The sequence below is a fragment of the Spea bombifrons genome, chromosome 5, assembly GCF_027358695.1.
Source record: "Spea bombifrons isolate aSpeBom1 chromosome 5, aSpeBom1.2.pri, whole genome shotgun sequence".
Lineage (NCBI taxonomy): Eukaryota > Metazoa > Chordata > Amphibia > Anura > Pelobatidae > Spea > Spea bombifrons.
Genome location: NC_071091.1, coordinates 98751420 through 98873315, shown reverse-complemented (window position 1 = coordinate 98873315; position 121896 = coordinate 98751420). Strand labels below are relative to the sequence as shown.

General features: G+C 38.1%; 3 protein-coding genes across 3 annotated transcripts in view; 1 reads left to right on the top strand and 2 right to left on the bottom strand.

The window, feature by feature from the left end:
• Window positions 1-2169: 2169 nt before the first annotated feature.
• On the bottom strand, window positions 2170-5757 carry ENY2 (ENY2 transcription and export complex 2 subunit). The gene is made up of 5 exons (XM_053466380.1): window positions 5651-5757; window positions 5445-5521; window positions 3074-3144; window positions 2594-2668; window positions 2170-2514 (listed from the first exon to the last, which is right to left on the bottom strand). Exons 2-5 carry the CDS (start codon window positions 5510-5512, stop codon window positions 2438-2440), a joined length of 291 nt encoding a protein of 96 aa, XP_053322355.1. The 5' UTR covers window positions 5513-5521; window positions 5651-5757; the 3' UTR covers window positions 2170-2437.
• Window positions 5758-6486: 729 nt separating this feature from the next.
• NUDCD1 (NudC domain containing 1) lies at window positions 6487-65947 on the top strand. Its single transcript, XM_053467038.1, has 10 exons — window positions 6487-6678; window positions 19157-19311; window positions 25665-25850; window positions 26461-26644; window positions 36628-36816; window positions 42154-42358; window positions 46275-46419; window positions 50705-50830; window positions 61222-61381; window positions 65516-65947. The coding sequence occupies exons 1-10, from the start codon at window positions 6564-6566 to the stop codon at window positions 65803-65805; spliced, it is 1755 nt and encodes a 584-aa protein (XP_053323013.1). The 5' UTR covers window positions 6487-6563; the 3' UTR covers window positions 65806-65947.
• Window positions 65948-111703: 45756 nt separating this feature from the next.
• TRHR (thyrotropin releasing hormone receptor) overlaps window positions 111704-121896 on the bottom strand; it is an 11727-nt gene continuing 1534 nt past the window's right edge. The window contains exon 2 of the mRNA XM_053467076.1: window positions 111704-112205. Coding sequence (XP_053323051.1) covers window positions 111780-112205 — 426 coding nt within the window. The 3' untranslated portion in view covers window positions 111704-111779. The remainder of the gene's footprint in view (window positions 112206-121896) is intronic.

Genomic DNA, 121896 nt, shown 5'->3' with positions numbered 1-121896 from the left:
AAATTATTCTTGCCTACGTAGTCGCTTTCCTTCTCCTTATTGATTGTAGGAATGCAAGAGCAATGTCCTTTTCTCCTTCTGCACCACTATATTTTATGTGTGCTATTCTTAATTTTATTTTGTTACTTTTAATTTAGCATTTTTTCTCTCATTGTAATAATGCTATGGATTACATAAAATGTAAAATTGTTACCATCTCACTTTCTCCCAGTGCCGTGCACCTTGAGGACAACCTCTACTCTCTCAACTGAATGAACGGGACAGAGGTTGTCCCTGCGGTGTAGGCTGAGGCTCCGACCTGATGCGGAAGCGCTCCAGGAGGACAGGGTAAAGCAGCGGAGCCAACGAAAGAAGACTAATGAAGAAGTGGAGAACAGGAGTGAAAAGAAGATAAATCGGTGAACAAAGAGCTGTGGAGGCATTGAGCGAGGATGAGCGACAACGTATTTCCTCCTGAATTAAAAAAAAAATCCTCCTCTAAACCCAAAGGACTGGAAACGAAGTTTGTTCTCTGAAAATGAATGGACCAAAAGGTTTTCTGGTGGTGACCCAGAGAAGCGGCACTTCTCTCAGGGTTTAACGGCAAAATTCTGAGAAATCATAGGTATGGTCACACGAGATGCTACACGAACACCTACATTTTCATTAAAAGTGATATAATGCGCTAAATACGGATAATTTAGCTCATCCTGGGATTACATGGACTAGCTTATTCACAGCAGTGTGCAGTGTGAAACGGCTTGGCTCTCAGACTTTATTGCAGCTCATCAGGAGACGCTAACTCTACTCATATTACTTCTGAGACAGAAGCTTTACAATGGACAAGAACTCTACTAAGCTTACTGGGAATGGTGAGGAAGGTAATCTACTTCCGCTAAGGCATAGTAACTGAAATTGTACCTTAAATATAACCATCGGCATTTGTTTAATTTTTAATGTGGAACTTAATTCTCCCCCCAGACCAAATTGTTCTAGAGTGGTGGCATTACGTTGGGCAGGTCAGCCTATTGAACAATTAGGCATCAACGGGCCAGCTGAACAGACCAACGATCTCCCTTATAGCAGACCCCTTTGTACTATAGAGGTCTGTGCCTAGCTGACACAGTCCCCATAGCACCATTCATGCACAACGCCTGTCCTTCAGAGGTAGAGCTCCATTAACAATCAAGAACATGGTGTCCCAATCGTGACAAGGTTTGTTGATGTAGTGGTGTGATGCGTAACACAATGACAGCTTAATTAATCAATTGGCTTTGACAGATATGGGTCTTGAGCAGGTTTTACACAATACTACTGTGAAAAACAGATCGCAGTAGTCAATGACAATACATTAGCATAAACACTGCATGCGCGTCGCCTAGGGGCCATCTATCCCTCTGCCTGTCTGCATTCCACACCGTTAAAGCTTTCGGCAGGTGAGGAAAGAACCAAAATTGTGCCCCCCCGACAAACGTTAGAACCAGCAGGGAATTTTTAAATTGTGTTTTTAACCGAAATGCCACTACTTAAAGACGTATTCGATGGGAAGTTTAATTTAGCGATGTAACACATCTTACACTTTGCCTCTACTTGCATTCGCAAACACTTCAGGGTGCTATGAGAGTGAATATACAAGTTAGATAATCATATTTAACAAAAATTTGCCTTTATCTTCTATTTATACATTATCAGAAGACTGTGTCAAACAAAAACCAATATACATGGCATGGTAGTATAAATACAGGCACGTGTTTCCAATACACCCCAGAGTAGAGGACTAAACCAGACACATACAAAGTACAAGTAGAGGAGGAAAAAAAAAAACAACAATGTGACAAACCAGAGAAAAAAAAATTCCAGGTTTAATACAAAGCTTGAAACAATGAAAAGTATTCTTCTTAAAGTGTATCTATAGCTATCGATATACAGGTATTATGACCCACGGGGCAGCTGTATTACTTTCTGTTCTCAGGATGCAAGATAATTTCTCTGCTTGTTTCAAATGATTGCTACACTTTGGTCGGTAAGAAGACAAGAGGGTGTCCAGATCAGAAGTTTAGTAGATACGCTTTCGGCTACCTTTTTATATCTGAATTTCAACAATACAAACGTGCTCCGCAATTCGGTCATTTTAACTCTATTTACAATAGTATTATGATTCAGTGTAATAAAAGGGAGTTCCGCCCAACATTTTTAGTAGATCTTTATTAAAATGTTAATCCTAGGGATCACTGGATTTATCTGGGAATATACATTGTAATGGGCATCAGTAAAAAGCTGCCTACACTACATTACCTTAGATCAGTCATCATCGCAAATGAAAATGCTAACGTCAGAAATATGGCACTTTTATTAACATATGCAGTAAAATAATGCAAAACAAATTATATATATTTAAACGCAAAAACAAAAATGAAAGCCTTGTTTACATGAAATGTACATACAAACACAATCTTTATTAGAGACTTGTATGCTGGGCAAGGAATGTCCGGATTTTTTGCAATAGTTCCTTCTTTACACTGTCAGGCACGAGAGCTGCAATAAAAAGAAATTAAATTAATTTTTAAGTTATTCTAGCTGTATCATTCGTGCTCCATTGTACTCATCAACTTACCTCTGCCTTTGGGGGTAATTTCTGCAACCAAATCATCAACGGTTACATGTTCCAGGCCTTTATCATGGATAACATCTAAAACAGTAAATTGATAAACAAAATTTGACTATGTAATAGCAGAAGTTCAGAAGAAAAGGAAAAATGTGTAATCTGTCAGGCGGTGGATATTTTCATATCCGCCACTGCTAAAACGGCTTTTTGAAAGCTCTATATAATGCCTGCCGTTTACTCATAGGACATTTCTGAAATAGATAAAAACCTGATTTCCCATAGTTTTGATCATTTTCAACAAGAAAAAAAAAAAAAAAAAAAAAAAAAACACTCCCAAACTTTACAAGTGTCAATTTTCTTTAAGATTACCACTGACAAAGAGTTAAATCTTGTGCTGAAAGAGTTAAACTGTAAAAACAATTTCTGGAAAAAACACAAGGATATGGAAAAGTCTTGCAAAGTAGCTTTCTAATATGTCAAAACTCTTACCTTTGCAGTGTGCCTTTAACTGATCTCGCCACCCGCATTCCATTAGTTTTGCCCTCAAGAGCTCTTTAAGGCTAGAAAGAAAGAAAAATACATATTTATTCACAGAGATTAATGCCTTTATAGCCAACACTTTTAAACAGTTCATGCAAACAATATTACAGTTTTTGCTGTTAAATGAGGAATTTAATACACTGACGACACTAACGTACATTCAATAGAGCAGATAAGATGACGCTAAGGAATAAAAACATAACATAGGAGTCTATATTTTTGTATTTCTTTTCTCATGAATAACTATAAATAAAATCATAAAGAACTAAAAAAAAACCCGACATCCCCACAGAAAGTTGTAACTACTGCACCGGGAACCCAACAGCGGTATTACTGTATGAGCAGGACACTTAAAGGCACGATATTAACGTATCTCTAAAATCACGACAGCACGGAACGGATGGAAAGGGATGCCAACGTCTGGTAGTATTTGTCCCATGTTTGGAACGGGATCTATCATTTACATACAACAGGCCTGGGTTAAAAAAAAGCTTATTTCATGAACATGATTAGCACAACTGACACACATATGCGTGTGTGTGTGTAATTATAATATATATATATATATATACATATACATACATACATATACACACACACAGGTCATGTGAGCTAATTTGTGAGTTAATTTTCTACCGACATTGTGTTGCACTCTTGTATCTGCCCAATGAAATCTAAATTGATTAAGCCTTCTGGCAGTCCATCATCTCAAAAGGCCTTTTAACATATGGCAGGGTCATAGTAACTCCAGGTTTTAATTATATATTTTCACAATGTAACCATTTATTACTGTTCAGAAACAGTTACTCCAAGACGCAGACATCGGAGACATGCAAGCTATCATTTACAGAACGGGTTTGCGGCATTATGTAAGCAGAGAATGTAAATAAGCTCCTTGTACAGAATAGATGAGGTCTTGATCTTCAGAAAGTACAACAGCCGTTTAGTATGAAGGATTCCAATATTTGTATTAAGACTTAATTTACATGAAATAGATCAATTGTTGTTCCTTTCTATGAGATCTCTCACCCGATTGATATATATATATATATATATATATATATATATATCAGTTTGTTATGTTTTGGGTGGTTCTGTGGGAATCTTGACACTATGTTGTTCTAAGGAAGCTCTGCACCGGCAGACAGAAGCCGGCTATCGCTGCACACATCTGGGTGAAAGAGGACAGACATCACATTTTCCACAGCTAGAAATAGTTTGGCCACAAAACCACACGGTGCCCCGTAAAGAAAGGTTACCGTCTCCTACACGGTCATTCAGCATAAAGGTTTTCAGACGTCTTTGCGAGTGAAGGATGCAAAAACAAAAGGGATGCCTACAGACAGACAGCCCCGATAGCCCAGCTGCCGATCTAACAACGTAACAGACACAAAACCCACTCGTTCTCCCAAAATCCATGACAGATATGACGACAGCTAGAAAGAGACTAACCGGTGGTATAACCGATTCATGTTTCACTGGATAATATATTCATTTATTTCACTAATAAAGAATGTGCCGAGTACACAAAAGACCAATCTCAGGGTCCAAAATATAACAGGTGAGACCCCATCTAGTTAACGCTGATCACAAAGAGAAAAGAAAATAGTTATTAAAAATGAACCTTTACTATACTCAAATAGAAAAAAAAGGCATCCCAATATATATATAGCATATCCACTGGGTAAGGGAACACTGAAAGCGATAGCACAAGCCCCAAACATAAATCTGTGCCCCCTGCACGTCAGCGCCTGGTTGTGAACGGATCGCTACCCTAAAGTCTAACAATCTAACGTAGCAGGGGCCACGCCGGAGAGCCTCCGTGGGGTCATCCAACACACCTTTCCCCAAAACAGCTTTGTCAGGGGCTAACACTGCTCAGTACCTACTGCCTAGGAACACAAATGGCCAATCAGAGAGCTGTATTATCCAGCATTGTCCCCGGTAGATTAGATTGTTTTAATAAGAACTAAATGATTCATTTATTTCAGAATGATTGGCAAAATATAGGAAATCACAGCTAACATGGATGGTTTAACAATAGATATTTCTGATGGGCCACCGCAACATCATGGCTTAAATACGTCTGTTTTGGGCAAGCGATTCAGGCATTCGGAATGCTATGGCGCTTTATAAGCACACTTTGTGTTGTTTTAAACACATTATCGGGGCTTTTGCCCCCAATACGCTAACCCAGGAAATATTCTGAGTTCATAGGGACAAGGGGGGGGCGTCATGGAGTGGAAAGGGAGGGCGAGGGGCCTGGGTTACAGAAGGACTGTGCCCGCGTGGGTCCACGTGGGTAGGAGCTTTTACCTACCGCTCTCTCTCCCCTGTTTCAATAAGCTTCTGGTTGATTACAGCTCGGATCTGAGCGTCCTTATTCATAGCGGAGACCTAAAACACAAAGAACAACTTCAGTACAACACTGCCGCAGGGAATAAATTAGAGTGCAAGCTCCTCGGGAAACGGGAAGCTCCTTATCCCACAGCAATTCGTTAATACTGCTGAATTAAACACACTAACCGAATTTTACGGAGAAAGGCCTCAGGGAAGTTACTACGCCCAGACCTCCCAGTCTTGTTACCCGGCAACCACCAATATGGCGGCCTAGACGCGTCTGGCTAAACTTACAGGGGTTTCAAGATAACGTAATCAAGCTGCACCCAGCAGAAACATAAAGGTTTTTTGTTATGTAATCAAATAGCGCCAATAACATAGAGCTGTTTCAAGATGTCGTCATCAAAAGGCGCCGAATGACACAGAATTTAGCGCGCACTGCTTTGAATACTAAAGACGGGATAGGAGGGAAAAAACAAAAGAGATGGGCGACTAAAGAACCAACGTAAAAAAAAGGAAGTAGTCAACTAATTAGTAAAATTATGAAAATAGCTAAATGAGATATTGTATAGTAAGGGAATATTTCTCCCCAAAATAGAATCAGATTCTCATAGAATCGCACGAAACATTAGAGTTGTAGTAATATACCAGTAGTACAGGGCTGCGGAATAGGGTGGCGCTCTATAAATAATACTTTAGAATTGCGAACGATAGTTGTAGTCCTTCGCGAGTTCTAAACACAAGAGGCAGATCAACTTATGAAAAATGTCACCTACGCTCAGTAACGATCTAGCTGTAGGTTGTCACTTTTCATGGAACATTTTTAAAACAAAATATTGTGATTTAAATTAATTTATATAGGCAACACGCGCAACACTACCTAAATGTGTAACGATACTTAGATTTGCCACTGGTCCTCTCGTTTTGCTAAAACTTCATTTCCCAGCATGCTCCACATCTTGCTCCACGTGTAATTTGGTCCCCACCGGATATGGCAGCGGTGATATAGTTCCCTTGTGCTGTGTTTACTTTTGGGCCGGTGACAAGTAACTACCATTAGCTAAGTTTCCAGGTGAGGGAAGAGCTAACCACGGAGACCATGGAAGCCGCTAATTGTTCACTGAGGGTTAACAGACTGTTACTAGATCCAAAGTTCGAGAGCTACAAGCTGTCCCTGGACCCACTGCCCTGTTACACCGTGGAGCTGGATGCTGGTGAGTGTCATGTGTCACTTAATGATGTCATAGCTTGTCTATTGTATGCAGTCAGCATGGGTTACAACGTAATACAATTTAATGCTATGGATAATGTGTCAACATACAGGTGTTCATTTATTCTATCTATCTATCTATCTATCTATCTATCTATCTACATTTTTTGTATATTGTGCATGCACTTTGGTGGAAGTTGCAGTTCTCATGATTTTTAACAGGTTATCAGTATATTGCAGATCTCTGCATACAATACCGGGTGGAAAATGACCATTTGCCAGGACTCGGTAGCCTTAAACATATACATTATGACAAATCCCATTATATAGAAACTAGAGCTGAAACAACGAATCGATAAAATCGATAATAATCGATAACGGAAATCATCGATAACGATTTCCGTTATCGATTAATCGAGTGATCAATTCGTTGTTGGAGCACTCGGCTCCTTTTACTTACCTCCGCGAGCGTTCCCCGCTTCTGCTACACGCTCTGCAGTCTCCGCCTTCTTCTAGCTACGTGACGGATGTGACGTGTTCCGGTTCGCTCTGTGCGAGTGGCTCCACTCGCACAGAGCGGTTCGCTCTGTGCGAGTGGCTCCATTCGCACAGAGCGGTTCGCTCTGTGCGAGTTGCTCCATTCGCACAGAGCGGTTCGCTCTGTGCGAGTGGCTCCATTCGCACAGAGCGATTCGCGGGGGTGGGGGTCCACGGCGGGGTGGGAGTGGGGTTTCAGGGGATGCAGGGCAGGGTGTGAGTGTGGGTGCAGGGCAGAGTGGGGGTGGGGGTGCAGGGCAGAGTGGGGGTGGGGGGTGCAGGGCAGGAGACTGGGTGCAGGGCAGAGTGGGGGTGGGGATGCAGGGTGTGAGTGTGGGTGCAGAGCAGAGTGGGAGACTGGGTGCAGGGCAGAGTGGGGGTGGGGATGCAGGGCAGGGTGTGAGTGTGGGTGCAGGGCAGAGTGGGTGCAGGGCAGAGTGGGTGCAGGGCAGAGTGTGAGTGTGGGGGCAGGGCAGAATGTGGGTGCAGGGCAGAGTTGGAGACTGGGTGCAGGGGCACAGTGCAAAGTGCTGGGTGCAAAGTGCCAGTGCTGGGTGCAAAGTGCCAGGGCTGGGTGCAAAGTGCTGGGTGCAAAGTGCCAGGGCTGGGGCAAAGTGCTGGGCGCAAAGTGCTGAGTGCTGGGTACAAAGTGCTGGGTGCAAAGTGCTGGGTGCAAAGTGCTGGGTGCAAAGTGCTGGATGCAAAGTGCCAGGGCTGGGGCAAAGTGCTGGGTGCTGAGTGCTGGGTACAAAGTGCTGGGTGCAAAGTGCCAGGGCTGGGTGCAAAGTGCTGGTGCAAAGTGCTGAATGCTGGGTGCAAAGTGCTGGATGCAAAGTGCCAGGGCTGGGGCAAAGTGCTGGGGGCAAAGTGCTGGGTGCAAAGTGCCAGGGCTGGGTGCAAAGTGCTGGGTGCAAAGTGCAAAGTGCTGGGGCAAAGTTTCTTGAACAGTAATAGTCCACCTCTTTTCAGAATGTTTGGGGTTATTTTGTTTCATAAATATTGTGTTTGGGTTCTTGTACTTTGAAAATATTGTTTTTTATTACATCATAACAAAATAAGAATGTTAATGTAAATTTTAAGTTGTTTTTTAACATCCAGTTCATTAAATTCTTTTAAATAAACGAAAAATTTGCATATTGTTTTTTTTTATCCGATTAATCGATTAATCGAAAAAATAATCGGCCGATTAATCGATTATTAAAATAATCGTTAGTTGCAGCCCTAATAGAAACAGACTTTGACGGCAGATAAGAACCATTTGGACCACACAGTCTGCCGGTTTTTCTTAATGCAGGGACTCAAACCCTAATCAGTCCCTAAAGTTCCCTCAATGTATGAGCCTCTACCGCTTCTGATGGGTGGCTGTTCCGTTTGCCTACCACCCTCTCGGTAAAGTAAAGCTTCCTTGCATTACATGTAAACCTCTGACCCTCCAGTGTTAGACTGGGGCCTCTTGTTCTAACATTTCTCCTTCATCTGAATTATGAATGTAAGCGCATTGAACACGGAGAGCGATTCCAAGAAGCGTCGAGTGCGTCAGCATACTGTGTCAGCATACAGGAGCACGATCAATTTTAAAAAAGGATTTAAGGACTTTTTTTGTTTCATGTAGTAAAAAAAAAAAATTCAATTGATCTATACATAGCAAACGTTTTTGTTAGATTTTTTTTATATTTATTTTTTTTAAAAAAAGTTTTTAAAACCTTGCATCTAATGACATTTCAATTTGACAAGGCACTGTTTCCTGGCAATGCTTGTGAGATCTGTGATTGTGGCGTGTCGGCAGATAAATGTACCTTGAGACCGGGTTTGGGGATGAATGTAGCCATGCCTAGCGTGTAAGCGGCATAATTGATGGCTAGAAAATAAAGAAAAGTCGCTTAGTGGCCTTCAAAAGTGTATTTCTTAAAAAACACTTTATAGGACATATACATATTTTTCCTGACATATAGTGGCAGTACAGAGGGGTGTCACTCTTCCTTAGGGACAAGGATCTGAAATACAAAAGCATACCTCCCAACATTTCAAAATGTGAAAGAGGGACCCCCCTTTTTTTTTTTTTTTTTTAGCGCTCTCGCGCAACTCGCCAATACAAGCAATTGCACGTTACAATGTCGCCCTTGCATCGCTACTTAAAACACACTTCATTTTTGTCAGCAAAGTCATGCATATTAAAAATATCACATCACACAGAAATATCACACAGCAACATACATTATCAAATATCAGAGCCCCAACCAAGTAATATCGCACAGTAACATGCATTATCATATATCAGAGCGCAACCAAGTAATATTGCACAGTAACATGCATTATCATATATCAGAGCCCCAATCTGGTAATATCACACAGCAACATGCATTATCATATATCAGAGCTCCAGCCAAGTGATGTCGCACAGTAACATGTATTATAATATATCAGAGCCCCAGCCAGGTAATATCACACACTAAAATACATTATCATATATCAGAGCCCCAGACAGGTAATATAGCACAGTAACATGCATTATCATATATCAGAGCCCCAGACAGGTAATATCACACAGTAACATGCATTATCATATATCAGAGCCCCAGACAGGTAATATCACACAGTAACATGCATTATCATATATCAGAGCCCCAGCCAAGTGATGTCGCACAGTAACATGCATTATCGTATATCAGAGCCCCAATCTGGTAATATCACACAGCAACATGCATTATCTATATCAGAGCCCCAGACAGGTAATATCACACACTAAATTACATTATCGTATATAAGAGCCCTTCACTCGATTTCTCCTGCCCTCCTTACATTATTGCCCCCACATCCCTTACACCCATAGTACCTGACTGCAACAACAAAACGTTCCAAAGCACCACTTTGCACCCACAGGTCTTGTCAGAGCACCAAGGTCTTGTCAGAGCACACAAGACTTGCCAATCATCCAGGTTGCCCATCCATGCGATGCCCCAGCCAGCACCCAGATAGCACATCCATGCTGGCTGAGCATCATGGGAAATTCAGTTGATGAAGCTGCATATGTTAGCTGTGAACAACAATTCCCATGATGCTCAGCCAGCCAGGTGTCCGCCATGATTCTGGAAAAGCATCATTGGAAGAGTAGTTTCCACAGCAGAAGAGATTTTTTCATTCTAATGTTAGCCTCCCTTCCATTCCTCTTAAAATTATATTAAATTGTTCCTTTATGATAACAGAATACCACATTGTTATTAAAATCCCAGGGACCAAAAGGCCCAAATAAGTACTTGGGAATTTACAGAATTTTTACTCCTCGGCATCCATGAGTACCGGATGCCTGAAGCTAGCGCCACTAATCCTTTTTAATAAAATATGCAGATTGAAATAGAGCAAATAACACAAAACCTTTACTTTTCCTCTGATTTCTGGGTCTAGGAAGTTTCGTCCTCTGAAGTGATGACAAATTCAGGAGGGCGTTTTATCTCTGGATAAGTAAAAATTAAATAGTTCAATTTATTCCTACATCAAGTAAAGTGCCAGGAAACAGACAACCAAATAAGAGGACAGGGTCGCGCCGCTTCTTCAAGAGGGCGGGACGAAGAGCCGTTGCCCTACCGATGTCCGTTGCACAACCGATGAGAAGCAGAAGCGGCACGGCACACGCAAGCTGGCTGCTTAACCCCTTGATGACAATTGACGTGTCAGGACCGTCTTTAAACGGGTGCAGAAAGCGAACTATTTTCGCTTTCTGCACCGAAACGGCATTGCTGTAATGCCTCGACCTCGAGGCATTCAGCAACGCCATGATCGGCACAAAGGGGCCATCTCTGGCCCCTCCCCGGGGCGTAAAGATCCGCCATACTTTGTATTGGCGGCGGACGCCCGTTTTAAAAGCGTTTAGGAGGCGATCAACAAAATTAGCATATTAGCTTAAAACAATTCTCGCATGGAAAGAGTTAAAATACTGGCATATTAAATGCCCATGGGGTGTCTACTTTTAAAAAATGTATAATTTGATGGGGTAAATTGAATTGGCCGGGTTCAACAAGGTCCCAATTAACACGGGGGGAAGGATGGCCACACATCTAATTTCCAATTTAAAAAAAATGCACACGTACCAAATGTGGCCTTTTAGTTCCCCCAAAAAATGACAAACCCATGCATGTGGGGTATCACTGTACTCAGGAGATGTTGCTGAACACATATTGGGGTGTCGTGTGACAGTGGCATATACCAGGAGCTGTAAATTCATACATAAAGTAGGTGTGTGGGGGAAAAATACACACACAAAAATACTACTGCAAACTTTGAAACAATGCTGGTGGTAAAATGTGTGCATGCAAAGAGTTAAAATACCATCATTTAAAATACACTGTGGTGTCTAGTTTTCAAAAATATATGGTTTTGTTGGGCACACTGAAATGGCCCGGCTCAAAGATGTACCAAATAGGGCATGGGCAGTGGATCCCCAAATGCCAAAGTTCAACATTGAAAAATGCGCATGTCCCAAATGTGGCCCTTTTGCCCCCAAACAGCCAGGCAAAATCATTCATGTGGGGTATCACTGCGCTCAGGAGATGTTGCTGAACACATATTGGGGTGTTTTTATGATAGTGACATATACCAGAACCTGTTTATTCATACCTGAAGTAAAATGTGTGTGAAAAAACAAATGCAAAAAAATTACTACCATAAAGTTTGACAAAGGCTGATGGTAGAATAAGTGCTTGGAAAGGGTTAAAATACTAGCATTTGGAATAACCTGGGCTGTCTAGTTTTCAAAAATATATGACTTGATGGGGTAAATTGCATTGGCCGGCTTCAAAGATACCCGAAATGGCACATGGGGGGAAGAATTACCAGATTCGGAAAAAATGGCTTTGAAATAGCAAAACGCTACCTGTACTTATTGCCCCATAATGGGTAGAAAAAAGCAAAAAAACATAAAAACACAACAAAAAAACATAAAAACATTTCTAAACTCAGGACAAATAGTAGAATCTATTTAGCAGGTTTTTTTATTACCTTTTATAGATGAGTAAAAGATTTTTCAACTAAAAGTTAGAAACAGTCATTTTTTTTCTAAATGTTTCACCATATTTTATACTTTTTTTAATAGTAAATAATACGATACAATCAAAACAATGTCATCTAAAGAAAGCCCTTCTTGTTCTGAAAAAAACAATATATAATGTGTGTGGGTTCAGTAAACGGGAAAGAAGAAAATTACAGCTAAACACGAGCAGCGCAGAAATGTTAAAACGGCCATTGTCACGAAGGGGTTAAAGATGGGACGGCAAAGAGGGACATTGGTAGGGCAATGCGGGACAGAATCCCAAAATCGTGACTGTCCCGCCTAAATCGGGACAGTTGGGAGGCCTGCAAAGGGTTAAACCCAACCCCCCTTCCCTAACTCCTCCTCCTTACCTATAAGAGCACACCGGACCACACACAGGCAGTTCTTCCTTGTCCCTTGTCAGGGAGGGCCGTTTAGTCTGGTGGGGCACACGGGTTGTATCCAGGGGGATCCCTCCTCCGATTGCTCCCCAGGTGGTGAGCAGAACGAGGTAGTAACATCCTCATCGGCGGATGTTACGGAACAGAATGAGAGTGGCCTTTCTTTAATGGTTGTTCATTATACATATCATTGATATGTAGGCTTTTTGTTTTAAGCTGAAATAAAGTATAAATCCTACCTATAGAACTTAACATTTACTGCTATACCCTGAAATAAGATCTAAAGATAGTGTAGATAGAGAATGCTTGAGCGCTCCCAACTAAAGGAGATGTAGGTCTGATGGGACTAGCGACATTACAATACCCAATGATTCCTCAAATCAGTATCCTGGGTATCGGCAGAGGTGGGAATGAGCCGGGTATCACAATCCTGTCTAAACAAATAAATAACTTTTCTCTTTTTGGCTCCAAGCTGTTTTGTTCCTATATGTAATGGTTTTAAACACCCATCAGATATTAAGTGTATTTAAATACCTCCCATGATGCACTTTTTACTACATTAATGTTGTAGTGCGGCTTGTTGCCATAAGATGGCGCCAGAAACAAGGCATTCAACAAAGCAAATACCTGCAGTCTCTGCTACAGTCTTTCTGTAAAAGCCCAAAACTATAGTTCATGTTGCTGTTCGAGGGGTTGAATTTTATTATTTTTTTATAAATTTGTTGGTTAAATTTGGAATATAAGCAGTTGTAAGATTATTTTTTGTTTTTCTGGCGATAAAAACCCAAGACTTTAGTAAGTATAATATTCTAGAAATTATAATACGGGCATCTGTAACTGGGCTTGTTCTTGTTCGCTGTGTGGGTGTTTTAATATTTTCGGTATTTTCTAGACTATTGTTTGTTGTGAATATATGAACCCTTAGAATCTAATTATGTTTTTAGGAGTTAACTTACGATCTACCAACAAGAAATATATTATTCACAAAATCCATCAAAATTATAGGTTGTTAAATGGCTCACGGAGGGTCACCTGTACGGAATATTGGTTGGTACTGTCGTGAGTTGAGTTCTCATGTGGTTTTCAACCCCCCCCCCTTCAGGAGTTGTCTATTTACTGGGCAAAACATATACATATTATATCTAAAAATTATCAACACAGATTAAAGGGTCTCAAAATGTATTGCTTGGAGAAGAGAACTAGAGAGAATGTCAGAAATATGTAAATACACTTTAAAAAAAAAAATGTGTTAAAGAAAGCAGTGAAAAACCATATTCCAAATTGCCATATTAGCCGATTAACCAATATTCGGGCGCTCATAAGGCACGAAACGCGTAAATGTTTTTTTTGTTTGCCACCCATTCATTCGTTCCTGTACAGTCTTTGGAATCAATTGATATGCCCACTGTCTTAAGTTCTTTTTTTGTTAAGATTTCCAGCAAGACCTGCGGGGTGAGCCTGAATAAATGTACTTTTGTGCCTTCCAGCAGTGGTAGCCCGGTGTATTTTTCATTGTACCTGGGGGGGGGGGAATATTACTTGCTTCTTAATGAGTCTTTGTAAATGGCACAAATTTTTTACATTTATGAATTTCATACTTTTTTTATTTTTTCCCTTTTAAAATAAAAGGAAATTATATTATGACATAGACGACGATCAGCTATGGCATCTAGCATATTGCCCAATGCCAAAAAAGTGGAAGGTTCTTCTATTACCAGACACCGTGGGTAGGCAGCAACACATTTTCCATATGATTATCAAGATGAGAGCATCGTGAGTTCCAAAAAACAGACTATTTTATCTTATCTTGCCCGGTTTTGTTCCCATCTTAATTTCCGCGCCGACAGCGTGACTGTTTTTGCAGAACCCAGGCAAGTAATTGGTCAGAATATCTCTACATCCCTCGGCAGGATGTCCGTGACCCACCGCTGATTGAAAACGTTAGTCGCAGATATGTACTTTTTCTTTTACCCCTTCGTTTTAATCATTATCTTGGTGTGTATCCATAGCAACTAGCTATACTATCTTTTTCCTGCAAAAAGGTGTAATGCTTAGTTCTTGTAGGAAATGTTGTTTATAGGGGGGGGCAGAAGTTTTCTGTTAACATCAAAAGCATATTTTTTATTTATTTTACGGGAAAAAAACACATATTTCATTATTTTGAATTTTTGATGTGGAATTTTCTTGAGGGAAAAAAAGTACTTCAGGATCACTAAGCAGAGTTACTGTTATTATTATATGTTATATTATTGCCATATTATGTTCAATTGTTTTATTATTATTATTATTATATGCCCCCCCCCCAAGTAGTTCAGTGGGGACGGATAATTTCGTAAGCCGGCAGTAGATTGTTTGGAACAATGAAAAAGTGCTGACTGGGACTGGACCACGGACTGATTGGGGTTTGATTCCTTACATCATTAGATACGGGCAGATTAGATTGTCCGAATGGCCGTCAAATTCTATGACTGTCTAGCCTTTCGGAACTATCTGAAAAGAGATGGTGGCAAGGCTTCTTATAACTGTTTGCCTTTGGTAATAATGGCGTCTAGTATATCCCTCAAAGCTATCTGCCCGTGGTGTTGGATGATTGCCCTGGTGTCCCATTTGGCAGGGCTAGGCTGAAACCAGCATTGTTGGTAGTCTCTTCACGCTGCTTATGGGAATGGTTACATTGTAATTATTTTTACAACTAAGATAGTTTGGCCAAGTTTGCCTGTATGTTTCCCTGGCAAAGGCACACTGCGTGGGTGACACAGATCGAGTCTGATAACTCCTCCGGTATCTGATATAACAACGATCTGACAATCCAGCCGCTGAATAAAGGCTCTGTGCTGTTGAAACGTAGCCATTTCCTTGGTGGTGCAATGAGTGGTTGTCGCATTACCGCCTTGCTAGGTCATCATGACTCAAACAGCAGGCTCTAGCCTTGGGGTATCATGGTCTAACAGATCTAATTTATTTGTAAAACCTTACATTTACCATTTTTATTTGAAACAGTTTAATTTGAACTTGATTGCAACACCTAAAACATTGCATTTGCTGGATTATAAGATGCCCCCCCCCAAACTCTCTTAATGAAAAAAAAAAAAAGGCCAGAACATGTAGGGCTACAACAACTAATCGTTAATGGAAATGGTTGTTAATGGAAACAATTATTGATTAGTTGAATTAGTCTGCAGGGGACCTGAATCCTCTTCTCTGGCAGCCGGTGAACACATGCGCGATGCATGTAGGCAACCTCCGCTGCTGCTCGGCGCTTCCGCCAGGGCTTCTATGATGGAGTGCCGACATGACATGACCTTCAGGTGCATCCCCATGTGCATAACTGGGGGCAGGTTGGCAAATAAAAGGAAATATAAACAAGAAATGCATTTTTCATAATCAGTTTTTTTTAAAATATGAAAAAATAGTTTACATGTGAATTGCATTTTTTACTAGTAAAACCTATTGAGAAATATTGTCAGTAAAATAAGAAGGCGATTAGAGAAATGCCATTGTGATAGAGATAAAAGAGTTGTATGCACAGAGTAAAATGACACGTTGATGTAAATTTGAAGTTTTTTATTTTGCAGTTTGTTTTTAATACCCTGTTTGTTTATTAAATTACTTTAAATAAACAAAAAATGTGCATATTGTTTTCCGAATTATTGATCGAAAAAATAATCGGCCAACTAATTATGAAAATATTAGTTAGTTGCATCCCTATGAACATGACAACCCCATTGGGGGAAAAGAAATCAAAGCCGCTGTCGTTTCTCTCGAACTCTCATTCATGCTCTCTCTACTTTCTCCGCCAACCGCTTCCATGAGAAAGAGAAGCATTTCTGTACCTCTCTTTCTGGGCTCTCGGAGTACTTCCGCAAATGGACGGCGCACGCAACTGGGAGAGCCTCTACCTCATTCCTCCAAAAGGGGAGAGTGTGTGTGTACGGAGGCTCCGTGCTTTTGCAGAAGTGCGTGGATAATGGCCCTGATACAGGGAAGAAGTGGACAAAGAAAGAAGACAGAAGAACAAGGAGAGGTAAGAAAAGTGGAAAAGGAGACGGGGACATGGAAGCGGTCGTTGGAGAAGCAAGGGAGACAGAGAGAGAATGTGAGTGACAAGCCCATAGGCTACAGCATTTTAAAATTAGAAACCATAAAAGAAATGAATACACTGATTTGGGACTCGTATGTACTCCTTGTTTGCAATTCCCTACTATTATCACACATCCTAATATAGCGGTAATATTGTTTGCTTCGCTGTGATCACACCCCTTTACAAACATCTCGGAGTACTGGAGATTGTGTTGGGTTTGTTATTAGGGGAAGGGAAATAGTGCCTTAAAGGAGAAGGATGGGAAGAGGAAAAACAAGTAGGCAACCATGATAAAAGATGGTATAACTGAGATGGTATAAGTAAAGAAGAGTTCCTAGAGATGTCAGGGGAGGGTGTCTCGGTTACCCTCCGCTATAACTTCATCTGTCCGCTTGTGAAGAGTTTACTTTGAAAGCTTCACAATTAACATGGCTACCCCACAAGTGACTTAATCAGCCCATTGCATGCGGGAAGCGGATGTTTCACACCTTGTCTTTAACAATCAAGCTAGGCCTGGAAGCCTCCAAAAGGTAACTCTTTGAAATGAACAGACAGAGACGGACAGGACTGGCGACAAATCGAGCAAAAACCAAAGGGGTTAAGCCAAGAAAAAAAAACGTTCAGAGTCACAGTTGCAACGTGGACATACCTGGAAGAAAGGCTGACATTGCGGGGTTAATGCAGACTGCCATGTGATATGTGCTATGTGTCACAATGACAGAAAGCATGATATGTGGGATCGATAATCCAGGATAACTCTACTTACTGAAGAGCGAGTTTAGGAAGAGATAACAATATTGCTGATCATAAAGTGTATACGCATCATACAAACACATCAGATCTATACACACAACAAGTTTGAGAAGCAGAATGGATGCTACACACTGGGCTGTTAGAATAGCACTCGTTTAATGCTTTTAAAGTGCAGGTAGGCAGTGAAAGCCTGGAGTTATACAATTGGTTATTTAAACACAAAGGTAAACAGATGCGGTAAGCAAAAGCCTCATTCAAAAGCAAAAATGAAAGATAATCATAAAAGTGTTTTTGTAAAATGCTGCCTTCCCATCGTACCGCATTAACACCATTCAGAGGGAAAACCGCGATAATCAAGTAGGAACTAAATGTCCTACAAGTACGTTTGCTCTGTAATTAGCTGCCACTAATGGTTTCTCAAACCCGTAATCATTAATGGATAACACGCAGAAAACTTGCAAAATAACACAAGTTAATATGGATATTTTAAACAGTCACGGCGTATGGGTGTGTAAGTGGAATATCAATAACCATTCATGTAATTTCACAGGAAAGTGTTGCAGTTATGTGGAGGTATTAGTAATTCTCCCATCGCTGGCTGTGCACTGGAAAGTAAGACACAGGGTAAAAAAAAATGAAGTTTAGGCAAATTTGGTTTGGAATGAGAAATATGTCCCATTCATATGCTCAATACATTAAATATTCAAATAAAATTCAATAGATCATTAATATAAGTTGATAAATTCCATACACCACGCAAACTAACCTTACACACACTTACACACTCTAACACCATACAGTATTAAACGCACACACATTCTAACATCACAGGCTCGCTAACACTATACAATAACGCATGCTTGTTGACACCATACGTCCATGCACGCGCATGCTAACACCATACACAAATACCCACACTAATGCCATACACTATCCAACATCATACACTCACACACACTGACCCTAACATTATCCATACATAGTATATACACAACCGCATGCTAACACAGTGTGTATATTTCATTGTTATATAACCCTATACATATACACACACTCACACATGCGTACACTACTCCCTCTTACCTCGTACAGATTTCTCACTGCTTCTCTACCGCTTTTTGTTTCTAATTTCAGATTTTATGCAGAAAGCTATGTACAAAAATATTGTATGAGTTATGAGTATACTGTGAGAGCCGCTATCTGGTATTATTTCCCCACGTTATGTTAGCACTCTTTGTCCGTCTTTATTGGCAACGAATATGTAGTGGCAGGCTTTGTAAGAGTGAAGTGGGAGATAACAGGGCAGGAAATTGACTTTCTACTTCTGCCACGGTCGACTTTCATGACAAAGAAGAAAAAAACTTTTTAAGTCAAATAACTCATAAACCAATGTAATGATTTACAAGCAAGACGAGCTCTAATGCCTCTACAACAACTGCGCTACATAAGGGCTAATAGTCCCCAAACGAACACAGCGGCAGCCTGCTGTCTCTGAATACTTATCGCTTTTTCCCCAACCCCAAGAGCTGGCATCAGGCGGCTGCATGTCCTGCATCGTTGCCCAAATGGCCTTCATGGCATGGAAGAAAACGCTTTGGCCAACTTATTTTTACTATTGTTAAATAAACTAAAAATGTCACATTTCATATGATACATCATTTTGTTTTCTTTTTAATCTCTTTTGTAGCTGTAGCAGAAGTAAAGCTTCGAGATGACCAGTATACCCTGGATCACATGCGTGCGTTTGGCATGTACAACTATCTCCACTGTAATCCGTGGTCCCCAGATAGCGTGTTCTACATAGATCAGCTCGGAAGGGTTATGAACTTCTCCGTTACCCTGGTAAGAAAGCCAGTCGTGCGATTTAACTCTTTTCCTCTTTTTAGGAGTAAGGCAAGCCACAAACAAAAAGAATGGGGGTAAGCAACGCAAATCTTTTGACGTCATCCCAAGTAATCAAACAGCGTCTCTGAACAACCCACAACCTGGATTGTAAAGCAACATTTGGCTTTATGCAAAAAAAAAGGCTTTATTAACAAACACCTTCCATTATTTCATTTCCCATACTGGCTGTGGTAATATTCTTTGACTATTATATTCACTAAGCGATTATCACCCTCATTTAACCAGCACAGGCACAGTGATTTTTCTTAATGGACCTTCAGCTTTCCTGTTCAGTCCTTTGTCTCGAACAAAAGTGTTCCTTTTACTGTTGTGTATTGTAAATTGGTTCTCTGTTCTATTTAAATATGTACATGTTCACTAAATTAATTGCTAGTGTGACGCAGATGTGTCTGAAAGGTAGAAGCACTTTGTCGGATTGTCTTGTTTGGGTCATTATCTGTGAAGGTGGCTCTTTAAGTAACTGTTATTTTAATAGAATAGACATGTTCAAACCACCCTCAGCTTTGCAGGTTTCTAACAAACAGAAATCTGCTGTTCCTAGCAGTGACGAATTCCGGACTGGACCTAGGGTGACAAATTTGAAGTGTGGTGGTGGGAGGCAGGGGGTTGTGGCTGTCAAGCCCCCGTGTGTCCTGCCGCATACTGGGCTGGTTACAAGGGAGATCTGGGATCCCACCAAACGGTGGTTCTGTGATCCTTTAATATATGGTGCACCGGGGTATAATGTCATATGCCTGCGCTCTGTTTCTTGAAGGTGCGCAGAGCCTTTTGTTTTACCGGAGACGCTGACCACAAAGATGGAGGGGGACCTAGGGCAGTCTCAAATGTTAATACACCAGTGGTTCTTAGCGGTTAGTTTATAGACGCCAAACACTGTGTTTCTGCTCCATGCCATCACAGATGAAATGTACCATATGAGGTTGTGTTCACGAAAAGGAGAGTTGGCAGTAATATTACTATTCATTAATAAGGACTACTACTGGCGAGTTTCTCCAACAAGAAGGGTTGCGCTGGTCATGCAAGAAGTATAGCTGAGTGCGTGAGGAGCCCTTGAAGAAATCTCACTGATTTAACTATCCGTTATATAGGGCCAGCCAAGCTCTTTCTCTAGTAGAAGCTCACTGGGGTTGGACCTTCATAATGTATAGCAAAGTGAAACCAAGGACCAATGTTCTTCTTAGAAAACTTTGTTCTGTCCCACCTTTTGATATATATATATATATATATATATATATATATATATATATATATATATATACGGTATATATATATATATATATATATATATATATATATATATATATATTACACATGTCTTCTAGGCATGTGCCATCTTTCATACACCATGCATCATACAGAGAGCAACCTTGCCATGATCACGTGGATCATGTACTATGGCCCAGAGTATACACAATATAAAGACTGCTAACAGCAATGGCAATGACCAAAAGGGGAATAAAATGTGGCATTATACGCAGTTTATACTTACAACTTATCGTATCTACTTCAACTTCATTGACGCTTGTTTTTTTACCTCTGACGTGTTTAGCTTGTCCTGGTTTTCCTTGCCAGTTTTGTCTGTTTGCTTCTTCGGGTTTGTTTTAACGCCCCAAATGGATTGCATTTTTAACGTCTGTTTTCTTGTGACGTGCTGGGAGATGGAAGCAAAGTTCTGAGGTTGTCATAGTAATACAAGTTAGGAGGTGAAGAAGAACTTTGAGATGTGTTAAATACCCCACCCTGATTTGTATACAATCTCCAAAACAAGTCTCATAAAACCATCAATAGCCTTGCCGTCCACTTCTCAGCTGTTCGGAGGATGATGTAAAGCGAAACCTTCCTCCTGATTAACTCCATATAAGCTGTTTTATACAGAACCTTATATACAATGCCTTACCAGAATGTAGTAGACATTTCCTAAAACTTTGTTTATTACTGAATATTTAAATGTGAGTTTGGAAAAGCACGTGCAGGATCAGACCATGTTGTGTGTGTGTGTGTGTGTGTGTATAAATGGTTTGTAGCAGGTTGTTTTATATTATAACTGTTTTATTATTATCATTTATTATTTTTTAGTCACTATACAGTATTTAATTTGTTTTTGTACATGTCACCAACTGGAAAAAATGATAGTCCTGGATCTTGGTATTTTGTGTGTATGTATATAAATGTTTTTTTTTAATGTTAGTCCTATGAATTTTATGAAAATACCTTAATTCTATTGTATTTTGCCACCCTGTTATCAAAAAAAACTTTGGTGTTTTTTCCCTTTTCTTTAAACAGTTTGTTCCCTCTTAAAAAGGCTTGTGCTTGTGTCCCATTAGTTTTATTTTACTTATGTCCCGATAGTGATCCTGTCTTAGTATAAAGCAATGTAGGAATTCATCTCTTATAAACCGTATGTTCGGATTCCGTGTATTCACCTTTCTACTATTTTATTTGATATTATTGCAATGATGATTTAGCCACCGGGGTTTTCTTACCATTAACTCCGTCATTGCATCATGGAAGCTCATCTCATATAAGCAGTATTTTGATTTATTTGTGATCTGTTTTCCTGATGCTGTTGCAACTTCAAGGTCTGATAGATATAATTCAAAGGAACAGTACTGTAAAAAAAACTTACCTGAATTTTTTAGTTTTAAGCCTTGAAAATGTTTGCAACAGTTTCATCCGCGGATGGCAGGGGCTCTACCGAAATTTCTATGAACTTTCCAAAACCTAAGTAGCTCTTAGTTGATCTTCTAAGTGCTGATATTACCCTAATAAAATATATGAAAAAAAAAACTCTACAGGTCTGGACCTCACATGCCTCCAGAAAGAGAGATACCGTATTATACAACCTCCGTGTCCCTTACTACAGCACAATTCTGTATGAATTATTTATTATATATATATTGTTTTTAATGGGACACCTCCGCTATCATATATACTCAGAGGTCCCTTTGTATTTCCGTGGTGTCCCTCGTGCAAATGCGTTTGCTGTGCAGGATAATTGTTTATCAGAATAAGGCTCTTGACTTGATATACTTACTGCTAGTCAGCTCCAGCTTTGTGGACAATGTGGGGTATCTAACAAGACCCCTCGTGCACATGTGCGGGAAGCTGTCGCATTGATTTCAAAGGGAGTACTTTCCTGCCACTGACGTTAAACTGCCCCTGTAAGCCTTTATGTTGTCATCAAGCTCAGTGTGTATATGTGATATATATATATATATATATATATATATATATATATATATATATATATATATATATAAATATATATATATATATAGCGCCAGTATCACAACCTCGTGCTGAGTCCCATAAAGAACGTAACAGCTGTCCGTGAGCGGTGATCTGGCTATTGCACCTCTTCCCGAGTTTTGTCTAAAGGCTGTCTTGTACGGCGGGCAATTACTTTCAAGGGTTCCATGTATAAAGTGGATATAGAGGCAAAAGGTGATTGTTGTTGACCTTATTTGCATGCACCTACCCAGAATCCCTTGTGATTGTGGCAGCACCATGGGATTTCTGAGGGAAAAACAAGCCTTTTGGCTTGTCTGGTGTCTGTAAAAGAGTTTTTAATAATGCTTCTTCTACCCCCTTAATTTTAAGTGGAAGGGTTTTCTGCTTCCTTTACCCACCGTACATTTTCCGTCTTGAGCAGGTTGTGTGCTGTGTTTAGATGCAAATTGGCTGATAGCGCTGTGTGAATTACGAAGCAACTTGATTAGTACATTTTATTTCCTTCTGCATCTTTCAGCCATTGTGTGATTATTTATCTAGCTGTTGAGCTGGATGTTGAATATAGAAAGGTTACCTGGGTATCATCTCATAAGACATAAAATCTGTTTTATACTAGTAGCACTTTGGAAAAGAAAATAGGTTTCATAAATGTTTTTAAAAGCAGATAATATTAACATAGAATGGTGTATGTTCGTATTTTTTGATGAGAATTCTCATTATTAAGTTTTATATTAACTGATATTAGTTACTATTTTTTTGTAGCATGACCTTCAAAATGTATGCTTAATGAACTGAAAGATCTGTATAGAAGAACGGATGAACTGATATGTTGAACTGTTGTTGGAATCATCCTAAAGGATAGAAATGGACGCTCAAGGTAAACCTTGAGATTATCCAATGTCCACGGAGTTCTTCACTAACTAGAAAGGGTTAAGCTCTAGCCATAGCCACCAGGTAGGCAGCATATGTTGTCCAAAGTGAAATGTGGCACATCTTCTGGATGCAATCTTAAAAAGATATAATCTTTAGTAGCACAGATATGTACTATATATGGACAAAAGTATTGGGACACCTGACCATTACATCATCAGGGACTTCAGGGGACCAACTACATATTAACGTATATGTATTAAGAATGCAATGTCCCAATAAAAGTCTTTCCACAAGATTCATGAGTGTTTCTGTGGGAATTTTTACCCATTCATCCAGAAGAGTATTTGTGAGGTCAGGCACTGATGTTGGATGAGAAGCCTGGCTCGCAATCTTCGTTCCAGTTCATCTGAAAGGTGTTCGATAGGGTTGAGGTCAGGGCTCTGTGCGGCCGGTCAAGTTCTTCCACACCAAACTCATCCAACCATGTCTTTGTGGACCTTGCTTTTGTGCTCTGGGGGTCAGTCATGCTGGAATAGAAAAAACATGTTGCAGAACCTATTACCCTCTGTCTATTTAGTCAATAATGATAGTGGGTAGAGAAAGGAACACACACCTGGTTAAAAAGCTGTCCCTCTATGGGATTTTCTGTCAGCAGGTTTAAAGCATTGTATTACAGCTATAACTGCACAATTACTCCTCCTAAATGTGTATTGTAACAGCTGGACTAGTGCTGCTAAGTAATAATATGAAATTAAGCTAGGGGTTGTTGCACCTTCTAATTAACCACAATTTACCTTTGCTGGATTTCAGTATAATCGACTTTCTGTTTTTTATGAGGTTGCTTTAGCAGCACAAAAAGCCTTTGCTGGATTGCAGGTTAAGGGGATAAATGCCAGTTTATTCTTTATTGCTTTTTTTTTAATGTCCTTATGTATGTTCGCATCTGATTCCCTCAACTGTGCACATTATGGACAGTAACAAAAATGTGACAGCAGTCCTATCAGCTGTTCCCATGAATTCGATAATACGTGATGCATACATTTTACAACTTTCATCTTTACCAAATTTGCTAACCGGCATCGGGATTTCAGAATTATTTTGAAAAGGGATGGATGCAGTCTTTAGCCCAAGGTGTTACCTTTTTTTGATTGGGCCTGAGGAAGAGAACTGTGGGGGCCTGAAAGCTTTACTTTTGTTGGTCCAATCAAATGTGGCAACATAGACTAAAGACTCCCAACTCCACGTTGGGTCATTGCTGTTATATCCATTTTATTCCTTATTAAAAGTGTGTTAGATATTCATTTGTCTTAAATATCTAAACTTTTTCAGTCACCTAAGAGCAAGCAAGACTTCTAAGTTTTCTTAAATAGGTTTATTTGGTAGAGCAAACTAGTATACATCCAATACTGACTGAAGGCAGATGGTGGTCGTTGGTACTGCAGGCTCTGTATTCTGGACAACATGAAGGAGAAAGACAGACAGAAAGATACCTTGCCCTTCTAAACTTGAGTTGATATACTCCTTTACATTCATAGTTGGGGTGTAAGTTCTTACTATATATGGGCAATATGTGAATTTTAGGAATCTCATTTGGACCAGTCATGGGATACACTGGCATTGTACAGAAGACCCTCTAATAGCCACATCATGTGTTTGAGATAATTTTGTTCCTGGCACTCAGATTGCTTTCAGGCCTAATGCGTGTATATATATATATATAGGAAAAAAGAAAGGCATGGAAATGATTTCTTATAAAGTGACAGTAATACTTAAAAGGGTTAAAGATTTCATAGTAGTAAAATCCTTTGCATAGCTCTGCTTTGAAATCTCCAAAATATATTAAGTTGTGTTTGAAGACTGACGATAGAGGTTACGTTGAGCATGCAGTTACACGTAGCTAATGTAGTCCTGTGGGAAAGATGTGAGTTTGTTTTTTTGTTTTGTTTTTTCTTCTGGTGTATGAATCATTTTTTTGTTATTTTACAAACAGCATAAAGGTTGTTTCACAAATTAACCTTTTTTTTGTTAACAAAAAATGTATCTGTGATTATATTAACACAAAGTCTGTAGGAGAGACGTCTACGTGTATTCTTACTGTTCAATCTGACTTAAATATGGATACTTTATTTGTTGTCATTAAGGAATACCTAAAATGAAATACAGTTAATGTGTTTTATTACATTAAGGACACTGCCTTGGGAAAACCTACAGAGGTCTTCAGGTTTCCTAGTGATTTGAGTGCCTTTGATGATCGATTGTGTTCTTCTCTGCATTTTGCCTCTGAGACGTGGGTGACGCTTTCTGATGGAACGGGGACATTGTATATCATACAGATTGGAAAACATGGGGACTCTGCAACTGGAAGATGGGAAGTGAGTATTTTTTTTAAAATCTGGTCTGTTTGTATAAATCCAGGACTGATGGTGGCCTTAAGGACTTATTTGATGAACCTACAGCATTCTTGGAGTATGTTGCCTCACCTCAACGTTCTCCTATTTATCTCATCGTCCCTTTAACCACTTGATGACCCTCTAGAAAAATATGTATGTGGGGGTATGTCTAATCAGGAGATGTTGCTAAACATAAATTTGGTCATTGGAAATAAATCTAAAGAAAAAGTGCAGGAGAAATTTATGAATAAATTCGAAGAAGAATGCAAATTTTTTTTAATTTTTTTTTTTTACATACTATCACTCGCAAGGATTTTTTTGCATGTTTCTATAAAAAAATAAAGCTGTATTTGTTCTGAAAAAAGGGATGTGTAATTTGTGTGGGTACATCAAACAAGGAAAAGAGGAATCTTAATTAAACCCACAAATGGTAAAAATGTGAAAAAAGCCATTCCACGACATCATAGTGCTATGCATTATGAAGAGCATGCCCTGCAAAAAAAGCTTGAGTGGTACTGTATAAAATATACTTAAATATTTAAATTGAATTCATTTAAATGCTTTCCCTCTCTTATCATGGTTCAATTTCTAGATCATGTTTAATCAGGATCTTGGAGGTCGCTTTGTGGTGGTCCACAGCATCTCCTACATTCAGGATGACGTGAACGTTATTGACGTCCTTCTGCTTTCTGTTGAGAAAGATGACGCTGACAGCGAAGGAAGTGGTTTCTATGTTTCCCTGGACTGGATTTCTGTTTCACAGGGAAAAAGTGGAGGTAACAACTTTTTTCAGGAACAAATGTATTGTGTGGTTAATAACGACAGCTAAATCTAATTATTATAACCTGGATATTGTAAATGTATCTCAGCAGAATTATATTGTGGCCCAATGGTGCCAATGTATGAAGAATCAAAGCCATGAAATCCTATGAAGTTGTAGGTTCATGTGCATATTAATAAACCATTTTTACATTTTCAGAATAAGTTTCTCAGCTAGTTGCAAGTACTTTAATATGCTGATTAACACGGATCCAAAGTAACTAATAACTTGAAAGAAGTGAAAAAAAGTGTTTTCTCTGTGCCCCCCCAAAAAAAAAAAAAATAACCCACAGAACCAAAAGGCCCAACAATTTCTTTCCTAACAGACCCCCGTGTAAGTAACAACGTGATAGAAAACCCGTTGTGCTAGAAAATATCATATTTTAAGATGTGTAAGAATACAAAACAAAGTTGAAACCACTTCTCAGATAACAAACATTTGTGAGATTTTGTTAAGCCAAATGTTGGGGATCTCTGGTTATGGATACGTTCAGTGTTCATGCAGTGGTCTTCTTGGTCATTTCTTGCACCAGCAGACAGCGCTCGTGAGCAAGTATAAAGAAGCAATCATCCTGCTTGCCAGGCGAATAACTAACATTATTGTAATAGTGGTGCTTCAATTTGAAAATATTCTGAAAAGCTTTATTAATAATAACCCTGCTTGGAGGAAAAAATAAAATGCATTTGCGATAAAGGAAATTCCAGAAGTAAGTCACTTAATGAAACCTTTTTAAATTCTGCACCTGTAAATTCTTTGCAATACGAAGCATACTGAAGCTTTATAAAGTAAAATGTATGCCTGTATTTAAGGAGAATTAAAAGCTTAAGTGTTGTTTTTTTTCCCATCTCTTATGAAACGTTTACACGACTTTAATGCCTTCTATAATTATAATCAGATTAAAAGATATTGGCGAGCCAAGTCTTTAGAGCTGAGCTGGACATTGGCTTTGCAGCTGTGAATGGATGAGGATCTTATGAATTATGAATAAAAGTTCTTGCTTTATGATTTAGAATTAAAGCTCCATATCATCATTTTCTCTGTGATACCAAGTGAGGATATTTATCTTATGTCATATTCCAATTAGCACTTTAATTTGTCTAAACATGGTTTAGGGGAAAGTGTTTAATATATATATATATATATATATATATATATATATATATATATATATATATATATATATATATATATATATATATATATATATTATATATATATATATATATATATACTAAGCCAGTATCACAACCTCATGCTGACGAGTGTCATAAAGGACGAAAAAGCTGTCCATGAGTGATGATCTGGTTACTGCACCTCTTACCCGAGTTTTGTCTAAAGGCTGTATTGTGCAGCGGGCAATTACTTTCAAGGGATCCATGTATAAAGTGGATATAGAGGCAAAAGGTGATTCTTGTTGACCTTATTTGCATGCGCCTACCCAGAATCCCTTGCAGAACCGGCCTTAGGTGTTCTGGCACCCTGTGCGGATTACTCCTCTGGCGCCCCCCCGTCCCAAAAAAAAGGGGAGTTTTGTGACAAGATTTTTTCCTTTCTCACTATCTATCCCCTCTCCCCCTTTATCACTAGCTACCACCTCTGCCCCTTCTCACTGCCTTCCCCCCTCTGCCCCTTCTCACTATCTACCACCTCTGCCCCATCTCACTGCCTTCCCCTCCCCGCCTCTCCCCCTCTCCCTACTTCTCATTATCCTTTCTTACCTTGTTGAGTCCTGCAGTGGGAGCGGGAGGCGTCTGTCTTCCCCCTCTGCCGCGGTGCACGCTTCACAGCTGACATCATATATGACATCATATTTCGTTGCTCAGCATGAAATGCCTTTATTGTTAAATAAAGTAAAAATACAAAAAACCCCGATGTTTTAATTTAAGTCCCGGGCAGGCACCCCTGTTGCCATGGCCGGCCCTGATCCCTTGTGGTTGTGGCAGCACCATGAAATTTCTGAGGGGAAAACAAGCCTTCTGGCTTGTCGGGTATCTGTAGATGAGTTTTTAATAATGCTTCTACTAGCAAATGCTCTGAAAAATAACCATTGTCTTATATTCGAGGTCTGACTACAAGACTAAGATCCAGATCCCCCACAGCGCTTCAGGGGACCTGGATCCTCCTCTCTGGCAGTCGGTGGAGGTCTGTGCGCATCGCTGCCAGCACTTCTGCTGGGGCTTCTACGACGGAGCGCCGTCGTCACATGGCCTTCCGGTGCTCATTCATAGAAGCCCCGGTGGAAGTGCTCAGCAGCAGCGGAGGTTGTCTGTGCGCATTGTACAGACCTTCACCGGCCACCACTACACACCAAGGAATCTGAAGCTCAGGGAGAAGACTAGAGAAGCACTGGTAAGTCGGGGGAGGGTATGAGTGGCTTTACTGGAGGCCGAGTGGCAAATAGGGGGTATAAGGTATTTATGGGGGCAGAGTAGCATATAAGGGGGTATAAGGCATACCTGGGGGGCAGATGTGCGTAACTGGGGGCAGGTTGGCAAATAAAAGGGAATTTAAACAAAAAATGCATTTTCTCAATCATAGTTTTTATTATATATGAAAAAATAGTTTACATGTGAATTACTATTTACTAGTAAAACTTTTTTCCTATAGGGTAGTCTTATATTCAGACTTTTTTCTTTTTTCCTAAATTAATATTCAAAATTTGGGGGGTTGTCTAATAATCAAGCAAATATGGTATATTGTGAAAGGGAGATGTTTAGATTACTCAGGATTCCTTTTAGTATTTACCCTTTCAGTTGTATCTTATTAGTAGACCTTAAAGCCCAACCTGGAGTAGTGCAAGTTCAGATTGTGATAGGACTTGTTGAGAGCAAAGCTGCATACTAGAGCTAGAAGTGAAAGAGGTTGGTAACTTTTGAAACAGCAACTTTATTTTTTTTTAGTTTACTTCTCTGCAAGTAACTTAAGTTTTTATTAGTATTTAGTTAGCTCTCCGATTGAGCTAGACTTTAATTCATTTGATACCCTAGAGGACCATTATGTTGGCATCATGCAGGTGTGTGTCTGTATGTCTCTATATTCAGGAACGAATGTGTTGCCCGGTGCCCACTTTCCCTCACACTTGCATTCTTGTTCACGTTCTTTCTCACACTGTCTAAATGTTTAACTACCTTCTCTGTTGACCTCTTTTGCATCTTCTTCATCTTGTATCTTCTCCCTTCTCTTCTCTCTTCAATCTTCTTTCTTCGTCTGCATCTCTGTGGAAGCTTCTACCAAAATGGCGGTGTTTGCAGTGACGGCCTCTCGCCAATTCTCAAATTTGGGGAGAGGACGTCATTTTGCACTTGCATGAAATAAGGGCAATATGACTGCTCTTGCCGTGACTTTGTCTCCCTGATCTTCAAATTCAGGGAGAGGACGTCACTGCAAGTGCTGCCACTTTGGCAGAGGTTCCGGCCAGGTTATGTCCGTGGAGGTGTTACAAAGAAAGAAGCCAGCAGATTGAAGATGGAATGGAGAGAAGAGATAGAAGAAGATGCAGAAGTGGTTGGCTGAGGAAATATGGAGAGAGGGAGTGTGATCGAGAATGCAAGTGTAAGAGAGTGAGAGTGAGTCAATGTGGACTAAAAATTCTGAGCTTTTTTGCTCATTTTCATCCAGAATGAGGTACATTTGCAATTCATGCAAAAGTCTAAAATATCTAACTATATATTTCTGCTATATATATATATATTGCACCCATTAGCAGCAGATTGGTTGATTAACCCCTTCGCGACCTTTGCCGGTTCAGGACCGTCATGACAAGAAGGTCACTAAATGACCTTTGACGGTCCTGAACCGGCAAAAAGTTAAATAAGCTTAGAAAGTGATCAATGATCACTTTCTTCGCTTAAACGGCCTTGCTGCAATGCCTCGATGTCGAGGCATTCAGCAAGGCCGAGATCGGCATCGGGGGCCATGTCTGGCCCCTCCCCGGGGCGTCAACAGCCGCCATACATTGTATACCGTTTTAAAAGCGTTTAGGAGGCGATCAACGATCGCCTCCTAAACTTAAATGGTGTCGCTGGAATGCCTCGATCAGGAGGCATCCAGCGACACCAAACACTTACCTTTTAGGTGGGCTGTGACCGCTCCGGAGAGCGGTCACAGCCGCCGCTGCCGGTGATCTTCGCCATCAAGTAAGATGGCGGCGGCCCGGGAAATAAAACAATAGAGACGAAAAAGTTCGCTAGAGGGTCTCCAGACCCTCTAGAGAACTGGCTCCACTTGCTGGTTGAATACAGGTACTGCATTCAACCATGCAAGTCAATGGAGCCCAGCTTTCTAATCACTATGTGATTAGTAAAATATTCAAAAAAAAATAAAAATAAAAAAATGGAAAAAAAAAAAAATGTGCTAACATTTAAAAATAATTATGCAGTGATGCCACTAGATGAACCATCCAGTACCAGCAAAATGTGTAAAAAAAAATATAAAAAAAGTATTAAAAAAATAAAAAAAATAAAAAAATAAAGTTTATTATTTTGAGCAAGTGCTAAAATTTCTCAAAAATCTCAAAGAGTTAAAATAAAAGCACTTCAAATACCCAAGGGGTGTCGAATATATAAAAATTAGCCCGGTCCTTAAGGGGTTAAAAGCTCTGCCCTAGTTCACTAGTTTATTTCTTTCATTTCTAGTCACAATTATACACACACACAGATAGAGCAGTCGATCAGGAAATAAGAAGAAAAAAAAGAGAGTTAATACAAAGATACTAACAAAAAATGCAGCAGTAGTAGATAAAACACAATCACAATTGCTCAGAGTGAATCACTAGATACCTCCATAAAGAAGCAGGATGCACGGGGTCAATGTATGAAGCGTAGCTTTTAATTCATCCGTAAAATCCGCAGTATGCCAACATACAGTGGATTTTACAGATGAGCTAATAGCTATGTTTTATACATTGACCCCGTGCATCCTGCTTCTTTATGAGGTATCTAATGATTCACTCTGAACAATTGTGTTTTGTTATATACCGCTGAAGCAGTCAGGTTGGGGGACCCATGTTCAGAGCAGAGAATGGCGGTGGAGTTTGATTAAGGGTACTATTTTCCAGAGATCAAATGAGAAATGGAGAGCCTGCAAAACTCTTAGCTCATTGAAAAGGCAGACGTTTTAAATCAATTTAAATTAAATAGCTAAATAAAGTTGAAATAGATAATGTCCCAGGGCAACATGGTTAACATCTCTGGGTGCTCAAGAAATAGGTAGACCACTGCTTTTGATCAAGGAATTTTTTTCTTCCATGGTGCCAAAAGAAGCAGTATTCAAAAAGGATTAAAATCTCAACCAGGTAACTACATGTCAGGGACTGGACCCATACAGACAGCTGTAATGACCCAGAGTGCCCATAGATGGAGTACAGGAGGTATTGCGCAGTAGCGGAGATTTGCAGGGCGACTGCACTCTCCAGGGTGTTGTGCAGCCACATACCAGCTCCCTGACATTGTAGCAGATGTTGTCCAGAACAAAACAAAGTGATATCCTGCAGGCACCCTGGAGCAGGCATGATACATAGCTCTCCAGACGAATGTGCAGGATGCTGCAGGCTGGGAGTATGGAAGCTAACCAGAGTAACAGCTGAAATATGACAACCAAGGGGGGCAGAACAAGGAACAGGGAGACCGAGCAAGAAACATAGCTAGACAAGACATACATTGTATAGGACACAACAGAGGACATGGAAACAAGGCACACAAGGGATGGAGTGAGGAGCCGAAATCCTCTGATGCTTCTCCTTTAAGCAAGGATTGGATATCTTAACTGGAACACGGGGAGAGGAGAGAGGAACCGAGATCCTCAGATGATTCAGGGAAAAGAGGGCAAAGGCACATAAGACTGACACACACAAATACAGCACTAGCCTAGGACTATATGATATCAATTGGAGATTTAGTCACATCTTATGGCCGTTTTATGCTTAGCTCACCACTACTCCAAAGTACTCCAATATACAGTGGGTCCTAGCACTAAACCCTGCCTACTGAATCACTAATAAACTGAAACTAAACATTACATCTATATACATCTGAGAAAAAACATAACAAACGGATGGGACACGCCTTATAAAGGAAACAAAAGCTGAGGCCAAGAGCAGGACTGAAACAAAGTATCAGAAGTAAACGGCAGAGCATAATGAAATCCAGGAATGGATTACAACAAAGGGGAACTGTAGCGGGACAGGGGAACCTAGAGACAAGCAGCTCTGCATCCCGAATGGGGCGTCACACTACAGACCTATGAGCCTGACATTTTGTGGTGGGTAAATTATTTGAAAGCTTCTTCAGAGAAAATATTCAAGAATATATCTTCAATACTGTTTAATGGAGGACAGATCATGCCAGACTAACTTAATTACATTCAATAAAGAGAGAATAAATATAGATCAGGGTCTTTCAGAGTTATTTATATGGATTTTGCAAATGCATTTGATACAGACACTCATTAAAGCTTACTGTACAAAGAAAGGCTTAGGCAATATTGTTTTCTTTTGTATTGGAGACTGTCTATTTCTTAGTTGATGCGGCCCTATTACCCTTGTATACTGTTTTTTTATGCATCAGTTATAAGCACATCTATAAACCTTCCCATGACTGACCTCCCTTTTCCCTCTCTTGCTCTATACTGACTACACTTACATTAAGGAATTACTTTTACTTTTGGCAACCAAGAGACCCAAAAGAGGTGAGAATTAGGCTGGAAGTTGTTGGAATTTAAGTAAAGAGTGGCCATGGTCAAATACCGACTCACACACACACACCTGGTGTAGCCATCAGCTTCCAGGCAAAATATGGAAAGGTCCCAGGTATGGTTGTAAACAGGACAGTGTGATAACCTACAGTAACAACTTCTAAGGTCACTGGTAGGATTTCCATCTTCAACAGCCTTCTTATGCCTTCCGTTAAGTGTTGGGGGGGCAGTGTAGTCCAAGCAGAGGAGATTCTAGGGTTGGTACCCTTTTGGTTTTTTATTTAGTTAGCTGGTCAACCAGGTGTAAAAAGGGTCAGGCTTTATGTCTTACTTCCATAACAAGCCCCACTGGTGTCTGCCCCAGTGATAGTGGAACCATCTGCTTTTATAGAGTTACCACTGCCACCTCCAATTTTGTTTAATACAAATCTTTACAGATGTTCTGATATTTGGCTCTTACAGTAAATAAGCATATATATTCTCCAGCTTTACTTTACAAGGACTGGTAAATGTTACAAAAACAACTAAATTAGAGAATTAAATATGTAACCTTTTTTAAGGTGCTTTATAAAAATAGCTCAAAATATTTAGCGGTATCTGTTAACAGTAACACATTCTGTATGATAGCCTCCCACAATTGTTAGCATAACAGAAGGCGTTCACGTGTAACATAGAACTCTCCGGTTCTAAGCCAAATCATAACGACTTAAAATAAAAATATTCAGACACTTTCCATCACTATAGCAACCATTTAAGAAAAAAAATGGCGATTATTCAGTCGAATGTAGTCGCTTCACATTCCTGGCTGAATATGAATTAACCTGTCGGGTGTAAAAGAAAGAGAAAAGTATTAACTGAAATATAGCGTATGTGCACTTTGGATCAAAGATAACAGCATCTGATCTGTATTTGATAGTGTTGTGTGCAAAAAATAAAATTAAAGAAGAAGAAAAAAACGAAATAAAGGGCCCCGTAGTAATACTCTGTATATCATTAGTCTTTTTGAGTGGCATCAGCATGGTAACGCTCTGTAGGCGTCTCTTCGGTATTTACCAATATTTTTAGGTAGCAATGGGACAAATGGAAGCGTACTGGAAACTTGCCAAATTGCACCTGGATTTGCAGAGCTCCAGATATGGTGTCATATCACCATTTCTCAAGGATGCATGGAGCTGTCGGTTGTCCGAGTAGAGTTGGTGGAGCTTAATACAGTGAAGGAGTTTAAGCAATCATGGGATAGGCTTAAGGCTAAGCTTAATGTAAGATAAGACCAGGGATTAAGAATAGTATTCAGAGGTTGGGCAGACTAGATTGTCCGAAAAGGTTCTTATCTGCCATAACTTTCGATGTTTCCATGAGTTTTGCAGCAGAGAGGATGCCGTCACTCCACACCTGCCACAGTAGGCCTAGTCAGCCTTGGCGAGTTAGGAACAGAAACACCAAATGTTTTTGAGCACCCATCTGCAGCACCTGGTAGATTCAAAGAACTGTTTGGGGGAAACAGTATGACTTGTCTTCCTACTAGATGTCGCTCCCTTGGCTTTGTGTTATAAAAGCCAACACCAATGAGCTCATTTTGCAATAAGTGCCGAGCTGTCCCTGCTTAATACATAAATGGTGATGGAAAGTCATCTATCTGATTTTAGCTACACATTATGTGGTGCAAGCTTAACCCTTCTTGTAGAATAAGCTCTCCGAGGCTAGCCCTTTGTATAGTGCAGTATAGAGACTTAAAGTTCCTGGTTTAGTGAATACTTTTCACCTTCTAAAGTGAGGATTTCTCTGTTTTGTAATACTTACTCAGTATGATTTTGTGATTTGTGCTGCCAGTGGATGTCCGTTTTGGAATTCAATACAGCATTTTGTCGACAAATCCACCTCCATAATTCTTCTCCCTTCCCTAAATATGGTCAGCCTTGTATGATGCGTACATATTCATGATATAATGCTTGGCTAAAAATACATTTAGATGAAGGGTGCTTGAGATCTTGACTGAGGAAATTTCAAACCGAGCAAACGCTGATTATAAAGCAGGTGACTAACTAGGGAAGAACACTGCGATACAATTAGTGTTGTGGCAGTGCAGGCTTCTAGAGAATCATAATTACTGAAAGAGCACTGTTCCTTGAATAATAAAAGTAGGGACCGGATTAGAAATGGTTAGATTTGATCACCCCCTGAAGGCTTGGACCTTGTAACAAGTGTGATTACTGTTAAAAACTATGAGGGGTCCGTGGATCAGAATTTTGCAACATAAACGTTACATGGATTCCATAGTTGCTTGAAAGATATGGACCTTTTTGAATTGATGACAGTCTAATCTAGGGCAGTATTGTCCATCTGTTTTTATGGTCAAGGCCATAGGTTGAAGGGTGTCTATTTACTAGGGGGCTAACCTTGCCAGGTTTCTCCAGTGTGAAGGGTCAAGATGACCAGAATAATGTATAACTCAACTTCTGAGGATATTGCACTGATTTAACTATACATTATGAATGGCAGACTTTATCATTTTAAGAGAAGTCAAGTATGTGAAACCTCAACTCTCAACCTCAAACTCATTTTTTTTTATGCAGTACTATAGATACAATAGATCTATCCACCCCTAGCAAAGCCACTTCTACCGAAGAGTGAGAGGTCTAGATAGTCTGCCCTGGGAAGTGGCCATGTGTGGGCATTTGACTTCATTTAACCTTAACCACTACATTGTCCCTTTATTAAACATGCTTCCCCAACATGCCCAATGTATATGAAAACGCATCAGGATATCTTAATTAGGGTAGTAATGAGAACAAAATTACGAATCAGTGGTATGGTCCATCCGATTTGGTCCAACCACTTTACTCTTCTTCTCCTCAAGCTTCCTTAATGCTCCATATAAATAGAATGTTCTATTTTTCTCATCTTTCAGGTGTATAATGTTTCTTTGTCCCTCTCACACAGAGCTTGTTGATTAAACACCATTTAATGCATTGGTTGCAAAATCTTACTTCAGCACTAATTACTTGTCGATACAACAGACATGCTAACAATTCATTTTGTTCTCGGTCCCTTTTTCCATATAATATGTTTGCACCTGCCGCACAGTAGGATTCTGTGGAAACTATTTAAAGCCATGATTAGTTTTTCTTCAAAGCTCCCAAGGTGTTGTAATTGAGCAATTTACTAAAAGCTCTACCAGAATAATTGGTTATTAGATTAGTTTAGATTTTAATGATATTGCATAAAATGTTACATTTTTATCTTTCACAGGGGACAATAAATATGAAATATTAAGGCGTAGAAAGCTTCGTGGAAAGTCTGTTCCTCATTATGCAGCTATTGAACCAGGTGGAACTGGTCTGATGATTATCTCTTACAAGCCCTTCAAATTCATTGTGGACCAGGAAAATCAACTCGAAGGGTCTGAAGAAGAGAAAATGGAAGAAGATGACAAAAAAGGTATTTCTTCCCACACGCTATTCTACAAATTTAGGATGTGTATTGGATTACATATGAATCAAGAAATCAAAAAAACATGCAAATCAATGGCCATCAAAATATCTCAATCAATACAAAACCATAAAAAAAATGTAGTTGAATGGGGTTTTTTGTGTGCAAATTAAATCATTGTTGGTATGGACTATCCCCTTGTGTGATTATGGAGATTTATGGATTATAAAGAAGCAGGTTCCTTTCACATGTTTAAGACCTATTATCTATAAAAATAAGAATTACTACTATATATAAAAGAGGGGGGGTTAAAGCTGATGTCCCGTTTTTAAAATTGTGTTTCTTCTTGGGCATAAATTCCAGTGATATCTATAGAAATGCAGGTTAGTGCTGACAAAAACCTGGCTTTATCTCGTTTTATTCCATTAAACTTCCTGGTGGCTGACTTTTGGGTGACTTTCCCTGTTCAAACACCGCACAAAGAAAATTCTTTATGGCAGTCCTAAGGAAGTCTGTTTCTTCATAGAGTTTTAAATGTCAGGGTATCCGACTGGGTGAATAAAACCGAGTCGGTCTATTGGTTACCACAAGCTGTGTAATAAAGAGTCAGGGTGTTTTGTTGATTAGGTTGTGGCTTCAAATCTCGCTCTTTACTATTTATCATGGTAAATTTCTCCCAACAAGAAGGGCTGGCCCTTCATAATGTATAGTTTAATGGGTGATGGGACCTCCATTGCTTTTATTCAATGCATTATACATACTCTTCCTGCAGCAGAAGTTTATTGGGAATGAGCCTTCATAATGTATAGTGAAGTTAAGGAGTTAAAACTCTCCCCAACAACTTTCCCTTTAGTGAATAAGTCTGCTTGTCTCATTAGCAGATAGTAACAGTTACTTGGCCAACTTACAAGGATCTCTATTGCTAGTATACTTTAATACCTTTTAGAATTAGCTAATTATATATTGGATATTTTTTAAAAATGCATACCCAATAACACACAACAGGGGAGTAAAAGGATGATGATATTATAGTTTCTCATTGGGAATATGAAATTTCTTTAAAAAGCTTTTTTTTTTTTTTTTATTACACCAGGATCTTTCAGAAACACTGCCTGTCTTTATTAACGCTCTTGCACATAAAACCTGTAATACTAGGTAATTGCTAATCTTTCTAGAGTAGTGATGTCACCGTGACTGTATAATTGTGGAGCTCTTTTCACAGCGCAATTATACGGACAATGGCGGTCATCGCTGGAACCGATTATGCCAATTTAGATAAATGTAGCTATGCGGTTGGTAACACAAAGAACACTTTTTGTTGTATCCCTCATATCTTCTGTGCATGTATAAAAAAAATACATACATTCTTTGCTAGTGCTACTCTTTTGTTCTTTAAAACCTCAAAAGTAATTTTTTTTTTATGTTGACTAATGGAGAATTTGATTCATCTCTCATGGGTAGTAGAATTGAGTTTTCAAGAATACCTTTCCTTTTTATATGTTAAAAGGAAATTCTGTGTTTACCTAGAATCATCTGGAAACGGATAGGCATGATATCCTCATGATAAGGGCCATCAATCATCAAAGGGGACGCTCCAATACATAATAAAAGGCATGGGGATTGCCTGTAAATGTGGAAAATGCAAGGATTAAATAAAGTGTTATATACTAGTAAAGTGTTGAAGACAAGGTAGAGATTTTGCCTTTAGCTAAAGAAATGTCGCCGGTCTGATATTTTTGTGCCACACGCTGTTCCAAAAAGTTTTAATTAGAAACATAAACAGTGACGGCAGATAAGAACCATTCGGCCCATCCAGTCTGCCTGACTTCTGAATGCTTTCCTTAGTCCCTGGTCTTATCTTTTATCTAGCTATGCCTATCCCATGGTTGCTTGGTCTGCTGGAAGGCTATTCCAGGCACTACCCTTTGTAGTAAAGTAATAATTCCTGATATTACTTCTGAACCTTTGCCCCTCTAGCCTAAAACTATGTCCTCTTGTTGCGGTGGTATTTCTTCTTTTAAGTAAACTCTCTTCCTTTATCATGTTGAATTCCCTTTAAGTATAATTGTCCATTTGACATCACAGGTTACCAAAACCTTCTTGATGGGACATTCGATGAGATTAGTCTCATTGAACACTGAGCAGAGTTTCACCAAGAACTGTTAGTTACCCAACTGACGGCCGCGTCCCGATTTGGCAACTGAACGTTTTAATGCGCTGTAACGTTTGGTTGGTAAAGGGGGATCCGTTGTGGAGTATAGCCCTTGTACAACTCAACTTCTTGGGCAGATGGTTCATGGGGTTCGGCTGCCTGCACCAGGGGATTTTAGTTGAATGATGACTTTCCGTTCCTAGAATTAGTTGGTGGGCATACGTGGTCATGGTTTTTTTGTGCTTTCTTTTACTATTGTTCACAACGTGCATTTAAGCAGACAGCAGCTCATGTATTACCAAAGGCTAGTTTTTGGAACATTTACAGTCTCCGTGGGCTTATACCTCGTGTAGAAATATCTCCTTGTTATAGATGGACAATTTAAATGGAGAGAATTTACACGTGTGAGATCCATGATGGCCAGGTGGCCCTGTTCCTCCATCGACAGAGTAGAGGACACCGGTCAGTCGGTAACCTGGCCACAACAGAGACCTTGGCATGGCACTGGTGCCATATGTTCACCATCCCTACATTAGGAAGCTCCAACCTTGGCAATCTCCTGCTGGAAGTAAGCCTGAACTGACTCTACACAATCAGTGAAGAGAGTTTTATAGAAATGTCTGTGGATTATTTATGCATTATCCAGGGCCAACAAAGAACTTCTTGCAGGAAAAGTTCACTCGGGTGAATCTTAATGTATAGCGAGTTTGGAGAGATAATCATAGAACTTTTGTGAATAAACCTCAATCTGTAGAGGTCCTTGCTGTTCCTATGTGCTACAACAGAACATGGAAAATGCCCAAATGTAATGTGTACAGAGAACAAACTTTATAATTTAACATGAAATTACTTTTTTTATTCTTTATAAATAAGTCTACCTATTTATATTTTGTTGTTGTTAGTCCCCCATCGTGTAAGTAGCTTTTTTCCTTCAGTTCTAATGCAGTTTTGGTGTGGATTTAGTTTATTAAAATTTAAGTTTTCCTATTTTTTTTCCTCCTAATTAAAACAACTTTGCAGTTAATTCACACAGCATTCTTCTGTGTTTTAGAGGGATTAAACTATACATTCAAGATTGGTTTTGCTAGTAGGGCTCCTCATTAAGGAGTCAGTGTGTCTCATTACGTCCCCATCCAAAAGATTATGTTGGAACGAGGCAGCAGAGGTGCGAGAAAATGTGCGAATGCGTGTGGGGTTGCTAAAGTAGAAGAATATTGATTTTTCTAAGACTATTTTCACACATTAATGGAAAAAAAGAAAAGAAAACCTTTCCGACATGCTATAAGATGACTTCCCTCTTTGATATATAGTTTATTTCTTTAGTCGTAGTTATGCATTAATTTTTACAGTCGGGAGAAAGGTTAGAAGAATTTAAATGGGATGATTGCGAAGCTACTGAATGAATACATCTCTATGGCATCACAATAATCTCTTTTCTGTCCTGATACTTCCGGCTGCTAATAAGCACTGGACTTTATTCACAACGGTGAATTGGAGGCAGATTAATCATTTCAGTTTGATTGTGAATCTTAAAGTTCCAAACCTGACCGTTTTTTTCCTACGTGAAAGTCTGAGCTTGCCCTGCATAGTATATATTAATGTAAATTACGTGATATTTGTAATTGTAAAGGTGAGTCCAGAAGAGGACCTCACTACTCAGTTGTGCCTAGAGGGATACCAACGGCATCCTGCTGATGAGGCTCATGATGTGCGTCTGGGTTTTGTTGGTTCCCAACTGATCTAAAACTTTAGACACTCCAGAGCAGGAACACACCATAGGGCAGGCTATTATGTAGCTCCCTGGTGTCGGTTGAGTTGTCATACATGCAGAGTGTTGGAACCTTAACGTATTTATAGTTTCAATCCTTTTCTTTATAAAAGCAATAAATACACCTTCCTCTCTTTTTAAAGTTTAGAACCCTCTCTGGCACGTTAGGTTATTATGAGGGTCTCTTGACACATATCATTTACACGTTGACGCAAAGTGGTTGTTAGGACGTGCAGGTTTTGTGTCCTGAGAAATCTCTTTGAAAATAGAATGTGTATCTGCCATAGCAAGCCTAGTGTATTTCTTTATAGACTGTTTCCTCCTCCCACTTTCAACACGTATAATGGGAGAATATTACTTGTTTTGAAAGTTTTTTTTTGTTCTTTAACTTTATGCAGATGATATACCTCCATTACCTTCTTATCACTCAAAATGAAGAACATATTATTGCATTTGATTATTTATTTTTTTATGAAAAAAACTGAAATCAACTGATCCACTTTTGGTAGCCAGATGCTTTGTATGGTTCAACCAAGGAAATGTGTTCTAACCGTGTGACTAAACACCTTTGTTGAATTCAAAATGGTCTTTAGAAATAATGTACCTTCTAAAGATGAAAAAGGTATAAGTCATGAATAAGATCTATATGTGCATCATAAATAGAGACCAAAAGACATGTTTTCCCTCAGGGACCTACTTTCCTGGCCACCATCAACCTCTGATATTGCCTCTCGCACTTAGGCTGCTTTGGCGTTTCGCAGGTCGGTTGTCTGCACCCATCCATAGCCAGGTCAGGCAACTGTTGTGATACCTGCATATGCAGCTCTTTGTGTGGATTGTGTTGCATCAACGTTTTCGCACCTTTCTGACTATTTAGTCCTTGCTGTTTTCCTGGTCTGCTGAGCCCGATTTTTGGTGATCTTTGGGTGCTCTTGATCTGAATTGATTTCTCAGTGAAGAAGGCAAAAAAAAACACACATTGAAGAAGTTTCCACTTGAATCTCAAAAGGAAGATTCCTTGCAGATTTATCTCTCTATCAACAAATTATAATTAACTGTGAACCCGTTCCAATTCTTTAGGTGAAAGCTCATTTCCTCACGTCTCAATGGATGAACTCACCAGAGTGTGACTCATATTGGTCCTATAGGTATTTGTATGATAGACCACTGACAAATATGTACGCAACCATGAGGTAGGGAACATGAATGAGTCTAAAGTACCTTAAGCATTTGAAAACACAATATAATACAAATGTACGATAAGAGATTGCTTGGCATTTTGGGGCAGACCTGCGTTTAAGTGCTATAAACCTTGTATAGAACCACTAAGGCTAAAATGAACCATTTAATAATGTTACACATTCTCATATATTGCTTCTGATCAAAAATAAATAAATCATAACTCGTGTTTAATTTAACCGTATAGAACCACTTTATCACTGGCAGCAGACCGGCGATGATGTGACCCTCACCTTCCAGCTCCCTGAAGGTTTGAACAAAGAAGATATCAAGGTTGCTTTTTCTTCGGATCATATTACTATCTGTTTAAAAGAGGACACGTTTCTGAAAGGACAACTCTACTCCATTATTGACCATGACGGCAGTGTTTGGATTATAAAGGATAACCGGAGGTAAGGTTTCTGAAGCAAGGAACGTGGTGCGATTTAATTTTGGAAAATACCTCAGTTTCTGTAGTCCTAGCAAATGGAGAAGCAGATGTTTGATGCGTTAGTAACATTTTACCACTGACTGTTATGCCAAAAAAGATTGCATTGCATAGGATATCACGCTCTAAGGTGATATCGCCATGACTGAACTGGGGTGTCTCCAGCAGGCAGCTAGAGAGGTGTCTGGCGAGTACCCAATAGTTCAAGTGACTGGCACGATTCATGCTAGAGGATGGATCAATTCTACCACAACGAACAAAATGTTTAATTGAGTTTATTATCCCTAAAATGGCGCTTTTCCAAGTAAGTCTTGAAACTGTTAATTAATCATCATTAGAAGCACAGGGGGTGCTGCTGCAACTCTTTACAGCACAAGAGCCAAAATCTGAAACCCTCCGAGCACCCAGACTCTCTTCCCCTACCCCCCTTTCTCTCTCTCCTACCCCCCTTTCTCTCTCTCATCCCCCCGTTCTCTCTCTCTCTCCCCCCTTTCTCTCTCTCCCCCCCTTTCTCTCTCTCTCTCTCTCTCTCTTTTCCTCTCACACACTCTCTCTCACTCTCTCTCCGTCACATTCTCTTTCTCACAGTTGCATTCTCTCACGCTCCCTCTCTCTTACACACAGACACATACACTGCAAACCTCATGAAGCATGGAATTGTTTTTTCTTTCTAAACAGTTGTACTAGAGCACTTGTGTAAATACATCAAAGGGTGATGACCCCTTTTGCCGATAGAAGTTTTAGATTTGTTTACCTTTCTATGAAGAAATTGGATTTTATTTACTCACCTTCTGTTCTTAAGAAGAGGTGAGGAATAGCACATCAAAAATGGCTTAAAAGCGCTTTTGAAAATATCGCAGAGTAGAGAATTCTTTAGCTTTTTCTTGCAAAACGTTTTTTCTTTGAAGATAAAATCTATGATAAACCCTCGTGTGGCTGGTATTCACGAAACACTGAGCTCTAGGGGAATGGATTAATGAAAGTCCATCCACCACGGCTTTCTTCTTGAAGCAGACCCTTCGTTATGTATAGGTTAATCATAGTCACATTTTAAAAGAAAGCCACCCATACAGTAGAAACATTTTTTATCAGGGTATTTTGTATGTATATATATATATATATATATATATATATATATATATATATATATATATATATTTTTTTTTTTTATATAATATGTGTGTAAATATATATATATATATATATATATATATATATATATATATATAATATTATTTTAATACTCAGTTCGCCCTGATCCGCCTGCCTGCTGATCACACAGCGGCCGGGAAGCAAGGGTTCTGTATCCCAGTTGTCTGATCCACTACAGAAAAATGTATAATGTGGAAGGATCTCCAATTGCCTTCACAGCGCGGAGTCCTTAGAAAGCATTTGTTGGGCCGTGTAGCGCTCTGATCTCCCTGACAAATGCTCTTTTATATATTATACATTATATCTCCTCTCAATTCATCTAGAAAAAAAATATATTCTGCTTGACAGTTTATCCAACCTATTCTTCTTCCATTGTGCCGTTATCTGTTTCTTTTAAGGCTTTAAAGCCCCTCCGCTATCAACAACCCCTAGGTGCACCTCAAACAAAGATGTCCTGCTTTCGGGCACCTAGAACTTTGGGAGTATATCTGATTTTTCAGCAGAATGCTATTATTTACAGCTATGTGGTTCAAAATACTTTAAGGTGGTGATTATAAAGAGACCAAGTGGAGATATAGGTAAAAAAACTGTTTTTATCAAAACTGGTTTACAGTTCAGAGGAGGGATACTAACATGGCGGATGGTTTACAGGATACGAATGACTACAAAAGACTAAAGGGTCTCAATATGTTCGGCGTGGAGGATAGAAGAGATGCGGTAGATCCCTTTATGCATTTAAATGTTTCTAACGATGTACAGGAGGGAAGCTTGTTTCAAAGAAGGAGAAAAGTTTTGCTTTGCAGAGAGGTTCGTAGATAAATGAGCCAGCCTCCCGTCAGAAGTGGTAGAGGCTAATACGGTGAGGGAATCTGAACATGCATGGGATAAACATAAAGCAATCCTCAATCCAAGACGAGATCAACAACTGATGCACATCTGAGTCTCTGCATTGGGAAAAGGGGATTTGCTGATCTTATCTTATCTGCTGTCCAATTCTGTGTCTCCTCGTTTTAAAGGCATACAAAATATGCTGTCCCTTTAACTAATATTAAATTGGACATTCTGTTATTGTCCTCTGCTATACGACAAAGCCTCAAATGGATCTGAGAAACCATTGTAGCCTTGATCCACCGCCCAGCCCTTTTGATTGAGCACTGTATTATATGTCACTTTTTTTATTCTCTTTTATCATCTTAAAAACAGCCATGGAATTGGCTTTACTTTTTCACCCCAGTGCTTCTTTCTAGTTATATGGTGTATAATTCAAAGTGCTTCTTTGTCCATTCCTCCTATTATATCTATGGCAATTTCTACAATTAACTCCTTGCGAACCACAAAAGCCAAGAAGATTGACTGCATTTGACTCTGTAAAATTACAGATCAGTATTCGGTTACACACAGGGGCTTTGTCCTTGTGATACATTAACCCGCACACATTACTCAAGCGCTTTCTTTTCATTAAACCTTTTTTGTTTGTTTCTTGGGATCTATATATATATAGGAAGAACGCATCTTGTTTCCTTTCATTCCCTGTCTAATAACACCCGAGAGCTTGTCGTATTTTTTTTCTTTGATCAAATCCAATTTCCTCATATTAATATGCCAAAACTAGATATTTTGTTTTTCTATTGATCCTGTGTTTTGATGTTCTGTGCCTCGCGAGTTTAAAGCCTGCAGCTGCAAAGCCTTTACTGAAGAATAAGCTGCTGTGGACATTTTGTATTGAGCTAAGAATCTGTATAGCGGCTTGATATTCAGAATAATTGCAACATAAATGCCTATTCTGCTTTCAGACAAGGGACCTTTTTACCTACACAGAACTCATCTACTCCTAAACAGGACAGTGGAGGGTGCAAGATGCTAGAATGTGTTTAATGACGTGCTCCAAAATCTCACCTCCCTCTCTTTCTTTACCCCATGTTTTTCTCTTTCATTTTTTTCTCATGCTCTTCTCTCTATCTCTTCTCCTTTTGCGGTTTCCATTCCATCCCATGTTCCCTTCTCCCTTAACATCACCATCTCACTCCTCTTCCTTACCCGCCTCTCTCAAGATTAACATACACACTCAATTCTTCATCCTTCCCCCACTTTATCCCCTAATGTCGACCACATAAACATAATAGGTTACAGGTACACATCCAGTGAGCAACTGCACTAGCACCTCCCATCATGTTGATCTCGATTGTTGGACATTCCCCTAAACCACAGTGACAAGGATATAAGTATATCACATAGGTGCCTCATTAAGGGTCTCCATGGAGGGCTTTTAAATTGCAGTATACCAACCCAACTTATGTATTTCATGGTGGAAAGTATCTCGGCATGATCATTCATCTGCATTATGTTATCCTTATGTTGCCAATTTGCTGATTGATGTGGATTCAGAGGGGCTTTGTATGGATCGGTTGGGGAGAAGAGAAATTTTGGGTTAGGAAATCGAGGAGATAATGCTGGCTCTGTCATTTACACAACAGATCCTAGCTTCCTTTAGTTTAATGTTTAAACATCTCCAAAACAAGTACATAGGCAGTGTTAATTTATCACTACCCATTTCACCCTTATCACACCAGAGCCATAAGGCTTAGAAGCCTTACTGAGTATATCTTGTGGACATCCACTGGGAGCATGTCAATCTTTAGATGAGCTCATAGTTTGTTTTTCTGATTTAGGAGATTAAAAAAATACACTTTAAATGTAAAACTAAACAAATCTGTACTTTTCGGTTACAGCGTAGAGGTGACACTGCTGAAGCGGGATGCGGGATGTATGTGGCCAGAAGTAATTGTAGGCGATAAACAAGGAGAATATGTTGCCGATCCTGCACAATGTGCCGCCATAGCTGAGCAGCTAATGCATCTAACATCGGATGAAATGGTGAGATTTACTTGTACTATACGGTGGTCTTATCTATTTAGCATTTTCTGCCCACATCTGCCTGTATTTTCAGTTTCTTTATGTGATAATTCAACCCTTGCAATAAACAAGCATGCAGCGATTTTTAAATTAATCCTTCATCTGAGGTTTTGTGTCATTATTCTTCCTATCCACTTATTTCACACCCTTTGTTACATTGTAGTTGTTCTGTCGATCTTTCTTTCTAAGTCTATCTTAAAGAGAAAAGAGAAGTGTTGTGGTTGGAACTTATCTCCCAAGAACATAGATCCACCACTTATTATTAAACCAAATACCCACTAAAGGATTGCGCTTGAACTGTGTGGGGGGCATTTGAGTTATCTGACTTAGGCTAAAATGCATCTTAACCTGCTTAAGTAAGATAAGTGACCAGATATAAAATCTAACGAGAAAAAGGAAGAAGCATTTGTGTTTTCAGCACAGATCTAGCTTCCTCTGGGAGTTGCTGCGGAACCTGTTGTTGGTTTGGTCATCTTGCAAGGATCCATACAGAGGAAAGGAGCTTGTGTGTTTAAGCTGCTACATCTATAGAGAGCTATTACTAGTTGGCAAAGCTTCTTTTAAAATGCCTTCCAAGGCTACACCTGGCAAAGCAGCATGTCTGCAGCTCTTCTGCTGACTAATTCTGGTCTCGGCACTAAATAGCATTATACGTGTGCACTACTGCTCCTACTTGTTACTTAGTGTATGTGTGACGAACTCCCTAGTGACTTCACATCTTTGATATATATATTGCCAATTGAGATCACAGGTCCACGCGTTATCTAAGCGTGATGCCCGTTTAAACCCTTTCATTTGAGAAGCTCGGTTGGATTGGACCTTCCGTTATGTATCGCTAATGCAGAGAGATTGATTATTTCAACTCACTGCAACCAACCTACGACTAACAATATAATATGTACTTTAATTTTTCTATCTAAAGACACACACCAAGGGGTTTATTCACTAAAGCTAGGTACTAGTTAAAAAAACCTTCCTACCCCACCACCTCTGAGCTCCCCAGGTAAGGGCAACAAGATCCATTGAGGAACCATTTGGATGTCATTCCGTTCTCCTCTTGGCACTCAAAAGGGTGCAAACTGTTGCAGAGCTTGGGGCAACCTTGCCTTTTTAAGCGTCTGTCTAACTTTTTTGCCAATTTGCATGTACTCGCATTTTACTTTGCAAAAGCAGTGATGTCATAAAAAGCCTTTTTAGACAGAGCTCATGTCTTTCCAACTGAAAGCCAAGCTTAGTTCATTAACCAAAATTACACACACCTACCAAACTTTAACGTTCCCAACAAAATTCCAAGTGTTACTTGTCATATTTTTATTTTCCCTTCTCTTTTGATTAAAACATTGACCCCTTTTCCATTTCCATGTGGTTTTAAATCGGCTTTTTAAACTTTTTTCACCTAAAGTGGGCAATACAACAAATTATATTTGAACTTTAGAATATGCTGGTACATTCTAAAAGTACTTTCTTCCCACTGTTGTGCTCAGGAGAACACTTGAATATATATAGGGCTTGATTTCTGGTTAATGTGACTGTGCTACTTGGCAACGGGTAATGAGCTGCTCATGGTTTGGCGGATGTAATGAAATGTTAAGGACAGAACTGTCAATACGCTAGTGTAGTTAAGTTGCAGGTAATGTGATAATTTTTTCAAGATTGACACTTATAAAAGTAGGTATGGTAAGTTAGAGACATCAATCTTTAGGTAAATTGGTTGGAATTAGTATGGAAGCTTGAATGACGGAACAGATTGTATCTAAAGTTCACACAAGGACCATGCATTCCAAGAGAAATACATAGCCGAACATTTTAAATATATAATGTAGGGGGTGACATAAATTGTCACTTTATACTGTACCCTGGAAGGCAGGAGATCTTAGTACTTTCGAAATCCTCAGGGATTTAAATAATCCAAAGCGTTTAAATAATTATAACAAGATGGTGTTATTTGTCAATAAGAAATATCACAGCACTTGTCATGAAAAAAAAAAAAATATATAAAACTGGGACCCCCCAGCAATTAGGAGAGACTCTGCCACGGATAATTTTAAATGATGCGTGAAGCCCGTCTTGCACCGTGAAGCGGTGTAAAGCTCTGAGGGTCTCCCAGTGCGGGGAGTGACCTGAGTGTAATCTGTTCCGCTCCTATTTTATTGTCAATATTTATGTATTTTGGCTTATATACTATCTGCATGACATCATACATTGAGCGAAGGTGTCATCGCTGTATGTTAACCGTGGTTTGTCCACACAGGTATGTGCAGTCGTGGGTTAAAACAAAACTACAGAAAAAGTTCTTTTTAATCTAATTTAGCTTTATTTTAGATACATCAGGGAGACAGCATTTATCGGGTGTTGCTTTGCAGGATTTTGTTGATGTATTTGATGTATCCCTCAGGGAACGTCATCTTTCTCTTGCGCATTGGAGCCGCCTTCTTCTTTTCGTAAGCCGCGGTAACGCCCTGCAGGTCGCTTGATTGTCTCTTCTGCTTGTAAAATGAAGCGCGCCTCTTCCACTTACGCTTCATCTTCATAGCGAGAGCACCTGGAAGCAAACTCCAGCTTTTAGATGGATTGTGATGTCATGAGCTAAGGCTATTTTTATCCCTTTTTTACACTTATGGATTTGAGGGATTTTTGCACTTTTCCTATCTTATTTTCAATCAATATCTCCCCCCTGCCTCATTTAGTTTAAGCACACAAATCATATTTTGTATGACAAACCATACAAAATGCATAGATATAGATAAACAATTATTAGTATGATTTTTTTTCACAATAAATGGAATAAAAATAAGAAAGACAAGCTGATACTATATTGCTGTATAGTGTAGATATTTGACTATATACCATGATATGTTGTGATTTTTGTTATCATTATGTGGTTAAAATTTGACCATGTACACTTTTTTCTTACCTAAAATCTGCACGAGGAAACTTCTTCCTAAAACTCCCACCCCAATCCAACGATGAAAAGAAAAGGGGGAAAATGAACCCTTTAGGGTAAATAAATTTGTGCAAATGCACAAAGACTGCAGATCATCCAATAATAGTGATCAAACAGCAAAATAAATCTAATGTATTTTAAGAAATGGCTTAGAGTTCGCTACAGTATGTCTGTCTGCCTCTCTGCCTTACAACCAGAGTGATGCACAGAACACCGACGGGCATTGTGATGCACACAACGCTGACATCGGGCATTGTTTACTGATGTCGCCCTTGACAACGTGCATGTGATTGGCTCCTCCAGGAGCCACATGCACCTACTGGCTGTTCCCATTTGCCACTGGGCATCTAGAATTGTGTTTTTTTTTGTTGGCCTTTTTATGGAAATAAATAGACTGAATCTTAACTCCTCGACACCCATGTGTACTGGATAAAGAGGACAGGCTCTGCCACACAGACACCCAAACACACGCACCAGCACAGGCTCGGCCACACTGACAGCCAGATACACCGAGACATATCCTGATGGGCTACAACAATAAAAGAGTATTTTCCACGCTGTGTCTTTGTCCCCTTGTGTATCACCCCCAGCCAGCCCCACATTTTGTAGTTATGCCACCCCACCCCTTTGGTATTAATCTTCCAGCTCGCAACTGGATATTTGATTGTAAGGACATCTAAAAATCACTTAATAATATGTGGCCATATGTAATTGTTGTTTTGACTCATTTGTTTCCTTGCCTGTAAATTATTAAGTTAGTTGACATCTCTAGCTGTTGATAGTTTCAAGAACAGCTTGTGGACATAATTTAAAGTTACCTGTTTGTGTACGCATTTGGAGATGGAAAACGTTTTATAAATACTAACTTGGAGTTAATTACCTTGACTTATACTCTTGATTTACTTAGTTTCTTCTATGGTTAGCTATCTTAGTTTCAAGGGAATCCGATGTTCTGTTCTTAACTGATGCTCCCCGTATCTCAAGCATTACCTCCACTTGTACCAATGGTGCAGCCAGGACCATGCGATTCTTTTCTTTCCCATGTCTTGTAGTTGTTGAGTGGTATTTAAAACATAATCCCTTTTTGGTTACATTTCACTGATACAAAGTACTGAAACAAATCAATGAACGTTGGCACATCGTTGGCTCAAATCTGTGTCATTGTAGAAAGTGTACAATAGACAAGCAAAATTGTGTTTTACCTTTATGCAAAAATACAGCAATGTTGCTTAAAATACACACTGCTGATTTTTAATGAAAACAAACAAAAAAAAGGATTAATGTCTGTGTTCACATTTTCAGAATCCAAATCCAGATGTGGATAAACCTCCCTGTAATGCCCAGGAATTGGAGGAATGTGACATGCTCTTTGATGACAGCACTAGTCTGTATAGACTGGATGGCGACAGCTTCAAGGCTACTCATGTGGTAAGTTTTTTTTTGTAAGATATAAAAGTACATGAGCTTTTCGGTCCTCGGGATACCTTGTTCTGGTAAGGTAGGAGTGGAAACCTTTGGGGTGATGAAAGCGTACGTGTCTAAACTTTTATTCCAGGGCTGGACAGGAGATGAAAAGCTGCCCTTAAATTATGTACGTCTTCTGTTTTGTAACCTTAATAATTAGATTCCAGCTTGTAAATTAATACTGTATATTTTAGAAGGAACATCTCTTGTTGAAGGCATCAAAGCCCGATTTCCTTGTTTACGTGCCATCGGTGTGTTGGGTTCCTTCAGGGTTTAAGACCTGAAGCCAGCCACTAGGAGCATTTTGAAAACGAAAGGACCGAATTAACAAAAAAATGTAGTCAGTAGCTACGTGCCAGTAAGTCTGACATCAGCAATGGTTCAATTAATAGCAAGTATTGTTAACTCATTATCCGGTGAGTTTAGCGTTTACATTTGAAATAAAGTGATTTTACTTTTTTTTTAAATGTATTTATTTTATTGTAACAGAGCTTCTTTCAGTGTGAAAGACGGGTGCTGATCAAGCTATACCATTTTGGTGAATGCTTGAGGACCAACAATGAGAACACGATTTGTAAAGCACATTGTGTTCCACTTAATATTATATTTCAGTTGCAGTATATTTTAAATAATGCACCTGGATCTCCTCAAGATCTAGGAAGAACAGCTCTCTTTGTGAACCATAAACCCACTATTGTGGGTATTTCTCTAGAGAGGACAAATTGTAAAACAACATTATTCTATTCTATAGTAGTGGCTAGGTGCTTTTCTTTCCAATGTATAAAATACAGCAGCCTTGTAACATTATCTTCTTTTATAACTCTTATCTATTACATAAAATCTTTCTTTTGTGCTGAAAGATTCAGGAACAACCCCAGAATTGATCCAGCAATTAACACAATAAATCTACGCTCAGAAAGATATACTTGTTAACATTTATTTGCTGTTTTATAAACCCTAAAATTAATTTATTAAAGGGTAATTGGAACATCTTGACATTTAATTTGAGTAGAACACAGGCTTATATCATGTTCTTTAATAATGTGACCATTGTTTTATTCCAAGTGATCCCACATTGCGCAAATATGAACAGGACAGGATTTTGTTTCTTCATAAAATCTTATTGCTTTGCAAGTCAGTTGCATTTGGTTATTTATCAAAAACTACCATCCAAACAAATCCTATGCCACCGAGAATACGATTCCACGGAGAAAGCACTAATCAATGCATGAATTTCGTGAAAGTAGACGCTTGACTCAAATTTTCTTCTTATATTTGTGCTAAAGTTTACCCAGAAAAACAAAATAATAATTTTTATTGAGATGTGGAACGGAATATGATTTATTACTGTACATGGTGTAATCTTGTTTTAAATACAATATCTTCCTCCATCCGAATATGCATTTTCATAACAAGAATATTTATTGGATTGTAAGGAATCATGCTTCTAGAAGTGTCATAACTGCAAGCTAAAGGGCAGTCTATTGTCCAAACTTCCTTATCATATATGAATGCATTTTAAAGAATTTAGATCTCCTGCAAGGTGAATAAGTGGGGGCAGTGGGGGGGGCAGAATATCACCCGAAACATATACAGGATTCTAATGAATGTTGCTATACCTGCAGGTTGTACAGAACTCTGCCTATGGATAACTTTGGTCCATTCGCTTTGTTTTAGTAAGATATGTCTTGTTGTAGTGTTTTTGAGAGCTCCCACAGGCACAATTGTTACTATGACTCGGAATTTAAATAGCCAGCTTTCTACGTGCACACCCTTAGGTTCCACCTATTCTGTTCAATTTAGTACATTTGTTACAAAATGCAGCATTTGAAACATAATTTCCAATGCTGTTAAATAGTCAAAACTTTCTCTAAAGTCATTGATCATACATAATTTTGTCTCATTTCCACCAACACTTGTCATTTGACACCTTTAAGGTAAGATTATAAAGCACAGATAAGCTAATGTATAAATATGTATGATAATCAATATACTGCAATTACATTTCATGCAACTTGTGAACTGTTATACCATCTGAAAAATAAAAATGAATATATCACACACCCTACATAAAATAACCAAAAGATGCTTTGTCTTGGAAGCATGTACATGTGAATTACTGTACATCAAGTCGGTGTAAAATGAGGTATACCTCTACATCTTATATATTAAACAATCTCAACATGTATTGCTTGAAGGAAAGACAAGAAAGGATATTATAGAAGCATTTACATTTATAAAGGTATTACACAAAAGGCGGTTTAAGTTCACTTTGAGGTTAGTAGATACAGCCGTACAGCTGAAGTAGTAGATTTATGAAAAAGTGAGTGACCCTTTGGAATTACCCGCATTTATGACTGTCTTAACTATAATATGATCTTCATCTAAGTTTAAATAATGAACAAACAGTCTGTGTTAACTAATAACATACAAGTTATTGTATTGTTCTTATCCTTATTGAATACATCAGCATGGGTTGGGAAACGTATGTGAGCCCCTAGGCTAATGACTTTAACAAAAGCTGATTGGAGTCACGAGTTGGCAAACCTGGAGTCCAATCCATGCAACAAGATTTGAGGTGTGTTTTAGAGCTGCTTTGACTTTATTATTCTTGAGAAATATTTGCTGATGTGAACCACGCCTCACAAAAAAGGAAATCTCAGAAGACCTACGATCAAAAATGGTTGATTTGGTTAAAGCTTACAGAGTAATCTCAAAGAGTTTACATGTTCATCAGTCCACCGTTAGACAAATTGTTTATAAATGGAGGTGATTGAGTACCGTGGATACTGCGCACACGGTGTTCGGCAATGCATTTACGAAAGTTGCTACAGCTGGGGGGGTGTTTTGCTACCCAATGGTCCAACCTCATCTGCTGGGATTCTTTTTATTCTGGAGAAGAAGTGACTCTGGCAGTCCTGCTCTGTAGGATGTGACATCCTACAACTAGTGGGAGGATCTGTCGACCTGTAGCCCTGTATAAACCTTACTGTCCTTTCGGTATATGCTTGAGCATTGCCAAACTCTGGTGTCTGTCTCTATAGAGTTACTATTGTCCTTGCTACAGCTTGTTACCCTTACTTGGACCTGCTTCACCTCCCGAATTGTGACCTTAGGCTTGCTACCTGGATTATCCTGTCTGTCTCTGTTCTAGGACCTCAGCTTGTCAACCCATTGTTATCCTATGCTGCCTGCCTTGACCATCTGTACCAATCATTAAATGTTTAGTATTTTGGACTGCCTGCTTTTGGGTGTCTATACCTCCTGCCTTAAATCTCTCAACCCAGCCCATATAGCTGTCCACAAACATCCTAAGAGTATAGCTGAGCTTAAGCAGTTCTGAAAACAAAAATCGACTAAAATGTTGTGCTTGTCTGATATGCAGCTAACAGAAGTGCTTATGTGAGATTATTGCTGCCGTTCGACCGGTTATTAAATCCTAGGGACATTGTGAATGTTTAATCGGTGTGCTCGATGAAAGATCACCATTGTTTGTGTGTTATTGGCTTAAGCACATTGTGTTTCTCTATACTTGTGATACGTGTGTAGATCACATGTTATGGACAATTAATGCAGAAATCCAGGTAATTCTAAAAGGGTTAATTTCCTTTTTCTTGTTTGAGGGAATTCAAACAGGATCATAAGACAAGACCAAGCCCTGAATCAAGTTTGAAGTTGAGCAGACTAGATGAGTTAAGTGATTTGCCATTTATACATAGCGGAATATAACATTGTCATATATCGAATGTGACCGACAGTTGAGGAGGACATCACAAAGATAAAATGTTATTTTGTCCTCTGTATTTTTGGAACAACAGCATACCTGCTGTAGAAGCCGTGCAAAGCTTTTAGCACTAATGCCCTTTTAGTAAGCACATTTAAAAAGCTAGCTTTTATAAGGAATGCATTTCACAACCGCAAATGAAAAATGTTTTAAGGATGAATATAAAACATTTTTTTAGTGTTCCAGGAAGCTTTTATTGCATGGCAACTTGCATTCTGTGAGACAACGTAGGTGACTTCTGAGGAATAGAAGATTAAAATCCGATTGAAATCTTTTTATTCTGGTAAAGACAGGTACTGTCACATCATCACCAAGAAAGCTATAGCAAACAGACTGCTTTTATGAATGGAAGGATTATGATAAATGCCACGCGGAGGAAGATAAGCAGTAGAATACAGCTCTTAATATCCTGAACTAACGTAGATATGAAGATTTAAAAGGGCCACATGTTGTGCTGAGCATCATTATAACATTTAGAAAGGTTGCTTTGAAACAATATCCTTCAATTTTTTTCTACATATCTTTTTTTTTTTTTTTTTTTTTCATACAAGGTAATCAAGGAGAAATTAACTCAAAAAAAGTGCCCAGACAAATGCCTGGTGGACCGTTGGCCAAGAGCCTCCCATACTCGCCCGATCTACCACCCCAGCAGTCACCAGCTGGATATACGCCGCTGCACGCATTTACTTAATTTGGTCACCACTGATCATAAGTGCGAGGGCCACCTAGTCATGAGTCCAGCAATGATTTTGTCTCATTCTGTGTAACATGACCCGACGTCCTAAGCAGCAAAAATAAGGGAATACATCCATGTATGTAGAGCTCTCAACTACAATTTCCTACATCTGGAAAATAAAACACATTTTAAAACTAGGGGGAAAAAAATAGTGCAAGAAGACGAGGTGACTTTGATAATGATAGGATAGCCAGCGGTAATATATGTGGAATTGTGTTTATAAAATTGAGGAAAGTTGGCTTTTTGTTTGGGTATCAATGCACACTATTTAAATGGTTTAACGGAAGAAGCAACTAAAGTTTAACTAGCAGTATAGACCAGTAAATGTTTACTAATGTAAGAAGTATCCCGGAGGAGAAGCAACACACTTTATTGGGTTATACAGTGCTTTGAAAAAGTATTTGTTTCTTTTCCCAATGTCTTCTATTTTTGCTTATTTGTAACAATTAAGTGTTTCAGTTCATAATATAAGACAAAGACAATGTGAATAAACACAAAATACCTATTTTACATAATTTATTGAAAGTAAAGAGTTAATCAAAACCTATATGACCTTTGTGACAAAATAATTAAACCTACTGACTGTGCCACTCTTGGCGGCAACAACTGCAATGAAAGGTTTGCTATAACCGCCAATAACACTTTAACATAACTGTGGAGGAATTTTGTTTCGCTCTTCTTGAAGGAATTGTTTTAATTCAGTCTCATTTGAGGGTTTTCAAGCATGGACTCCCTTTTAAACAACATGCCACATTGTCTCAATCTGATTTAAGCCAGGGCTTTGAGCCAGCCACTACAAATCCTTTATTTTGAGTCATACAGACCTGGACTTGCTTCTGGGATTTAGATGGGTTAGATGCCCTGCTGCATCACCCAACTGAGCTTTAGGTCTGGACATTTTCCTTCATGATTTTTTGGTAGAAAACAGAATTCATGGCTCCGCAAATAATGGCAAATTGCCCAGGTCCTGAAACGGCAAAGCAGCCCCAGAACATCACATTACCAACACCGTATTTGACTGTTGGTATGATGTTCTAAATTTTGACAAATGTGAGCTTTTGTGTTCTTTTTGGTCAGCAGTGGTTTTCGGCTTTCTACTCTCCCATTTAAACCTTTTCTGTACAATATCTCTTATTGTTAACAATGACCTTAACTGAGGCAAGTGAGTCCTGCGGTGCTCTACAAGTTAGTCTGGCTTCTTTTGTAACCTCTTGGGTAAATCATCAGTTTGTTCTTAGAGGACTTTTGTAAGGCCGGCCACTGTTCCAATTTTTCTCAATTTGCAGATAATGGCTCTCACTGTGGTTTGCTGGAGTCCCAGAGCCTTAGGGATGACTTTGTAACCCTTTCCAGAGTCCCACTGGAAGATATCGCAACATGGCAGAAGGACTAGTGGCAGGGAGGGTCAGTTGAACTAATAGTGGGGTTAGGCAGTAACACCAACACACATGAGGCAACTTGAAGGGATGGGCACAGGCTACCAAAGTTAATCTTTATTATAAGCAGCTGCCACATGCTGATCCCCGCTCTACGGTCTTTCACATGGATCACTTTTGCTATGACAATTGCATAGTTGGGTGTAGCAGTCGCTGATGTAGGGGTCTGTTTGGTAACAATCACATTAAATTGCCCAAACACTGGAGTGCCAGCCGTGCGCCATTCTGGTGTCCCCTCTTCGATTGTGGAGAAAACTTTTCTGTAGTGCAGCTCCTCGGCTCCAATCTCTACCTCCATGACAATATCAAGAAATTAAATCGGAAGTGCGATTCAGCCCATGCAGCAGACAGCCCAATCAAGTCTGATTGCTACCATGGTAACAGACACCGGGTGGGGGGGATTTAAAGTGCTGGCATGCTGCCGGCTGATCTTTTGTGTGTTTAATACAATTACAGAATGTAAACCCTTACATATGTGTGCCTAGAGTAGTGCTGTATTGTGTAATATGACCTTCATGAGCTGCGTGTGCAATCTACATGTATGTAGGACCACATCTGTTGGATACATTACGGGGAGGGGGTAGACCTTTATGAAAATTATCAAGTTTCCATAGTTAAATTGTGAGGGATGTAACAGTTTGTCATCTAACTGTAATTGTAGCAAAGCTCTGAGAACTGTCCCGACTCCAGGCACTTCACTTTCACTAAATGCTACTTAGCGGTTAACTTGGCATCACTCAACTCCAATTCAACAAATGCAATTTGACACAACTCAATACCTCGATGCACTCAGCTCCATCTACTTCAACCTGACAGCAGGTCTGTTTGGGATGATGTGAATTAGTTGGGTTAACATGGGCTTGACATTGTCTGTATTTAGTGATTGATCCCAACTGAGCATGTTATTTATTTATTTATTTATTTATTAAAGTAGACCTAGAATAGCGCACATGGCCGAATCCATAGTGAAGTTCTATATTTTTAGTATTATATTTTACGTTACATTTATTCTGTAGTGCTGTGACAATATTTAACAGATAATTTAACCCCTTAGTGACAAAGACCGTACATGTACGGGCTCAAAATGCATTGTTTTCAATGGCTTTAGGAACCGCCCATTGTCCTTAAGGGGTTAAAAGCATTCTGGGACAGAGGGCACTACTCTTGTGAGTTTACTATTAGGCCATTGAGGGGGAACTGAGACATTAGGAAAATCTAGGAAATTGGGAACAAATGAGGCTGTTAGGCTAGTTTTGGATACGAGAGCAGAGATATAGGGAATGGAGAGTTTTTGAGGGCTTTGTAGGTCAGGGTTAAGAGTTTGAATTTAATTGTGAACAGTATAGGAAGCCAATGGAGTTACTGAGATAGTGGGGAAGCAGATGGACGATAGAATAGAAAATGTATTCATACAGCAGTGTTCAGGAGGGATTGGAATAAAAAAGCAGGAGAAGAAGAGACCAGCTAGTAGGAAGTTGCAATAATCCAGGCTATCCAGGATATCACAAGGTAACGGATAGGTATTTTGCTTGTTTCTTGTCTGAGGAAAGCACAGATTTGAGGGATGTTTCTAAGGTGAAGGTGGCACGATTTGGTCAGTGACTGGACATAATTGCTACAATTCCTATGAGCCTTGTTCAGCTATAGGCTACCCGTACCTTTTTAAGCAGACCTACTTTAAATAACATCCCAGCTGTTGTTGAGCTAAAATCTCATAGTGCTCGGTCAGTATTATGGGAATAAATGTATAGATTTATTGTCTGACCAGCATTTCCTTGAAGGAAACAGAGATTGAACAGTATGATAAATATCACTTGTATAATATAATGTCCTTAATCATCATTCAAACATCACTTTGGATCATGAAGTTGTACTAATATAGCTACTGATAAGCTACTCCTGTTCATTACAGATAAAAAAGGTAACATTATAGATAACTCGGAGCCAGGCTCCAAACCAGAGGAACATACCATGCGATGTAAGACGTCAAGGCATGTTATAGGTTAATGTGCACAGAAAAAGCATCTGTACACAAAATTTTGCCTTACTGCATCTCTTGATTATAAATTGCCCATTTTATCTTTTTTTCTCGGCTCTTTTTTTGCGTGTCAGCAGCAGGTGTATAATTGGGTGTATCAAAGTCTGCGCTTGTCTGGGAATGTTACAAAGTTTTCAGTTTCTGAAGTTGTCTTCAACCACTGCAAAAAGTCCTCCATATTTGCAAGAACTGTAACGCAATTGATTCAAAGTTCTGCTGAAGCCTCCAGGGAACGATGGAGAAGATCAGACTAGCGTTCACTTTACATCGATCGCTCTGGTTTAGACTTTTTTTTATTTATTTTATTGTTTTATATAGAGTTGCCTGCTAGTCGTTTTAGGAGAGAAACGGAGTGTTTTTTTTTCTCAGCATGGCGTATACACAGTGAAGAGAAATCCACAATACACTCAGTACATCAGAGACTCCAGGCAAGGTATTGCCAATACACCATTCCCTACGTAGAGAGGAGATCGTGCGTTGCCAATTGTTAATGTAAAATTAAAACAATATAATAATACTTATTAATATAACAATTGTAAATTCTCAGGGCCATCTTCTTTTTCTATACTAGAATTTCTTAATCTGTGTTAATATTTGATATACTGTCAGTTTAAATTTAATTGTTGATTTTCACTCCTCACTATTGATATAGTGCTATGAAATCTGCTGTTGCTATATAAATAATTGTAATACAAAGTAAATTTTCTGCTCATCTTCTTGTTATGTTTCTTTTTCTTTTTTACGTAAGCAACTTTAAAAAAAAATATATATTTTTTTTATAGAACTTTTTCCTTTACTATCAAACTTGTCAAAGATATATATAAAAAAAAAAATATATATATAATATAATATTAGCAAAGATGTTTTTGTTATTGTGAATTTCAGCCAACCGCCATGGAATTCACCAAGTTATGGATATTTTGGGCATGCATCCAAATATCCACCTCCCGTGTAAATTCTTTACTAGTTTGGTTAGAAACATGGCTCCAACAAGCAGTTTTGAAATCACTAGAGCTTTGCTGTTTTAGTATTGAATCACAAAATATTGACAAAATGTATTTTTATATATTTTTTAGAATAAATGTTTTGTTCATTTACGCCCGAACACAGTTTTGTGTTTATTAACTACAGGTTTTACACTTGTGTGGCGTTTGATTCTTGTTAAGAAGTTGTGTCTTTGAGCTGTCTTGCGGTTTCTGAGATCACTTTGAAATAGAAGAGCACAGAAGTCTTGCAGCACGCCTCGCATCCAGATAGGTTCGATCTCACTTGATGTCAGGCACCACATCATCGGTAAATCTAGAATTAGTGGTTCCGTCTATTCATCAGTGCTGCTTTTTGACAATTAATATTTAATCTGAAAAACGACACGCTGAATGGCACTTAAAAAGAACACAGACACTGCAATTTATTCTGCAATTCTCAAGTGGACTTTTCCGCTGAAAATGCAGGAAACGACACTTTTAAAGACATTTCTTCTCATATATGTCAAGTTCAGAAGTTGTAATTTCCCGTCCAATCTAAAACACATTTTTACAGAAACCGCAGGCTTCTTTCCATGCGCATTAAACGAGGGGCTTATAAAGGTGTCGAAACTTCTGTATTATATATTTCTTTGTCGTTTGAAACGTTGGAAATGTTGTTAATGCTTCTGGAATGCTTTGGGTTACTATTGGAGTTGTGTAGCATATTAATGGCTATTTTAAAGATTTTTATTGGGTATAGGATGACGGGAGTTGTAGTCCAGTCCTTCGGGCTCCGAGTTGTCTTCTCACCAAACAGTTGTTAATATCAAAACATTTGAATAAATAGAATGAATCTATGGATCCATTTACAAGAGATGCACCGATAGACACACTCTTTGGCTTATTAATTAACACAATCCCCGTTCTTTATCTAATATTAGGGTTCACGCAAACAAAAAAACTCTCTAAGCTATTTTGCTTAGCCTGCCAGTTGAATGGATGTTTGCAGGTTCTGACCAAAAACCTTAGGGTTGAGCAGCCCCTCCTGCCACACAGGAGTCTCATTAATGGAGAAGGCCTTAAGCTGCTTGAGTCTCATTGGTTTAAAATGTGGCGCAGTTCCACTGATTCAGCTCCTTGGTAAGCAATATAGCCATAAAAATTAGATAGGACTCGCCAAATTTGGGGTACTTTGACGTAGTAGCGGGCTAAGCAATATCTGGCCATACAGAGTGCCGGAATCCCCAATATTTATGCCTCAGATATGTGTTTTTTGAATGGTATTCGCTGGGTATGGGCTGAATGCTGTTAAATGTGTTGAAGAATGATGATGTACCTTTTTGGTGCTTTAAAGCACAGTAAGTAAAAATGTCTTTTTTTTTTCTCTTCTTCTTAGGTGAATCTTGGAAGCAATCAATACCTGTTCTCAGTGGTAGCCACACCTGAACTTATGCCCTGCTTCTCCTTGAGACACGATGTAGATGCCCTGTTGTGGCAGCCGGTTTCTGCGCAGGACAGTAATCTGTGGGAACACGCAGCAACTTTCAACGCCCTTGGTAAGTGGAAAGTTTATAAGCTATTCAGTAATTGTTTTCCTTAAGTTTATATGACTAAAGAGTTTTATATTTTCCCAAAATTCTAATTTAAGAAAATGAATGAAAACATGGATGCCAGCTTCTCATACACTAGGCTGGGGACACAGCCAGGACTCCTATGTTTGGTAGCCATGCAGCTGCCTTCCCTACATCTCCTTTAGATTAACAGAACAGAATATCTAGCAACTGATTTCATTAACATGCCTTAATTAATTTGATTGCTTATTTTTCTCTTTAACTTGTGTGCCAACAAGAAAGAACGGTTTGATTAACCAAAAGAAGGAACACCGACATACTACACTGACTGGCACACCAGGTGCCATGTCCTAAATGACAGTAGCACACAATGTAATCATAACAATAGAAGGGGATAATTCAGAGGGAGAATGTTAAGAACTAGATATTTCTATTTAATAATACATTTACTTACGTGTTTTATGATGACATACCAGTCCATAAAGACGTAAAGTTTTCTCACTAAGCCACACGTTTAGTTAATTACAGATATGCAAAATGCAGACTAGGTTTTCGTACTTCCCAATTGCTTTTTTGTGGGTGTTGGGATAATCCCTCTTTTGTACCAACATCTATGTCCTCCTTTCCTGTGCTTTTTTTGGTATGAGAGTTATACAGTTTTCTAGTGTCCCACGGTCCTAATGGTCAAAATAATGTGTATAGAAACAAAATTATATACAAATTAAATTGTGTAAATATAATGCATGTTCTTCTTACTTCCTTAGTTTCTTGAAATGATTCTGTGTTGAAACCACTTAACAAGCCTCAGTTACAAAGTACATAATCACCTGATTCTTTAATTTATGAATTTATACTTTATGGGGTTCTTTGGATGATACTTGAAACCACATAACCTGAACAAATGGGAAAGCAGCGGCCTCTCACACTATTCTACTGAACGCTGGTTTAAAATGATGCAGTGTTTGTGGATTGTCTGTCATATATATCAGATTCTTGCCACTTTTTGAGTTTTCACAAATATGTCTTTACTTATTCTGTTATGTCAGTCATATGAAACCTTGGCGCTTGAAAATGAAGCAAGTGTTTAGGTTGGTGTGAAAAAGAAATTGGTTTTGTGACCCACCTTTCTGCTCAACTGGTGAGCAACTGCTGAGCAGTAACCTAGCACTTTGGTTTTTAAGAGGCTATACACCCATATGTGTGTGTGTATATATGTATGAATATATATATTTATATGTATGTATGTATAATATATGTGTGTGTATATATTCATACAAATATATACACACACACATATGGGTGTATAGCCTCTTAAAAACCAAAGTGCTAGTTTACTGTTCAGCAGTGGTTCACCAGTTGTGTGTGTGTGTGTATATATATATATATATATATATATATATATATATATATATATATATATATATATATATATATATATATATATATATATATATATATATATATATATATATTAGTACACCTTCTTTGAATTCTATATTTTTACATATCAGGATATAATAACAATCTGTTCAAATGAACAAAAACACATGACATATTACACTGTGTCCTATAGAAGCAATAAGGGTGTACTTAGTTTTTTCACATATAGCTTCTCCATTTTGGCTTTATTTTTGTTCAGTAAATGATGACACTGTGTAATGTAATGTGTTGCCGTTCATCTGAGGTTGTATTTGCCTAATGTTTAGACCTGTTAAGGAACAGATGGTTTTTATTATGCTCTGTAAAACCATAGAATTGTAAGGGGGATGTACGGTATATATATTAATGGACATGGTGGCATAGCACCATTGAATGACAAGACTGCAGCAAAGAATCCAGTATTGCAGACCTGTAGATTAGGTTAGTTTATCAGAAAATAAAAAGTTATATATCTGAAAAAAAAATAAATAAATAAAAAAAAAAAAAGGCAAAACACTGGCTGAGAGAAACATTTGATAGCGGTTTCTTGTTTTGAATGTTAGACTCATAATACAACAAACAGAATATTTTGTTAAGAACTTAAGGGCACTGGTTAAGTGGATTGGTGCCTTTTTAGATCTGATGTAGGCCATAGGCAGTTCACCAGCTCTTACAGATATCCTATATAACTCGGCCAGCTACAGCCAATTTGGAGAGTCACAGGTAAACAGAGAAAAACAAATAAATCCATAACATAGTGTAGAGAATAAATCTCAACCAAAACTCCCAAAGGAGGTTTATTAAAGGGCTTACTTACATATGAATCTCCAAAAATGGACAAATAATCTCAACAAGGGTGATCACATGTTCATATTCCATTACATATTATGCTTTACAGTTCGTTTAAAATGAGTCTTCTGCTTTTCATTCTCTGTATAAAGGTAACTTCTGCATCCACTGAGTTTTATAGCTCCTTTTCGAAACGAAACAGGTCCCTGTCCCATTTGCCTGTATTTGTTTGCATTGTATTCCTGGTGGTCCAGTTTGAGGGAGGTCCACGTCTGCAGAGACATTTGGTAGTGCAGTGCAATCCCGAGTCTAAACAGACAAAAGCTAAAACTTAGTTGATATACACAATGTTTGGCTGCCCATAACCCTTCTGCCCACCAGAGGTCTCCGGCTATGGTAAGCTACTGGAGAACTTTTGGTGTCTTGGAAGTTTAACTACTTTCATAATTATAGCATAATTGTTTGTGCAGAATCCTAAATATATTGTTTCTAATATTTTGCAATGCCACGTGCAACACCTATTAATATAATAATTAAGATTTGTTTTTTAAAGTATGTATATATATATATATATATATATATATATATATATATAATTTTTATATTGATATTTTATACGAGATGCATTCTTTAAAACAAGTAGTAGCACGCAAGTAGTAGCACGGAATGTGCTCTCCTAGAACTCAAATGGTTAATTGTACGTTACATTTTTGAATATAATTTATTTTATGACAAATTAAATTAGTACCACATTTCTCTTTATAATTTCTTATATATGCTTTCTCCTGTAAATCCTTTCAGAATATAACAGTAAATAACTCTGTAAGAGTAAACATCATCGATTTAATTGGTGGTACGTGTATCACTCGCCAATAATGAACCATACACATTAAAGGGCAATTATAACTGAATTACTGTGCGCTTTCAGTGACGGTAGTAATTAGATTATGAATGTTCTAGCTAGCGATCCACACCTTTTTGTTCTTCAATATTACTATAGAGCCTTTGGGGAACAGAAAATCAGGCTTATCATACATTTGCAGAGACAGAAGTTTTAATTACTGTGACTCATTGAATGTAAATGGACTCAATTTGTACATATAGATGATGTTTACATTGTACCCCCAGATTATTCACAGTGACACGTACGTGTAAGAATCAGATTCCTTATGGGAGTTTGTAACGTATTCCCCTGCTGCTCTAATGGAATTAGCAGATCTTTTTTATAGTGTTAGAATCTTTTATATATATATATATATATTAGCACACTGATAAAAGTTTCAGTAGATGTGTATAAGTTATTTTTGGACTTTATGCACCTTTTGATTACTTCAAAGAAGGCCTTTGCTTTTGGTGAAGAAGGTAAGAAAAGGAATAGAAAAAATTATGACAGAACTGTAAAAATCTGTTCACTGCTGTTTTCAGAAATTATTATTTTTCCAATCCTGGTTACATCAAGTTAATGAGGTTGCCTGATATTGTTAACTGGGATAGACGGTGCCAACATATCAGCAGAATACGATCCATATGTGTCCCCCATAAGGGGATGGACATGTGACGTATATTTATTATAATTCGCATCAATGTAGGATGTTTTCTACTTGGTGCATAATTAATCTCATTTCTTAGAAATGGGTCCCTTAATTCTTTTATTAGGGACCCTAAAACCCAGTCCTTCTTTGGAATACCCAATAACTACAACATATACATACATACATACATTCAACTTTGATACTTCACTGGACATAATTTTAAGCTTTTATTGACTCTTTGGGAGACTAAACATTTGCATTATTAATATGTTGTCCTGTTTCGATGACTTTTGTTACAGAGAGGCTTTCATTTATGTTTAGTACAGAGTTATGAATATTCATGCATTGCTAATTTTAATATATTGTTTGTACGTTGCAGGATATGTTCAAGCTTCAAAGCGAGATAAGAAGTTTTTCACATGCGCGGCGGATCACTCTTATGCAGCTCTCTGTGAATGCGTACGCAGAATATTCATCTATCGTCAGCCGACTCCAGTAGCCACCGTACTGTATAACAGGAAGGAGGGAAGACATGTAGGCCAGGTTGCTAAGCAACAAGTTGCAAGTCTGGAAACCACTGACCCCATCTTGGGCTTTCAGGCTTCCAACGAAAGGTTATTTGCTCTAACCACCAAGAAACTGTTTGTTCTACGAGTAAATACCGTTTAATTAGCTTAAACCTGAAAGGAAGTGGTTAGTGCCAATATTCACTGCTTATTAGCCTTTGATGTCCGGCGTGATTACAGATGTATGTTCAATTTTTTTTAAAAAAAAGATATTCTACTTGTATGCTAATAAAATATAGACCAAATGACTAAAATGTTCTTTTTTTCTGGATGCAGTACAAAGTTTGTTACCTCACTGAGTTTTTATCAGGAATGCAGAAGTGTAGGATGCCATTGGAGGTAAATTGTATCCATTCTATTCTTTACTTGGTTAAAAATAAGTATTTTCTTGTGTGCATAAAGTTAGGTTATTGGCGGGTTTTCTCCATAAAAGTGTTTTTTTGCCTATATATTTTTTTTAGATTTTTTTTTACACTTCTGTTGATTTTGCGTCCCCCCCCCCCATTCATAGTCATTTCATTTGGAGCTCGCTCAAAAAACAAAACAAAAATATTTCTACTAATAGAGAAAAAATGCACGCCATGTTATCTTATTTTACACAGTCAAGCTTAAGAAACGTTTTGCCAGAGTAAGGAATTAGGGTTGTTGAATGAAAAACATTGTAGGTTTCTGCAGCAAATATATGTAACGCAGGACATCAATACCCTGGCGCATTCCTCCACTGAGTTTATTCAAAGACAGAACATACATTTCATATACACGGCATGATATGACACATCACAGAACACAAACACAGACAAGTATATACAGGCATAGCATGTGCACAGTCAATACTATAAACAGTGCGCCGTAGACGTCAAAATACTTACATTGGTAATTTCTGTACTGTGTCACAGCACAGCACCGACAGTCATTTATACGTTGATGTATAACATAGCAACGGTCTTTATGAAAACAGTAAAAAAAAAAAAAAAAACCATAAACGTACCCAAGAATTCTGCTATTGTGGCAAGGATTACGCCTGAGGATAGGGGGTGGGGAGGGGTAAGCAAAGTGGTATCATGGAAGTCGGAAAGATTGGGGGGGGTCAGGACTATCAATGATAGAGTAGCCTTTTAGCAAGCGGAGGATCAGCCTGCTATGGTCTCAGACAGCGACTTGGGGTCAAGCAGTTCTTAGTAAGTGTCCCTAACATAAGACGTTAGGTGCCAAGCTTTACAGCGGCACTATCTGTGTGAGTTCCTGGAAAAAGTGCCAGAAGCGGAACTTCCTCTCTACAGCGTACTTAAGTTTGTTTTCATTTTAATTTGACAGCAGATAAAAACCGTTCGCCCCATCTGGTCTGCCTATTTTTCCTGCTGTAAAGATCCAAACCTTAATCAGTCCTTCGTCTTGTCTTAGACTCAGGATCGTTTTATGTCTATCCCATGCATGTTTAAATTCCATACCGTATTGGCTTCAACCACTTCTGATGGGAGGCTGTTCCATTTTTATCTATCCTTTAGTTTTTGATTACGTTTTAAAATAAACTTCCATCATGTACTTCCTTTAACATGTCCCTTTTCTCTTGTTTTTTTGTTGTTTCCCCCCCCCCAACACTACATATTGAGATCCCATGGTATTTCTTGATATTTTTTAACCAGTTACCTTTTTAGTGGCTCTCCTCTGAACTCTCTCCAGTAAGTCAATATCCTTCTGGAGATGGGGTCTCCAGAACTGTGCACAGTATTCTAGGTGAGGTCTGTAAAGTGGCAGAACCCTCTCTCCTTCTGCTACTACTGGCTCTAGCTATACAACCAAGCACCCTGCTGGTTTTTTTTTTTCTGTCACCTTATTTCATAACCGGCTTGCTTTAACGTCCACAGGAATAATTACTCGGTCTCTCTTTTTCCGTTGACACTGACAAAATAGTGTCTCTGGTGCTATATTCTGCCTCGGGATGACATGATGATGTTCTCTGCTGTTAATAAATAGTAATGCTAGGTATGCCAAAGCGGGGGGTTGTGTACGTACCCAAGTGGTCCTTCAGTTAAACTCTTGTTTTTAGCAGTGCCAGCTTTGACACTGTGCGCTCTGCATCCACCAAAGGAGCCAGTTTTGTAGGCTAGGAGGAGACCACTTTGGGTGCAACCAGTGTCCTCGGTAAATCCTGTAAATGCAATCCGAGCAAATCCTGTGTCTGTGTGTAATCTGGATGCCGGGGCAAATGCCGTGTATGGAATCTGGGGCAAGTCCTGTGGGTGATCTATACCTGTAATTTAGGGTTTCCATGCTTTTTTTTATTTGATTTATACCTTCAATGCCGAGTTTGCCTGTGAATGTTCTGTTCATCTATTCCTGTAAGGCTGGGGTTATGTGTTATTTAGTTGCTTTATACCTGCAATGCCATGTTTATTGTTTTTTTTTATTATTTATATCTGCAAATTCATTATGCGCATACTTTTCTGCACAGACCAACTACTAACACTTAGAGGGAACATTCCTGCTGATTCCTTTTGATTTATACGCTTTTAAATGCCATTCTTTTTTCTTATTTCCCGATTGACTGCTCTATTAATCCATATTTTGGTTTTCATTCTCTTCTTTTGTATTTATTACCCAAGGGGAAATGCTTCTAAGTGTTAGTTTGAATGTATTCCACTTATGTTCTCCAAACAATTCAGCCTAGTCAATTAGCTCCAGGGGAGGACCTGGCTGTTGAAGCCGACCTTCCTAAAATTCTGTGTTTTGATGGAGCCTCTGCTCTGTAACCTCTGAATAAATCTCCACTATTAATGTACTGCACCTCTAATTAATAATACCTCTAATTAATAAGTTACTTGTTTTGTTAAGAATAAATGAGTATGACTATTACATTTAGCATCGTTTATATTATGTATAAAAATTATATTGAAAAAAAAAAAAATAGCTTGGCTATTCCCATCTAAATTTAATGCAAAAATCTACTTTTAAAAATTAACGCTATGAAGTTATCAAAATGCATTCCTTTACAGTCAACCTACAGCAAGCGCAGTAGTCTCATTATATCACAAGTGGATATTTTGGCAACAAAGTTTGCAACTGAACCTATCTCTAAGAACTGTTTGCATCTTTATTTGCAACTTCATTTCAGCTACCTAAGGAAACGTCAATTTTATTTTTACTTAATGGAACTTAAGTTATTAAAAGGTGACATTTTCCATCAGGATATCATTCAGGATATCATTAATAAGTCACAACCACAGTCGTAATCTGGCAATTCGTTCATCGGAGATTCGTGGTGGGTTTTACTAGAATTATATGTATTTTATAATTATATGATACGCATGAAGCCTTGACTTGATGAAGTAGTACTCTGCAATTATAGTGTCTTTTTTACAGCAATTACAATACACTTGATTTGACGCGGTAACCCCTATTGAAAATAATTGTTAATGAGTACAGAGATATGTTTCAAAGGTCCACAGACAATACTGGTACTTCTTGATGCCTGATTTTCAGTTAACAAAAAAGAACAAGACATGTTATTTTCAGTTAATACCCAGTTATGGTTACATTTTCACACAAATAACAGACACAGTCGATACCTTTAGTAAAGGGCCAAACTGGCAAAAAAAAAAAAAAGTAGGACAAAATTATAGTAATTTAAATATTAATCAATGGGACATGTCAAATATTAATCTACATATGTAGCAATGTGCCTTTTAGATTAGTCATATCTAGAATGGGATATTATTATGTATTGTTTTATATAGCGGCATCAAATTCCGTAGCGCTGTACAATGGGGTATGTGATAGCTTAACTTCTGTATATTGTTCTAAACTTAATATATATATACTTCAGAGACACACAATTTAGTAACAAAAAAAGGTTTTCAAAGCAGTAATAGCACATTGTCAAGAAACCATTAGGAATGTAACAGTAAATTTTAATTTACATTTTAAATTAGACACCAGGATTTTTTTTTTTTGGAAAATGTTATTTTCAATTTTTTATTTCTTTTGGTTTGGATGAAATTCAGTGGATTTTTTTTATGTGGAAACGAAATTTGTTGCCCTAAAATGAGTCTTTGTCCCCTGCCCTATATCTACCTCCCCTCCCCGCAGTGCCTTCAATAGAAAGTTAAGGTTGCCTCACTCAGATGCCCTAAATTATAATATAATCCTTACTTTACAGTAAAGATTTATCGGTTTGTTTCCATTTGTTCCTCTGCCCATAAAGTGTATGTTGAGCTCCTGTACCCAGCACAGTAACTACTTGGTGGCATTTTTTTCCCTTTTTTTCTTTCTTTTTTGTAGCGAAACATAAAAATACAATTGACAACAGATAAGGCCCATTCAGTTAGCTGTTAGATTTTTTTTTGAGTCATAAAAGCCTGTCAGGCAGAACCACCTGAAACCTTGCCAAGATTTTCTGGGCACTCTGCCAATAATCCGTTTAAGTAATAAAATGTAAGGAATGGCAACTCCAATATGCGAAAGTGAGAGGGAACATTCAGCTACAGCAAAAAAAAACATACGAAACAAAATTCAGAGCTTTTTTTTGTTTTTCATTTTGAGTCCCTCCTTATTTTTCAAAATTTGTTGAAACTAAAAATTCACATGAATACACGTCTTTTTTAATTCATGTCTGTTAAGGTCGAGCAGATATGCATTTACAAATACAGATACAAATGAAGGCCATACCTGTGAGTTTGCCATCCAGCTTTATAGCACTTACATACAAAGTTCCTGGCAGGAATGGTGGGCTTATAAGAGCCCCACTCCTGCGCTTACAATATACTATAGGGGGAATGAACCTTAAATGGGAACATCCACCATTTCACCAGTATCAGATTATCAGTTTTCAGGCATATGAACTGTTTGTATGTGTTCTTCCTAGCCCAGTCTATTAGACAGACACCATGACTTCTTACCATACTGTTTTGTGGTAAATAGTAGAATGGCTTACCCAGCTAGACTAGTGAAAGTCTGCAGAAGAATATATATCAACATATCACATGCCTGACAAAAATGACAGCTTCTAGGTCTTTAGATAAACAAATTTATTGGAACAAAAGGAGATAAAATTAAATCATAGTAAATGCTACCCTATATTACTATTACATTAGTTAGATTACGATGCTGTTTTTTTTATGCACAAAGAACAAAAAAATCAAATGCTACTTCCCCTTTAACGTCCATTGCTAGAATTTTCATGATTATTTCACCCCAATAACATATTAATTCCTTATTGTAAAAGTGGCAGTTGTTGATGAGGTTAGCTTTAAAAGTAGATTTCTCCAATGCAAGTAATTGGCAAACAAAAAGGACAAGCTGTGCACAGTGTCAATACATTAAGTTAGTTCTAAATTAAACAACGGGGAACGGCAAGTTCAACTCGAGCAAACAATGGGGTAACTGAAAAGTTGACGTTTTAATTCCCTCATTATGCATTATGAATGTCCAAATTCACTGAGAGTCTGCTGCAGGAAGAGCTGGACTATTCTGTATAATGTATAGTTAAATGCATAAGGCACAACTTTTGCAAATGTTTAGTATTTGTGCAAATGTTTAATGTGGGGACCCAAGTGTAGGACCTCCAAAAACATAGCCACTTTGCCTTTTAATGTTAGCGAGCTACATAGCTACATGCAGTTGAAACGTATACCTCTAGCTCTGGCTATGATCTTCTCATGGACACGGTCACTCAAGTATCTAAGAAAGGATTGTAAAGATGGAAACGCATAGAAGCAAAGATTTTGACTGTAGGTAAGAACCATTTGGCCCATTGAGTCATCAGCCCATCTTCCCTGATGTAAAGACTCAGATCTTAATCAGTCCTAGGTCCTGTCTTAGATTCCATGTAGCTTCTGTTATGTCACATGCTCCATACATTTCATGTAAAGAAGATCCCAATGTTATTCCAGAGGCTATGCCGAAGAAAAAAACTAAAGCCTAGATGTAAATTTCAAAGACAAAATAAAATATTAAAAGCATACAATGGTCTTGACATTGTAGCTGAGGGATCCAAAATAATAAATTAATAGAGCACTATCAAATACCGACACAAATGAAATTTTAAGGGAGGTGGCTGGAACCCAGCTGTTTACTGTTCTTGATGCCTCAAGTTGACTTTGGCAGGTGCCTCTGGCAAAAGAAAGCAGGTGCATATGTACTTTCAGCAGGCACTGTTTCAGGCATGTTTTGTTTGGGCTATTTTCAGCTTCCAAAGTATTTTCCAACAGCAATTGTTTGATGGAGTAGAAGAGGCTAAAGTGTGCATGCATTATATTTTGATTTGGGCAGCCAATGAAGCTGATCATAATATAGAACCTGAGAACGTTCTGCAGATTGCACTTGGAAAATGGATTAAAGCTAAACCAAACCAAATGTAAATTTCTTCAATCAGAAATTATCTCAATGTGATTATCTCAGCTTCTGAGGTTAAGCCTGCTCTTTTCAAGAAAAAAACAAGAAATATTTACATAAATTCTTGGGAATGGTAACCTGCATGGACAAATTCATTGCCAATTTATCAAACAAAACTAAACATGGTTATTGGTAAAATGTCTTGAGTGGTACTGGAGAAAGGAGCACAAGGCTGAATTTGCTTCATTCAAAATATGGCCAATGACTGCTTCAAATATTTGAACAGTTGCATCAAAAGAATGAATTGCAGGTACAGTCCTGCTACAATTTAACCTAGATTTAACTAAGGCATATGACACTCTGCCTCATGGAAGACTTATAAATAAATTGCATTCTATGGGAATGGATGCCAGAATAGTTAAATAAATAAGCCAATGGTTGAATGACAGGAGGCAGAAGGTTATACTTAATGGTATATATTCAGAGGAAGGACTCGTTACTAGTGGGGTACCTCAGGGATCTGTATTGGGATCTGTATGTTTTAATATTTTATTAGTAATATTACAGAAGGTCATATTAATGATATGGTATGTCTTTTTTCAGATGATACGATGGTCTGCAACAGGGTAGACCTTCTGTTGGAACAACTCAAATGGCAAAATGCTTATGGAACTTCATTTGCAATTGAAAGTTATCATAAACCCCTAATAATCATTTCATACAAAGAATTACACTAATACAATTCTAACACTAATGCCCAAGCTGCAAAACATGATTTCACATTTGAGTTCACTTCTAGTTGCAGATACCTTGTCAAGAATTTGGCCTGATTCTCACAGGTTTCCTGATGGTTGACACGGATTGACACAGATGTGGATGTGCACGTCAACACCATCCTAATGTCCTAATTTCATCAATCCTGTGGCGGAGATTACAACAATCATTTGCAGAAATGAAACACATTTGTGATAGAAGTCATACATTTGACAAATAAGAAGGTAAACGTGCCAGAAAAATAACTAGCCCACAAGGCTGAGCTTTCAATGCTCTACAATATATTCTTTAAAGGCAGGAGACTGGTGTTTCTTGCTTTCCTCATGTGGGAAATGCGATAAAAATATACAAAGATCCACTAGGAATGGAAAAAAAATGCAGGAGAATGGGTTAGCCAATTGTGGTGTCGAGATCACAGGGAGATAACTTAAAAAGGTGAATATCTACAAGTAGCTTTACTTCATTATTGAGCAATATCTTTGAAAGTGGCAAGTCTGTAGTGGAATTGTTGTCTGGATGTCTGCTAAAGACAAAGAGTTCAGTTTAGCTCAATATCATTCAAAGAGCAAATTACACGCATCCTACATAGAAAAGAAAGAAAAAAAGATCAGGGAACCCCAGAAAAGGAACTATGACAAAAGTACAATGGACTTACGAATGCTTGATATTAGAGATTTGTAAAAATGTAGAGATTTACACATACTTTTGTGGATCATTTGGTACACCAAACAAGGGGACGATATTATGTTGTTCCTGCATAATGAATAGAATGAGACCATAACTTTCCCCTTAGTGAATAAACTGAAATATCAAGGTTGGTGAACTAGAATTTAACTAGATCAGTCAATAAGCTTTCCACTTCGAAGTGTATCCCTGGTCAAGTCACCCAATAATATAACATAAAATTAGGGCTGCAACTAACGATTATTTTAATAATCGATTAGTTGGCCGATTATTTTGTCGATTAATCGGATAAAAAAATACATTTTAAATTGAAGAAAAATTGCAATAAAAAACGTACAATTTACACTTTCATCTCTTTATTGCAATGGCCTCTCTCTATTCACCTTCTTATTTTACTGACATAATAATAAAAGCTACAAGAGCCCAAACACAGTGTTTCTCAAACTAGGTTTTAATACAAAGTTATTAGTAAATATTAATTCATATGTTAACTATTTTTCATATTTAATAAAAACTGAGAAAAAAGCCTTGTTTAAATTTTTTTATTTACCAAACTGCCCCCAGTTATGCACATCTGACCCCCAGCTTGCCACTCTGCCCCCATTTATGCCTTATACCTCTTATATGCCAGATTCCACTATGCCCCCTGATATGCCACTGTGCCCCCTGATATGCCACTGTGCCCCTGATATGCCTTATACTCCTTATATGCCAGTGATATGCAACTGAGCCCCCTGATATACCTTTTACCCCCAGATTTGTTTTATGCCCCCCTGATATGCCTAATATCGATGTCTTATACCCCCTATATGCCACTGAGCCCCCTGATATACCTTTTACCCCCAGATATGTTTATGCCCCCCTGATATGCCTAATATCCATATGCCTTATACCCCCTATATGCCCTAAAAATTCATAATACCCCCCATACACCACTATAACTCACCCATACACCACTCTGGCTCCTCCCCCTCCCATACATCACTCTGGCTCCTCCCCTCCTATACACCACTCTGGCTCCTCCCCCTCCCAAACACCACTCTGGCTCCTCCCCCCTCTCATACTCCACTCTGCCTCCTCCCCCCTCCCATACACCACTCTGCCTCCTCCCCCGCCCATACATCACTTTGGCTCCTCCCCTCCCATACATCACTTTGCCTCCTCCCCCTCCCATATACCACTCTGCCTCCTCCCCTCCCATACATCACTTTGGCTCCTCCCCCTACCATACTCCACTCTGCCTCCTCCCATACACCACTCTGGCTCCTCCTCCTCCCATACTCCACTCTGGCTCCTCCCATACTCCACTCTGCCTCCTCCCATACATCACGTTGGCTCCTCCCCCTCCCATACATCACTTTGCCTCCTCCCCCCTCCCATACTCCACTCTGCCTCCTGTGAACCTCCGTTTCTGACAAGACACCAGGGAGCCGGGTAGAGAGGCAGAGTGGCGTATGAGAGGGGGAGGAGCCAGAGTGGTGTATTGGAGGGTGGCTCCCATACACCCCTCTGACTCCTCCCCCCTCCCATACACCGCTCTGCCTCTCTACCCGGCTCCGTTACTGAAGGCACTTTCATTGCAGCTTCATAGAAGCCACAGTGTAAGTGAAGGGCAGTAACGGAGTCTGTCTGTGCGATGCAGACCCTCACCGGCTATCAGAGAGGATGATTATCTGTCAGCCGGTGGGGGTCTGCATCGCACAGACAGCCTCCGTTACTGCACTTCACTTACACTGTGGCTTCTATGAAGCTGCAGGGAAAGTGGCTGTCAGTAACGGTGCCGGGTAGAGAGGCAGAGTGATGTATGGGAGGGGGGAGGAGGCAGATGGGAGGGGGGAGAGGGACGGAAGTGAGAGACCGGGCGACAGTGAGGGGAATCCAGGTCCCCTGCAGCGTTGCGGGGGATCTGGATTCCGGTGTTATAATCTGATCTCTGTTTGAGGTCGGATTATATAAGGAGAGGAGTTTTTCAGAGCATTTGCTCTGAAAAAAACCTCTTTTTATAATCGATAAAAATCGATCCGATTAATCGATGATGAAATTCGTTGACAACGATTTTCATTATCGATTATTATCGATTTTATCGATTAGTTGTTTCAGCCCTACATAAAATTATACATGTAGTATATCTTGGCATTAACTACACAGGGGCCAGCCAAAAGTGGTTCCCAAAGAAGATCATCATGGATGTAGAAGAGATGTTCTCTTATATAAATATGTGTATAAAAAAAACTGTGTTGCACATTTATATAGGAAGAACCCAAGTGCCAATTGCCTAATGCACCCCTCTTTAACCAACCCACAGTAGGGTGCCTTCTTGAACTTGAGCAGAGTTCACTGTAGGTTGCTCAGTTCTATTTAACCACTCATCGGAACTTAATATTTTCTCTAATTAATTGTTTCAAAATGTTGTATGACCCATGAATCAAATAATTGATGTTTCTTTAAGGCTTGCCTATTTTTTAAATATTTTTTAACAGTAATATTCTGCACAAAATAGCAAAATTATATGTTTTTTCTTCTATTAATTCTTTCTCAAATTCAAAGAATACAACAGATGAAAAGCCACACCGTGGTAAGAGGAGAGTTTTTTCTTTAACTATACAAAGTATGAGTCAGTTCCAATTACTGCGACATAGTAAACAGCACCTTTCTTCTCTTTTGACATCAAAACAACATGTCTTAAAGCACTGAATTACCACCACTAAGTAGCCCAAATTTAAGCTTCTTCATTTTCACTTAGGGTAAGGAGATGGTGTCAAAACAACCAATTACTGTAAAGTTAATGATTTGGTGAATCAATCTAATAATGGTTATTATCAGCTGATCTTTTCAAAGTTCAAGAAAGCCTAAATGTTATGCTATGTGTAAGCTAGCCTAAATTATTAAACATTTCACATTGGGGTGTGTTCTCTAAAATGTGAGCTGGTGGTTAGTTGAGGTTCAGTAAAACATTTGCTGGAGTTACCGTGGAAGAAGCTTAGTTGTAACTCATGCAGATGCGATTTTTTACACTGATCAGCCATAACATTATGACCACTGACAGGTGGGGTGAATAACACTGATAATCTTGTTATCATGGCACCTGTCAGTGGGGGGATATATTCGTCCCCAAGTGAACATTTCGTCCTCCAAGTTGATGTGTCAGAAGCAGTAAAAATGGGCAGCGTAAAGATCTGAGCGACTTTGATAAGGGCCAAATTGTGATGACTAGACGACTGGGTCAGACCATCTCCAAAACTGCAGCTCTTGTGGGGTGTTCCTGGTCTGTTGTCAAAGGTTAAGTTATATATAAACCTTAAAGTTATTATCAAAGTTTTTTCCTTTAGATTTTGAGGTATTGCCTTGTACAACAATATATATATATATACTATATATTGATTTTGTGCATTCAGATTTGTACGTCAATTTGTACAAATCTCTGAAAACGTGGACCCCCAACAGAACAAACTAAAACAAAGCAAAGAGTTTGGAATTTTCTCTCTCGCACTCTTTCACACTTGAATGTCTCCTCGCCTTCTCCACCAACTGCTTCCGTGTTCTTTTTTTCCTTGCCCTGCAACTCCAGTTCTTCTCTTGCATCTTCTTGCTCTTCTGTCTTCTTCCTTCTTTCTTTTTTTCTGCCGCTCTTTCTGCTGAGCTTCCACAAAAGGGTGGAGCCTCTGGGCACACCCTTTCCCCTGATTGACAGAACGGGGGAGAGGCTGTCCCCGTGGTAGTGCACAGAAAGAGAGGTGCAGAAAAGCTTTTCTCTCAGTGAATCTGTCTTCCTCCCGAAGAACTGCAATATAGCAGAGCCTCTTGGCACGCCCTTTACACCGATTGGAGGAATAGGGGAGAGGACGTGCCTGTGTGTGGACACTGCCACAGCAGAAGTAGGTAAGGAAACATGTCCTGTGTTCCGTGTTGCGGTGTCCATGTGCTAATTGTGTACTCATCTAGCTATATTTTGGCAATTATAAATAAAACGCCTATTAAAATTATTATACAATACATTTTTATTTTCAGGATTTTTTTAAATTTTATTTTCTATTACCATCAGCTTTCAGGGTTCAAGAAAACATGGCTTTGCATTCTTTTATCAATACGTGAAATGTTATGACTTTGACCAGGCGTATAATTTTTATTTTTTGTAATTGTTCATATTGTTACAGAAACGCCTTATTTTTGTTCTAGACTAAATGTATGCTTGATGAATACATGACATGTCTTTTCTACAATACATTCATCTAAGTTTTGTGATTTAATAGTCACTTTTCTTAAATCCAGGTGACTTGTTCCTTCAGGCTACTTTGCCCTAATGTCAGAAGTGATTATGTTGTATTCCCCTGTGTGCCTATATGCATATGCAAACACATCTGATATATGGAATAGGAAGTGAGCATTTACACCTCACCTAAAAATATTGAACAATGATATAGTATCTTTGTTACTTGGGATGAACCTAGAAGAGCAAATATATATATATATACTCACAGATCAGCCATAAAATTATGACCACCTGCCTAATATTCTCTAGGTTCCCCTTTTGGCACCAAAACAGCCATGACCCTTCGAGGTGTGGACTCCACTAGACCTCTGAAGGTGAGCTGTGGTATCTGGCACCAAGAAGTCAGCAGTAGACTCTTTAAGTCCCGTAAGTTGTGAGGTGGGGCCTCCATGGATGTATCCTGGTGCCATGTGTTCTCCAGGTAAGCGACGCACCCGGCAATCCACGTGATATAAAAGAAAACGTGATTCATCAGACCAGGCCACCTTCTTCCATTGCTCCTTGGTCCAGTTCTTATGCTCACATGCCCATTGTAGGCGCTTTCGGCAGTGGACAGGGGCCAGCATGGGCACACAGACTGGTCTGTGGCTACGCAGCCCCATACACAACAAACTGCGATGCACTGTATGTTCTGACACCTTTCTCTCAGAACCAGCATTAACTTTTTCAGCAATTTCAGCTACAGTAGCGCGTCTGTTGGATTTGAACACACAGGCCAGCCTTCGCCCCCCACGTGCATCAATGAGCTGCGGCCGCCCGTGACCCTGTCGCTTAACTTAACCCTTGACAACATTATTACTATATTTCATTTTTAGAGCACCAGCAGATTCCTTTGTGTTACATTAAAACTGGTGCTATTTAATCACACAAGAAATGCAATCCATGAAAGTGTTCACTTAGGCATTGTTTGGCTTTTGTTCAAAGTGTCTGAAATTGCATTTTTTTATTTATTATATTTATGAATTCTATTGGAAGAAAGTGTAACTTTTCACCCAACAGATGCTTAGTTTCAGTACAGGTACTAGAACAACTAAACACCTCGGTACATTTTCAGCAGATTAAATAGCCTGACCACTAAAAACTAAAATATTGAGTTCTTGGATGAGTGCGGAAATGGTCAGTTATCCCATTTAGGAATGTGCCGAGGGAGCTGCATCTCGCTTCTGCTCGATCTTTGGGTGGAGGATGTAATGTTATCAACATGCCATTTCTTATATTTGTTTATTTACAATACTTGGACATTAACATTTGAGGAGTCTAAAAGGTTCAAGTCTTGCTATGACTTATTTGTGGAATATGTTATGCCCAAAGCTAATCCAATCTTTGCAGGGTACAAGTTTCATTAAAAAAAGGAGGGGGAACATGAGACATTTGATCATTTTTAGCAGAGCTTAAATTGCTTGCAAAAAAACTGTGGGTATGTTAACAGTGACGAGATGGTACAAGATCCCATTGTTTGCCACTAATTCTGATCTGACGCTTGAAAAGGCCATTGATAGAGCATGGTCACATGAAATTGCACAAGACCAGCTAAAGACAATAAACTCCTGTGCAATGGCAACCGAGAGCCAGTAAGCTCATGCAGTTTTTTAGTAAAAGAAAAACACCAACCCAGCAAAAGCTCTGGACAACTGTGAAAGGGAGCAACAAGAGCATCGCTAAATACAGGCTATGCAGTCAACACAGCGAGAAAGACAAGTGCCCTGCAAAAGACATGTAAGTCAAGACCACCAGATACACGTAAAACCGGATATACAGTTGAAAACACAAATATTGATGAGCTAGATGAACTGTTCATTGATGCAGTTAACAAAGAGCGCAAAGAATGAACAGGGGCAGTTAGGGGCACAAGCAGATAAAATCAGTTTGAAATTAGATGCTGGTGCCCATGTAAATATAACTCCTACCAACAGATTTAAATCTCTCCTCAGTACTGTAGCACTGAAGCCCACAGCACATCATCTTACAGGCTATGGAGGTGAGCTGCTTGATGTTAAAAGGACCTCTCAGTTTAAAAGCAAATACAAAGACACAGAAATTGTGTTTGAATTCCGCATTGTGAACACACATGCACCCCCAGTACTTGGTTTGAGAGAATGTTTAGACATGGGCCTAATTAAGCTTGTCTTTTCAGTGTGTGCGCCGATACGGATAATCCCTGTGCTATAATACAGGAGTTTTCTGATGTTTTTCAAGGTATTGGACAGTTTCCAGATAAATTCACTATCCCTTACGAAAAAATTACTGCAGTTTTTTGGACATGAAAAAACTGCAATACTGCACTTTTACTGCAGTATTACTGCACATTTACTGCACTTTTACTGCATTTGTACTTCACTGTACTGCATTATTACTGCACATTTACTGCACTTTTTTTTTATATTGCAAACCTACAGTTGTACTTCAATGTCCTGCAGCTTTATTGCATTTGTACTTCCGTACAAAAATAACTGCAGTAAAACTGCGGTACAGTGAGGTACAAATTCAGTAAAACTGCAGTAAATGTGCAGTAATACTGCAGTAAAACTGCAGTATTGCAGTTTTTTCATGTCCAAAAAACTGCAGTATTACTTCAGAAAAACTGTAGTCATTTTTTCGTAAGGGACATCTACAGCTGTCCCTGTTGTATACCCCCCAGGAGAATTCCATTTATGCTTCGTAGTCGCCTCAAGGAGGAGCTAGACAGAATGAAAAAATCTGGAATTATTGCCAAAGTTGTGGACAAAACCTTGTACTGGAAACCTCAGGGTTTTTTTTTAGATCTTAGAGACTTAAATCAAGAGGTCACATTACCCTCTTCCAACTTTGAACGACATCACGCCAAAACTTGCTGGAGCACAATTCTTCAGTGTACAGGATGCAAAATTTGGATACTGAGCGATCAAACTCTCAGAAGAGTCATCCAAGCCAACCACATTAAATACAGTGGCGGGGAGATACAGATTTCTCAGTTTACCCTTCAAACTGATTTCAGCTCAAGAAAGATTGATGAGACTTATGAAGGGCTTGATGGGGTGACAGCCATTGTTGACGATATACTAATTTTTGGGAAAACAAAAGAGGAACATGATGCAAACTTGCGTTCCGTACTGAACAGAACTCGTGAAAAAGGATTACGTCTTAACCCAGAGAAAAGTGCGATATGTGTCTCAGAGGTCACAAGCTAACACGTGAAGGCATCAAACCTGATCCAGAGAAGATCAATCTCATAAAAGATATGCATCCTCCCAAGAAAAAGTCAGAGCTGGAAGCCATCCTAGGTATGGTCCATGATTAATGCACCATTGATACAGCTTCTGAAAAACACAAATGAGATTGTATGGGACGAGACTCACCAAAATGCATTTGAGGTATAACATTGAAATTATACATTGTCCAGGAAAAGACATTCCAATAGCCAACACCCTGTCCAGGAAATCAATCCCATGCAGACTTGAATCACTGAATAAAGGAATAGATGCAGAGATTCACGCAGTCATAGCTGATCTCCCCTGACAGGAAACTGACTGACATTCGAACAGCTACAGAACAGGATGCGCAATTCATTATGCTGAAAAATCTGGCTGGCTTGACGTAAGGAAACGATGCCTTTCCAGCCTTGTTGAATACTGGAATCCCAGAGATGAAATTTCAGAGATTGAAGGAATCCTATTGAAAGGAGAGAAAATGATTGTCCCTAGTGTGCTGAGGCAACATGCTAGAGCGTATACACACTGGGCATACGGGTATTGAGAGGAGTAAGTATAGGGCCAGAGACATCTTATTGCCAGGAATGAACAAACACATGGCGCATATGGTAGAAGAACGCCCCATCTGCCTTAAACGTCGAAAGTCTAACCCTAAAATGCCCATAATCTCTCATCAGATTCCAGAGCGCCCGTGGCAAATCATTGCAACAGATCTTTTTATGTGGAATGGTCAGGAACACGTTATAGCTGTTGACTACTACAGCAGATTTTTCAAATTAAAAAGACTCCACTCAACCACATCAATGACCATAATCCGCAAACTAAAGGCTATATTTGCAAGGCATGGTGTACCTGAAAGGTAATTTCAGATAATGGTCCGCAATACAAATCATGTGAAAACTTTGCAGTTCGTTGGGACTTTGCACATGTAACACCCAGTCCCCACCATCCACAAAGCAATAGTCTTGCAGAAAAGACAATTTGCGAACAGCAAAGACCATACTAAACAAAGCACAAGCTGAAGGAAAGGACCCTCACTTCAGCTTACTGGAACACAGAAATACCCCCATTGAGTTCATGGAAGGGAGGGGGATTCTGTAGAGGGGACATAATTATAACATAATTTAAAGGGGAAACTCAACTGTCATTTATTAAAGTACATATGATGGATGGAGTGTCCCTTTAATGAAGATAAAGTAGTTGGTGTTATTAAAAGTGAAATAAAAGACGGAGCTTATGTGCATTAGTATTGATTTACAGGTTAAGTATCCTTGGTGTATGTTATCATCATTAGAAGTTTCTAATCATGCTTTGAAGAAAAGCTGTGAAGACTACTGGAGAAATGATAAAATATGTCATATTTTCAAAAAAAAAAAAATAATGGATCTTCCTCAGTAATGCACTATGAGTGTTTTTGCTTTGCTTTTATGGTTACATTATTTTTGTATTTTGTGTTTACTTTAAATAGAAAAAATATATATAAATCTTTTTATATTGGAAATAAGCTGACGCTGTCTGCAGTCTCTACGGGATATATTTCATATTCACTGCCTTGGAAATCTTGACTGTTTCATACTAGTGCATGTTCATTGACTGTTCTCTGCATCAAACACACTCAAAGGAAATCAAATATAATAAGACGAGACTTTTTTGATAAGGAAGCGAAGAATATCCATTGGTAAAGTAGTTTTTTTTTAATCTATTTTCTTCATGAGTTAATCTGGAGATTAATGTGGAGATTAATTAATCTGGAGATAAATAGGTGGATTTTTTATTTTATTTTACTAATTCTATGTTGTATAAAAGGACAAACAGGATGCCCACACAAAACATTCTCAATTTGTGACTATGAATCCTCTAGTACCTCCACTGCCCCTCCATAATTTAACCTCTTAAGTATAACAAAAAATAAAGATTACCACTCCATTAGTAATGTATCCCATGTTATATAATGAATATAATTTCACATAAGAAATTGAATATTCCAGTTATTCCATCAACCCCCCCCCCCCTAGTCGGTCAACACTTAATTCCATACGTGACATCAAAATACTGAAAAGAAATTTCAAAAACATTCCAAAAAGAGAAAGACATTTGAAGCCAACATGATACATTTTTACGACAGCAAAAATGTGGATTAGAGTTTCTTAGCACATTACCAGAGCTTTCTCTAACCTGCCCCTGTTTCGTGGCTCTCTCACACTTCTCACCCTATCTTTGCACTCTATAGGACTGAAGCCTGACTATTTATGACCCTCTTTTACGTTTTTGGTCTCAGTGTATTATCTGTCCTTTTGTTTTAACCCCCCCATTCCCGGAAATATGTACTTGTGACATTTAACCTGTGCATTTTACTTTCCTGGTCACAAATGCTTTTGAGTAGATAAAGATAAGACTCTCGAAGGGTTTCAATTACAAAATACAGTTAATCCAATAAAAAAGGTATTACAAGATTCTGCAACATTTTGTGACTTTAAATCACTGGACGAATATGGCTACTCCTAACAACATACAAAATCAGATACCAGGAGATCTCCCCAATGTTTTGGCAAAGACACATTTATCAAGGGAAAGAGATTTAACCAATGTAATGAAAAAAAAACAGAAATAGGTACCTACTCACAAAATAATTTTTATTTGGATGCCACCAAAAACCCAAAGCTTTCGTGACTTACGTAACACGTTGGCAGAAAGTGACAAATGTACAAACATCACAAATATTCTATAAAACTAAACAAAATTGGGCATATGTACTGATTTCAGTTATTTTTACTACACTGGTTCGGTCTCTTGTTCTTGTTAAACATTGGGCAGACCTTTCATGCTTTACGTCTTTTGTGTAAGATTTCTGATCTATTTGCTTTCCTATGTGATATGTTATATCAATATGACACCTTCTTTACAGTATTTTTGGTTATATTAATTGTACTCTGGAATTGGTTTTAGTTTCATTTAGTTGCCAAATGTGCCCTACAATGGATCACCGGGTTTTGAAACGTATTATTACGAGGTAAGATTATTCCTATTTCCATCAAAATAACTTAGTATACATATCATGTTCCCTTAATGCAAATCTTTTTTTTTTTTCTTTTTTAATACATTCCCTATTAAAAATATATATTGTTGGGGTATCATAAAATGTGTGCAATTAGTGAATGTATTATACATATATGGCATACTTTTATTTTACTTTTAATCAATGACCTTCTTATTTAAAAAATGGTTAATCCAAATAATTATTCTAAAGCACCTCTTTTAAACCATATAAGAGCCACAGTAAGCCGGTCAGATAAGTTATATCTACAATGTGCCATATGGTCTTTGTAGAGCAAAACCGTCCACTTATGAATGGAATTTGCTAAATTACTTGAAACTACTTACTCATTTGAATTCTAGATTAATTGTGGTCTGCATAATGGTTACATTGAAGAGCACTTACAAAAACAACAGGGTTCCAGGTTATGTGTAGAGTATTTTTCATATATAAAGCATTGCATTTATCAACAGAATTTTTTTTTCAACAATAAAATGACATTGTGTTCTTCCAGGAGAAGTTGTTGTTTCTTTTGTTCCCTAAAGTAAATGCTCCGTATGAGATGTCTAATGCCCATTCAATCACGGGGTAATTAAGAATATATTTTGAATTTAGTTTTTATTACAAAAGACAATAATGGTTAGGTTGCTTCCAGCGAACAAGCGAGTCAATGGAAAAGAAGTTGCATACTGTTACAGCGATGAATAGCCAAACACGCAGGAATCCAAACGCATGTAAAAGAATCAGTGTGGATGAATTATTTAGCTGTTCAGGCTACATTATAATCTATTTTCCCTGCTTGGATTTTATTTTATTTTCACTAGGGTTAAGGTAGCTGCTCTGAATTTGGTGGTTCCTTGTTATTTTCGATTGAAACAGCCACATTTCTGTGCGTTCAGTAGAGAAACATGCAAATAATGTATACGTTCTATTGGCTTAATGGATCCCAATCATACATCGGTGATTACAATGCAATTTCTATATAAAGTGTGCTACATGTAGCAGAATGCTTAGAACGTTGACCTCCTGATTTAGCTCCAGGGTAGTAGAATTCTATTCAGTGACTGTAATTAGCCACAGTGATCTTTAGTAGACGTTTTCCCAGCAAACAATATTTTGGGGCAGCTGTAGAAGAGCGTTGTTTATAGGAGAGAGGTCTTGGGGTGGATGTGTAACTTATCGGGGTTAGTCCCATCTAAAACACATTTGACACACAACATGCACAGTTCACTCCGGTTGAAATCTCAATTTACCGAAGGGGACTGATTAGAAAGCCCAATCAGGAGGCATAAAAAAACATCCACGTGTGATGTACATGCTGCAGATCATGCCCTGTCTGTGCCCAAAACTAGGGGAATAACGCTAATAAAAATGACATATAGTACACGTCAATTTTGCCAAAATAAAAACATCCTCAGTGATTAGTACTTGTCTGCATTTGTACGTTAGAAAGCTGTAAAGCTACAGAAAGATCACAACGAATTCATATGATGTTTCAAACCCTAGTGAGATGCCTTTGTTAATTACTATCATGCTGAGAGAAGACATTTACATTAAATTTACAGTCTCTCATACTGTTAACAAATGGTCCGTATCACAGGCTTGAGCTACACTGATATTATAGAAAAGGACAGCTGGAGAGGCAAAGGATTCAAATCAGTGAGCATGGCACCTATGATTGCAATATAAATCCAGGGGATATGTCATGAAGTTACTCCAACCACTGTTCAAGCTTTGAAGGTACCCAGTTTAAAGAAACAAAACCCAAATAACAGCTTGTATCACTCGCACAGTCCATATTCATTATGTTATAGTATACCGCTGTATAGTTTGTAACTCGATATACATTAAAGGACACAACGGTCCTATGGATTTGCCGTGGCATTTTTAGAAGCAAAAGAAGTAATAATAAAACAGTTTAACAAGAAACTGTATAATATTTTGTCCACTGATTAGGCAAACTGCTTCTGCTTACCAATTGCTTCACTGATTTTATACACCAATGTTTCAAGCCATATGGGAACCATGGCTGACTCTTATGAACCCCTAGTACAGACTTCCAGCATTGGTCCTGTTGTAGGAGACCGGAGATCCCTACAATTCTATTTTTCTTTTTTATTTCTCTCGCTTTTTTCTTCTCTTAATTTAGTTTTTCTTTATAAAGTGTTCCTTAAAGTTAGTGATATTTGTGGCAAATGCACCTTGATGGTATCGAAAAATGTTATAGAGGCATATGTTGACTCTCATTGCGTATCACTCATTGAGAACAATTATGTTTATTAGTCTAAGAAAAGGTGGATAACATTTAATAAATATCACAGTGTAGAAATCCACTTTTGTCTATAATATGTCGCAGTGTGGTATGTTTGTGTAACACTGTATAGGAGATGTTAAGATGTATATCATTCCATTATGTGACCTCTACATATATGTCTATGATTGATCATCACGTTTATATGTGGAAAACATTATTGCCTCTTATTTGCCTGACAACCTCACTAAAATCTTAAAATAACACAGATTTTTTTTATTGGTTTAGCTTTTAAACAAACTATATGATATATTTTACCTGAAGAAGGGACTTAAGTAGTCTTGAAACCTTGCAATCCAATGCAATGAATTTATCAAATAAGGTTATGATCACACAGCATAATTAAAGAATAAAATAAACCTACCTCTCCAGGAGGTAAGGTCCATCCAACATTCTCTTTGGGTGCATGGAGGGTAGACAGTGAATGTCACCGTCCAACCCCTTCGACCCCAGAGAGTACAACCTGTAAAAAAATAATTCAGTAGTGAAGGACCGGTTCTGATGTATAAATAGGCATAACACTATTCTGAATCTAAGAACCAATTAAGAACCGAGTGTTTACTGCAGGAAAATTGGCAGACTAGGTGGGCCAAATGGCCATATTTTTCCGGACTTCTCAAACTAGATTAAGAAACCAACTTTCCACTTCACTCAACACAGTCCTCAAAACAGTCAACATTGCATGAATTCTAAAACTGCCCAACTGACAACCTAAACCTAGACATGACGATTTTTCTTATGCATTACAATTTATAAATAGATGCCATTATTTTGAAATTGGTCCATGCTCTTTTGGACCTTGAAACAAAAAAACATAAAGTAAAACATTTGAAATGGCATTGACCATAACTACAGTATTTAATTTATTTAGGTATCTGTTTGGAACTTTTTTTTATCTATTTTAAAATGGAATTTTGAATGCAACCTTCATTATCAAATGTGCACATAATATGAATTTTTGATATTAATCGAGGGCAAATTTGTCTCAAAAATTTCCATTTTCACATCTTCACTAGATCAGCGCTGCATCACGGCTTAGTAATTATAATTTAAATTCAGTATACTGAACATTCCGGTCAGGGTAACGGATTTGTTTGGAATTGTTTACAAAGTAGTCATTGTGTTTGATCTGCAGTGCAAGATGATGAAGAATACTAACCACCTGTGTGTCACACACTGTCACTGCCAAATATTTTGAGAGATTCATCAGATGCACAGTATTGCATTTTAATAAACAAAGAAAGTCACAACAATGTAACCCGAATAGTTGCTTTGAATGTCTCTAAAACTAGTGATGGTCACCTGGCATACCCTGGGCAATAGAATGCATCTGCTAAAATCCAGGTTCTGAAAATGACAACTCATACATTATGTTCATACTTGTAGCACAGCATGCACTGATTTCATGCCTAACTTAATATAAGATAATACGAGAGAGTAGTAAATAAATGGAGCAGCCTGCTATCAGAAGTGGTAGAGGTTAATGCAGTTGGGAGTTTAAACATGCATGGGCTAGGCATAAAGCTATTCTGAATCTAAGACAAGAACAAAGACTGATTAAGGTTTGAGTAGACGGGGCAGGAAATGGTCTGCAGAAGTTGCAGACCAAACAGCAAAGCACAATCATAGACAATAACGAGTTTGAGTTCCATATCAAAGGATCAAACCAGGGTCACAGGAGCAAGGAACGGTAGATGGGCTGGGAGCAGAAACGTGAACAGGGGCAGGTACAGGTATGGGTTCGGGTTCACACTTAGGGTAGGATCTCTGAGTTGCAGTAGGAGTAGCTGTCTCCCAAGTAAAAATATAAATTAAGAGGTACAGCCTTTTAAGAGCCTCTTCTACTCGCGTGTGCGTGAAGTGTGCCTCGCATCTCCTGGAGGCTACACGGTCGAGGGAACTTCAAACAGAGGACGCACAGCCACCCGCTACCCAGGTTAATGGTTTTCCTAACAGTGGCATCTCCTGTAATATTATGTTTACTGATGGTTGTTTTGATATCTCTTTATGCCTGTGTTGACTTTTTATTTTTTTAGCTAATAATCAACCAATAACGTTAAGTTCTAGAAAAATACATTTATGTGTCAAATATCAGGAAAAAACAAAGAGAAGGCTTTAAATTACTTTTGAGTCTCAGTGGTTGAAAACGCTAGGAAGTCACACTGATTTCTCTCCTTGGTAAGCAGTAGAGCCATGAAAAATTAGTTAGGACTCGCTAAAATTGGGGTACTTTGGCATAGTGGTGAGCTAAGCAATATATGGCCATATAATGTGGTAGAATCTCCAATATGTATGCCTCAGATATGTACTTTTAAATAGTATTTGCTGGGTGTGCGCTGATCTCTTGCTTGGTAGTGTGTACATGTTGGTTATTTAGACAGCACCCCAGAATCTGAATGTGTATGCTTTTTATGGTGTGCTTCCCTTTCTGTATTTTCTGTCTTGACCTTGGCTAGCCTGTACCCAGTCTCCTGCTGTCCCCTGCCTGGTCCCAGTCTACTGCTATCGTCTACCAGTTCCTGTCACAGTCCTGTGCCTGTAGATGGTGCACTCAGGCACATCTGAATTCCCCCACCCCATGCAGGGTCCTGAGCAAGCGCCTGTTCCTACACACAGACTACCAGATTCAGTACCCGCAGCCACGACCGCACCATAAATCACAACCAATCTGCTCAATGCAATCCAGCATCTCAAAGGGCACTTGTTATTTTAACAATGATTTCAATACAACACATTTTGTTCACTTCTAGGTTGCTAAGACTTGCAACAGTTGTTTCGTAGTGAGTTGAATATAACTATAATTCTTTTCTCTGGGCCCAGGCTAACTTTTTGTTCTTAAATAAACAGAAAAGAAATTAGCAGTTTTATAATTGCAATGATCCAAATGTAATCATTTGTAGAAACACAGCTTTTCACAGGATCACTGTTTTCTAAAATTATATATATATATGTGGATTACAAGCCCAGTGAGTTAAAAATAATAGTTGGAATACATGAACGAAAACAGATATTAATTAGCAAGGAGTTATTCGAGCAAGAGATAATTACATTAAAAAAAAGTCATCGTGTAACTAAGTGACAAAACCACTTATCGGGATTTACCTTCAGAATTAACCAATTTTGCTTAAGAAGAGCTAAATTACCCTTTATGTAATGATTCATTTTTCTAAAACTGGAAGAACTCGAACTTTTCCATTCTTCATTAATTACTCAAACTGCAGAGAAACTTCTGTAGGACTGCTCGGTAATTCCTTTGTTTATCAATCTAGTTATTAGCTTATCTATGTGTTATGCTTTTTTAATTTCACCTTAATAATTATAATTATTTTATATTTATTCAAATGTTCAAATATTTTGCAATACTATAAAATGGTATGTAATTTAAAAACAACTTTGGTTAAAGGGTTAAATAGTACTAAATGAACATTAAATATCATTGGTTGTAAACATGTTACATTTGAATGCTTTAAAATGTATTTTGTATTTTGTAATTATGAATTTTTTGTGAATTCTACAAAACTGTTTCAAAGTACTTACTAAATTAATTTTGAATTTTCATAATGCATTCTACGTATTTCATATTCAGAAATGTTTACTCTTTTTTCAATGCTCTTTTAATATCTTTTTCTTTTTTGTACTTTACCCACTGTTTTGAAGAAATAAAAGGAATAATACAAAATTACTTTAGCTAATTTCACGGAGATGAATTATGTCTTTTGTTTTGTGTTTTTTTAAGGGACCCAAGAGAAAAGGCTTAGGTCTGTCTTTAACAGGGTTTCTGGATCTATTTTTAGGCCAGGGCTTGTAAATTTCCTTTGAAACTAGTAGCCAGCTAAAAAAATTAGGAGTCAGGTTTTTTTTGTTAATAAATTGACACATAAATTTACACATAATAAAGACTAGAACCAAACTTATTTAATGCACTTAACCTATGTAGATAATTCATATATTCTGATGTGACTCACTAGATGCTTTATCTGCTCTGGGGAGCAGTTTAAGGGAGTGGGGGCATCCTAAGTCTGTTTAACCAGGTACAGAAAACCCACAATACTTGATATCAGACTCATGGACAATAGCACTGTATTATTGTACATTTTGGTAGTCTTTAATTTAAAGTAATCCATGATCTTTGGGGGGGGGTGATATAGTATATTATGGATACTTCACTTTATTTAAAACTGCAGATTTATTTGCAGTAAATGGGTAATGAAGCTAAAGGATTATTGATAGAATGAAGAGCCATAGAGTGAGACAGAGACTCTGCTAAAGAACAACTTTAATTAAAAACACTGCATAATTCAAAGCATAAAAAGAAGATAAAATTAATTGAAATGTCTATAACTTAGAATGAGTATAATTGCTTTGAATATATTTAGCCCAAACTCTATATCATGGAAGCTGAGTTTGGTGGCTATTTAACAATATGCCATGGGTGCAGTAATAACCATCATGTCTTCTTATGTTAAGCACTTTTACACTTTGAGGTTGAAGGGCAGTGAATGGGGTTTCTAAACTTTTTTCCACTCCATTTTATCAAAGAGCAGTACAACATAACCAGAGATCCACTAGGGATATCTCTTGTTACTAGAGGAAACCACTGATGATATCACGATGACATCATTGCTGTCAATATGTCAAAATCCAACTTTTTTTATATAGTGTACAAGACTGTAAAAAGTAGGTTTCAGGGAAAGGGACAAATTAACACATTAATGAGAGAGGTTGATCTACCTCCGTGAGAGCTACCTGCTATATAGATGGGGAGATCTCTCCACTTGATTGAAAGCTAAGCTCATTGTACACTTTGTCCACCATACAAACCCTCCACCTGGACACATTCTCAATTGTTATAATAACGGCTGTGTACGTTATCATTTGAGTACTAATTTGCCTGCAAATTCCCAGTTTAGTGAATACTCGTTTAATACTACAAGTTCATTGGGTTTTTAACAGAATGAGAAGTTCTTAATATTAATTTTAATTTGCACCTTGTCAGAGTTAGTCTGTACTTCTTTTATTGATTTTTCCTACTCTACTGTCTGGTTCCAAGGCTTTGCCTGAGGGTTTCGCAAGGTTTCCCAGCATGCGCAAGCACCTGATCAGGTATTTAAAGTCTCACAGCTACTTAAATGAACATTCGAATGAAATCCCGAGGCATTCTTTGAAACAACTGCCTCGAAATGCCTACCCCGCTGCCATTATAAGCAAAAATGGAATTCCTTCGAGCTGCATTCAGTTTCTAACATGAATCTGAATTGATACAATATACTTGTACTATAGTTTTTAGATTTTTTTTCTCTGTAAAATGAGGAAATATCACGTGGGTTTTTTTTTCTGAGAGCATTTTAATGGGAATCGAAAGTCAATGTACTTGATTAAGTTGTGACTTGCCATTAAGATGATAGGCGCATCTATGCCCGTGAGCGAAGTTGTCGTTATGCCATGAAGAATCAGTTATGCCCTGCAGTAGGGTTTGTCTCTGAATACATATCGCTGAATCAAAATCAAACTGGCTCAGCCAATTGTTAGTCTTAGTATCTACTGATCTGTTTACTTGGCAAAAAAAGAAGGTTAAATGCGGAGGAAACTTTTAACACCATGCAAAAAATCCCCAGACCAGCAGTTTTAAAGTGTGATGAGTCTGTAAGTCTTAACTGACCTTTACTGGAAATATTTTCTTTAACCTTAAGGCATGTGCGATCTACTGTATATTACAAAAGCCTGAGCCGTTATTCGAGAGAAATGTAAAGAGAACAACAGCTCAAACATAGCATGCAACTCAAAATACCACATTTGCGCAAACATAAGATGACCCTGATTATAAGGCAACCCCCCAAACTTAATGAAAGAAAAAAAAGGCCTGAATATAAAAAGATCCTATTAGAAAAAAATCAAAACCATTCGCTCATACACTGTCAGGGTTTTCACCCCTCCCCCGGTCCTCTTGCTTCTCACACTTATGGACATTATTTTGTCTGCACTTATATTATTTTTTTTAAAATATTTAATTAAGGTGATTGCACTGCATTTCATTCCCCCCCACACACTGTTTGTACACTTTCATAAACATGTGTATGAGTGTATGATATGCACTGTCACTCTCTCTTACACTCTCACTCTCACACTATTTTCTCTGCTAGGGGAGTAAGGATACAGGTAACAAATCAGGAACATACACATTGGAGAGTTTACTTACTAAAGGGAGAGTTTGCAAGCAATTTACATTTTAAATGCCTTACTTCACTATTCAAGAGGTCAGAATATTGCAGATGGATTCATTGAGAAAGAGAGGTCCAGAAATGCTTATTCTGGGCTCTTGGAGTACATCCGCGAAAGGGCAGAGCCATGGCGCTCGCCTCCAATCGGGGTGTGATCTTTTTCAGAAGTACCTGGATACCAGAGATGATACCAGTAGGAAGTGGACAAAGAAAAAAGAACAAGAAGAGGCAAAAGAAGGTGATGAGCTGCGGAGAAAGGACACGGTATTGGTCAGCGGAGACGGTATGAAGACATTGAGAGAGAGTGCATGAGAAAGTGAATGAGTGTGAGGGAGCGTGAGGTGAGTGAGAAGCCCCTAGCCTCAGTCGGCTGTGTGATAGTGCCACGTATCTGAGGTCTGAATAAAAAACTACTTTGATTATAAGACATGGTCATTTTGTCAGATAACCTTTTCTTTCAATCGAACAAATACGTTAATACAGATTGGTTACATGGTAAATGTTATAAATATAATAATGACAATGATCCTTAGAGTAATGACTTCCATTGTCACTTTTATAGTTTTTTACCCGTGAGCGCCGTTCCTTTTTATCCTATGGATATGAAGTATGGGCTTTGGTTCCCTGCTTGCTCATCGGTTACTGATTAGCATTAAGGTCTGATACAAGCTCAGAAATATAAATTAAACCTCTATCTGGGATGCAGAGAAAAACAGATTTACTCAAAATGCCAAGTTGTGCCCAATGAAAGGAGATCGTTCATAAAAGAACCGGGTTGTCGGTCAGGGAATTAGTATCCGAGTATACGTAGGTGTGCCCAGAGCTTCTGAAGAACAATGCCTCTTTGTACCCATGGAACCCCCAAAAAGTGGCTGTGTGCACGTTCTGTGTGTTTTATGGGGAATCTGCATCTGGATATCCCTGTTACATTTATAAACACAAATATCTATTCAACCACTATTTTTTCAATTACAAACTAATTACACGCTCTAAATAAAATGTTCATTTCTGGGGAGAATACCCTGCATTCCTATACAGTAAGAATCCTAGCCCTAATGTCGATGTATATAATCACAAGGCTACAAATTTCATTCTTAGCATGAACACTTCAAGATTAGAGGCCTTAACAACAGAAACATATTAATAACCATCATAACAAATGTATTCAAATCAAATAATAAGCATTTTTATCATACACTCCCCTTAATTACAAACACATAACTACTATTTGTAACAATACCAAAGGACATACGATTACAATATTTATCATGAAGTGTATAATTAAAGCAGCTGGTATCACAATATTTAATCAGCATTTTTCAACTGACATGATGGTAAAATGAGGGGTATCCACTGGAGAAAATGTTTTCTAGTACTAGCCTTGTGGGTCTCTCCAGCTGAAACGGCAGCGATCGCTAAAATTAACATTTAAGGACTGCAAGTATAGTTAAAATGGTTGTTTTTCTCAACTTTTTTGGGATAGATCACTCAGTTTTCACAAAGCTAATGAACATGTATGGTAACACCATATACTAATACACACACTATAACACTATATGCTGACACACACAACACCATACATTCAAACACATTAACACCACACTCTTATATACACACACACACCAACCAACAACATACACAAACACTCATACATGTATACATATACACAAGATACACACTATAAACACACACCAACTCTGGCGCTATACATACACTCAGATACTATCTCTGGCATTATACATACACACACAATACACTACAATACAATATACTCCCAATGAATCCAGCACTATTTATACATACAACCACATACACACACTAACCCCCTTATTATCATGGGGCTTCCCCTTTAATAATAAATGGCAGAGGAATCATTTTTATATTTCTCAGTTTTTTTAAATAATTTTCTCTTCATTGACTTTTGCCTTCTCTCTCCTTTCTCACCCTCTTTATTTATTTGTGTCTCCTTATCCAATTCACCATTCTCTGTGTTCTTTTACCCTTTTCTGGAATCCTTGTCCATCTTTCTCCTTCCCATTCTCTTGACCTTAATATTACAATTTGTATATTTGTCTGGCCTTTGCACTACATCTATTCTGTTCTCTCTGTAGCTCCTTCTCACATTTGCTGTTTGGCTGCTTAACAGGGCAAACCTGAATCTGCCCCTGATTGTTGCTTAATCAGTTTTGTCCATCCTCAACATTTTAGGTTTTCCGGAACGAGGAGCTTGCCTCAGTGAGCTTTCACAAATCTCCATGAACTGCACTTTTGTTCATCTGTCTGAAATACTATCTACTTTTTTAAATGCAATTAAATTCAGCAAAAATATAATGGATCCCCGAAGTTAGAAAATCTGGATTCACACTAGTAACCTTAGGCAATCCATGGGATGTCACTTTGCCTCAGAATCATTCATCAACATTTCTGTTAAAGTACTGTATCTTAATATTTCCTGTTGGATATTTTACATGAGCTAGAATGAGCAAATATGACCTCTCCGCGAGCATATCCCCTGAATACATAAAAATAAAGCTGTAAGGAAGAAAATGGACAATGGAAAGGGAAGAAATGGGAGGGAATTTTCTCTAAAAAAAAAAGTAATGCACAGAAAATAATGCATATTGTTGATTTTGTACTCCATAGTGATATCATAATGAATTCAGCCACTAAGAAGTGGCCCAATCCACACAAAATAATAAAACATGCACAATGAAAATGTAACAGGATAAAGTGTATTCAAATAATTGTGTAACACACAAACTGCTATCATAAAATAAAGAACCTGCTGCAGGATATGGATAGAACACAATGTCTTCTGGCAGCCCTGGAATGCTGCTCCTGGATTCTCCCAGCTGGAACTAATGCTGTCTTCTCACACAGATGTCTCCATGCAGCTCTGGTCTCACCTCACTGGTGCTGTGACCCTAGAGACTGGAACCCGGAGCTCGAGGTCACTTTGGGTGCTTCTGGCTACAAACTCACCCAAGATACTATGCAGCAGCTCACTGAGCGCTCCTCACACTCATGCTTATTGCACTGCATTGTTTGGACATCAGCAGCAGGGTAAACAGGGAGAGCGGTTACTATTACTGCCTTCTTCACTCTGCTCAGCTCTGCCCTCTGTTCCAGAATCTTCTAGGCTGGAGCCACTCCTGTCCAGTAACCATCGCTGGAAGAGAGTATAGCGTCAATGACAACCGTAGAGTGATCAGGTAGAGTCCCTGCGCTAGGTTACTCCTAGATGACTTGTTCAGGGTTCTTTTATTCTTGGTTGGATGAAAATAGATGTCAAGTTAACCAAAGCAAAACCTTCCTTCCTGCCTGCCTGTCCGCCTACCTAATAAAATATTTTCAGTTAATACTGTTCCCTTTTTTTTCACAAAATGAAGTAAACTTGTGCATTCTTATTCGGAAGAACATGAAAATGAACATGAATACCGAACAAACTAATATGGCGGCGGGTAAATGTACACGAAGAATCTCCATATCTTCGTGTTTGTCTTCGTAAATATCTTTATATGCTCCCTTCCCCCCATACAAGTCACTGCCACTAGTCTACTTAGTCTACTTGCGGTGGGGGGGGTGCTGATCCCTGGATCTACTGCCTCTTGGATCTGCTGCTCTAGGCCAGGACATATTGCCAGGTAGTTGGAAGGATTTAATTTGATGGACTTTTGTTACTTTTGTTATCTATGTAACTAAGTAGTCCCGTATATAAATAATCAGCCATAAATTTACTTTTAAAGTACAAATATACATTTATTTTCAATCCTCTAAAGAGTTTTGGATGCAGGCGCATAATAATAAATCACACGCCAAGACATATTTGTAATGTCATTCTTTTGTCACTTCATGTATTTAATGAAGAGTAAAGATAACTGATGTGTTAAACAGAAACATAGAGCACAAACAATACATTTTTCATGAAAGCTTTTTATACTTAATTTGTGTGGTTTGAAATAATCTGTCACCAGTTATTTATAATTTTTTTGCTCTTTATGTTTTGTGAATATATAAAATTTTAAGGAGGAGTAACCGAAATCAGAAATGAAATGTAGACAAAAGAAATAAACAATAAAACTATGTCATTGTCTTAATTTTTTCTTAGTAATATTAAATGTCAAAATGCTTTTATGAGAGAGTTGTCTTTTTTTTTTTTATGTGAAAGCATCAATTGATATGTGATACAAAAATGAGAAACACTTGCGGGTGTTACGAATACACCGTGTTTCAGCAATGGTTTCAATAACGGACTCTGGAGGATCATGCTTTCAGATCTAAAAAGGGACTTAGTGGCCCAAAGCTAAAAGAGGTTTGCTACACTGTATATATTAAAATATACGTGCAACTCAATCTATCTGTAGCTTTTTTTCCCTTTGATTCGGAAAATAGGGTCAGGATCGGCAACAATCCCGGTTGTTTCTTGGCGCTGATAGGGCTCCTGAGCCTCCGCAATGAGTGAGGGAGATTGGGACATATTTGATTCTGCATTCAGTGCCTCCACTCACTTAGATACAGGGGACCCACTCACTGAGCAGTGGCTCTGCAATAACACTAATAAATACACAATGACTGATAAACCAATTTAACCTATTTTACTGTAATGAAGGGGAACGGACGCATGTGTTCCCAGGAAATAAAGATTTGTCCTGAGAGTGGCAGTTCAGTTACTGTGTGTTTATTTTTTTTTTTCTTTAAATTTTTATTTTTGTTTTTTTTTCATAATACGTACAAACAAATTAAACATTAAATAGACAAGTACAACAAAAATAAAATCAAAATAACAGTTAAAAGGTCTAAATAACATCCTTAGGTGTAAGTTGTATAATACATCATATGATATCTTAATAAAAAAGAAAAAAAAAAAAAAAAAAAAAAAAAAAATATGTGTTGATTCTTATATTACTCTTATGTTATTTAATTTAATAATCCAGTCCTCGTATATAGTTGTATATCTTTTCTGTTGTGGATTACTCCATTGCAAGCCTTTCTCCATCTGTAATTGAAATAACACTTGATTTCTCAATTGTAAGTATAAAAATGGTTTGCTTTCTTTCCAATTTCTTGCTATCACTACTTTCGTAGCTGCCAATATATGAATAATTATTATTTTTATTTTTAAAGATAATCCAAGTGGGAATATATGAAGCAAAGCCATTTCTAAAGTTTTATTAATCTTAATATTACCTATTTTTTCTAGAAGCTCAAAGGCATGCCTCCAAAGAGGCCTTACTTTTGTGCACGTCCACCATATATGTTTATAATCTCCCCGTTCCTGATTACAACGCCAGCATCTGTCTGAAGAACTTGGGAACATAGATTTTATTTTTGTCGGTGTTAAATACCATTGATTAATTAATTTGAAATAATTCTCTCTAATTGTTATGGAATGAATTAGATTATAAGTATTATTTATTGCTTTATACCAATCTATTTCTGTAATTTGTTTCGTTGTATCTCTATTCCATTTTGTTATAATTGGTGTTATTGGAATCTCGTCCATTTTGTTGATTATTTCAAATGATTTGGACAATGCTTTTTTTATTTCTTGTTTATTAAACACATTTTGAAGTTTACAATGAAGTTCCTCATCCTCTTTATATCTAGCTTGTAATATAAAAGATTTCATTCTCAGGTAGGTGAATATTTCTGAACTAGGTATATTAAACTCCCTATGTATTTGATCGAACGATTTTATATTATCTTTGAACAGAATTTCTTTTAGTTCTTCAATTCCCGCATTTTTCCAAATACTTAAATTTATATTGGAAATAATAAGTTCTATGGTATCCAGTTTCGTGTTATCTAGAACCTTATTAGTTAAATTCAATTTTTTCTTAATCTTTTTCCATTCTTGCAAAATATCTTTTATTATAGTGTTATTTATATATTTTGCCTCTAGTTTTATCTGGTATTGCCACATACTTGTGGGTAGATTAATCTTAACCATAGATCTTTCTATTTTAAACCATGGTTGGTTGATATTTATTCGACATTGTAAATTATATATATGTAATAACATGCATGCGTCATATGCACTTTTAGCTCTAGGGTAATTCAATCCACCTCTATTTATTTTTCTTGTCAACTTTTTTATACTAATTCTCATTTTACTTCCATTATTAATAAATTTATTAAAGCTAGTTTGTAGCATAGAAATCCAAGAGCTTGGTATTTTTAATGGGATATGTCTAAAAAAGTAGATCCATTTTGGAAGAATATATGCGTTAATCACATTTATTCTACCTACCCAAGATAATTCTGTGTTTCGCCATTCTTTCAGAAGGTAATTTGTTTCTTTTAATAGAGGTAAAAAATTCCGTTCGATTGTATCTTCTACTTTTGATGTTATTTTTAATCCCAAATAATTAAGATCTTGTTGTTTCCAACTGAATTTAAATTCTTTCTGTATTATTTGTTTAGAATAAGATGGTATATTTATTGGAAGAATTTCCGATTTTCCTATATTCAGCTGGTAATTTGAGATATTTGAATATTTCTTAATCGTTTCCATCAAGGCTCTGATCGATTTCTCAGGATCTTCTATAGTTATCAAAATGTCATCAGCATATAAGCATATTTTGAATTCTTCCTGTTGGAAGCGAAAACCTTTTATCTCATCATTTTTACGTATGGAGATTGCTAAAATCTCCATGGTCATTATGTATAGTAAAGGGGAGAGGGGACAACCCTGTCGAGTTCCATTTGCCAAATGGAACCAATCTGCTTTAATATTTTGGCCTATTGTCCTCGCCGTAGAATTAAAGTATAAAGATTTAATTGCTGAAGTAAATAAGCCGTCTATTCCGAAAGCCCTAATAGCATAAAACATAAAGTCCCAATTCAACCAATTTAACCTATTTTACTGTAATGAAGGGGAACGGACGCATGTGTTCCCAGGAAATAAAGATTTGTCCTGAGAGTGGCAGTTCAGTTACTGTGTGTTTAACCCGCAGAAACATATATATATATACTGAAAACTCCATAGCCCACCCAAAGCTGGATGATTGCCCACCCAGGAGCTCCAGTAAATGGTGCTGGTGCACGGTGAGGTCCTGGTATAAATACAGCAATATAATTTGTGCAACGAGGATGTTACTTCCCTGGTCTGATGTCCTCAGGTGGAGCCTGGATACTGTCCTTGCTGACGGCCGGAAGGCTTGATGCAGTCCTGGTCAAAGGAGAACTTTCTAAAACATTTTGAATCAGTACGAGGAGACAGGGCAAGTGGTTGCAGAAGTCGCCCCAGGGCCCCTAAAGGCACGGGCCACATTACAGCTGCAAACGCTGCGACCCCTGGACATAGTATTTGTATTTGTCATAAATATGTATGGTGTCCATTGGGGCAGAGAGCCTTTCATGTTTATGGAGCAATAGGGATTAGAGCAGTGGCCACTAAAGGCAAAGTTCAAAGTAAATACATACATTTTGAGAGGCAAATGATATTCTTCTTAACCACAATTCTTCAAATTTACCCCAATTAAGTAAATGGATCTGAGGGATTTAGCGAGGGTATTGTTACACTAATTAAAGTCAAATTTGGATTTCAGTAGCTCTAATTCTAATTGGAAAATTCCTGTAGGCACCACACTGAGTTAAAATCATTAACAATGCTGGTAATGCTACAAAAGGTTCACAGAGAGCCAAAATATTTCCCCCTAGAAATAAGACAACGTTATAATCTCGAGAGTATATAGCGTTTTACCATCGATGCATGGGTTTTGTCTAATAATGATAGCCAAAAGTTCCAATGTTAAAAGGTTAGAAATCATGAAAAGTTGCAGTTTCTATGTATTACTCTTGCAGAGGTTTGTATAGAGATCCAATAAAGCTTTCACAAAAAAGTAGACTGAACTTATAGTGAACCAATTTATCCAATCAAAAGGGTTCTCACTTCTCATGATGTTGTCAATGGCTTATGGATATTACATCAATACATTTCAATAAATATCTATATTCTCATCAATAATACCTATAAGTCTATTCTGCCTCAATTGTGTATTTTTTTATATGTCTCAGAGCATATTGTTAAAATCTTTGTGCAAAATATTCCTTAATTCATTAAAAGATGCTTAAGGTCTTATAAGGTTACCATTGGGAAGTGGTCCTTGTATTCTCCTTGTTGCTTCCTGAGCTGTGGACTGCTGATGACGGCGAAAGAGCTCCAGTATTTCTGCCAACACGATAGAGGCCTTGTTGATATGGTGCCATTATTGAAGTTAGTTGATGAGACAGTGGTAGTTGTGTGCACTCTGTGAGTGTTCGACTGTGATGTGAGAGTGAGTATCTGTAAGTTTGTTTGCTGGTCTCTGTGTGTGTTTGTGTTAGATGGGGGGGGGCTTGACTTGCCCCCAGGCTAGAAGGTACCTGCCCTCCCCTGACTCAAGTCTAATTAAAATCAGGTGATGCCGAAGCCAATCGCATGCATGCTAGCTAAACGTAAATGTTTCTACCTTCAGATGTTACTAATTTTTTCACCACTTTCCATTGCTCCTTTCCTATCATCAACGTCATCTTTAACCTTAAGCCGTGGTTAGGCTTTTTAGCTTCTTTGAGTTCCATGAGGATATAAATCTGTTTTGGAGCATATAGTTTTCTTACAGTATTAGAGTTTCATAGACTTCACAAAGTCTGCAAGGTTAATGTTGCTATATTTCGAAGTCTTTTGGTAAAATGTATTATTATGCCTTCTCTGCGATGCCATGGGAACATCAATATACACAGTTTACATTGAAACTTGTCAACACATTGTCAGCTTTCTGTAACTAAAAGAGAATTGTTTTCTCGACATAGTCCAGAGGAAAAAAAACCCACTCATTTTAGCATGGCTTTTACCTAAAGAAGCAGATGTCTTATTATTTTTACAACAAAAATGAGAATAACAAGCAGATTCCATTCCGTCTCCAAGTGAACTCAAGTGGCTTTTAAGAAGAACACACGTTTATATTATAAAAGAAAGCCAGGAAAGAAATATTTGACTAAACAGAAAAGTCTTAACACTTATTGCCGTGCGTTTTATTTATATTGTGTTGGGCACCGCACTTTAGTTCAAAGGTTTAGCAGACAAATTGGAAATAGTTCTCAGTAATCATACAACAGCCCAAGCAATAAGAGAAGGTTACACAACTAATGAGTTAGCATGCCGACTTAGGTTGTCAATAAATACCATTGTGTCAGAAAATAGCACTTGCTTTTCCTACTTTCCTTTAATTTAGCTCTTTGGCCAACTACCCGATCCTTTGCCAACCTGGTAAGGACTGTCTACACCTTACTACCTGAAAAGAAAACTAACATGCTTAAGCGCACTTATGTTAAATAATAATTTTAATGTATAGAATCATTCTGGGACCTTTTCTCGAGCCGCCAAAAAAGATAAGTAAAGTAAATAAAAAGTGCAAAGATTATCGTATTTTAAAATACGTGTGAGCCAGTAATAAGTTATGTGACATCAAGGGCTCCTGATGTGGCTTTAGTAGTACATCTTGGCCAAAACACATAAGGTCACCTGCCACATCAAAATACCCCATGGGATATCAGACCCAACTAGGAAACAGTAATATAAAATGGGTACAGTTCCAATAGTAAGGGTTACTATTAAGCTGAAGTATACCTGCAAAACAAACACCCTCACCCTGCATATACATTCTTTCCACCCCATAATATGCATTTATCAAAAGCAATTCTCTATGCAGTTTTATCATTGCAGATATACACTTATTATCAGCCACAGAAGAATAATGCACTGTAGGCTGCTAGCTTGGGAACCAGGAGATCTTCTTTTTCCCTAAAATTAGACTCACTGCCCCAAAATATAATCTATGGAAAACCCATAAAGTTACAGCAGCCATTTTGCACCCGCTTTTGCAAAAATTTGTTGTTCCTGAGCTTTCATCCAGCTGTAGTGGTGCGATGAATGATGATATTAAACCGATCATAATAATTTCCTGACTTGAGCCCTGTCTCCTCTGATATGCCATGTCCCTTGTCTGATTGATATCTGCCCTTCTGCTATGCTTCCAGCAAGAACAGAGATGTTCTCTAATCTATTGCTATTACTTTCGGCTCTTTGTTACTCTTGATAATAGAAAGAACAATAATATGCAATCATCTTACCCATAGTTTTAGAACACCCTGCTGTACACGCTATACCATCAATAAGGAGTAGTATAGACAAGCAAAGCCCTTTTCATTTGTTTTCAGCATATGATTGTATGCATTTAGTTAAAGGAACTTCACAGATACTTCTAGGCAGCGATTTCATTTTCATGGGAAAACTTTATTTTCTGTTCTAATAAGAATTCTCAGAAGAACGTCAGAGTCGCTGAGTTACATAATGCTGCCTATTTTAAGAATTTAATAGAGATTCTCTGTCTGCATGCATGAGTAATCTAATGGTTATCAATCTGACTATTGTTAAAGAGAAAAATCATCCTTCTATATTGGCATTTCGCTTTCAAAATTCAATTAATTCAGGTTCTATTTTTATGAAGGTATCTAAGAGAATTGAAAGATACAATCTCCAATATGTAACATTCAGTCGTATCGAAAATTCTGAAGAAGTAACAGACTACAAGGTATCAAGTATTTCCTTATCTTTAAAGTACCAGCACATGCTTGCAGATATCTGGGGTTTACTATACAGTAAGTACCGTATTTGCTCGATTATAAGACGACCCTGATTATAAGACGTTCCCCGGCACCGGGGACTCAGAAGTACCGGTAAGTGGGGCGGGGAGACAGGAGGATCCAGGTCCCCTGCAGCTGCGGGGGGATCTGGATCTTAGTCATCTCATAGTCAGACCTATTTGAGGTCTGATTATAAGACGACCCCGATTATAAGACGAGGGGTATTTTTCAGAGCATTTGCTCTGAAAAAAACCTCGTCTTATAATCGAGCAAATACGGCACAAGCATCAGAGGGAGGGCGGCTTTTACACTACAGGTTTTGGGTGCTGTGGATTTGGGGGCTCTGGTGATATTGTTGTTCATTAATGGTCGAGTACAGTCAGGATGGCAGTCAAGTCGCATTGGCAGGAGCAAAGTCGCAAACGTTGGACAAAATATGCACTTGACAGATTTATTACTGCTTTTTTGTGCAATAGATGGTAACTCAATGTAGCTTGATTGATGCACACTTGAAAACTGAAAAACAACAGCAACTCAAGTTTGTATTAACTATCAGCTCCTGGCAAACTGCTTTCAAACACAGAATTTGACAAAGGGAAAGAACAATTCCGCCCATCCAGTTATGCCTGTTTTTTCTTGCTGTAAAGACTCAAACTTTAATCAGTCCTTGGTCTCGTCTTAGACTCAGAATAGCCATATGCTATGTGAATATCACATTCATGTTTTAATTCCTTTACTTATCTATCATTTCCTTATCTATTATGACCTCACAGAAAGTTAGAAATGCAAATTGGAACAGGGTTCCACCTGCCTAATTGCACTTTAATTTGATACAAAGTGAAAGTTACTGTAGATAACTACCCCACACCCCAAGTAGCTACCTGCCCCCTGAAGTAGCTGAGATAGAGTAACATAGTCCATCCAACACAGCCTTTGGGTGCCAGGAGGAGCTGGATAGGCAAAATCACTGCTTACCCTCTGCTGTGGTAACGATTGAAGAGAGACAGAGTGATCTGTAAGATAGCTGAAAGTACTTTGAGAGCAGAAATTCTGCGGTTTGGTGGAAAAGTGTTTAGGGATAAAGAAAAGGAAAATCTACAACATGAAAAAATGACGAAATAATTGGTATAAATGTTTAGTTTTTTTTTATGTATGTATATAAGTATATTCTTTGAATTAACACTTTGATGATTGACCCAGGGAAAGAAAGATGAGTTTGGAACCAGGAGTACAGAAACCTAGAAAATTATGGAATGTTCTAAATACAGCTGAAATATTAACAAAACAAAAAAAAAGAAGAAGAATCACAAACGTGTGACTCTCGGGCATTGCTGGGCTGTGGTAATTGTTACCTGGATAACATTTGAACGATGGTATATAGCCCAACAGAGATTTAATTGTAACAAGATAGTTAGAGTTTCATTACCAAGGAAAATATATTGCTCGCATTGAATTGAAGAGGCTTCTACACCTAGTCATTGGGTGTCAAACGGAAGTTACCTTATCGTTAACATATCGTAGGTGGACCTCTCTGTACTTGGAGATGCAGATCTGGGGCTTCCTTAGAATGAATACAAAATACCATCTCACCTAATGAAAATATAATGAATGATCATCACAACTCTTCTAACAAATGAAACTCTTCAGTGGCTTAACCTTCATAAATCACACGACTTAATCTTTAATACTGCAAATGAACCCATTCAGTGTGAAAAAAATTCAATATTATGCCTACTTTTGAGACCTGCTGGCATCGTGAGTACCACAGTAAACAATTTTAGCATGACACATGACATTACATTTTATTGGAATATGTGATCTTTTAATAATACTTCATCTTTTATGTATGAATTATTTAACTTATGGTACATTTAGCAATGGCTATATTAAAGTCATTTGTGAAATTATTTCAAGATTCAGCAACTGAAAGGGTTGACTTAATGAAATTAAGAAATTCGATGTTAAACATTGATGTATAAATACCAGAAAATACAGGAACGCAAGAAATTATTTTACTACAAATGTCACAATTTTATTGGAGATTAAAGGACAGTAAATATTTCAATACATGGTAAATTACAGAGGTTAAGAGGATAAGCCTCATCAAAATGTAACTGTGCAGTGATCCTTGTGATCAATACTGATTGTATGAAACTCTGAAGAGATGTGGACCTCACGGGTACCATTGGGATTAGATTAGCAGATTAGCCCCTTTCACACTATTTATGGGTTACACAAATTCACCCATGTATTCCTCCACATTTCCAGTGCTGTCTTGAAGGTTTACCATTCTGTTAATTTATGTAGCAGAACACTGTTGTTGGGATAGTTGAGTGGTCTAACTCATGCAACTTAACTGTGGTTTGGTCTCCATCAAGAGGTCAAATCCAAGTTTTGATGACATTGTCCCTTAATTGGAGGTATGGTGGACACTTGGAACAGCATTTTAATTATATGCTGATATTGGGGGGGGGGCAATGAATCATGCATAAAACAAGGCCAAAGACCAAGATTTGAGGTGTTCTAAGTGAGCAAAAATGACTGAACGTGAGCCAAATGGCACTTATCTGAGAGCTATATGTGTTTCATTGACTTTTAAGGGTATTTATTAGATAAATGGTTTTAAGGCAATACATGGTCAGGGTGATACAACTGAAAGTTCAATAGTTTGGAAAATGATTTTTTGTAGACATCATCATAAGATGATGTTTGCTGACATAGCATTTTGAAATATCTGCAATATATTTTTCCTCTAAAAGACGTTCTCAAGCGTTTGAAATTGAAGAAATGCCGAGGCACCTGCTGTTCAAATGTTAATTTTTGTTAATTTTATAGATCAGGGCGGTTATTCGCTGAGTGTATTTTGTTGAATTACTACTTAACTCAATGTTCCTTACTCAGCAGAATCTCCTCCATATGCTCCGATTGTTCTGCATTCTCCAAAGCTATCATTTTAGTAACAAACATTTTCACAAACTACATCACTGCCTCTTCAATTTAAATGCTGAATGTAGTCAGAAAAAAACAAGACTTATTATCACTATAAATGTCACTATTTTTAATATTGTTATTTATAGGAACATTATGAAAACCTTATGTTACATTGGTTTTTTATTCGGTGTCAAATACGAAGAAGCATGTTTTGAACTGAAGCTGAGGAATGTTTCATCCGTATTTGGGGGTTTAAAGTTAATGGAAGTAGCACAGATCATTTCAATTGTTGGAATTTTTTAAATATTATATGATGTAACTCATTACTGGTAGTTTATAATCTATATTTTCTGTTGCAAGAGCACACATTTTAAATTTAAAGACATCTTTGTAACATAAAGGAATTACTATTTTTTTTCATTGTTATTCTTTCTATTCTATGACAAATGGGGATATGCCAAAGGAATTGAATCTAGCCTTTTCACAACCAAGGAGTGTTTCGGCCTGCAAGGGTAATTCCAATGCCCTACTACTGCTGCGGCTCCATGACCTTTCTTACTCTAAGAGATCAATTCATAAAAATGGTCCACATGCTGGGGGGGAATTCAGTGCCATTTGTCATGTGGCTGGATGTGGCTGTCTGCTATCGCCTGCCCAGTGCCCTACAACTGCTGCTGTTGCTGCCATTCTGCCACTTATCTTCCTCTGATGGATCAATCTCAATAGCTGGCATCATTTCTGTTGAAATTCAGCCCCATACCATACTGCTGGATGTCTCTATCACTTGATGTAGTTTTGGTGTCGCTGGTGGTGGCCCTGCAATGCAAGATCTAGTCTGGATCTGGTGCTAAGCAAATCTTTCAAAAACAACTACTCTAATAAGTAGTGAATTTTATACATCATGTGTTAATGAATCAATATCTCACCCCAAGGTTATCAAATATAAGCTTTATTATTCACAATTTGGCACTTTTCAACATAGAATAACATGTACCCTGATTTCTTGATTGTCATGCTATTTACACAATATGCAATGAAGTATGTTTCAAACGCATTAGCAAGTGCTAAACTGAAAGTTCTTTTCCACATACATAATGTTCACATTCTTAAAAATTACAATTTATCACATCCACTAAACCTTAAGAAAACATAATACAAAACATTCCAAGATTTACAAAATGATCATCACAGAGTCATACAGATGCGCTAGTTACTCTGTACAGTTTTGGGGGATTCACACAATTCATGTCCCTTCGCACCATATTCCTATTTCAGACAACTGGTCTATCATTTTAAACGATGCTTGGAAAAAAATTATTTTTCCAGGCGGTTCAACAATCCAGATTTTTAGGAGCCCACAAATTTGCTTTGACAAAATTACTTGTAAATCATAAAACAATTAGGTCTAGTCACTAAACAACCAGCGAACGTGAGTTGGCCTGAAGAAGAAATGACATTTTCATTCTAAAAATGTACAGAAAAAGTATTTTACAGTTTTTTTTCCCCACAAGGTGCATCCTTTATGTGCTGGGGTTGGATATCGAGTTTCGCTGCCCACCCTTCTGGCACCCGCAGGGTAGGTTGGATGGACCAGGGGGATATTTTACCCTCTCCATTTCACAGGACAGGGGATTAAAAGGGAAAAAAGTCACAGGAAGGGCTCTGTGCCCCAACAAAAGATTACCTTTACTTCAATCCCCAATCCCACTGGCAGTGGGTGGTGAGGAATATGTAGGTTATATATTTCTAGAATTATTGAATATGTTATAATTCCTCTTCCTTCCAGGTACGGGATGAGGAGCATGGTGGAAGCACAGAATGCGTGGCAAGGGGAGGCATTCAATGTGATATCTGAATACCATAAATGTCTCTATTTTATTGAGATAGGGGGTGAAGTGGACATAAGTAGGTTTTATACCTGGATTGAATTATTTTAATTATTCCACGGTAAAGTGGTAATCAATGATTTTTTATTTCTTTTTTTCTTCATGAAGGGCATGCAAAATATCATTTAATTATATACGTGTGACTGCAATTAACTATTTTTAGGGTTCAATTAATTTACATGTACCTCTATTTAAATTCTCCATATCCATGTTTATCCCTTTTCATTGCCACAGATCAGACCCCCCCTAGATTTCTGATTAACTAATTTATTTTTGTCAATTACAATACCTACAAGCTTGCTTGCAAAAGCTATGTTCTCAACTGTCATTTTTTGTTAATTCCTTTTGTTATAGCTCTACATAATCTACTGGCACTTTAATGTAATTGCAGATGTTAACAGGCGAGGGCATGCATCCTCAGTTTGACCAGTCAAGCTAACCCTTACTCAGCTAAGCACTCAACTTCTTAGTGAATAGACTAAATAGAATTAACACCAACTGGAACAATGTTGTCACATAATTGAAAATATATTTATATTTTTTAACATACTTTAAAACATGCTTGAATATTGTTATAGTACAAATGCAAAGTAACAAACAGTTCATTTTTATAAGTCAAGTTGTAGAAAAAATGTAAGGAAATAAAAAAACAGTTACTTATATTTCAATAAATGAATCACAAGCGTTGACTAGTAATAAGGATCAGATAATCAAATCACAACTAAAAAAGCTATAATACAAGCGTGTGAGAAAATAAAAGATATAAGGACCCACAACATAATAAATATCAAATATTAAAACAATTACCGTAGATCAAAATATCCATATTACATGAATACATGAATTGATTATGTTGTTTGTTGCCATTAAAGGTGCTGTTCCCTCTATTATGTTGAATTCAATGCTGTATCAGTCAGTACTGCTTCACAAACCCTTTTTTTAGAAAAGTTTGCTTCATTCATAAATGTTGGATGCAGGCAATGTAACAAAGTTGTGCAAAATGCAAGCAGGGTTCGGCGTAGATTTTCCACTTAACAAAAATCTGTTTCAGAAATGAAAATAGGATGCCGACTATGAAAAGATAACAAAACAAATGTACAACGGAGGTGCAATATGCAGTGGAAGGGCTAAGCTAGTAACTCCAAAAGCAGAACAGCATTTTTTATTCACAAATTACAGAGAATGTAATTAATTGTTAATTGGCAAGGTATAGCACCTCCTCGGTGTACCTATTTTTTGTTCCGCTGCCTTGGCTTTAATAGACATATTGAATTTTGTGAGTTGAGTTAGTTTGGTAAGTTGAGTAGGTCTTTGACTCCCGGTGAATTTGTTAATTTGTAAACCCTACATTATAAGGATGGAGCTAAACTCTAAAAATACTGTTGATTGTCTTAATATAAAATAGAAGGTGTTAGCATACTGTACCTCTTTGGGTTGTGAAATGGTTCAACCTTCCTAAGATTTAACCATATAATTTAAAAATACTTACCAAACATTACTTTAAGAATATTTGGCAACTTGAATTGGGCCGGAGTTTTTTTGTTTTTTTTTGTGAACAGATGCCTTTTGTGTCCTTTTTATAAGATTAAACCTTAAAAGGAACTAATAAAAATGTGAGATCTACTAATGTTTACTTGTTTAATATCTCAGTGATCTCAATTAATGTTTTGCCTAAGCAGAACAGCATCTTTAAAAATCAATATGTTCACTTAAGTAAAAAAACAAACAAACAATAAAACACACATTTCCCTCCTATGTACAAATGGATTTTCACTCACATATCCATATATCCACAAGTAGATACACAGTATTTAATATGTTTAAATCTGTACATAGTCAGCTTATCTATTTCCTCTTATTTTATGGTTTGAAATTAGTTATTTAGTCTGATATCATTCGATTTTGGATAAAGTGTTCAATGATCCATTTTCTTTTGTGCCCTGGGGGCCACATAGGCAATAGCTTTTCAGATGTACATTACACACCGCTCAGAGATACAGAATGTTCACTTTATTTCTTACTTTATTACTTTTCTTTTTCTTAAAAGCTGGCAGGTTTGGGACAGTTATAGGCAAAGATTTGAGTTGTTGTATAAAGCATGATTTTATGCCAGGTGCAATCCACAGCTACTCTATACATGTAAAGAGAAGGAATACCCTGGGAAAGAAAGCCCCTACACACTACTTTTATAGCGACAATTACTTCTATGGAAAAAAATAGACATATAAATATGTATATATGTATAAAAACACATGTATGTATATAAATAAACATATTTGGTCTGTGTTTGTCCTTATTTTCCATTTTTCCCAATCCTGGGAACAATTTCAGATTCCGAAAGAAATATAATAAAAAAAATAATAACACCCAAAGTTTTAGCTGACTTCCAAAGAGACTGGTAAACAACAAAACAAAACATAAATTGCTGTTTTCATTGACTCTTGAATCCTTTAGGAATTTTAATTACTATGAAATTAGCTATGCTGTGCAGGCAATATCTTCTTGGCATCGCAACTAGTAAACTCGGGGTGTCTTCAACTCAAAAACATGTCTTGCGAAGGCTTGATTAGCAAATTTGGATCTAATCCAGAGAAGTATAATAATGTTTTTTTGTTGTATGGTGGGTTTTTTTTTAATTTGGCTGCCTAAAATGATAGATTTTTTAATTAAAACCAGTCATTGTAATAAATCAAATTTGAAGTTCTTTGTTCCATGGTTTTACTTGATTTTCTTTGAGTAGCATGGGGATTTTTGGTTCAATGTTTACACTGCAGAAAGGTAGCAATAATGCTTTCTGACTGCAGTAAACAGGTGTTCAATGTGATTGTAGTTTGGGATCAGACTCATACTTGTCGCTGGAGTTGCCAAAAAACATAGAAATGCTGGTCTGATAGACAGGGCATAGGAGACCAGGGATCATTAGGAAATTATATATATATATTTCTAACTCAATGGGGCACTCTCAGTAGATCCCATTTGATGACATCACAGCAGCATCTAGGAGCTGCCATCTTGAAATATTCTACTCAAGCTGTTGGAAACGGACTGGAAATACAAAGAAATCTCGCTGAGCTTTCTGTTCTGGTGATTAAAAGGTAATTGGCGTTCAGAGTTGTAACAGCATTGTTGTGAGACAAAATATTTATTCTCACTTCATTAATTATTATGACAGATCTACCTAAAGAATTCATTTTGCGGGAAGATCTGACTAGACCCTACATAAAGTATAGTTTAGTCTATGATCGCTATAATTTAGTGATTGGAAAATGAAAAGCAATGAGGGAAAAAAGACCTTGATACAGAAACACTCACGGAAAGACACAGTACGCAGCATGCAACGAAGGTGCAAATAAAAACCCACAGGTAATGAAAGGGCTTATATACAAATATGCACCCAGGCAGAGCGCTGGCAGGTAGTTATAATACAATTTCCCATCACTGGCACTTTAAAAACATATGATGTCATCAAACCATGCCATGCCAAGATCCATACATGCCATTGTTTGGCCATCCAAAAAAATCACTTTGGATTTAATTTACAAACTGTATATTACAGTCTCAACTAAAAAATAACTTTTTTGACAACTCTTCTTTTGAAATATCAGGTGTTCATTACCAGAACTTAACTGGGCTCACAAAAAAACTCACATCAAAATTGTTTTAGATGAAGTACAAACACACCCCAGTTCAGGTATGATAATTAACATTATATAGTTTTTTCCCCCCAATTTTTTCCCCAATGAGCAATATTTTTTTATCTTAAAAACCCTTTATATCTTGATCATATGTGTTTGTGTGCTCTCTGTACAGTATACAGTATAACGTCTATTTTCTGGTGAATGTCACATCTGAAGGTAAGCACGTGTCATCAAAGGACATTTTTGTAGCGGACAGATAGGTGTCTGTCACAGTAATGTCCTCTAATTCAGTGCTAAAGTGATCCGGGCTTCCTCCATTGGATGACTCTTTAATGACGCTGTAATTAAGAGCCACGCCGTAGTTAGCTGGCTTCTCCGTTCTCTTCTTGTTACACTTGCAGAGCTTTTTGAAAGCAGCTCGGAATTTTTGAGACATGAGATTGTAAATGACGGGGTTGATCGCGCTGTTTAGATAAATGCAAATTCTACAGAATAATACAAACCAATTTTCAAGGTAAGGCTTGGACAGGAAAGAGTTCACAACAACCAATGTCCTGTAGGGCATCCATAAAAATGCAAATAAAATTACCACCACTGCCAACATCTTTGTCACCTGCAAAAAAAAAAAAAAAAACACATAAAATCATTAAAATAGATATAAAAATACAAAAAACTAAAGACTAAAATGTGCAATATTATTATAATCACTCAAATAATTAGACCACGCTTCGAAGTGTAGCAGTGTACTTAAGACATGGAGGAAATATAATGGTCCATGGTGAAAATATATACCTGTGCTGAATAAATCTGAGATTAATTGGGGATTATCCTATTATTATTGCATAATATAATAATAAAATAACGACAGAGCTTCTCAATAATAGACATTGAAAATGTGAAGAATATGTTATATATTGGAAGAAATATATATTTTTTTTTACCATAAAAAGCAAACATACTTTTGATAAGATGTTTTAATTACATGGATACATTTTTTAGAATCTTTACCTGGACGTTTTGATTAAAGATGTTATCTTTATGGTTAAACAATCAATGCATTATCTTAAAATCAGCAAAGCATTTTTTTGTTCAAACTGTAGAAACCCTGTACAGTTTCACGAAGAATACAATTGGAAAAGGGCTGCTTATGGAGACCTTTATTTGTGCAGATCACATCAAAAGGAACAAAAAGCTGAGCGGAAAAAAGCTTGACGCGTTTCGCACCTGAAGGCTTAATCATAAGCTGTCTCCAGCTACCTAACTGGAATAAACAAACTACTGATTACCGTTACAAAGTGAGAAAACGTCTCTTCTTAATCACTTCGAATACATTGTATCACACTTTTAAATACTATATATATATATATATATACAAAAATATAGGCATTAAACTAAACTCTAGTTGTACACAAGTCTGTACTTAGGGACCAAGAAACTGAAAGAATAACTAAATTAATAACGTGATTAGAACACTTATAAGTGAAATAAAAGTGTGAACATGTTTTATATATAAAAACTTGTGATGTCTGATGAAAACATTTATAATAAGGTTCAGGGGCGTAACTAGAAACCTTAGGGCCCCGGTGCGAGAATCTGTTAGGGGCCCCCCCAACCCATCTATCCCTTTCTCACGATCTACCCTCTCCCTCCTACCCCCCCTTCTCACGATCTACCCACTCCCTCCCTTTCCCCCTTTGTAGATCACTTACCGTCAACTCCTGTGTTGGGAACGTGAGGCGTTTGTCTCGGGTGCCGGCGCTCAGCGTGAAGCGCCGGCACCCGAGACAAACGCCTCACGTTCCCAACACTGCACTCTGGGCAGCGCTGAGGCAGGCAGCGGCGGCAGCGGCGGGGATCAGAGGAGTCCTGGATTTCTGTCAGTCAGGGGGGCCCAAGAGATGCCGAGCGGTTGTTTTCATCAACTGCTCGGCACCCCTTGGGCCCCCCTGACTGGCAGAACTCCAGGGCCCGGTCGCAGTCGCGACCCCTGCGACCCCGGTAGTTCCGCCACTGATAAGGTTATGCTGTGAACAAAATATGCCATTGTGGGTGACGACCTAATGGAAATTGTAAATATGTAGAATTGAGCTCAGGGCTAACATTATATCTGATGATGCTTAAGACAAGAATTTACTTGCTAGAACTTTGTAGAACATGCAGTTGGTGCTAAAATATATTACCAAACTTTTTGTTGAATAATTAATATTGTAGGGATGAGCAGTAATGCAATTTTGCTATCTGTAAATGAAGAATAACTCTGTAATGAATCTTAGATTGAAGAAAACAGTATGAGGCACAGAATGTTTTTAAATAAAAATAGCTCATCACAGAAAAGACGTAGCTAATGGTGCAATTAAATCAACTCATAAAACAGAAACATAAGGGTCTGTCAGGACAGCCCCCATCCCTTTACTTTAGATCTTCCTTGTTCTTTTCAACTAATTCAGCCTTTCATTTGTTTTATAGTAGGAATAAATTCATGATGACATGGCGGTTGTTACGTGTTGAAATGTAAATATATATTTTTTTGATACATGTATTAATACAATAATGCGTTGTCAGCTTATGAACTGAAAATTATGCAGGTTTTATATGGAGACCTAGCTTTTTGTTTTTTGCAAATGCATATAGCCATACTTAATCTTTTTATATTATAGTCCATACTTTTTTTTGGACCAACATAGCAAAAGTTACATAAACTTTCAGGACATCTTTTTCTATGTTGGCTCAATAAAAGTATCAACTGCAACCTCAACTAAAGACTTTCTTAGGCTGACCCATGGCTGTACCGATTTTTCTTATTTCAAATGGAAAAGTAGAAGCTAAAATCTTAATAGGCTTAAGGCCAAACGTATAAGTTTGTAAGACATCTGGCACATTGAGCTAATGCCTGGTAAGCCACTATCTGATGTCACTCCATACACACCTGATCTGCCGCTCCACCGGCCTTAAAGTGCCAGGGCCACCTCATTATCCCGAAACCCAGCAGAATCCTGTTCTGCGGTGATGGTCAATCCGCTAAAAACAATTGCCAGAAGGAGCAAATCTAGCTCATATGACAATGCCCAGATTCTCAGAAAAAGGAGTTGCCTTTGCATAAAGATACTTGAGAGCTGCAGTCATAGACCTACATGTTGTCCTCAACTGCAGATTGCTATTCCCATACACACCTTGTACACAAATTATTTATTAAAAAAAAAAAAATTCACGTACAGAGAGTTCTCTTATACCTCATTACACCAGCGGTGCGGTTCTTAGACAGCATACGCTCACATTTGCCAGCTGGGAAATGTCCCCACTGGTGGAAAGCACTTAATTGTCATTTGGCAACTTCCTTTAACCCAATAGTACATCATAAGGGCATTAAGAGGTTAACATCACGTCTGTATATTCAATGAAGTTTTTAATCATTTAATAATGTGGGAAATATTCATAAACCACTTTAACTGCAGTATTAATTTGGTGAAATGTAAATGAGTATATCAGTGGGTGCCAACATGAGGCTATATAATCAATAAAGCTGTGAAGGTTCTCATCAGTGTGATTACACAAGTGATTTCACAGGGTGCTATTTAGAACATTATAACATCCATATCCAGAAATAACAATTAATACTATTATTTTGCCCACCCACAATACCACAATCCGCTGGACCATTTCAATGTAGCAGGCTCATACAGTGGTTATACAATTGTCTTTGACCACGCAAACTGGACTTGTCCCGAGGCCCCTCAGATAATGAGAATGGCTTGAAATAGCTCTCAAACCCTTTGGCTGTACTGTGTAAAAGCTGTTCTTACTTGTGTTACTTCCCTGCTAGAGGTCTCAGCATTCTGCAAGGGTAAGAATAATACTAGCAACCCTTATTATACCTATACTAATAGTCTGGTGGCTATAATTAACTCTGTGGCTATTCTACCAACTTACAATTAGCCTACCAGCTCAGACCTTAGATGTGGAGAGTTCCAGCACTTATAAGCTGGTATCACATGTTGTAAGAACCTGGTCTGTATTTTTAAGCATTATAGCTACTAAGCAAATAGCACCACATAGGGACCAGCTATTCACATTTTGCGGTGTTAATATAAATAAGAGTTAAGTTTTCATGTATAAATATATTTTCTATTTCTTTTTATCTTTTTCTCTTTCCATCCAGATGGATGCCAGGATTTTTTTTTCTCCAACCATGGACTTCTTTTCAAGGACTCCAAGATTTATGTTCCCTTTGAAGCAATGGGTGTCCTGCAAAGACCAAAGACTTGGTTTGGCTGACTTTTTGGTGACCCTACAAATGAAAAGATTATCCCTCTTGTTTATTGGAGGATTTTACCATGGACTTCATTGTCAAATTGCTCATCTAATAAAAATAAGATAATTTTGGTTGTGGTTGATTATTTTCACTCCCACGTCCGGTGAGAGGATGACAGAGGATCATAGTTTGGAAGAACTGAAAATCAAATGTATATCATCAACCTAAATCCAAATGGAATGCACCAAGCAGACTCTTGAACAATATATATACTGTTATGCTTTACATCTTCATTCGTATAATCTTCTACCTGGTGCTGAAATTGCCTACACCGATCACCCATGCACATTTCTCTCCTTTGTTCTAACTAGAGATGTGGAGTCTTCGGAGTTCTTTCTGTGAAGCGTTGGGAAATAAAGAGTAAAAAAGTAATTCATCAATTCCCCTCTTCTTTCCCCAACAAATACTCTCTCTGCTTCGCTCCTTTGTATCTACAGTCATTCTTCTCAGCTTCACAGTACTCTGTCTCTACCACCTCCAATGACACACCAGACTCACGCTTACTACATCCTCTACTTCCACACCTACCTCCACAACTACTTCTGTCCCTCCCCTTCTGTGCTTCTTCTCTACAGACCTTCTTCCATGTTCTCTTCCCCAATGAACCAGCCTTGCACACTACTTCTGCGGCAGTAGCTGAGAAAAATAATCCAACACGGGAAACGCTGGGAAGGCAGGGGATGGGAGCAATAGTGTAAGAGATAAATATTGCCCAACTAGGGAACATGGGACCTCACTCATTCCAACCATTGTTTTAGACTAATGCAAGCCAGCAAATGAGAGAAAGGCACACAAATTGACTAATAGTTCAACAGATAAATATGGAAAGCTTGAGAGAGGATTCCTCCATCCCATCTCCCCTATTGGACCAACCACTTTTTTATATTATTGCTCCAATCCCCTCCCTCCCCAGTGTCTCCTGCACTGCGGCTTTCTTTTTCAGTTTTTGGAAAAAGAACACACAGGCTGTCCCTTCTTAACTTAAGCCCAACTGTAGGAATCAGGTACTCACAGGAAGATGAGCCCACATTTGATCACTCACATATATCACACACTTCACATTAACTCCTTCAATACTACACGATACACATGCCACAAAAAAACTAATCCAAAAATGTTCAGAGCTTTGTTCTTCATTTTCGTTAGTTTCATTGGGGGTCCTCCTTGTTTTCGGAGAGTCATATGAATTAATAAATTAAACAAAGTTCAGTAAAATTCCAATTCATATGAATTTGAAAACACAACTCTCATGCTAACTATGGAATATCAGCCTCTGCTGTTTTCAGACAGACTTAGAATTGCATGTATTCATGAGATTCCAAAACAATTAGATGATTTGAGACTCCTTTACTCCACCCTTCAGGACACCCTACATCAGGTATAGGACAGCTACCCATAGCAAGCTTATTGCAGACGTGGACCTCCTTCTACATATGAAATTGGGGATAAAGTGTGTCTGTCTACCACTTACCTGTCTCAAAGTTTCCTCTTATAAATTTGCTTCAAGATGTATTGGCCATTATCCATGGATTGGTGGATCCTGTGACTAATCAACTTGATCTCCCTCCTTGCTACATTTTTTTTTCTTGTATTCAAAATGTCTTTGCTTAAGTTGTCGACTCCTGGAGCTTTTCTTGGTCGTCATGTCATTCCTCATCCTGTGGTTTGCGGATCTAAGGAATTTCAGGTCCAAGCCATCCAGGATTCCAGAATTTTGAGAGTTCGGCTTGATTATGTTGTGGACCAGATTTGGGTCCTGAAGACCTGGTAGCTAGTTTCTTAAATACATGACCCCACGTGGGTCCAAGTCTTCAAACATGCTCATCCTACTCGTCCTTCAATTTTTCACTCCTGAAGGAGAGCCACCATTCCCTGGCATCAAGTGGCCCATCCAGCAGTCTCCTAAGGGCAGGCAATGGTCTCTCAGCACTGGAAAAGTCTCCCTCTGTGGCAGTCCGGTGAGGGCAGGCAACGGCCCAACAGCAGCAGGATTTTCTTCCAAAGGTGCCTGGTGATGGTAATGAGGAGACCAGGGTATTTTCTGTGCATGTGCAAACTGAAGACAGACTTACTTCCATTTAACTCATTTACCTTCTATGTGACAGCTTCCTACCTGTATAAGTTCCTGACAGGATGGTGCGCAGTTGTTTGTATAGCCTTCTCTTGCAACTTGTTTTTTGCTGGGCTCCTGATTTCCTAGCTTTTTTGTCTTGCTACCTTTTCCAATTTGGACAGACCTACCTTCTATGACCTTTGCTTGACTGTTAGGTTGCCTTCCTTGGTGCCAGTACTTGTGTGACCCTGGGACCATCCACATCCACATCCACAACTAAGGTTTGTTTTGTACTTTCCACCCCCCACACTTTGGTGGGTAAGTGTGGGGCACTGGTTATTTCTGCACTGTGTTTCCTAACTTCCTGTGGCATAGACCAAGTAGGCTTTGCATTCAAGAGATAAAGATTAAGACTCTCTCTATATATATGTACCTTATTGAAGCAGTACTTCAATAACTGTGTAACTATATTTATTTTTTCCTATAGCGCCAACTATACAATTTACAGCATAAGACCCTAGGAAATAAAATCAGATGATAATAAAAACAAATTAATATCAGGAGCATTTTTGTTTTTAAAACTGTTGACACAATTAATTTTATAAATTCTGAATCAATGTATCCATAATTGTAGGCATAGCTCAACAGCACTGACATTTCATAAGAAAATACAACACCTCAGCGTACTTTGATTTCCTTGATTTACATTGATGGTATTTCTTTGTTTATGTTAATTCAAACTGAGTAAATGTCTTCCGCTGTACTTTTACTCTTGCTGTTATATCTTCCTTTACACAAAATAAATGTTATGTTATTAAGTGTAATATTTGCCATCCAGATTATGCCTTAGTGGCTTATATTCAGAGCTTCTCTCTTCCTTAGTCTCTGAAACTGACCTAGTGTTACTGTGAGTACATACAAAGTAAAACTGACAAAAAAATCACAAGCTCAAAGAGTTAATATGAAGCTTTCTTATTGCATTAAAGTTGGGAAGGGGAGTAAAAACTATTTTCCAATAACCCTATTGTTTGGCCATTCAATATACAGTATATTCAGAGACAGAGGTGCAGACAGAAAATATGACATAGAATGCAAAAGTGAACATTTAATGTCTCACCTGCTAACTGTACATATAGCTACTACAATGCCTGCAGAATAACATGGTTCCAGATAGATTAGAAGATTATCATGCTTCTGTATTAATTAAAAAAACAGCCAATCTTACATGGCCATCTGGCAACCTGGGCAAATGGCAGATAGGTCAGATGACACAGACTACTTACATATACAGCTGCTTTTGTGGCAGATGCAGTACTTGTGGATACATGTGGACACGTGATGTACAAATGTACAAGCACAGTATTTGGCTGCATGTATCCAGCTGGCAGTGGCCGATGGCCTTAAAGCTCCAGTACGGCTTTTCTCCTATATGTATATATGCACTACCGTTCAAAGGTTTGGGGTCACTTAGCTATTTTCATGGAGAATGGTATGATGTGAGGAAAATATGAAGGAAAAGGTAGAAGATCAAGGGAAGGGTAAAGAACAGAAGTGGTTGAAAAGTGTGTCCACATTCTAAAAATGTCAAAAAAAATATCCCATTTTAAACTATTTTCATTAAAAAAATGAAAATTCTCCTGTGGCAGTAAAAATTTTACTATTCATCCATGGCGCAGCATGGTATATGATACAGTATTAATGGTAGGTGCATTTTATTAAAGATAATAAGGGTTTATTCACTAAAAAGTCAAGTGGTTAGTCTTTGATTGAAGATAGCTATCCGCTACAGCCTTTGTCCTCTTTGACAAGGTTCAAACAAGAGCTTTTAAATGTGTCTGATATAGGATTAACTGGCAGAAGCCATGACAGTGAGACAGGCTCCTGATGTCCTAGCTTTTTTTGTCTTGCTACCCTTCACCCAGAGAGACATCAGAGAAAACAGCAGAGACATAATCAATGTAAGGCCAGCAAAGATCATACACAGAGAGCATTAAAGCATAGTAGACAATGATGCCAAAAATGGAGCCCAGTGCCAGAAGTGACAAATGGATAATCCAAGTCCAGGCAAAAGTCTAATACCAGATAATCAAAGACCCAAATCAATAAATGGAGCCTAGAGCCAGGAGTCAAAAGCCAGAAGATAACATCAGCACAACCCAGTCTCCAGAAAACCAATGCTCCAGGAAGGGCATCTGGGAGTAGCCCAGAGTTACTACATAAGCCAGAAACAGAGATTGCACCCTCCTCGTAGCGACAAGGGTAGGTGCATCATCTCTGGTCCAAACTAATCCCCCCACACACACACAAAAAAAGTCCACTTTGGATGTCTTATCAGTATCAGGCCTTGTTCTTCTTGTGGTTTTGTTGTTTTAGGTAAAGATGACCTATTCATAAACCTCTTGGTCCTGCATACATATTAGACCTTATTGAAAGCTACAATGCAGTCTAAAGACACATGATTGGTATTGGTTTGATGGATTCAAGATGAAATCAGAGCTCCTGTATGCTTTATTGGGGAGTCAATTCATCTTTTCCCAAAAAAATGTCTAAGATATATGAGCTAAGTCAAAGAGGAGATACCACCTGAAATGGCCATTTGTTTGGGCCTCCTCTGTTTTGCAGGTTCCTGTGGCATTGGTCTTCTGGAGGCACATGCAGTGCCAGAATACATATTCCTGCATATGGTTCCCCCCTTATTGAGGGAGGGACATTTAAGAAGAGAAATTTGGGGTCTGAAGGATCAGAAACTGGTATAATGATCCGGCACCCCTAACTAAAAAAAGAGGTTCTAGTTCCTCAATCTGGCCCATTCTTCAATAGAGAGAGGCTCTGGTCATGCACAGAGGAATTCCTAGGCAGGTATAGGATGCAGCTGTAACTCCAAAATCTTGGTAGTCTTGAGAATGAGACTGGTGGCTGCTACCATGTGCCAAATGTCTGGGGCTGAAGGCACCCTGTGTATAACACCTTGAGACGTGCTTGCATCAGAGGATAACAAGGATCTCAGGTCGGTTAGCTTCTTTACCAATGATATAACCTTCCCATGCCGTGTTTATATGTAATTAGAAGAGACCGGAATAGGGTAGAGCCCCTGAAGACTCTCCAGGTTGTAAGAGCATTCTCTTATGACTATGGGTGCTGGTTCATAGATTACTCACAACCCTGCATAGGGCTGATGCAGAGCATTCTACATAAGGATGAGGCAATGGATAACCTAAGTCCAGGCCAAGGTGAGACAGGTAATGATAAGTGCAAGGTAGGAGAACAACGTATACATTTCAGCAAGATACAAGTGTAGCTGAGAGCATCCTTGTTATATAATGTATAAAGTACTGCTCAGAGGGATGGAGGACATAAACATTATAAAATTACAATATGGTAACTAATGGGGTTGTTTAATTGTTTAACCCTGTTTTGTAAATGTTGTGAATTGAAAACAGAAGTTGCTGAGATGAGGTTAATAATCAGCTATGGAACACATTTCTATCAAATGTACTCTGCAGAGATCTCCCCAATTCAACATCAATGTGATCTGTGGTTAGTTGCTCCAATGGGATTGTCCCTGATCCCACTTCCTTTCTCTTATCACAAATCTCACCCAATCTAACACAACCATCACGAGATCTGCCAATGTCTGCAGCTTATTGACCCACATGATAAAATAGGCAACCAACCAAAGTAGTTCTTGATAATGTGATTGGGGCAAATTCTGCTGCCAGATTGTATTAATCAGCGTAATCAGCTGGTTCGCACCCACAGGGACAGGAACCACACGGGATCCCAGGAATCCACAGTGTTCCATTTACAAATATATTGTAACCCCTTTTCTATATAACTTTTGGTCTAAAATGAGAAAAAAACAACTTCTATGTACTAGCACCCTCTTCAATACCTGGACTATGACTAATATAGAAGTTGAAGAAACAAAATGCCAGTGTAGAT

What these genes read in the sequence shown, in the direction of transcription:
- ENY2 (XM_053466380.1), bottom strand. Translation starts at nt 5,512, where the DNA reads ATGAATAAGGACGCTCAGATCCGAGCTGTAATCAACCAGAAGCTTATT. An exon ending in GTTAAAGGCACACTGCAAAG is followed by an intron (nt 2,669 to 3,073) that starts GTAAGAGTTTTG and finishes TTACTGTTTTAG; the next exon opens with ATGTTATCCATGATAAAGGC. An exon ending in AATTACCCCCAAAGGCAGAG is followed by an intron (nt 2,515 to 2,593) that starts GTAAGTTGATGA and finishes TTTTTATTGCAG; the next exon opens with CTCTCGTGCCTGACAGTGTA.
- NUDCD1 (XM_053467038.1), top strand. Translation starts at nt 6,564, where the DNA reads ATGGAAGCCGCTAATTGTTCACTGAGGGTTAACAGACTGTTACTAGAT. An exon ending in TGAACTTCTCCGTTACCCTG is followed by an intron (nt 19,312 to 25,664) that starts GTAAGAAAGCCA and finishes TATTACATTAAG; the next exon opens with GACACTGCCTTGGGAAAACC. An exon ending in AGCAACTTTCAACGCCCTTG is followed by an intron (nt 61,382 to 65,515) that starts GTAAGTGGAAAG and finishes TGTACGTTGCAG; the next exon opens with GATATGTTCAAGCTTCAAAG.